At 47.8% G+C, this 121,096-nt stretch overlaps 5 protein-coding genes across 10 annotated transcripts; 3 read left to right on the forward strand and 2 right to left on the reverse strand.

The window, feature by feature from the left end:
- The first annotated feature begins 5,265 nt into the window (after positions 1–5,265).
- On the forward strand, positions 5,266–8,477 carry LOC104371109 (galactosylgalactosylxylosylprotein 3-beta-glucuronosyltransferase 1). Its single transcript, XM_009987896.2, has 4 exons — positions 5,266–5,377; positions 5,750–6,288; positions 7,595–7,891; positions 8,391–8,477. Exons 1-4 carry the CDS (start codon positions 5,266–5,268, stop codon positions 8,475–8,477), a joined length of 1,035 nt encoding a protein of 344 aa, XP_009986198.1.
- An 11,593-nt stretch (positions 8,478–20,070) lies between these two features.
- LOC104372287 (beta-1,4-galactosyltransferase 3) lies at positions 20,071–36,499 on the forward strand. Of its 3 annotated transcripts, XM_086616174.1 has the most exons (8): positions 20,071–20,378; positions 22,453–22,455; positions 27,580–27,621; positions 29,758–30,056; positions 30,939–31,129; positions 31,691–31,813; positions 34,887–34,991; positions 35,970–36,499. In XM_086616174.1, exons 1-8 carry the CDS (start codon positions 20,141–20,143, stop codon positions 36,109–36,111), a joined length of 1,143 nt encoding a protein of 380 aa, XP_086472300.1. In that variant the 5' UTR covers positions 20,071–20,140; the 3' UTR covers positions 36,112–36,499. The 3 variants fall into 3 exon arrangements, with proteins under 3 accessions (XP_086472300.1, XP_086472414.1, XP_009976280.2); XM_086616288.1 differs by lacking the exons at positions 22,453–22,455; positions 27,580–27,621 and having other exon boundaries at positions 29,821–30,056; positions 35,952–36,499; XM_009977978.2 differs by lacking the exons at positions 22,453–22,455; positions 27,580–27,621 and having other exon boundaries at positions 29,821–30,056.
- Positions 36,500–37,533: 1,034 nt separating this feature from the next.
- On the reverse strand, positions 37,534–73,221 carry B4GALT4 (beta-1,4-galactosyltransferase 4). 4 transcript variants are annotated; one of them, XM_086616873.1, is made up of 7 exons: positions 73,172–73,221; positions 54,193–54,667; positions 52,396–52,628; positions 48,316–48,503; positions 42,591–42,713; positions 38,752–38,856; positions 37,534–38,318 (listed from the first exon to the last, which is right to left on the reverse strand). In XM_086616873.1, exons 2-7 carry the CDS (start codon positions 54,455–54,457, stop codon positions 38,177–38,179), a joined length of 1,056 nt encoding a protein of 351 aa, XP_086472999.1. In that variant the 5' UTR covers positions 54,458–54,667; positions 73,172–73,221; the 3' UTR covers positions 37,534–38,176. The 4 variants fall into 4 exon arrangements, with proteins under 4 accessions (XP_086472999.1, XP_086473013.1, XP_086472994.1 ...); XM_086616887.1 differs by lacking the exon at positions 73,172–73,221 and adding an exon at positions 72,893–72,933; XM_086616868.1 differs by lacking the exon at positions 73,172–73,221 and adding an exon at positions 72,582–72,792.
- A 7,630-nt stretch (positions 73,222–80,851) lies between these two features.
- On the forward strand, positions 80,852–100,577 carry TMEM39A (transmembrane protein 39A). Its single transcript, XM_086616894.1, has 9 exons — positions 80,852–80,885; positions 92,283–92,476; positions 93,907–94,129; positions 95,546–95,629; positions 97,077–97,219; positions 97,669–98,017; positions 98,835–99,022; positions 99,519–99,639; positions 100,270–100,577. Exons 2-9 carry the CDS (start codon positions 92,364–92,366, stop codon positions 100,501–100,503), a joined length of 1,455 nt encoding a protein of 484 aa, XP_086473020.1. The 5' UTR covers positions 80,852–80,885; positions 92,283–92,363; the 3' UTR covers positions 100,504–100,577.
- Positions 100,578–103,175: 2,598 nt separating this feature from the next.
- On the reverse strand, positions 103,176–120,574 carry LOC147529347 (uncharacterized). Its single transcript, XM_086616405.1, is given in 21 exon segments — positions 103,176–103,397; positions 103,962–104,049; positions 104,227–104,311; positions 104,943–105,018; positions 105,331–105,393; positions 105,610–105,758; positions 107,084–107,120; positions 107,869–107,892; positions 107,894–107,958; positions 108,051–108,128; positions 108,258–108,320; positions 109,877–109,960; positions 110,232–110,317; positions 110,962–111,122; positions 111,835–111,927; positions 112,361–112,481; positions 115,226–115,288; positions 117,069–117,209; positions 118,487–118,524; positions 120,265–120,321; positions 120,416–120,574. Coding segments are annotated over 21 exon segments (1,842 nt in total). The 3' UTR covers positions 103,176–103,286.
- Positions 120,575–121,096: the final 522 nt, after the last annotated feature.

The following is a 121,096-nucleotide window of genomic DNA, read 5'->3' on the forward strand; positions in this document are numbered from 1 at the left end:
GGATCGGCCGGTTGCCCTGAGCCAGAGGCTGCAGAATCATCTTGCCCACAGGGCAGACTTTTCGAAAGGTGTGATTTTTGAGCTGAATCAGGCGAGCGGAGGGCAGAAATGAAACCTCAGAGCAGAACTACCAAAGCCTGTGTGATCCGACCCGTTTCAGAGCTGTCAAAGAGGACATAAATTGAACAGCTTTTCAACAGGGCTGTAGGAAAATCTCAGGCACCTGAACTCACACGTCAACCTCACAAACCCCAGTCAGCTGGGCTTCTCCCCAGCTCTCACCTGTCTCCACCATTCACCCACACATGTCCTTTCAGCCTACCCCCCAATTCAGGAAGAAAGTCACATACATGACTTCTTAAAGTTGTATCTGATCTGTGGGGCTGCCTGGGTTGTTCTCCAGCCTGGGAATCCTTATCCCTTTCCCAACATCTGAGCTGCCCTGCGTGTGGCAAATTGTACCCTGTGTTGGGAATTAGTCAACTGCAGATGAAGGGATCGGTCACACGTGATGCTCTGAGCCTCAGCCAGATCTCGCTTCTCTTCAGCATCAGTCTGGGGCATCCAAGCTGGGGCTGGGCTCTTCCCGCCGTGTCCTTCTCTCATTCTCTTCTCCCAAATCCATTCAGATTAACGCCCCTGCATCAGCACATGAGCTTAAACAGAGGCTGGATGACGTTGTGTCCTGGGAATTGAGACATCTGACAAAGCAGCGCGGAGCGAGAGTAGTACAAGAAACATTTTGTCCCCATCATACCCAGCTTTGTGCTCTGTGTGTGTTTGTTTATTTTTTAATGGAGAACAGAAGATTGATGGATGAAATTACGAAGAGGGATGTGTAATTGGAAAACAGCTGAAGAAGGCCATAGGCAGCATATTGAAGGCATCCATCGAACATCCAGCTAACGTTGTTAAGGGTGTGTAACGCAAACAAGAGCTGCAGGAGACACGGGGTGGGGGGGAAAGGAAGAGAAGGGGGAATAGGCAGGACAGGGGAAATAGCAAGGGAGGAGAAGAGCCAGCAAGAGAGTGCAATCCATAATATTTGTATTGCAATCGCATCCAAAGGCTCCCGTCGGGATCAGCGCGGGACTGTACAAGCACATTAGGAGACGGTCCCTGCCCTCTACAGCTTAAACCCAGGAATTACGGGATGATCGCTGGAGCTGGGTTTGGATGATCACAAAATTCTCTTCTGATCTTGCATCTCATTGAATAGAATCTACTCTGGCTGAGTTTAAAGGCAGAAGGAAGGTAGCTGGTTGCACCAAGAATACACACAGTACTGCCTGCCAGCCAGGCATGCAATTAATCTGAGCCACTTAGGAGACTTTGCTTTTAATTATAAAAAGTAGGTAAAAATCTGTGCAGTAAACCTCCGTAAGCCCCACTGGGGCCATCAGCAGGCTACCCAGAGGCTTTGGCGTGTGACTGGGTTTTGATGCTGTGTTTTTCAGGAGGATGGGCTGATGCTTTAATGGACCACTTTGCGGGAAATATTCCAGGCGGGGTTGACGTTAAGGAAATGCAGAGGGCTTTGTGTGGGGAAAGAGAGAAGAGGAAGGCTGAAATTCTTAGTAGGCTGGGGGATTCCTCTAGTCCTGGCAACAGGGAAGAAGAGAGGCTCCTAAAGACTGAGAAAAGGCAGGTGAAAGATGTAAAGGAACAGAGAAGAGCAGAAGCATGATGGATGCAGGGGGTGGCAGGGGGAGAGGAGGTAAGGTTTTAAAGAGAAAGTAAAGCACTCCAAGACAGATTTTCCGAAAATGGCGTTGAAGCCAGACTCCTCTGTGAGGGTGACAAGTGACCTGGTGCTTTATGCGGGGTTTAACTTCTTCAGCATCGCATGCTGTGGAAAAGCAATAGAGAGAAGGCGGGCGTAGAAATAAATGAGCAAGGAGCACCAGGGGAGCTGCACACACAGACAGCATCTCCGCTTGCTTGCAGCGTCCGGGAAGCGTGAACGGGGCTGGCTGGGAGGAAGAGGAGGAGGAGAAAGGACTAGAAAGGGAATTTGCTAAAGCTCTTCTAACTGATCCGCTCTCCTCTGTGCTCTCTTGGTAACACAGCTGCCACCACCACCACCTCCTCCTCACTTTCCTCCAGAAGCGACCTGAGTTTGCAGCAGTGGCGGGCCCACTGCCTAGAAACTGTTCCTGTGTAATTAAGGGCTTTTATTAAAGGGAAACACCACTGGCTGCCTGACTCTAGTGCAGGGATATTTGTAATTCCAAGCATCTCAGGGGCAGCAAGGAGCTTCAATGACCCTGAGCCAGGGCCCGGGTGGACTTAGGTGTTTGCAGCTGTTATGAGGCCATGCAGAGCCCTCCTTGGATTTCTTTGGTGGCTTCATCTGTTCTCATGGCCCTGAGTGATGGGAAGCTTTGCTCTGTGCTGCTACTCTGAGAAGAGAAAGGATTTCCTGGAGGGAAAGCAGCCCTTGCTGTGGGCAACACCATCCTGCCCTGTGTCCAGCCTAGATCCACAGCTTACCAAACACCTACACCTTCGGCACTAAAGCTTGGAGAGACCCTGGCACTAAAGCTTGGAGAGACCTTGGAGAGACCATCAGAAAGCAACGATTTGCAAGGCAAATCGCAAGGCTCCTGCCAGCATCACCAAAACACTCCTGGGTGCCCCTGGCCACCCAGGTTCCTTGGCCCACTTCTTGGTCCCTAGCTCGAAAGGAGAGGAATGGCCATCATGGTGTCCCCTGAGTGAGGCGGTAAGAAGCACTAGAGATTATTACCATGAATGGTTGGTTTGGGGATCAGCAGAGAGAGGTTCCCTAGAGGGATTGGTCCAGCATGGTACTGTTGGTGTCTAACAGGGAATGAGCTCATGTTGCAGCAATCTCCTTAATAGGGCTTACGAGGATCTGCTTGCCTGCCAGAAGACTTGCTGAGACATGCTAGTCCTCTGTCAGATTTGGCTGAAGTGGGTTTGATAGTTATTGGCGGCAGGGCACTGATGAGCCCTGCGATGGCATAATCCTTGTTTTGTCAGGAGACCAAGGTGAAATGTCAGGGAAAAAACTTAAAGACAGGTTCCAAGAAGGTCCCAGAGGATGAATTTAGAACAGCATCACCTGATACTTTCCAGAAGAACCATGTGGTTGCTGTCACTGCAAAGCTGAGCCCTTTCGAACCAGTTGTCGTGTTTCCTCTTGCACGATTCTCTAAGGCTGAAGCAGGGTCATCCTTCTTCCCCTTTGGACAGATGAGGAGCTGCTGGGCCCAGATCCTGGGAAATGAGTTTCCTTTGCACTCAATGTGCCTACATCCCTTTGAGGACCTTGGTTTTAGATGACCGGCCTTCGGGACACCTAGGAAATCCCTGGCAGAGCAGGAATTTAAAGCCAACCAATTCGAACCTGCTCTCCGTCCTTTGTATTAGTGTAATGCCTTCACCCTCTTCCCTCGAACTGCCTTCAGCCTAGGAGAGCAAGAGGGCCCAGTGGGGCTGTGCCACTCTGCAGCTCCGGTTCCTGGGGTATGTGACTGTAGTTTCCCTACTACAGAAATGTCTCCGCAGGAGGCTCATGAAAGTTTTGTGCTCTCCTTAGCCTCCTAGTGAGCATCCCCGTGGTGGCGAGGAAGTCCACCTGGAGAAGTATTTGGCATCAGAAAGGTTATCCCAGAGGAAACAGATTACAGATGTTACCAGGAGGGAGAAAGGAATAAAATCCTATCAAACGTCAGATGACCTGCTTAGAGCAACAGCAGAAAGTCCTCAGATGGTAACAAGTCACCTTGCTCTGTACTCGTCAGTGTTTCTGTGGGATGCTGTTGTGCAGCAGCAGAAGTGGATCCCCCTTTCTGGAGCACTGCTTTTGTTGCTGGTGTGTCATAACAGTATCAGGAGATGTCGTACCCAGAGAGAGACCAAAGCAGAAGCTAGAAGTTGGAGGAAAATGTTTCTGACCGTGTGCCAGAGCCATACAGAAGGCAGCATGTGCACTAGGCAAGGCCATTTGGTGTTGAACTTCCAGGAGTCATCTCTGGAATCTCATGCTTATACGACTTGCTGCACACGGGCTGTTAAGGGTCTTTCAAACAGGTGAGCCAGGAATGGGACTTCATCACACCGTGACTGTAGACAGGGCTGAGTTACGTCCCTGAACAAGTGGTCTGCAAGAGACGTCCAGGTACTTCAGTCTGTGTTTTCCAAACTGATCATTGACGTTGGATACTTTGTTGAAGGCATGGCTACCTTGAGAAGCCAAGGATCTGGTTTCCAGACAGGCTGCTCATTAATCATATTAACGAGTGGGAGCTGGAGGTGCTCAACAATTGTGAGAAATGAAGTACAGGACCAGTGTAGCTTGGACCATCTGTGACTAAGCCACCCTCTGTTGTTGATTATTCCTGATACTTTTTGTCCTTTATTTCTCTTTATTGCCTTTTAGTTCTGCTCAACTTACAGAAGGAGTTTTGAAACCAAATGTTGCAATTCCTCAGATCTCATGGTCATGTACATTACAGAAATGCTAAGAAAGAAACTAAAGTATTCAGAAGTCTGTGATTTAAACTAAATGCTGCAGTGGCCAAACACTGCAAGCTGGAAGCAGAAAGGGATGTGGAATAATTAAACTTTCAGCAGGTATCACTGCTGAAAGTCACTGGAATGACTGAGGCAGGGATTTCGTGGAAAACTTAGTATGAGATAGCATGTGTCACTGATGGCCTCAATGCATCTGCATAAGGAGGATGAATTAGAACCGGAGGAGTGAAAGAGACGCTGGCGATCTTGAGGATCCCTGACATTTTCTGTTTTGTCCACTGGCATATGCAGGAACACAAATCTTGCACACATTTTTTTAAAAATCGGACAAAAGAAGCAAATTAAGTGTTCGCTACAAGCTCAGGAATGAATACCAGTCCCGGAGAAGGGACAAGAGACCTCTGTGGCTTCAGAATCAACAATGTGAACAATTCTGAGTCAAGGACAGTGGGTTCATCATGGGGCAGCAGGAGGTTCTTTATAGCAACATAAATAGGTAAAAGCTTCTATTCAATAGCACAGGAACTGGCCAGGGCAGCTGGTTAATGGTTCAGGCCTGCGACATTGATGGGGTTCCTTGTAAACTTAGACTAACGCGTTGCTGGATCAGGGCCCAGTGTTTATCATGCCAAACTCGGTCTATTAGTTTGGCCTCTAGACTTACTGTCCTAGTGTTTGTGGTGACTGATATTTCGGAGGCTTTACTCTTTTCTCTGCTCTGGAAGGTAGAGAGATGCCTGGGCATTGGAAGCTCTCTGCAGCATGCTGAGGAGACGTAACCTTCTTACCACGCTCCTGATCGCCTTGCCATGGGCTCTTCTCCTAACCTTGTGGCACCAGTACCCAACCACCCGCTACCTCAGCCTGCTGAGAAGTAAGTGCAAGAGTTCTGCTGTCAGTGTGCTGGTGGTTGCGATGATTGCTGGTGTGAACCCAAAGTAGGAGATGCTCTCTTATGGGATGGGTTAACCAAAGACAAACTTGCCTGAAGGCCCCCTCTGGGTTTGCCTACAGCAAGCACACAAACCATTCTTAAAAGCGTGTTAAAACATGCACCCATGCTGGCTTTGGGGAGAGGATGCTGATGTGCTGAGCACTGAGTCCAGACAGATGTGTCCCTCTCCTCCTGGAGATGAGGCAGTCAGGCAGTGATTAGCTCTCTAACATCTTTCCTCTTCCTCTTCTTCTTCCTCTTCTTCTTCCTCTTCTTCTTCTTCTTCTTCTTCCTTCCATCCTTTTTTCCCAGAAGAGACAGATGAGAACGTGACCTCTAAAGCTCTCCTCAATGGTACATCTGCACTGAGAGAAGAAGGCCTCCCATCATGTATTCGGCAGCAGCAAAGCATAGGGGCAACACCTAAAGTCATCCAGAATTATGTGTACTCCAGGCCTCCTCCATGGTCAGACACCCTGCCGACCATCTTCGTTATCACTCCTACCTACACGCGGCCAGTGCAAAAAGCTGAGCTGACCCGTCTGGCCAACACCTTCCTACACGTACAGAACCTGCACTGGGTGGTGGTGGAGGACTCACCCCGGAGGACCAACCTGGTATCCAACCTGCTGGAGAAGGCAGGGCTCAACTTCACCCACCTCAACGTGGAGACACCCAAGAGCCTGAAGCTGGGGCTGTCCTGGATCCCATCCCACACGCCACGGGGGACGCTGCAGAGGAACCTGGGGCTGCACTGGTTGAGGGACAGCTTCAGCAACATCCCGCCACCAGAAGGGGTAGTGTATTTTGCCGATGATGATAACACCTACAGCCTGGAGCTCTTTGAAGAGGTAAGAGCTGTCAAATTATGTGGGACAGAAAAGCAGGATACAACTGCAAAGCCTCGTAAGGCCAGGTGTACTTGCAAAGACCTCTAAGATAGGGCTACCGTGTGGACTTTCAGCATCAACTGGGAGACAAGAGCCCTCCTCTCCCACCCCGTGGGAGCTGTGTCTAGGGCAGATGGAAACCTATAGCTATGCAATAGGTTTCCATGCTCTAAAGGGTTGAAAGAGAAAAGAGCACATCTGCCACGGTGTAGGCTGCGGATGTGAGTAGCCACTCACACAACATTGCACCAGCTAGAGCCCCTTCTGCCAGGGACCAGAGGAGACGTACTCAAGAATCTATACCTCTCCTCAGGGACAGCTGACCTGATTTAAGTAAGCGCCGAAGACAAACTTCTGGCAAAGCACAGATCTGCGCTGTTGTAGGAGTGTGATGGGTAGGGGATGTTAGAAAAATCGACTTTCCTAATCCACCTTTTCTCCTTGGCTGCCCTTCTGTACTCTGAGTTCCAGCCACCACAACAGGGCTGTGCCCCTGGGATCACAGGAGCTTGCCCAGACTTCTGCTGGAAGCCTGGCTTTTGTGCGATGCCAAGTGTATTGCAAACTTGCAAAAATGATTATTCAGTATAAACTCCCCTGTCACTAATTTAAGCCAAACTGTACTACGCCACTTGAAATACAGAGTTACGCATCAGAACACATTTCCAGTTTTCAGAGTTTTTTTGGTCTCCGTTGAGCTCATCCTTTCTTATTTCTTTCCAGGTCCTTTCTGACAATTTCAGTAAAACCCCACGTTTTTAAGCAGTAGCCATGAATGGAAGAACAAGGAGGGGGTGGAATTTGCAGTAAATGAAGACAAAGATGCATCAGTCAGGGAGGGAGATTACAGGCATGGGGGTGAAGTTGGAGCGAGCGAAGTTGATAATACAGAGCTGGAGGCCTGGTAGAGGTTGCATTTGACATTTACAAAAATGATAAAACTTTACAAAAAATTGGTAAAGGTTCAGATGAGATCAGAAAATGAAAGGTTTTCCTTCTTCCAAGGGGCTGGGCACAGAAGAGCAGTGAGTTTGGTGTTCAGAGAACGTGCTAGGAGAGCCTCGTGGCTTTGCAAGCTGTAGCTCTCCAAGCAGTAGCAGAGGTGAACAAGGACTTGTGCTGCCTAGAGCTATGTGATGGTGTGGGACATCAAGGGGGAAGGAGGGCAGGTGCCAGTGAAAGCAGAGGATGGTTTCCCACCACTAACGGGGTGGGACAAGCGTTGCGGGGTTGAGTTCTCACAGCACCGTTTCTTTCTGGCACACAGATGCGCTACACGAGGAGGGTGTCGGTCTGGCCAGTGGCTTTCGTTGGGGGGCTGCGATACGAATCCCCAAAAGTGAGCCCAGCAGGGAAGGTGGTGGGCTGGAAAACCGTCTTTGACCCTAACCGGCCCTTTGCTATTGACATGGCTGGATTTGCTATCAGCATCAAGCTGATCTTGGAGAAGCCTCAGGCCAGTTTCAAGCTGGAGGGAGTTAAAGGAGGCTACCAGGAAACCAGTCTGCTGAAGGATCTAGTGACTATGGATGGTCTGGAGCCCAAAGCAGCCAACTGCACCAAGGTGAGCAGGACAAGAGACCTTGAAAATACGTTCTCCTCACTGGCTCCTGGCTGCTTTTGCAGCCTCCTGCCATGCTCCTCCACCTTCGTGTGTGCCTGCCCTGTGCTGGCGCACGTCAGCGCCAAACGGTGCAGGGACAGACAGGCAGAGCCTGCCAAATTTTTCACAGATGAGAAGCTCAGAGAGCGCTGAGGAACAGCCAGTGCTGTGCTCTCTGTGTTAATAAAGAGCCTCAGCCATACCATTCGTGCCCAGATTGCTTCTCCAAAATCCAGGAGGACTGGCAGAGGGTTGAGTCTGGGGTTTTGGTCCAGAATGATCCCCCTCTCCTTGCCACTGTTACATGTGCCTGTGAAGTCTCTCCCAGGTTCAACTCCTTTGAATCACAGCTTCAAACAGCTGCGAGCCTCGGGTTGCTCAGGATCCCACCCGATGGATGCGCTGCTCTCGGCGTTTCCATGGCATCCAGAGCCCCTGAACTCTCTTTGATTCCTTCTAGGTGTTGGTCTGGCACACAAGAACTGAGAGACCCACTCTGGTTAACGAAGGCAAGCGTGGATTTACAGACCCCAGAGTAGAGGTGTAAGCAGAGAGCCAGCTCCAGGCCGTGAGTACCCTTGTCTTTACTGGTCTTGGCAAGGCAAACAATCTGTACCTGTTTCCCTATTTATGCTATTATTTCCTCAAAGACTGAATATATGATTGTCCCAGTAACTCCCTTACCATGCCACCCTTTGCATGAAGTAGATCCTCATCTTTACCCACCTACGGTCTGTTTCATACTCCTTCAAGCCCCCTTGCAGTCCACGTGGAAGCTTTGCAAAGAGAGAAAAGTGGCAGAAGAATCCCGTGGTTTCACTGAGTAATAATGACAAGCCAAATTCCTTGCTCCTGTTCTCTTGCCAGCTCCAAACTCTCTTCAATGTAGGACTTGTCCTATGGTGTATGTAAGGAGATCACACTCCTGCAGACAAGCTTTTCCCACTTCTGCAGTGCTCCAAGCATCCACCTTCAGCTTTTATCCTGCATGAACAACTGCGGTGTGGGTGTGCACGCAGCAGGGAAAGGCTGACGGGACACTTAGACAACCTCAAAACAGGAACCAACAAAGAGCAACCTACACAGACTCTCACAGAGTTTGAGGGGCTCCGTACCAACATTACCGGAGCTAGGAATACATCTGCTGCTGAGGAGAGATGGTGAAGGCACTAGGAGTGCCTTTGTGGTCCACAGAGCCAGGTTCAGCAGCAGGAGCAGGGATTATGGCAACCACCACAGGTGAGGGCAGGAACCTATCAGAGATCAGTGATATGTTCGTAGAAGCAGAGATTGATGAAGAACAGGCTTCAGAGGAGCTATGACCTTCTCTGCCACTGCCATGCCCTCTGATCCCAATGTCTGCCCTTGGCAGATTCCTAACCCAAAAGTCCCAAAAGAGTAAAGGTATCCAATTTGGGAGTACCCAGCACTTTCAGGAATGACTCATATCGGTGGCAAGATACAGGGTCCTGAATGATTTACTCCTACTTTGGAAGATATTCCAGGGATGCTTTGAGTTCTGGCCCCAACATAATCTCAGCTCAGCTCCACCAGTGGAAATAAAACTGACAGCTTTCATACAGGCAGCCATGAGTATTTCAGCTCCTGCACTGATCTGCTGTGTGCAGCATTTCCACATCACCTCATCATCTCTGAGTGACAGCTGTACAAAGTGCATAGCAATCCCACCGCCTGCACGCTCAGCAGCAGATGGGAGGGACAGGAGCCCATTGCCTAAACGCGGACCCCTGGTGCCACCACGGGGACCTGGGGTAGCCTGCCCGGCCCTCTGTTAGGCCACAAACTCTGTACCGCATCTGCCAGCTTTCATTAATATCTCAGCTATCCTAGCGATCCGTAAACGATGCTAGACACCCACGCTCAGGCAGCAGCCCCTCTTTTAACCTGTGCTTCTGTGGAAGCCACTAGCAGTAACGAGCTCGTTTTCCATACCCACCCACGCTGGGTCTGCAGTTGGCCAAAGCTACATTTGTGCAAACTCAGCTCATAAGGTCTCAGAATCCAGTTAACTGGTCTGGAGGTACCACTCACTTCGTAAAGGATGAGCAGGGTTATGGAAACTCAGACCTGCCTTGCCTACTTGTCAGAGGAGGGGTTGACTGCTCCACTACAGATGCAGAGTGTGGATGTGACGTTTCCATAAATGTGCCATTTATGTATCAGCTCCTTTGTCCTCATGCTCTCTCCTCGGCCAAACATTCAGCCATCCTCCATGAGAAATGCAACACACACGCTACGGATTCTCATGGGAATGACTCCCTGTAAGTCTTTTGTTGTGGGAAATGGAAGCGACCGGTCTGAGAGACCAAGACACTGCCACCCATTCACCAGCAGGACTTGCACCCTTATCCAGAGCCATCGTCTCAGGGGGCTTTTAAGTCAGTCTTGGCTGGGCCAGTTCTGTAGATTTTGAAGGAACTTTCCCACTTGCATTAGCAGAGAATTTGACCACAATCCCTTCAGCACCAACATCTGCCATGTGGGGCAGCTTCTCTGACCTGCCAAGTGGGCAGGTGGCATCCACTCCAGGAGACATCTGCAAGGTAAATTGCTTGACTGCTCAGTCAAGCAAAACCATTAGATTCCCTTCCTTAAAGTTTTAAATTCAGATCTCTCCTGATAGCTTGGGTGTTTAGGAGGTCATAGAATCAGGGAATGATTTGGGTTGGAAGGGACCTTTAAAGATCATCTAGTCCAACCCCCCTGCCATGGGCAAGGACACCTTCCACGAAACCAGGTTGCTCAAAGCCTCATCCAAACCGACCTTGAACACTTCCAAGGATGGAAGGTCCTTACTAGCAAGGCTGCTGAACTTCAGAATCTTGACAGACATGATCTAGATAAGTCAGCGTTGAGAAAAAAAAAAAAGATTTAAAATTGCTCCCCTGGGAATGTTCTGTTCTTAGACACAATGGGGAGAATATTTCTGGCTTTCTCTCCTGGCAATTAGTCCTTGTTGAGGATCAGATCGAGCCAGTGAAGTCCCAGACCTCCCAGAGGCCTCTTTCCCCTCTAACGCCTGCAGACGTGAGCCTGGCAGACATCGCTTGGTGTGGGATTTGGTGCTCTGTTCACCTCTATTTGGACCATTGCGTGGCTGCTCTGCACGTGTGTAAAGGGACCTGCTGATCATGTGAACCGTGAAGATCAGACTTCAATGGGTGCTGCATAAATAGCAGTTATTTTGCCCCAGCTGGAGTCCACTCTCTTCCTTTCCTTCATTCCCACCACCCTTAGCTGGGTCCAGCTGAACCACAGCAGCAGTTTTTGTGAGTCTGGGGGAGAAAGCCCTGCATGCCCGATCACAGCAGATCTGCAAAAGGGGAGCAATAAGACACCTCAGGGTTTTGCTTTTCACAAGAGACAACAAAAAGAAAAAGAAGAGTTCAACATTTTTAAAAAAGGAGAGTGTTTTTCTTTTCTGCCCTAGAAATTCTGCTTTTTTAGCTGCCCTGAGAACCATTAGGGAGGATCTGAGATGTGCTGGGATTGAGGATCAGGATGAGATCCTCAGCTCTTTCCCCAGCGTCTTTGTGCAAAGTGGAGGAGCAGGAGGGACAAAAAGGGGATGGATCTCTGAGCCTGTCTTCAGCTGGACAAAGGCTTTCTCTGTGGAGATGTTGTGGAAAACGGCCATAAGTCTGATCTCTGAGAAACACTGGATGAGGCTTTGGGCAACCTGGTGTAGTGGAGGGTTTCCCTGCCCATGGCAGGGGAGTTGGAACTAGATGATCTTTGAGGTCCCTTCCAACTCTAACCATTCTATGATTCTATGATGACATGCAGATTAGGAAAGGGAACGTGGAGGATGGAGGAAATCCTTGGGACTGTCTGTGTTGCAACACGGGCCACAGAGCAACCAAAAGCTATCACAGCTGACTGTATTGAAAGCCCCTTGAGACACAGGCTTTGGCTTCTGAGAGCAGGAGACAGAAATTAATTTAGCTTCATATTTTTCTTTGCTAAAGCCTTGAGAATTATCATTCGAGAAGGTGATATATAAAAACTCCCTATTCTTATTGCTAACATCTATTTACAGGCATCTGAGAGAGAAGAGTTTGCTTAGGTCAGCACAGGACACCGGCTGCCTTGTGGTATTTCAAAACAGGGCAAGAAGTTCACCTGCAGTTCAGAGCTTCCAGACAGACCGAACAGTGATCCTCAGATCTCATCTCCTTGCTCTTTCTTTAAAAAAAATATCAGAGGGGTTAAAATAATGATTTTATGGGGAGAAAAAAAAAATCCTTGGAAAACTTTTTCTAATTTATAAATAAAATGTCCCAGCTCGGACTCTGTAGTGCGGGTGGAACAAGCAGCGCTTCAGCCATATCCCCAGCCTGAAGCTGTGCCCAGTGTGGTCGAGGAACCTGGTTGCTGTTGCCCGACTTGTGTCTACCTGAGCCAGGGAACAACCCTGTTGGAAACGCATCTCCTGCCTTGTTGTACTGGATGTGGCATCGACGCCTCTATCTCCCCCTTACCTCATCTTGTGTTTGTTTTGACAGAGGCAGCGTGGCCGTGATCGTTCCCGAAATTTGTCAGCAAGCACAGCAGCTGGGCACGCTGCCTGTCCTACCTGGCCCTCTGCTCTGCCGCTGAAGGCTGATAAACACCCCCAAACGTCACGACGCCGATCAGCTCCCACTGCCCGAAAGGTGGTGACAGGCAGGGACAGAGCTGATGCGGTGCCCTGCGATCCTACTTCACCTCTGACTGCGTGCCCTGGCTCCCGCTGCCCACCCGGCAGAGGAGTGCTTCCCTCTGGTTTTAACCATTAAAATTTATTAGATGCCATCTTCATTCTCTGCTGTGCCAGCGTAGAGTCTGAAATCCAGGATGGACCTCTGAAGGTCTCTCCTGGCGTATCGTAAAGCCTGAGCTTCAGCACAGCTTGCAGCACCTCCAGGACAGGAGTTGTGGCAAAAGAACAAACGTGGACCTGTTGGCCTGAGGCTGGTGTGCTCTCAAAACAGCTTTACAACAAAGCCAGCCTGAGAGAGGCTCTGCCTCTGAAGGATGCTCTCAGATACCTACACGGATCAGCCTTCAGCGTTGGAGAGGGAGCTGTGCTGAAGCATCTCATCTGGGAGTTCAGAAGGGATCTGGTGCCTACAACCCAGCTGAGAACTTGAACTGCCCTCACCTAAGGTTGTTTTGGAAAATGCTGGCCCAGATCTCCAGGCTTAGAGCCCTCTGGATGAAGTTCCTCTCCTGCTCAGGGATACCTGGCAGGTACTGCACCTCAAAGGCCATGCCTTCATGTCTTGCTGCAGAGACCAGAAAGCAGGGGCAAAGATATGTGGACTTGAAATTGTTGTTCCTATCCTGGAACCCTGCTGCAGCACCATCAGGCGCTTCAGTAGCCTCAAATCATGTATACGGACTTGCTTCCTAAATTTCCAGAGAGGAAGACACCTCTCTGAGGTGGAGGTGGGTGAGAAGTGCTCTGAGAAGAGGAACCCTCAGCCTGCACTCATCTCCTGTGAGAACATTGAGGAACGTGGAGAGACATCATCAGGAAACGTATCTTCAGCACATAGATGACAACTGAAATAGCAAAAGTGACAAAGTTTTCCAGTTGGACTTCGAAAGGCATGTGTGATGCTGTGAAAAGAGAGGAGACAGTGTCATGCAGAAGGGTTTCCCTTCCCCTCAATAAAACAGGAAGACAGCCAGGTGGAAGGCAGCCCACAAAGGAGGAGGTGGCAAATGAGGACCGAAGGAAGGATGCACTGGATTAAAAGCACAAGTGTTGGTACCATGTGTGCGCGTGGGGAGTGATGTCGCTGTGACTTTTCCAGGAAGATTCCTTGAATGACCCAGAAACCCCTCTGAGCACGTCTTGAAAACCGTCTTCGCTCAGGCCATGAGAAACAAGGCTTGAGGCATCCAAAACACATCAAGGATTTCACAGCTGGGGGAAAGTTTGAGCAATCGAATCACCCCCCGCCCAAGAAATTGTGGGCTGGCAGGAGACTTATTTATTTGTCGATTTATTTATACTAGAATTCTTCTCTGCCTATTCCGTGTTTAGTTTTGGTTTTTAGCTTAGAGCACCTGACACGTTCATGAAGAAAGACTGTTTCCCCCCTCGCCCTGGACTCTTGCAGAAGAACAGCAGGGCTTGGCGTTCACCGATGAATGTCATCTGTTCTGCGCTCCCCGGGGTTTCTTTACAATGGTGTCTTCAACTGGCAAAATAATCAGAAACACAGCAAGGAGGGGAGTGCAGCGGAGGGAATTACAGTTCCTTTATGCAAGAGACGTGGGTGGCACTAAGTTTCTGGCTCCCAAGCAACCGTAGTGAGGTAAAAACATGTGCAAACGAGTGCCTCGCTCAGCAGATAGTCCCCGTGGGATGTCGGGAAGCTTCCGTGAAGAGGGCTCCTCAAGGAGTATCTGAGAGAGGGAGTTGGCCCATGTTCCCTCGCATGGGGAAAGAGCAGCTGTGCGTCCTGTGATGGGAGGGGAGCTAAAGTACAGGAGGAGGCGAAGGGGGTGAGATGCCTCCTATCAGAAAGGAGAGGCAGGAGAAAGAAAAAATAGGCAGCAACTAGAGAAATGGAGACTGCATTTAGGGAAGCTTAGGCCAGGGTTTTTCTAGATGAACACATCCAGTACTACAGGGCCACCCTGCCAGCCATCTCAGCATGAAGAAATACTGAACGGGCCATGAAAATAGTGTCTTCTCCAGGTCCTAGAAAGGTCTTTACAGAGCAAGGGTCTGGCTTACTGGCACTGGATAGCATGAAGGAAGCCCAGTGTCCACAAAACACTTTTCGTTCTCCGTTTGTCAGAGCTTTGTGTCCCGTCCTCTGCAGGAGGTAATGCGCTAGGCGGGTGGGCTCAATGCTTCCACCCAGCATTAAACCAAGATTAAGTCCTCTTCTTTGTGGTTTTGATGAATGAGCAAGAGCGAGGGAATAAAGAAGTTGATTTCTGATCCTCCATTTTCCCCTCTGAGATGGGCAGGGTTTCTGCCCGTATGAACAGAAGGGGATATGGTGATTAATTCCCTTGCCTTTAATCTCCCGCAGGTCCTACATAGGGTCTTGGCACTGCCAGTGGGTGTTTGTAACAAGGATCTATTCCCATTGTGAAGGACACCCCCACACACGTGTTTTTAGAGAGTTGTTCTCTCTGCATCCCTGTAAGAAAGCTAAATTATTATTCCTGTTTTTCCCCACTGGGGACCTGGATTCCAGTGATATGCGTTACACCGCCAGTTCGGTGCCGGTCAGAGCCTGCTCTCACAACCAGCCCTACTGCACCATCTCCACTCTCGCCCCAGCCTGGCCCTGATGGAAGAGCGTTTCTGTGAATCAAGAAATTCTGTCAGTCACTAAATTGTGCAGGACCAAGACCTTGTGTGGTCAGCGTGGATGTACACTGCCGATATTCCGGGCTAGCAGACATTTGGAGCTTTTCTCTGTGAAGCAGCCTCAGGACAGCAAAGACCGCTGCTGGCCAAGGTGTGTCAGCTAAGGGTAGGTGAGTAACAGCCACCACAAGTTAAGACAGCTGGGTGAGCCCAGGAGTGGAGCAGTGGTCAGAGTTACAGGCTTCAGGGAACGGGAATGCAGGGAGGGAAGCTACAGATCAAGCCTGAAGTGTTTAAAGAAGGAGAAAGCGTCCCAGCGCCGGGTTTTTACTAGCATATTAGTATCTGACATTCATGTTCTCTGAGATTCATCCACTTCACCAACCAATGAATATTACTAACGTTTCCTGTTGCAGAAAATACTATGGACAAAGGAAAGAGAATGTCAAGAAAGTACTTTTTAATGGTTATTTATTTATATTGAATGGTACTAGAGCGTTATTAAATATTATGTGAATAGTACGATATTGCACCGTTGTCTTTTCTTGCAGTCTAGGTGCTTACTTCTTTTCCAGGAAAACACAGCGGACTCTGTAATGGAGAATGTATCAGTTTTCGTTGTTCTCATTTCAAGGGTACTCCCTTTAGTCTTCATCTGATCCAAATGCTACAAGAGAAATTCAAGCAAAAACATTTCTGGTCCCTGAGATTGGTGCCTGCATTATGGAGAAGAAGGAAAGAGACAGAAGGAAACAGGAGAGTCATAGTCCCATGGCATCTCTAGCAACAAGCTTGTCACTTGGGGGACATGAGGACCGCCCTGTAAAGGTGCTGACCACCACTCTGAAGTGGGTGGTGGTCAAAACATAGGGCAGGCAGTCAGTTCTCCATCACAAGGGAGAGGGGAAAGGTGCCACGAGCTGTCTGAGCATGATGGCAAGCTGCATCACACCGTCATGGCTAAACAAGGCTGCTGCTGGCAGTAGGCAGGCTGCCTGGTTTCTGTGGAGGTCTCCTGGGTGACGTTACAAGGTCTGTTCTGCAGGGTGCATGGTATTCACTCCAGCTCTGTTGGGCCAGCTGGTTTCTGCACATTGTTCTCCCCTCTGGGAAGAGCCAGGACAAGCTCTGCTGGCAGCAGTATGGTAAGACATAAGGGATCTCCTGCAGGAATGTGGGTACGTGTCACATCTCAGGTCCCAGCAAAAATTGATCCAAGGTCATACATCCTTTTTGCTTGTCTGCTCTGTGAAAAGTCTTTCCCAAGTGGTTCTGGACACCAGGAAACCTCTGAAGAGATGTTTTTCAAGTTCCTTCCTCCTGGAGGAGGATCAGTTGCTTAGGACAACATGTGATGAGAAGCAGACAAGGGCAGTAGCTTGTGACCCTCTGCAATACAACCCACTGCATCTTCTGGGCAAGGGGGAGAGACCCAGGAGCAGCACCAACAGAGTAAGGAAACGCAGGCTGAGGCATTACAAGGTCTGTCCTTCCTAACCAACTGCACGCTGTTTCAGCACCTGCTTCTGCAAGTCCCTGTAAGCTACAACCCACTGGGAAAAACGTATGGAGTCTCACTGGGGCACTAGAGGTCAGTGCAATGGGGTCAGGTAGGGAAACAACTCTGGTCTCTTGGTTCTTCCTTCTCTCTCCAGAGCAGAGAATGGATGGGGCTATTAGACAGGAGCCCTCTGTTGGCAAATCCACAAGCCTGGGAGCAGCTGGTAGCCCCAGGTCCTGTCTCTAATCTTCTCAATGATTTACTCTGTCATTTGGCCAAGGTATGTCACATCAGCTATATGTAACATCGGGGTTTTTTAACGACAAGGGACTCACCTCCCAGAAACATGGAAGCACTTCTAAGACTCTTTTGAGGAAGCATTGCTAAAAATTTAGCATACTAGAGTACAAGCCAAATCCATCCCTGTGTAATAAAAAAAAAAAAAAAAAAATCGAATTCACAAAGGTGTTGCTTAAAGTTCAACGTGAAGTTTACAAGCCGAGATCCTACGAAAGGCTGAGAAAGAACTGCCGTGGCCAAAGATATGTAAAACATCCACCCCACTAGAAAACAGTCACCCTCAAAAAAGAGGGACAGCTCTGCTTGGCTGTGATGGCTGAAAGCCTCTACGATGCCTGTACAAGGATTAACGCTGCCTTCCTCTTCCCTTGACAGAAGCCCCGGGGGTCGGGAGGGCAATGGATAAAGCACATTGACCTTGAGCACCTTGCTTGGCATCACTGTGTTACACCAGCACGTTGTTCCTTCCCTCCTTGGGCCCTGCATTTTCAAGGCCAAGCTTCCCAGCCACTCTGCTGCATTTTCAACAGGGATCTGGTGCAGGCCCCAGGAGACAAAGCAGGGAGAAGGGGAAAGAGAAAGAGCAAGCAAGAATGAATCTTATTAAATGGAGCGAAGCACTTCTCTCAGTCTCTCATCACGTTCGGGGCTGACTGGAGGTGAAATTACACTTGGAGGAGGGGAAGCCCCCTCCCCTGGGACAATCCAGAGGCTCTTGCACAAACTTAATTTCAAGCTCTGTTGAAGATGGTGTTTGTCTATTTTTTTTTTTTGTATGCATTCAATTTAATTTCTCAGGCAGCCATCTGAAAATGAGAAAGGCAGACTTTTGACTGTGAAGACAGCCTGGTGCCTGCTTCTTACAGATCCAGTCTCACATTGTTTTCCTCCATCACTGCCCTCAATAAATCTGTGCTCAGGAGTTGCTAAAATGCCTCCCGCCTCCCTTCCACGCTTTGGTGCGGGCAGTTGAATTATTTTTTTTTTGCATTTAAGCAATCCTATTCATTTTTAATTCAAAACACGCCCCAGTTTTCGCAGCTCTGTTTAAAACAGGAGCACTGTGACCTTGAAACGGCTCAGACCTGCTGGGACCATGAAGTTCCGACCTGTACTCTGCTCTCCAGTCCATACTTGCTTGCTCTGCTGTGAGAAAAAGGCTCGTGGCAGTTTCCGATCCACCCGTTTCGGTGATGATGGCTGAGAGGGAAGGAGAGGAACTGCATTTGGTTTTGGAAGGCTCCTGAGGGAGACGTTCCTGAAGATTCAGCTCTCCTAGCCCGCACAGAAACACGTGCTGTCAGGCTCCTCTGCAGACGGTTGATCTGGCTAGTTGCGTGTTAGTTTTCCAGTCTTGAGAGCATATATATACACAGGTGAAAATACAGCTTAGGGTAGGATGTTGCCTTTCCAGCTGACCTGGAACAGACACAAGATGACGATTTTTACAGCTCTCCGACTGCCAGGAAGTTAGCAGAGCTGCCAGCACAGGACATTTCCATCAGGTCCGGCTTCTCCCTGCCTCCGAGACTGATGGAGGCAGACAGGCCTTGCCCAAATGGTTCCTACATTGTGATGTCCTACCGTGACCCAAGGGAAGATCGCAAGCAAAGCGTAAAGCATAAAGCAGCACCAGGCTCTAAAACAATTGCTGTCTGCAACCCCAGGTCATACCACGAAAATCTTGGTTCCTCTGTTTGTTTCATGGTTGATGCAGAGATTAATTCTTTCCTGCCCATGGCATTGTACTCGCTGGAGCCTTCAGCAGAACAGAGAGCGTTGCTTTGTGTTATGGAGGGTGGGTTTGCCATGGTCATGGAGGGAATGGCACAGGAAGAGCGCAGAGACTCACAGCAGCGTGCAAAGAAAGCAATCTTTGCAGCAGCAGCATTAGGTGGGTTTCCATAAAGTAAGGCTTTGCCCAGGCAAAAGAAAAGTTTTTTTTTTTTTTATTTTAAAAGCAATTAATTTAAAATTAAATGTGAAACGACAACGATTTACATCCAAGCCTTAAGCAACCCACTTAAATTGAATAATGAGTTGTTCTGTGCAGCAGAATGACTTGAGGTGCATTTTCGTATGGATGAGTCCCCTACGTCTTAGTCCAGCGAGGCATTAAGAATCCATTACGAGAGCAGCACAGCACGACCTCGTCAGCCCCATCTCATCACGAAATCAGCCTCGGCTGGGTGTGAAAGCCAAAACATTGACGGGCACCGAGGCCATGACAGAAGGCCCCTCGCTGCGCAGTCCCTTCAGGCGCAGGTAGAGTATTCACGTCATGGCCTCTCTCGCCGCTCAGCTCAACGAGCGATGCACAGTCGAGGCTGCGGCTGTGGGCAGAAAGAGGAGAGCCCAGCAGCCGTCCCTGTCCCTCTCCCCTCCGTTCCCCGGCGGCCCTCCCGGCTGCGGGCGGGGGGACTACATCTCCCAGCATGCCGTGCGGCGGGAAGGGCCAGCCGGGCTGGGCCCCGCGCCGCGTGGCATGCTGGGAGCTGTAGTCTCGCCGGGAGGCGGGCTGGGGCGTGGCGGCGGCGTGACGGCTGGGCGGGAACGGGAGCGCTCTCCGCCCTCCTCACCCCGGGCCGGGGCGGAGCGGAGCGGAGCCGGGGGAGGCCGGGCTGCCCGTAGCCTTGGCGGAGGAGGGACGGGGGTTACAGGCGAGCCTGCTCCGCCTCCCGCCCCGAGCCGCCCGGGCGCGCTTCCCGCCGTTGCCTTCGCTTCAGGCAGGCGTAAGGGTGTGGGAGGGCGGCTGCCGCGCCTGTGCCGCTGCCTGCTGGGCTCGGGCGCCGCCGCCCCCGCGGCTGTTCTGCTCTGGGTGGCCCTGAACAGCCTTTTCTCTCCTTCGGTCCGGCTTGTGGCGGGAAGGGGTGGTTTGCCTCAGGGCGTCCTGACGAAGCCGTCCGAGAAGAGCAGGCTGCCGCCTCAGAGAGTTTGAAGAGGAGGAGGAGGAGGAAGAGGAGGCGGTCCTTCGTGCAGAGCGATGTAGCCCTGAAGGTAGAGCGGCGGCTCGTGGAAGGCGGTTAAACTCCTCACCGGTCCGATTCCAGACCATGGGCTAAAAACTATGTCCCTCTCCCGTGTGGAAAATCCGTGTTTTCTGCTGTTTCTGTTTGTCTTCCAAGCGATATTTATCCTGATACTCTACCGAGGTGGGCCTTCAAATGTGTTTCGTGGGATTTTAGACTCTCATCAGCTTCTGGATTACTCAAGAACTCACGATGTGTATACAAACCTCAGCTTGTTTACCCGAGCTCCTAACGAAGAAGCTATGCGGTACTGCTCAGTCCAGTCACCGATATTTGGTAGGTAGAAACCAGTAGTGTTTGAAATAGCTGCTTTGGTGCGTGATAAACTGAACGCTTTGTATATGTACGTTGTATATTTTCCAAACTTTTCCACTTTAAAAGCGGTATACCAGTGTAATGCTTACACTGACAAAATTTTCGTGTGTTAATTAACTCGTTTTTATTGGTTATACGAGGAAGAGTATTTTACTGATCTAAAAACTTCCAATGTTAAGGATTTGGCGATTGTAGAACAGGAGTGAAAACAGTGCATGGTGTTAATACCAAGTAAGTAACACTTTTTTTTTTTCTTGGTGGTCCTGTATAAAATGTCCCAATGCTTGTAATTTGGTAACTGCATAGTTTTCACCTGTGACTTACTGTAGCTCCTAGATTCTCTGTCTCAGCCTTATATCAAGCCTGTAGTTCAATATTAATTGATTAAGTTGGCTTTAAATGTTTGGGTGTTGGGTTTTTTTTGTATGAGAATGCAGCTTGACAGCTTGCTTTTCATGGTGGTCTTTTTGGCCTATGATTGTTATGTGTCCTTTAGACTTTATAACTTTAAAAATCTGGTCACAGGTTAATTTGTACTTACACTAGAAACAAATTAGAGCTGATCCTAGAGGCAGCATTAATCCAGCTAGTGCACTAGTAAATAGAAACTTGGAGTAAATACAAAATCAAACCTATAAACCAAGTTTGTTGGTAGCAAAGTAGTGCAACTCTCCAGTAATGGTGAATCTGTTCCCCTCAGCCAAGAAGGGATAAAGTTCTGTAAGCATGCACTTACAGCTGGTTTGGGGATGCCTGCTTCTTAGAGCACTGTGTAGTAAGTTAGTTACCCTCATCTGTTTTTTCCGTACTACAAGGGTTTCTGCATCTCTAAATCTTGCATGTAACTAGTCTTGGAGCACTGCTTAGTAGCTGCCCTGCTGTTCTAGGAAAGCTGATCACCGCATGTGGAGCACGCTACGAGTGAATCACGGACCTTGGTTCTCAGGTTGAAGTGTTGGGGAAAGCCAGTGTTGTGGCTACTCTTGTGTCAAGTTGCTTACTGAGGTTAGAGAGCTCTGCTGGGATGCTTTGGATGAGCCTTGTTCTTTTGATACGTTTTCTTCCTTCCTCTGTTCTTAAATACACAGAATCATGTATTTACATAGAAATACATAGAAAATGTATGAAATACATAGAATCATAGAATGGTTTGGGTTGGAAGGGACCTCAAAGATCATCCAGTTCCAACCCCTCTGCCGTGGGCAGGGACACTACACCAGGTTGCCCAAAGCCTCATCCAACCTGGCCTTGAACACTTCCAGGGATGGGGCAGCCACAACTCCTCTGGGCAACCTGTTCCACTGCCTCACCACCCTCAGAGTGAAAAATTTCTTATATCGAATCGAAATCTGCCCTCTTTCAGTTTAAAGCCATTGCCCCTTGTCCTGTCACTACACGCCCTTGTAAAAAGTCCCTCTCCAGCTTTCCTGTAGGCCCCCTTTAAGTACTGGAAGGCTGCAATAAGATCATCCCAGAGCCTTCTCTTCTCCAGGCTGAACAGCCCCAACTCTCTCAGCCTGTCTCCATAGCAGAGGTGCTCCATGCAGCATGTATAATGAAATTGTATGATAACTTTTGAGTGTATGCTTCAGCATTTCCCATGGAAACAGCTCTACTAAATAATCCTGAAATACTAATAGCACAGACCATTTTGCACAGGTGCTGGTTGTAACGGTCTTGGTGCAGTCTCAGTTCACCACTGTTCTTTCGGGAAGATACAATTCTGTGTTTCTGACTTGATTGTTTTATTTGAAAAAGCACAGCAGAAACATGCCTGCACTCTGCTTGTCTCCACTACTGGTAAGGATGCACTGCCCTGAAGAGAGTCAAAAAAGCTTTGGTCTCAAAAGAAGAAAACCAAACCAAACTAGGTGCAATTCTGCGCGGCTTGCCTGCAAACCATCAGATAAGCAAGAGCAGTGGCGTGCATGGAGGAGGCAGACATAGAGTAAAATTACAGTAATCAATGCTCATGGAGCTAGCTGTGAAATCTTTTTAAGACCTCTGCCCACCCTTGAACGTGCTGAGAACAGAGGGAGTTGGCCTGCACGTGGTACTTGAGAGCTAAAATGAAAACAGAATGTTAGTTATAGATGGAAACAAACAGTAAAGTTGACTGGGAGGAAAAAAAAAAAGAGGCAAAGTAATTGAGGAAGTTTTGCTGCAAAAAAATTAGAGTTGAGTGTACGTAGCATTGTTACTATGAAACACAAACTGTTTGGAGCATTGATACAGGTTCAGCTTAAGCAAAAGAAATCTTTTTTCTTGGAAGCGTTGTATCAGAGAGAATGATGCCTTTTAATATTCATTTCATAAACTCCAGGAAGTGAGATTTCAAATCAGCTCTTGAGAGCTCTCCAGTTCAGAGCTGGTAATAAGTGACTGTGTCCACTCCAAAGTGTGTTAAAGTGACTGGAAGAGTGCCGAATGGCTTAAAGAGTTTCTGCATCAGGGCTTTTATGAAGCTCAGCGCTTTTTCCACTTATGTATAAAGTAGATAATTTTCATAACTGTTGGAATGTAAAATCAGCTTGCAGATCAGCTCTCTTTTTCCTGCCTCCTGACTCTACAGCATCTTGGTTCTTCCAGGGCTGTGGAGTAAGAATTAAAAGTATAATTACTAACCATCTCTGCTCTGGAGGAACTAGGCTCTTGGTGACTCATGTTACTGTTTTAACACTTAGTGGTGTTCATTGAACTGTTAGTGACCCACAACTTGAAAAGAATTATACTAGATATTCAGTGTCTTTGTTAATATTGTGAATAAATTACTCAAGTTCCCTTAGAGGTTAAACTTTCTACACAAAGAACCAGGTGCCTGTTTCCTCCTCCTTCCTTTTTGGAAAAAGCAAAGCATTTATATGCTACACTTGTGCTCATTCAGGCTTAACGAAGTAGCATTTATATTCAAAATCTGACTTTTATCTCATTGCAGGCAAGATGTGGTGTTAGTTTCAGTTCATCTTTTCATCTTACCAGGAAGAAGCTTGATGCTAGAGGACTCAGGTTTTTGATTTTTTTTTTTTTTTTTTTTAAAGGGATACCTTACTTCATGTATGGTATGTGCTGAACGAGTTGGTTTAGCTCTTTTGGACTCTAATAATTGAAAGTGCTGTCTGTAACTCTGCTGTTTTAAATATGCTCATGCTATGGAATAATTTTTTTCCAAGCCCTTCTGATAGTAATTACTCCCTTTTGCTCCCATCTGTCATAACCTTTTCATGAGTGTGACCATCTGTTGTGGTAGTGAGAAGCTCCTGCTGCATTTCCTAATGGATACTCTCCTGCTGGAGTTTCTTCTCTTCGATTGAAAGAGAAGTAAAACGGTGGTAATGCTGAGATTTATTTCAGCTGCAGTTGAGACAGCCTTGTGTTCTGCCATTAGAAACTGGTGCTTAGATTAAGGCTGTTGGTCTGCTTTTTTTTTTTTTCCCGCAAAGACTGGTAGAATTATGCAAATATTCCTCTATTAATGTAGTGTGTGGCGCTGCGCTTTCTCATCCATGCTTCTGTTCCTGTTTGCTTAGCTTGTGTCAGTTCTGCTGACTCTGGTTGAGCTCAGCAATCATAGGTGGTAGGGCGAAACGTGTAGCAAGGAGTTTAGAAGTCGTGTGGCTTCTTTCTTAAGGTGAGATAAATCTGGTCAAAATCCATAGATGCGCTTGATAGTCAGATGTGCTGTTGTGCTGGTTTTGGCTGGGATAGAGTTAATTTTCTCTACAGGAGCTGGTATGGGGCTATGGTTTGGATTTGTGCTGAAAGCAGTGTTGATAACACAGGGATGTTTTTGTTGCTGCTGAGCAGCACTCACAGAGTCAAGGCCTTTGCTGCTTCTCACCCCACCCCAGCAGCGAGCAGGCTGGGGGGGCACAAGAAGTTGGGAGGGGACACAGCTGGGACAGCTGACCATAGGGATATTCCACACCATATGATGTCATGCTCAGCATAGAAAGCTGGGGGAAGAAGAAGGAAGGGGAGGACACTTGGAGTGATGGCGTTTGTCTTCCCATGTCACCGTTCTGCGTGATGGAGCCCTGCTCTCCTGGAGATGGCTGAGTACCTGCCTCCCCATGGGAAGCTGTGAATGAATTCCTGGTTTTGCTTTACTTATTTATCTGTTTTTATCTTAACCCACGAGTTTTCTTGCTTTTACCCTTCTGATTCTCTGCCCCGTCCCACTGGAGGGGAGTGGGCAAGCGGATGTGTGGGGTTTGGTTGTCAGTTGGGGTTAAGCCACAGCAGTTGCCTAGAAAGTAAAGCAAGCAGGGAGTGTGCTGCCACTGGCACCCGCTAACGATACAGACAGGGAATTGGGAGTGTTAACTCTGCATGCTAAAGTTTCTTATTAATTAAACACTCTGTGTGATGATACAGACATGGAAAGAGCTTAGGAGTCAGGCTATGGAGAAATTACTTGGATGCTTCAGGGTGTTGATTTTGCACCTTGTCTGAATTGGGATCCTGTACTTTCTAGCATGTCCTTTCCTGAAGTTGCACTTTAGCAGTTTTATTTTTCCCTGTTTGGTCCAGCTCTGTTCACAGCTGGGATTTAAACGGATTACAGTGCATTAGCCTTTTGTTAGTTGAATGGGAAGGAGACCTGAAAGCCGGAATTTAGCTTGGAGCCAAGGAGTGTAGGGCAGCCAGAGGTTTTGGGGATATATATATCACAGACTTTTAACTTTTTTTCCGTGTTTCCTTGGCATGTACTATACAGAGTTTCTGAGCTGAGTTGTTTGAGGTATGGAGCCAGGCAGCTCAGGAGAACAGGACATCTTGAAAAACCTGAAAAATGCAGATATTACCCTCATGAATCATATGCTTGAGTATGGAAGGAGACAACAGGAGTGAAACTATTGCACATGATCTTACTCATATCCTTATGTCCAAATTTAGATTTGATTTTTTAGAATTTAAGGATTATCGCTATGGAATCTCACTCTTCAACACAAAAAGCCCCTGTTGTGTTATAGGAAACAAAACCCTGCCTTTGTGGGAGAACAAAAGGGATTTATTCCCTTTCATATATTTTCCTTGGAACAATGATCTGTAGTTGAAATCCAGTCTGAATATAACATTTCTTTAGCAAGCTCCAGTTGTCATTGAATCAGAGGTAAATGGTGCTTTAGTTAGAAGATCTGATAATCAGGGAGTTCATAAATCTAAAAAGCAACATAAATTACAGGTTAACAAAAAAACGTTGGACTGACATGTGGTGGTCTTAAAGGCAGAAGAGGAAACTCTGTGTAGAAGTAGGTAATAACATCATAAAATCTGAACAGAAAATGTGACCTAGACTCCTGGGCCCACAGCATGATTCTCTGAGGAACTGCTCTTCTGTTTCAGGTACAAAGGTATGGCAATGCACTCTGGTTTCCTGCTGAGAGTAACGCAGACAAAATCACGTTCCCCCTGTGTTTTACATACTGAAGTGTGTTTTACAGGACTGAAGTGTGATGCTTAAAGAGTCAGCTGTTGCACAATCTTGCTGACAAGCAAAACTCAGTTTTTCCTTTTAAAAATAAACAAAACCAGACCAACCAACCAAAATAAACCATGAAGTGGGATTCATAGTGGCCAGCAGGTCGAGGGAGGTGATTCTGCCCCTCTGCTGTGCTCTCCTGAGACCCCACCTGGAATACTGTGTTCAGCTCTGGAGTCCCCAGCACAAGAAGGACATGGAACTGCTGGAGCGGGTCCAGAGGAGGCCATGAAGATGATCCGAGGGCTGGAGCACCTCTGCTATGGAGACAGGCTGAGAGAGTTGGGGCTGTTCAGCCTGGAGAAGAGAAGGCTCTGGGATGATCTTATTGCAGCCTTCCAGTACTTAAAGGGGGCCTACAGGAAAGCTGGAGAGGGACTTTTTACAAGGGCGTGTGGTGACAGGACAAGGGGTAATGGCTTTAAACTGAAAGAGGGGAGATTTAGATTAGATATAAGGAAGAAATTCTTCCCTCTGAGGGTGGTGAGGCACTGGAACAGGTTGCCCAGAGAAGCTGTGGCTGCCCCATCCCTGGAAGTGTTCAAGGCCAGGTTGGATGAGGCTTTGAGCAACCTGGTGTAGTGGAGGGTGTCCCTGCCCATGGCAGGGGGGTTGGAACTGGATGATCTTTGAGGTCCCTTCCAACCCAAACCATTCCATGATTCTATGGTTCTATAGCGGCTAGACCTTTTTGATGGTGTGAGGAGTGGGATCAGTGGCTGTTCAGACCGACCTTCAGGAGGTGCCATTATGTGTGTTCCTTGAGGAGGAAAAGGAGACATGGAGTATAGGTTTGCTCATCAGAAATGTGAGGTAAACCAACTTCCATGTACTTCCAAAATGTTTCCCAGTGCTGAATGGACAGCTTGAATCTTGTGCAAAATTTAGTCCTTAGGCCTGGTTAGTGCTCAAAAAACCCCCCACCGAAAAGCCAGTGGAGGAATGTCGCTTCCTTCTGTGTCAGTTAAACGGGATGTGGGTGAACGCAGGCTCCATTTTTTTTTTGTTAGACTCTGCTGTGGTTCAGCCCAGCCAGCAGCTGAGCTGCCACAAGGTCGCTCACTCCCTCCTCTCCCTCAGTGAGGTGGAGAGGAGAAAAAGGTAACGAAAGGGCTGAGGGTGGAGATGAGAACAGGGGAGGGATCACCCTCCAACCATGGTCCCAGGAAAAACAGACTCAGTCTGGGGACAAATCCATTTAATTCATTAACGGCTCATTTGGAGAGGATAACAAGAAACAAAGCCAGATCTCAAAACCACCTTCCCCCCACCCCTCCCTTCTTCCCGGCTCTGCCTCCTCCCCCAGTGGCACAGGGGGACGGGGAATGGGGCGGGGGTTGCAGGTCAGTTCATCACATTCTGTTTCTGCTGTTCCTTGCTTAAAGGAGGAGGAGGACTCCTGACACACTTTTCCTCTGCTCCAGTGGATCTCCTTCTCACAGGACAGTCCACACACTTCTCCAACCTGAGTCCTTCCTGCAGGATGCAATCCTGACCCATCAGATTGCTCTGGCACAAGCTTCTTCCCGACAAAGTCACGGATTCTTAGGGAGCTGCCACCTGCTCTGGCATGGGGTTCTCCATGGGCTTCAGATGCCTCTCTGCCTCATTGTCAGCCTCCAGCAGCTCCCGGAGACCATTCCCTACGACTTCCATCAGGTGCAGGCATCTCTGCTCCAGCGTGGGGTTCTCCAAGAGCTGTGGCTGGATCTCTGCTCCACAGTTAATCTCCATGGGCAGCAGGAGGGCCGCCTGCCATCACACCACCGGTTGTAGGGGAATCTCAGCTCTGGCACACCTCCTTCCATTCCATCTTCACTGTCCTTGGTGTCTGCTTGGCTGTTCCTCTCAGATCTCAGTGCTCTTGATGAACCTCAGCAGTCCCGGCAAGATGAACTCCTCCCAGTGGGTGCCCCAGCAGCAGGATGCTTTAGAGCTCTCCAAGGCATGCTGGCTGCAGCCATCTCCAGTTGGGTAGTGGCAGCCCAGTGTGGGCAGCTGCCCGCCTCCTCTCTCTCTTCAGCATGGGTCCAGCCTTGGTTCGGGCTCCTTTTTCCCCACCTTAAATAGGGCATTCACAGATGTGCTGATGGCTCAGCCCTGGCCTGAGGGGATGGGGAGGGTCTCACCTGGCCAGAGGCCGGTCCAACCGATTTTGGAACTGGGAAAGCTTTTCACAGCTACTTACAGGGGCCATTTCTGCAGCCCTTCCCGTGCTGCCAAACCCTATCACCTAAAGCCAGCACATTGAGCTTTCCACAGATGTTTCCAGGGGCCGTTTCCGCAGCCCCTCCCATAAACCCAGCACAGAATCGTAGCAGAGATGTGGATGTAGGATGGGCTGGAAGAAGTATCTTCTGGACTCAGCTGCTTAAATATTTAATTTGACTTAAGACACACACACCTTTCTCTGCTCAAATGGAAGCTACTAAAGACTAGGCTGAAATATTTGCTCTTTCTCTCTCAGGCTTCATTATCAGAAGTTTTTTGAGAGAATTATTTATTTCATGGTTTACGAGGGAGTTTGACTTAAAAGATACTGAAAACTTGCTTCAAGACAGCCATAGCATTAACTGTGAGCTCGGAAGGAAAACTTATTTATAGTTGTTTAAAAAAAAAAAAAAGAAAAGCAAAACAAAACCCAACAACTTGCCTCACAGGCTTCTCATGCAAAAAAAATATTTTGTCTTTGGGTAGCATGGCCTGCAGAGTTGTCAGTCCTACTTAAAGCTGCCGTTGGAAATTGTCAGCTTTTAATTGCGACTGAGGGAAAGGTTTCTTCCTAGTGAAGTAACAGATGTTAATCTTGTTCTGCGTTTGTGCCTTATTTCCCTAAAAGTTGATAGTGGTTGGAAACCACTAAGACACACTGATTCATGTATAAATATAACTCTTCTGCTAGTTCTGAAACCTTTCTCACTGCCTAGGAGGACAGGCGTTTAAATAATTGTGGAATTTGTTAGTTCCTATTGTTGCAATACGACACCTGTGTTAAAACGGCGATTGACACTTTTTATTGATTCTTTCTTGTGACTTGTCAAGCTTTTTCCACCTGAAAAACAGAAGAATTCAGATTAAAATGCAGACTTATTTCCTTATACAGTATACTTAATGGTTTTTACCTGATGTGTTTTGCATTTCAAATCGAGGTGCTGAGTAGAGAAAATATCACACGTAGTTACACCTGTTCCTGAAAATATGTAACATCTCTCTCCTTCTCAGTTCTGTCATCTGCTTCTCCCAAAATTCTCAAGTACTGCCTGTTTGTCACTGCGTGTGTAATTAAATAATACAGCAAATACAGCCCTTGTGATTATAACATCAAATTGAAGCGGAACCTTTTCTTTTTAACAATAAAGGTAATGATTCCTAAAGCGTTGGTATTCATCCAGGCTTTAAGCTATTTCTTCCCCAACCTGCTGAATATCCTTTTGGACATCTTTGTCCTTGAATCTCCTCTGAAAGAGGCTTAGAGACTTTTTCCACATGGGTAGCAAAAGCAGTGATGTCTTTTTATCTTGATTTATTTTCAGTGCTATTCTTACAGTAAATACATTTATTGAAGGATCACATCTGCAGCACAGGACTGAAGGTTTGCTTATGTAGTAGGGAGCCAGTACCAGGAAAAAGCAAGCTGTGCAGGAGCCTGGTGAGGCTTGTTGGCTGTGCCAGGACTTGGGATGCCTCTCTGGCAGGTAGCCCGCCAGCCTGGTGCTGAGCCCAACACCCCTGGGTGTGGAGCCCTGCAGAGGTGACCAGCAGGCAGCAGTGGAATTTGTCACGTGGGCACATCTGGATGGTGGCATTAACTGCTCTGTACTAGGACTGGGCTGGTGCCTTAAGTAGTAGCTAAGATAGGCTTGAACGAAGGTCGAGAAACATCACTGATGTTATTTTTTCCTTTTCTGTCTGTCCTTACAGTTGGTCCATTAACCATCACCTTCAGGACACTCCCTAGTGAAAGAATGATCATCAAAAAAAATCCTTTTGTTCAGCCTGGTGGCCGCTACAGGCCACCTCACTGCTTGGCCCGCTACAAGTCAGCCATCCTTGTGGCCTACAGGAACCAGGAGAAGTACCTTCGCCATCTGCTCTACTATCTTCACCCTTTCTTGCAGCGCCAGCAGCTCAGTTACAGCATCTACTTGATTCAGCAGGTAAATCTAAATCTCACGTGCCTGGTGGTGTAGCTGAGCTGCCCAGCTAAGAGTTACGTTCTGAACAAGAAATGTGAGTCTTCTAACATGGAAGTATCTTTTTATGTATGGATTTAGAGCAGGGCAGTTACATGCTGTCCCATCTCCGTGGCTGCTAATGATTGAAATGTCATACCACTTGTCAAGATCATCATTCTGCTGTTGATTTGTTCTGCTTTTTTTTTTTTCTTCTGGAGGGGTAAAGTTGTCATTAAGTGGTAGCTCGTATTTTCAGCTGTTCAGGAGTGGAATGTGGTTTGGCTGCAGCTTGTCAGTGTGGCTGCTGAGCAAAAGTGGTGAGATTAAATGCTGAAGTGAGGTTAGATGGTTTTAGTCCGTATCAAAGAAAAAGATCTGGTCCTATTGTGGGCCAGCCTATGCAAGTCAAACAGCCGTTTTTAACTGGCCTGGACGGGTATTGTAAAAGATCAGTGGTGAGAGAGCAAGTTTTGGATTCGTTAATTAAAATTGGTAGCTGAATGAAAAAACCAAAGCTTTTTTGTTTGTGACTAAGATCTATTTTCTCATTTACAAGTTTTAATAAGCAGTAGTCAGGGGAGAGGCATTGATGTGCAGATGTATACCTGAGGACTGACTTACTGGTCTCTTGGAAATCAGCCTCCTTTGGGTGCCCATGGGATGCAGCTCCTGACACAGCAACGACACTTGCTCAGAATGTTGTGAAGAGGGTGGGTAAAATTTTCATAGTCTGGGGCAGGAAATCTGCTGCCAGTGTTGATTCATTCCAGCGTTGTTCCACCAAATAAGGCTTTTTGACTAACAGAAACTTTGAGTTAGCTTGTTCTGTCATTTTGGTGAAGAAGTGCAGGTTTTCTTTTCCAGGTGGGGAATGGTACATTTAACCGGGCCAAACTGCTGAACGTCGGGGTCCGGGAAGCCCTGAAGGATGAAGACTGGGACTGCCTTCTCCTGCACGATGTGGATCTGGTACCTGAGAATGATTATAATCTCTATGTTTGTGACGAATACTATCCCAAACATATGGCTAGTGCCATGGAGAAGTTTCAGTACACGTAAGTGCCTCCACTTGCTTTGGATGTCTATATCCCAGTTGGGTCACTTTCTGCACAGACAGTGTGAATGAGGACAGTGGAAGACACAACCTTGAAGAGGTTTTTTGTTGGTTTTGCACTAGTGACTTCCCCAGAAAATGACATTCTTGGCCTAAGCATGGAATCTTGAACAGTTCCTTGCCTGCAGCTTCCTGTTCCACTGTTAGCTCAGCTTGGTGGCAAATGACCAGCAGATTTGTTTGCCTTCCCGAACAGAAGTACAGGGTGGGAATTATTGGATTACATGGAAGATGTGTGACAGGATGCAGGTGTTTTGAACTAACCCAAGATGAGAATTTCAAAACCAGCTTTGCTTTGCTGTGCTGGGTGGGGGGGAACGATGAGGGGCACATCACACGAGAGAAATCACACTGGTGTTGTTCTTTTGGGTTTTGGCACTGTCACGACTGGCTGTGAGGTGTGTGATTAACATGTGTGTGACTTGGATCGTGTTGTCAGTTTGTGGAGGGCTGGTATGAGCTTTCAATATTCATGATTTTTTTTTTTCCCTTTCTCTTTTAGTCTGCCATATAAGTCCTTTTTTGGGGGTGTATCTGCTCTGACTCCAGAACATTACATGAAGATGAATGGGTTTCCAAACACGTACTGGGGCAGTGGTGGTGAAAACGACGACATTGCTGCAAGGTACTAACGTGCAGGACAGACTTACAATAGAAGGGAGCCAGCTAGTGAAACGTGTAGCAGTACCCTAAAACGGGAGCTAGGATGTTGTTCCTTCACCTGCTTGTGGCATTGTTGTAATCCAAAATGGCACTGGGAATGGTTAATGGCAGAAGGTGCTCAGAATCTGTGAATCCAACTATTGTGTCCTGGGAGGACAAAGCTTTCCTCAGGCTCTGGAGGTGGAATGTTACTTCACATCCTTGTGCCTTCAGTTATTCTGGAGCATGCCCAAGGGGTTCTAACCACCAGTAGTTGACAAGTGACTTCACTGACATTAACAGGCCCAAGGGAAGGAAGGAATCTGCAAGCTTGACAAATAAGAAAACCAAGAAGGTACTTATTAATTCTCAGACAGCTGGGAATTTAAGTTGTGATGGGTATCTAGGTTGCTCCAAGTATTATCTAATCACCAGTACTTGGAATTCAGGAAAGAATTCTAACTTCTGTCTTCAGTGCTGGGTGATGGAGAAGCCTGGGTGCTACTGTGAGTCAGTGACAGCAAGATGTGATGTTTTTTTTCTTGTCCTTCAGTTGCCATGACAGCAGCATGCTATAGAAAGGAATACAATGAGTCTAGTTCCAGGTACTCTGCCTGATGTGAATTCTTGAAGTACAAAATCGTGGCTGTAGCTGCTTTATTCAGCTTTCTAGTTGCACTGTTGCACCTTCATCATCTTGCACCGAGGCAAGCTCTTGGGGAGTTTGTAAAACTAAACTGAAAAATAAAAGCCTTGCATGTTTTTTGGTCTTGCACAGTGTGACAAGTTACACAGTTTCAGTGGAATGTTCTGTTTGGGGACTGTAGGAGTTTTTACAAAAGCAGTGTTCTTCTGGGAACTGCAAGTCAGATTTTCTAACAGAATTCCTCCCTTTCTTTTCAGAGAAAGCTAACTAAAAGGGTGTGTGATTGTTTAGAGATTCAGCATTTACTAAAGGAATGCAATACCAGGAAAATAGATCTTGAAATCAAACACTACAATGCCGGGTCTGTTCTGCTGTTCCTGGTACAGCTGAAGCACCTGATGTGGTTTTCTGTACCAGTGGCAGAGAGTCATGCCAGTTATTCACAGGAGTGCACTTCCTTATGGAAACCTCTTAAGGCGAGGAAGTTATGTAGATCCCAAAATAGCCCTTTCGTGAAAGGAAGTAAATCCTGTGTTTTTTCTCTGAAAACTTACACCAATGATTAGCAGGTTCTGGCCCCTGGGTACGTGGAGGTGATGGAATATATATTCATATACTGAAGTCTCAACCTGCAGAAGTTAGGAAGGAGCTGGCTGTTTTTGAACGGCCAGCTTGATGCACTAACTGGGATTCAGATTTTAGGAGGTGCACAAGCACTTCTAATTAATTTTGTTACTACATGGTATTTGAAATTGGGCCTTGAAATGTCAAAAAAAACCCTCCTGTGTAAAGATTTTTTTTTTTTTTCCTGGGATACTGCTTATTACAGCAGAGTTAGTGTTTTCTTCTAACAAAGGGTAGGTGCTGGTGTTTGCTAGGACTAATACTGGAGAGTGCTGCAGTCTGCCAACAAGAAGTAGCAGCCAGCGTTTTTTTTTTCACTAACTGGAACCACTTCGGTGTTAACATTATCAACTCTGTGAAAGTCTGTTGGGTTCTTCTTTACAGTAAATGAACGTATCAACCGTTTCCTGTTATGATTTTAGTTCTGTTTTGCCATGCAAAAAAACTAACAGCAAAGCTAGTTTATGGCTCTTAGTTTTTCTTGTCTTTTTGATTGGATGTGCAATAAGCTGATGTTCAGAAAACTAGAAACCTCGTCTAAAACTCAATCTGAAATAATCATGGAATGGTTTGGGTTGGAAGGGACCTCAAAGATCATCCAGTTCCAACCCCCCTCCCATGGGCAGGGACACCCTCCATTACACCAGGTTGCTCAAAGCCTCATCCAGCCTGGCCTTGAACACTTCCAGGGATGGGGCAGCCACAACTCCTCTGGGCAACCTGTTCCAGTGCCTCACCACCCTCAGAGTGAAAAATTTCTTCCTTATATCCAATCTAAATCTCCCCTCCTTCAGTTTAAAGCCATTGCCCCTTGTCCTATCACTACATGCCCTTGGAAAAAGTCCCTCTCCAGCTGTCAACAAAGTGGTATCATTAGATGGCTCTGGCCTAACAGATGCCTTCAGTTTTGCAGCCTCTCTCAGCTTTAACATTCCTGTTTCAGTGCAGCTTGACGCTGCACCGGACCACAATGGAAGGCAATCAAATGTTGCCAACATGCCAGTTGGATAACCCCAGCTGAGCAAACATTCCTTCTTGTATTCCTGGGCATTTTCTCTGCCTAAGAGCTGCCCTGTGATAGCGGAGGTTTGCTCGCCCTGTTACATGTGCTTTTTATTGGTAACCTAACATGGATGCCATCAGCAATAGGTTAGTTCAAAGTCACCCAAAATGCTGCTTTTAGCAGCTCTGGTCTGGAATTCTGAGCCTTTGGTTCAGATTTTTCCTTACCTAACTGGCCTGCAGCTGAGCAGCTCGCGTTTGTTTGTCTGCCTGCATTTAACACTGATCTTTTATGAATATTAATAAAATAATCAGGCCATCTGAGTGAATGGCACTTCTCAAAGAGCAGGGAGAGGCTTAACCTGGATCTGAAACTCAGCACTGGTTTCCTTTCAGAAACTGCAAGCTTGGGGGTTTTTGGGTGGTGTGGGTTTTTTTTAAAAAGCTCAGGTGATGGACCACTAGGCAGTAAATGCTCTGGTCTTACAAAGAAGTGAAAATAATGCTCAGTTGTCAGACTCATGGAAAATGCTCTTGAATGCTTTGTAGGCAGTTGTTTGTTCCCTGCTTGCTCTAATCCTCTTCGTACTCTGCCTCAGCACACCACAGCTGGGAGCTTTCCAGCCCAAGCCTGGTTGGAACCTGCTAGAGAAGAGAACGTGGCACTGTGGTGTTAAACTCACTCCCTTCAGCTTCTGCTTTGATTGCATAAACACTGGAAATCATCTGTGACTTTGACCTTCCCTATAACTAAGCCTAAGCAAACATTTTGTTTGTTTTAAAGGATTCAGTTAGCAGGAATGAAAATAGTCCGGACATCACCGCACCTTGGTCGCTACAAAGTCATGGACTACGCTGAAGAGACAGAGACACAAGAGCCTTGGAGAAGGTAACTGCTGGGGTTGGGGCAGTTAGGAGGCCAGTCTGCCTTGTGGCAGGTTGACTGGTACCATCATCATCTTCAGACCTGGCAGAAGGTGCACCTAATGCCACTACTTGTTTTTCTGCATTAATGTGGCTATTTAAAGAAGGCTTCCACTCAGTTTCAAGTGAATCATTCTGTTCCTGTCTTCGCACTTGAAGGGTTTCTCCTTGTTTCCTGCTGGTAAGGACACATGCTAGCTAGGAAGCTAACACATATCAGACTTAAGCATGAAATTATTCCAGGAATAAGACTTCAAAAAATAAAATACTGCCTCTCTTGTAAATAGGGAGAGTTCAGTCAGAAGAGGTACTTTGTTACAGGTTCCTTGTACAAAAAACTTACTCTTCAATCTGTGTGGATTTACAATGTGCCTTAAAATAGTGGAAAGTGATATTCTCATTTGAAGACATGAGGAAGGTGCTATGAGAGACCTTAGCAGAGACTCAGTTTTATATAAAGAGCTGGAGGAGGGTGGTGGGTCAGGTATGGTGAAGGCTCCTCCTACCAAGAGTGCAGACTTCCTTCTCTCATCTCAACACTCAGGTTTCTGTAACAATCCTGTCTTAAAACCCACCCCCAGTAGCCTCGGTACACCATTGCTGCAAGCCTCTGTTGCGCTCCCAGGGCTCTCTAAGCTTCTGCCAGTTTCTTGGATTTTTTTTTGTAGACACTAGTTACCACCTCACTGGTCTCCCTGTCTGATTAGGTTCCAGTCCAGACTGTCCTCCTTTACTCAATGTTAACTTACTCCAATCTGTTTAGTCTTATAAAATGCCTCTCTCTAGTCTGTATTGTGTGAGAAGAACTTTCTTGGGGCTTTTCTGCTAGCAGATCTCATCTACTAAGCCCTTGCCCCATCTGGAAGACTGTTTCTTCTGCAGCTTCAGCTGCAAAGATCACCTTTGTTCTTCTGTCTAACTGCAGCTTTTCTTCCTTCTTCAGGCCTCCTTCCCACCACAACACCAGAAAAACATGGAAAGATGATGGAATGAATTCATTAGAATTCAAGCTCCTTTCCAGGACGAAGCATCCTCTTTATACCAACATCACTGTGGACATTGGATATGTTCCCCCATTTTCTTAAGAGAAGGAAAACAAAAGTGGATTTGGGGCACATGGGCATTCAGCATCCACCTCCTGTTGTGGTGCGGAGTTACACCACCTGGAGACTAATCCTTTTGTCTTTCAAACATTTTGCTTTTCTTCTGACTGTTTAAGAGCTGGAAGAAGAGGCTTCAGGAATAGGGTAAGATAGCTAATCAACAGGCACTGGCTTACAGTGGAACTTCCCTGCTGTGCCAGACCCACCTCCCAGCCCTCAGGGATAGAGCTCTCCTTGACAGTAAGCGGACCTGAGGGCTCTGGAGCCTTTGTTCCATAGCTGGATAGCTCTGTCCTGCTTAGTGTCCAGCAGGATACAATCCATTCTGTCAGCTGGACCTCTGAAACGCTGTATTTGGAGAAAGTGTTGAAGCCAGTTACAGTTCTGTAAATATCTTTTGTGAATTTGAGTAAAATAAATTGAGTTATGTGTTTGGGTTAAGACTTTCTAGAATATTTAATAAGAGTGTAATAAAGCAGAAAGTTGCCCTGAAACTGGACAAAACCAGAGTTTAAGTCCTTGTCTTTTTCTGGCCTGCTCCATCAGCGTTTACATGTTTTAGCTGTGGCTGTAATTCAGGCTGAATGGGACCTGAGGCTGGCACTGAGTCTAACCCCCTGCTCAGAGCAGGGAAATCCATCCCACATTGCAGCTGTTGCTCAGACATTCATTGTCTTGCAAGGCTGATCTGTCTTCAACATATTTGAGAAACAAGCTACTGGAGGAAAAACTAAGTCAAACATGTCAACAGTGGAGCTGTGACCGCGGCAGGGCTGCATTTGTGCTTGCCTGACCGTGAGACTGACCCAGGCTGCCCAAGACTTTGCCCTTTCTGTGATTTTTTTCTCTCTATAAAGTCAGTCAGCAGCACTGTCTACCAGCTCCAACTACTCTGCAAGCACAACACAGGGTCTTTTTGCTTGTTACCTGTAGGTACTAAAATTCCCTGGTCACTGAAAAGTTGCATCTATCCCACAATTCCAACTCAGTTAAAGCTTCAGCCTACTCTCCAGCAGAGAATCATTCTTCAATATGACAGCAAGCAGAAGTTGCTTTTTGTCATGTAATTCTTTGTGTCCTAAAAAAAAGCTCTACCTGTAAGGGGTGCGTGTCCAACAGGCAGGTGTGAGGACAGCCAGGCACAAGGCAGTGAGCAAAGTGCTCTAATCAAGATTTTAGCAGAATTCCTGAGCACAGTGGAACAGTTACCCACAGGCTTCACCAGTCTTCTAAACAAGACTCAAATAATAATGGCCTGGGGGTGTTCACCAAGATGCACTCTAACAGCATGGCCTGAAGTGTTAAAAAAAACATGGCCAGAAATTTCACTCCATCTTAGACAGCTGGCCACTGCATTTCTTTCCAGATCTCTCCAGGGTAACACACAGCCTGCTGCAGAACAGAGACCTTCGTTCTGCCTCAGGACGCTCCAGCAGTCCCACAGCAGGGTGAGCGGAACTCATGAAGGACACGAGAAGCCTTTTGAATTCAACAGAGTGGATTTATTGAGAGATTTTAACATCTCCTCACCCATCACCATTATAGCCCTTCCCTCACACATAAGCAGTTTTTCCTCTGGATGGAAAAATAAAAAGCTTTTCTCAGCAAGTTTGAGGCTGGTGAAGAATCCTTGTGCTTTTGATGAGAAAAGCCTGGCCTGTTCTTTTGAAGTCACAGCAGTGTGGCAGTGCTAAGGCAGCTTTCCCTACAACAAATAAGTAGTTCAGGAACAGTTGCAAGAACAAGTTGGGTTTTTTTCAGGAGACTGTTCAGGTCCTTCCACTGGACCAGCCCAAACAAGGACACTTTTGCAAATGTCTCAGCAGAAAGTGCATAGAAGAATACGAGGACCTCCCCCTTGGGTCAGCCCATTGCTCCAGACCTCACCAAAGGAAGTGCTCAACCAATCAATTGGATACTGTGAAGAAAAGCTTCCTTCTCTGCTACCGAAGTACTCTTTCAAACAGAGTGCCAGGAGTCATCTGCTGTAACAGCAACCACAAACACCGTCTGTTGCCATTTCCTGCAACCTGCGTGGTGCCCCTCTTTACGAGATCTTGGGCTGCATGCTGAAATCCACCGTGATGTTGACATACAAAGGGTTATGTTCCACTGAGAGCAGTTTATACGAACACGAGTTCAGCCCATCTGTTCTCCATGTTGTAGATACCTGACGTAGAAGCTTCATCCTGAGGACAAAGAGGAGAAAGTTTTCATTGACACACACAGGAGGGGAGTTTGGAGCTCCTCCCCACTATGAGTAAACTTGGAGGGAGAGCTACAGCCGTTGTGTATCTACTGGGAACAAAGTCGTGTTTTTCCTGTTCTTGGCATAGACAAATCAGATGTGAAGAGTCCTTTGGTTTAATCTCCGAAATCATGCTCCAACCATATCCATGTTAACTATAACTTTGGAAGTTTCTAAGGAATGCTATCTGGTCAGATCTCATGTACAGACCAACAGCTGCCAGCTGAGAACAGTGGTGTCACGGGAGTGTCCCCCGGAGCTTCTGGGTACCACCAACTGCCTCTCTGGTCTAGAGCAAAGAACTTGTCCCCCAGGTGCCCGGCTCCTAGCCACGTACCAAGACAATGCAAGGTGGAACACCGTTCTTGACTCACCTCTCTCCGTTCTCCTCATTACCATGGTCTCGTTTATGGAAGATCATTGTGTACCTGGCTACATCAGCAGATGGCCTCACCACTCTCATCTTCTGCATCTCAACCCTGGATGAAGCAAGAATACTGTGAGCAAGACGTCACCTATAAACAAGCTCTTAAGAAAGAAAACATTTGGAGACGTCATCTCTGGTAGGTGCCACAGGAGGAAGCAGAGAGAACTGCAGGAAACTCATCGGCATCTCTTCCACAACCCATTTTGCCAAAAAAATGAGACTCAAGAGTTGCATTTTTGGATAGAGGTCCAGTAGGGTGACAGATACCCCTTTCTTTTGAGCAGAAGCAGGTAGTTCCTAGAGTAGAGATCACGTAGAACTTTAGGCACCCATTATACAGCAGAGTCATTTAAATCAGTACTGTCTGGTCTAGTTTGTGCTGCCCTGGAGAAGTCTGTGGCAAGGTCCCACACATTTCGCAACAAGTTCATCTCAACTTCTGCAAGAAAGCTCCTATACTTGATGGTTCTCCACTTAAAAAAAAATAAAAAATCTTGATTTCCTTTTTAATAGTGAGCAGTTAGCTGCAAAATTTTTATTTTGTGGACATGAAGAAAAGTTTCTGAGAACAGCCAGACACACTAAGCCCCACGCATGGATTTGTGTGTCTGACATCAGGGCTTGGTAGGAGCTTTTGGCCTTAAGCACATCTGTGGAACACAACAATTTCGCTCTGTCAGCAGAAAGGGTTAACTTCATGACAATGGAATTAAGGGATAGCCTGGACTTTGCTAGTCACATCAGCAGCCAGAAAGGCAACAGGAAACACAAAATTGAAGAAACTGAGCCCCTACAGCTTTCCAGTGACTGTCTGTAGCAGAAAGTTACCAAAGAAGTGATCTGAGCAATCTCTGTGATGCACACCTTGGCAAGGGGCCCAAGAGAGACCAGTCACCTACAGCAGGACCTACAGCAGGACCTACAGCAGGACCTACAGCAGGACCTACAGCAGGACCTACAGCACTCAGGCACCAAGTTCTTGAAGATACTGAAGGGGACGCTGCCATCTGCTGTCCCTACAGAGGAAGGCTGCAAGGATCTCCAGACAACCACCCACCCAACAGCAACCCTCCCATGACCTACCTGCTGCAAACTCAGTAGCCAGCCCAGTCCAAGAGCGACCCAGGAGGAAAGGCCTGAGCCAGGTCCAGTTGCAGCGCGTGCTCTGGGTCATGCCGTTTAATTTCCACACCAAGACCACCACGGCTGCAAAGTTACGAGGTGCCACGCACAGACAAGCATCACTTTTGATTCCAACCGGTGGCAAATGTGGTGGAGACCCTCAGTAAATCCTGCTGATCTGCCACACAGCCGGTTCTCTGCTGCCCACAGGAACAACTGAAAGAACACCACCACCATCTTTGTTTGCTCCTTCACTGGGACACTTCTCAGGGAGCTGGGGAACAAGATGGTACCAAGCCACCGCCTACCACTATAAAAGCCAGCTCCTAAGAGGTCACAGAGAAGAAGTTGGTGTGTCTAGCTAGGGGCTGAGAGAGGAAAAACCAAAAAACCAAACAGTTGTGATTAGGAGGGGACAGAAGTCCAGGTCACCAGTAGACCTTTTCGATTTCTTGGGATAGAGCTGACTGATCTGCTGAACTGCCACAGAGTAAAACTGCCATTTGGAAGTTCCTAACTTTAACATGCTTGATTGCACCGGTGTAATTCCTTAAAAACACCAGGGGTAGGAATTTTATGTTGTCCCAGATGTTTGTTTGCAATTTTAAGCAGTTGAGAAGAATGAGCGAGTGCAGCCCAGGTACAAACTGACAGCCTCTGCCAGCAGAGCTCATGGGGTTAAGGGTTTTTTTGTTGTTTTGGGTTTTTTTCCCCCACCTTTCTTCATGTGATGATTTGATGTGGGGGAGGGGGTTCTGGTGGCAGGAGAGGGGATTTGCTCCCTGTGCCACCAGATTGAGTCCCATCCCCCTCGGGGTTGAGCCAATCAGTGCCTCTGCAAATTGCCCTATTTAAGTTGGGACAAAGGAACAGGAAAAGGTGCTTTGCCCAGGAGGGAGGAGAGGGGAGGGGGGCGCTGCCCCTGCTCCCCAGTGCCTGGCTGGGGGCTGCCCGTGCCAGGCCGGCACCACCTGCAGAGGATGGCAGTGGCAGAGCCACTTGGGGAACTTGGGGAGTGCCCCGCTCCCGGGGTGCCCACCAGGCCGAGTTCACCCAGAGATGACTGAGATCTGAGAGAAACGGCCACACAGACACCGGGTCAGTGAAGATGGAACGGGATAAGGTGCTGGAGCTGAGTTTCCCCTGCAGCCGGTGGCGAGACGGCAGGCGGCCCCCTGCAGCCAGGGCAGACTTGGCGGAGCAGAGACCCACTCGCGGCCCGTGGAGAAGCCCACGTCGGGGAAGAGATGCCTGAGCCTGAGAGAGGTCATGGAGCAGGGGATGCACGATGAGTAACTGTTAATAATGGGCATGGGATGCACAACGAGGTCGTGAGGCATCTGGAGTCCGTGGGACGACCCACACCGAAGCGAGTGGCCACAACTCCCTAAGAATCTGAGACTGTGGTAAAGCCCGCACTGGAGCAATCCGATGGGGAAGGATTGCTTCCTGCGGGCAGGACTCATGCTGGAGAAGTTTGTGGATTTTCCTCGTGAGTAGGGGATCCAGTGGAGCAGGGGAAAAGGGTGTAAGGACGACTCCTCCCTTAAGAAAGGAGTGGCAGTAACAACATGGATGAACTGACCCGCACTCCCCCATTCCCTGTCCCCCTGCACTGCTGGGGGGAGGTAGAGCCAGGAAGAAAAGGAAAGGGGGGTGGGGAGGTGTTGTTTTTAAGATCTGGCCTTGTTTTCTCTTTATCCTCTCAAGTAACCGGTTTTGTTTCCCTTTGTCCTTTTTAAGCAACTGTTAATAAATTGTTTTGTTTTGAGAAAATTGAGTCTGTTTTGCCCAGGACCATGGTTGGTGGGTGCTCCCTCTGTTCTTGTCTCGACCCTCAGTCCTTTTATTATGTATTTCTCCTCCATTTCACTGGAGAAGGAGAGCGAGCGGTCGCGTGGAGTTTAGGTGTCGTATCAGCCTAAACCCATGACACTTCAGTAACAGCCATACAGGATTACAAGTTTCCTCCTAGGCAAAGGGCAGAAGATCAACATAAAAGTTTTGTTGACTTCTTTGTCCCATTCAGTCTCTCCAACTAACACGTTTCTCCAACAGGCACATCTGCAAAACTCGTTTTAACAAGAGCAAAGGGCATACACGTGTACGTGCAGTCTTTGTAAAATCCGAGTTATTCACTTCTTAACTAACATCAGCACCACCCACGTGCTAACGAAGCCCTGCTTGGAGTAAACCATGGTAGTCAACAAATGCAGAACACCCAGTCCTACCAAACCACTCCTATGTTCTTGCCGAGTATGGGAACTCAATACATTTGTGTCTCTGGCAAATCACACTCCAGACTTCCATCTTACTATTTTGGTTGTCACCAATTTCCAAGCGAGAACGCAAACACTGTGTAGCTGAGATAAAACCAAACCAACCAAAAAAAAAAAATCCCAACCCAAAACTCAAAATCCCCACAACAAACCCCACACCCAACCAACCATGCTGTTGAGACGAAGCCCAGGTTTCCCGCATGCCTAACCTCTTCAGAGAGGGAACTGTTCACAGAATCCCCACTGCAATACTGTTTGGAATTCGCGGCTCCGGTGGTGTTCCACCTTCGGAGGCTAGGTGTGAAGTGACACCCATTTTTTGTTTTTAAATCAATGCCTCCCCCTCTCACACTCATTTCCCTCTGGCCTTTTATTTATTTATTACCTGATTCGAAGGTCGTCATCTTCTCCACCCCAACCCCAGTAGTTGTTAGAGAATCCATTCACCTTGGAAAACTGATCTCTTGTTAGAGCCGTTACACCTCCGAAGTACCCCTGGTACCGTAACCTAGAAGGACACAAAAAGAGGGAATGAAGAATTAAAGGTCAAGTTTTCCCAGCAATGAAAACATCACCCTGAAACTCTGGATCTAGACCTGTCTTCCAGAGTTCAGGGTGCACGAATCCATGAGGTAGATCTTGTTCTCCTCTTTTCACAAAAAGACAGTGATTTGCTTTAGGCCAGAACTCTCCACCGAGAGAACACAGCTGCCTCCAAGAGTTTCTCTCTTTACACCGCTCCCCTTGCCAGCCGAAAAGACACTTCTCCTCAGTGTCTCTGATGAGTGGGAAAGGCACAAAGCTACGTGCTAATACAGCAGAAGCTTTGCAATAATGACAGCAAGTCATCAGCTATCTTCGATCTGAAAAACTTGGAATGAAATTGGATCCCACCAAGGGGACTGGTGCTGTGGGATACTGCAGGACCAGTTCCAAGGTGAGGTACAGTGCACGTTACTCAGTAACTGAATGTAATGGAGCTCAGCTCTGAAGGAAGTTAATTTCTCCTGGAAACTGCATCTCCTTTAAAAAGGTATTTCCATACCCCGCTTATTTATCTTCTTACACCGGTTTGCCAACTGCTTTTTTTGAGACCCTCCTCCTCCTTGGCCCTTAAGGTAAAGCACTACAACGCATTGTTGTAATACAATATGACGTAGGATACAACGTGTCCTGGGCTGCATCCAAGGAAGTGTGGGCAGCAGGTCGAGGGAGGTGATTCTGCCCCTCTGCTCTGCTCTCGTGAGACCCCACCTGGAATACTGTGTTCAGCTCTGGAGTCCCCAGCACAAGAAGGACACGGAGCTGTTGGAGCAGGTCCAGAGGAGGGCCACGAAGATGATCCAAGGGCTGGAGCACCTCTGCTGAGAGACTTGGGGCTGTTCAGCCTGGAAAAGAGAAGGCTCCGGGGTGATCTTATTGCAGCCTTCCAGTACCTAAAGGGGGCCTACAGGAAAGTTGGAGAGGGACTTTTTACAAGGGTGTGTAGTGACAGGACAAGGGGCAATGGCTTTAAACTGAAAGAGGGGAGATTTAGACTGGATATAAGGAAGAAATTTTTCCCTCTGAGGGTGGTGAGGCACTGGAACAGGTTGCCCAGAGAAGTTGTGGCTGCCCCATCCCTGGAAGTGTTCAAGGCCAGGCTGGATGAGGCTTTGGGCAACCTGGTGTAGTGGAGGGTGTCCTTGCCCATGGCATGGGGGTTGGAACGGGATGATCTTTGAGGTCCCTTCCAACCCAAACCATTCCATGATTCTATGATTGCTGCTACATCGCTGCTGCAGCTTCAGAGGGGATGTGCACGAGGCTGCAGATGGCATCCTGATTTCTGTATGTATGTGAAGTTGGAAGGGGTCCCTGGAGATCAGCTAGTCCAACCTCTCTGCTCAGAGCAGGGTCTGCTAGGGCAAGTTGTTGAGCACCCTTTCCATTCAGGTTCTGAGCATCTCCAAGGATGGAGACTCCACAACCTTTCTGGACAGCCTCTTCCAGTATTCGATCACCCTCACAGTAAAAAAGCTTTTTCTGACATTTAAACAAATTTGATGTACTTCAGTTTGTGCATCTTGCCTTTCACTGAGAAGGGTCTGGCTCCACCTTCTTTACTCCCTCCCATCAGGTACGTGTACACCTTGACAGATCCCCTCTGCCTTCTCTGCTCCGGGCTGAACTGGGACTCCAGTCCCAGCACTTTCAGCCTCTCTTGACATGTCAGATGCTGCAATCCCTTCCTCGCCTTCATGGCTCTTTGGATTCACTACAGTATGTCCGTGGTTTTATTGTGCTAGGGAACCCAGAACTGGACACAGACTCCAGGTATAATCCCAACCACCTCCCTCAGCCTGCTGACAACACCCCTCCTCCTGCAGGCCAAGGTGCTACTGGCCTTTGTCACGAGGGCACGTTGCTGGCCCAGGCCCTCTTCTGTAAAGCTGCTTTCCAGACAGTTGGCCTCCAGCACCTCATGACGCATGGATTTGCTCCTCTCCAGCTGCAGGACTTCATTTCCCTTTGTTGAACTTCTTCAGATGCCTGTTGGCCACATTCTCCAGCCCAACAAAGTCCCTGGTACGTCAACCACCCCTCCAAGATTTCTATTTCTGAAAACATGCAGAGGGTGCAGTCTGCCCTGTTGTCCAGGTTACTAAGGAACATACTAACCAGTACCAGCCCAGTGACTGGCCTCCAGCCAGACTTTGCGCAAACGATCAGAACCCTTTGAGCCCAGCAGTTCTGCCAGTTTGTCCATCTCACCGTCCACTTACTAGTTCGTACTTCATCACTCTGTCAATGAGGATGTTACAGGAGACAGTGCTGAAAGTCTTCTTAAGTCAAGGTAAAGATTACCCACTAACTCCTCCCTTGCCCACCAAGCTAGTGAAATCAGAGGAGACTATCAGATTGGTCAAGCATGACGTGCTAACAGATTTGCTTCCTCACCTTCCCAGGGATTAAAAGGTGAGGTTGACCAGCCTGTAGCTCCTCAAATCCTCCTTCTTGCCTGTCCTGAAGGCAGAAGTGACATTTGTTTTCTTCCAGTCCTCAGGAAGCTCCCCCAGTCATCTCAACCTTTCAAAGATAACAGAATGGCCTCAACAATGACAGCAACCAGTTCCCTTAGTACTCATGGATACATCCCATCAGGTCACATGGTTTTATGCTCTATGCCCAGTTTGAGTATTCCTTAACTTGATCCTCCTCCACCAAGGGTAGGTCTTTGTATGTCCAGTCTTTTCCACTGGTATCAGAAGCCTGGGAATCCTGAAGGCAAATCTTGCCAGTAAGGATCAAGGCAGAGAAGGCCTTTTTCTTGTCTTTTGTTACCAGGTCCCTTGCCACACAGCAGGTACACATTTTCCCTACTCTTCCCAGCAGCTGATGTACCTGTAGAAGCCCTTCGCGTTGCCCTTCATGATGCTTGTGAGATTCAACTCCAGAAGGGCTTTGGTTTTCCTAACCCCAGCCCCGCATGCTTAGACAGCATCTTGTGGGTCCTCACAAGTCACCTGACTCTGCTTCTACCTTTCATGCTTCCTCTTTCTGTTCTGGGTTTATCTAAAGAGCTCCTTGTTCCGTCCACCTTTGCTTGGCTTCCTCCACATATGAACGGACCATTCTTAAGCATAGAGGAGGCAACTCCTCTTCCCTCCAGGCTCATCTTCCAAGCAGATCCTTGAACAGGAAGTCCAGGGTTGTTATCCTGCTATTCGCCTCGTGCCCTCCTCGTTTCTGAACATCACATCCCTGACCAGCTCTTCATTTGTAGTATAAAGCTCAGTAGAAGACCTCCCTTCATCAGCTCTGATCACCTGCGTCAGGAAATTACCATCAGTTCATTTCAGAAATCTCCTGGATTACTCGCTCCCTGTTGTGTCGCCCTTCCAGCAGATATCAGGGTGATTAAAGTCTTCCATGAAGACTGAGGCCTGTATACAGGAGGCTTCTTCCAGCTGTCTGAAAAAAATCTCCAACTGCCATTTGCTGGGACTGTGACATACTTCCCAAAGAGATGCTACCTATGCAAATGTACACAAAAGGATTGTTCAAGGCAGATGCAGTCACTCCTGGGCTCTACCTGCATTTTTCTCTCCCTCTGGAATTTCTACTCTTCCACTTTATCTCCTCTCCCAGAGGTGACCAACCACAAGGCAGCAGAAGCCCTATCAAGTTTGAATTATGCATCACAACTTTGAGACTTCTGCTGTAGAGAAACGCAGTGACTGGGTGAAACGGACAGCAAGGAGGTCCCCTAAAAAGCAGCAGCAGGGAAGAGCCCTCCCCAGCCATGCTTGCAGGTGGCACTGCCAGTCACCAACAGTCCCACATCCCCCTGTTCCAGCGGCCTGGGGGGATGCCAGCAAAGTTCTTCCTACTCTTTTCTTCTGAGTTCGAATATATAAATCTTTTCCTAAAGAATCTAACCCCAAGTTGCAGTTTATATAACTAAACGCAGGGTACTTGCTCTCCAGAGGTGCAGAGCTGCTAAGATTAGCACAGAGGATATCCCCCTGGAAGAAAAACAAAACAAAAAAATCCACACAAAACAAGAAACCCACAAAAAACCCACATTCCCGACAGGATATTTTGTGTTAATGCAGACCATGTAAGGCTTCAGTTTTCTCCATCCCATCTGAGCAACGTGTCTCCATATGTTCACCTCAGCCTAAGCAAAACACTAAGGTCACCCAACTGGGATTTTAACCTGTGGTCTCAGCTCAGTTTAGGTTTCGTTCTTGAGCTCAGGATCTGAACTCCTTCAGATGTACCCAGGAATTAATTCCCTTGGAAGTAGAGCATTATTATACCCGCTTCACAGGTGTGCAAACAGAGGCTTGTTTCATTTCATTTCTTGTTTCACAGAAATGAGAGTATGACTCCACCAGTATGCCAGTGACTACTGGTACAGAGTTTTCACAACAAAAACGTTTTGTCAGTGCAAGACTCTTTGAAGCCAAAGCTTAAAGCTAACCCATAACTAACAGCTCCTTTCCACAAACAGGAGAAACCTGAAGAAATTAATAGTGAGACGACCCCCTAGTAAAAAAAGTCAAAAAAAAGTCCACCTGCCTGCTTAGCTGACCAAACTCCTGCAGTAACTAAGGCCCAGGAGATGGAGTAAAGCACCTCATGCTTTGTGCCATGGTGTCAGCCTGGATTCTACATGCCTGTTGATTAACCAAAGCCATGTTTCTGCTGCTTTGGTGCACGACCATCCTGCAGCCCTCAGCATTCTTCTCTGCAAAGCACAGTGCTCCAAAAACTTGTCATGAGCTCAGTTCATTTGTACCTGTTCCTATTTCCACTGAATAACTGGAAAGTGACTATTATCCTGTGCAAGAATTTGCACATCCCATTTTTCTCATGTATTTAACAAAGGAAACCCAGAAGCGAAGCAGAGCTTTACTTCAAAGTGCTCTGAGATGAACTTCTGAAAAGCCTACTTCTAATTAATATTTAGAGTGACATGACACAAGAAATGACTCGTGAAAGAAATACATTGAATGAAACCGTTCTAGTCGTTAAAACTCACCAAGCACAGGAGCCTTTTTTCTCTGAGGTGGACTGAACCTGACTTTAAATTTTCACATTAAATTATTTCTATCACACTGTCACTTAGGGGACCTGCTTTAAAATCTGAACGATCCTGTGTCAGACGCTGTACAGCCAAATAATTAAAGAAGGACAATCCTACACCGTGGTGAATTCTCACACTTGAGCTCTCGATATCAGAGGTTACCTCTCCAAAAGCAAAAGCTAAGTGGTGAGTTTTACCAGCATAATAGCAAGATTGCTGTCAAATCACAGGACCAGGAGACTGCAAACGTATTGCCAGCTTTCACAGAAGGTCTTCCCCCTCAAAACTCCCTTTACCTCACCTCAGAAACCAGAATGATGACAGTGATCATTCGAACAGGTGACCATGGAGCTGGCTTCCAAGGTGTCTGTACAGTTATCTTGGGTCAGAAAGCACTCCTGACAGGAGGAACATTACCACCAGAAATCAGGTGTCAGAAAAGGTAGATACAACACACAGCTCCATCAGAAGTAGGACGTTATCAGTAACCTGGCATTTCCCAGTTGGTATTCTTTCCATATGCCCAATTTCCTACCTGTATCCAGTATTGTTCCTGCCAACCACAAGGTGCTTTGGTTGTCTGTCACACATGTAAATGTTAAAGTCGTTTTCTGGCACCAGATCCACATCATGGAAAATGAAACAGTCCCAGGTCGCTTCCTTTAGGGCCTCGAGGTATCCTACATTCAGCAGTTTAGCTCGATTAAACTTGGTGCTGCCAGCCTGCGGAAGAGAACGGAAAAAGCCTCTGAAGAAGGTGTCAGAACTGCTCGCAGGCGTTCGTTCTAATCGTGTTGTTGGCAGACACATTCGCGCGTCACAGCCTTTCCTGCGGTAAGGACACAAAGAGCTACCCCATAATATTAGACACAGCATCGGAGTGGCCAACGGTGCAAAGTGTTTCTTCAGTATTTGCTTGTCATAAGCGAGCACAGCCAGGGTGAGAAGAGCCCAGGGTTATCTGGGCATCAGACGTACACATGCTGCAGGATGCAATTTCACCACTATGGCTGCCCCTGTCCTGGAGCTCCCAGCAGGCTACATCACAAAAGAGACCAGTGAACAGTTTAGAAACTAGCAAACCGTACAACCCCGTCAGTAAGGCTTATGGAATATGTTTTTTTTAAAAAAAAACAACAACAGCAAAAACTGTCAGTAAAGCTTATGGAAGGTGTTGTGTTTTTTTAAAATAAAACAACAAAAAATAAGGCTTATGGAAGGTGTGTTTCTTAAAAAAAAACACACAACAAAAAACATCAGTAAGGCTTGTGGAAGGTGTTTTTTAAAAAAAAACAAATACAACAACCAACCAAACCACAACACCAAAACACCAGTCCCGCACTGACTGGTCCGTAGATGTCAGAGCACCTGCCACAGATGCTGGACCGCTCAGTTTAGAGCACAGCAATGCTCAAATCACTTCACTGTATTTCCTTGGATCACACAGCAGGTGGCAGAGTGGGAGACAGAAAGCAGGTTTCTCCATTTTTAACTCCTATCCAGAACCGAATTATGATGCTGCACACACGCTCTCCGTAGCGTAGAGCTTCACTTGACTTTTATAGTCTTTGTTGTTTGCTTTTGCTACAAGTTAGTGCATCTTTGCTTTTCAAAAATATAATTTTTTATCTCTGAGGTACACACAGAGACACCTGGCAGTTTTGTAAGCTTACCATAGAATCATAGAATGGTTTGGGTTGGAAGGGACCTCAAAGATCATCTCGTTCCAACCCCTCTGCCATGGGCAGGGACACCCTCCGCTACACCAGGTTGCTCAAAGCCTCATCCAGCCTGGCCTTGAACACTTCCAGGGATGGAGCATCTACAGCTTCTCTGGGCAACCTGTTCCAGTGCCTCACCACCCTCAGAGTGAAAAATTTCTTCCTTATATCCAATCTAAATCTCCCCTCTTTCAGTTTAAAGACATTACCCCTTGTCCTATCACTACATGCCCTTGTCCAAAGTCCCTCTCCAGCTTTCCTGTAGGCCCCCTTTAAGTACTGGAAGGCTGCAATAAGATCACCCTGGAGCCTTCTCTTCTCCAGGCTGAACAGCCCCAAGTCTCTCAGCCTGTCTCCATAGCAGAGGTGCTCCAGCCCTTGGATCATCTTCACGGCCTCCTCTGGACCCGCTCCAGCAGCTCCATGTCCTTCTTGTGTTGGGGACTCCAGAGCTGAATGCAGTATTCCATGTCCCTGTTCACCCTGGAACAACAGTGTGCTTATCCTGCTATTTATTTTTTACTGGGCTGTAGACACATGCCAGCCTGCAGAAGGCTTTCTGCTCCTGAGGACAAGGTGGTGAGCTCCTTCAAGTTCCCACCTGGGAGTCAGAGGGCCAAGCCCTGTGCTCCCAGAAACAGGACAGTCATTTTCCAGAGCAAGGAATCTGATGTACTCGAAAGAATTAAAAAAAAAAAAAAGAAATTTTCAAGAGAAAGAGGTCATTTGCTAGAAGGTGCCTGGACTGAGAGAGGCTTTTTAATCATTCGAAAAAACTGACGCTTTGCTCTGAAGCAGCAGTCTGTTGAAACAGCAACAGCCATCTGCTCCCGCACAACGAACATTTATGGGATTTATGGCCCCATACCTGCAGTTAGGGAAATGCAGCCCGGTGCCTGCTCTGAGAAATTAAGAGAGGGATAAATAATTGTTTCCATTCTCTGTCAGGGAAGAAATTTTCCAAGAAAATTTCAGACACAATTCACTCAGAACTCTACGGTGACGAAAGTTTGAGTGTTTGATTTGGATTTTAGGGTTAGTGGGTTTGTTTTCTGAGTTTGGGGTTTTTTTTGTATGTTTTTGGGGTTTTTTTTGTTTTTTTTTTTTTTTAAGTGTTTTGTATATGAAAACGTCTCTCAGATAATCTCCTTTTTTATCGAGGAGAGAATTGTCCCCTCTGTTTCTATGGAAGAACAACACTGACCACAAGACAATCTTACATTGGGAAAGAAATTACTCACCCTTTAGGGATTACAAACTCACTTTTTTTTCCAGCACTGCACTCATGTATGCAGACATTTGTGCAGAGAAACGTGATTTTCAAGATGTTACAAGCAGCCCATGAAGAAGGGAGCTGGAGTATGCCCTTCAACGGCTCACACAAAACTTCAAAAGGCCTGTTTCTTAATCTTCCTCCAAAGTAGACTCTGTGCATTTTAACAGTGGAATTCCAGTTTTAACTATTTCTTTCCTCAAAAGATACTTAAAACAACTAATGACATCACAAATGGAAAGTGAAAATGGATTTGCCATAAAAGAATTTTGTTAGACCCTCTTTCCAGCCCTTGGGTATACCTATCTACACGGAAAGGCTAAGCAAAAGCTTCCAATCCTCCAAGTAAAAACTCTGATGGAACGAGTCCAGACTTGACATCACTTCTCCCATCAGACAGAAACTTCCATAATTCTGTATTGCTTTTTGCTAACAGGACAACAGCTGCTCTCCACCTCACGTATTTCAACACGTGAAGAACATATGCCCGTTCTCCCAGTGATTTATTGCCAACTACTACTTGCTAGCTGGAGCGAGCCGTTAGATGCACCATTACAGCACATACCAATGCAGAAAACAGCCTCGGTTTTTCCACTCTGCAGGCTACACAATGACTCCAAACAATGGAAAAAACAGTCTATTCCAACTGGAAGTATACAGCCTGCCATGACTTTTGTTGCTGTTCTGCTGTGCCATTGAGCAGAAGCTTAAGCTTTCACCTAGAATGCACGGCCTCACAGTGGCTTATTGACTTTAGCCTCTTTAAACAGAAACTATATTAATTTATCACCTTTTTCTCCTGCTGTCTGAAAAATCTATTTAGAGTCAAAGCGGAACATGAAGTAAGCGATAGTAAAAGAAAGCAAACACACCAAAAGATCAATAAAAAGACAATATCTTACAAAAGAGAAATCTATACTTTTTTAGCTCATGTGACCAGAACATAAGCACCTTAGATGAAAGACAAAGTGGCACAAGAGTCTCTGCTCAAATTTTAGCTGCTGACTCAGCAGAGCTAGAAAGAAGGCAAATAAATTCATAAATTTTTCAGGAATCAAATGCTCTGCCATGACTACTTCTTCCCACAGCCTTTGCTGGGCAGGTAAAGCACCTACAAGAAGTAGCTGGTGTGTTTAGTTTTAGACTGCAGAAGTGAGTTCAGCCACACGATACACACAGTTTACTCAGCATGATGGCCAGCGAGATGGAAGAGAAAAGCTAGATACAAACTGAGGCCTTCAATCCTAACAACTCCGAATTTGAACACAGAAAACACGTCAGCCGAGTTACGTATGTGTAAACTCCAAGAGAGTTACGTTGGTAACACAGAAGATGCTGATGTTGAACAGCAACTCAGAAGTAGTAAGTAGCTTAAACTGGTGTCTATTTCTCCGTCAAAGACACTACTTGTTCATACTTCCCAGCTTTGCCAACAGTAGCTGAGATCCTGTACTGCCACCAGCAATGGCTGCACGCCCCGTGGCATCCCTCAACGAGCTGAAGGAGCTGTGTGAAGCAGGCTTGGAGGACTGAGGTTGGACAGCAGAGGCAGCAACATGCCTCGGACCGCAAAGCGCTGGCACTATTCCCACCCAAACACGTCTCCGCACAGTTGCCTCACCTGGTGAATAACGTAGATGCCATAGTCCAGCTGCTGCCTCTGTAGGAAGGGGTGGAGGTGTTCCAGGAGGTACAGCAGATGCTTCTCTCGGTTGCGGTGTGGGATGAGGATGGCCACGTGCTGCAATGCTGAGCACTCCGCAGGGTGATACCGGCCCTTGACTACCTGAGGGTTCTCCTTTTGCACTTCTTCTAGCGTGAGAGATGCTTTGAAGGTGAGTTTGCTGGCACCTCCTGTAGGAGAAGCACAAGAAGCTTTCCCGAGCTGTTTCTGGTTGTGGCTAGTGCAGTCACCTCATGAGGTGCTCTGTAACCAGCATAAGAAACCCAGGTGCAAGCCCCAGTTGGTTTCCCCACCTTTCCAAGAGAAAAGAAGTCCAAGAGAAAAGTGGTGCTACAGGGACACTATAGAGGCAGTGGAAGGAGAGGGCATTGAGCATGTAGTTGCTTAAACTAATTATAGAGTAATGATGATTAAAAAAAATTTTAAAAGAAAAATCGAGAGACCTTCCACCCTACTACAGAAGGATTGGTCAGAAACAGCTGCCAGCACAAAGCAGAGGAGAGAGAAGTGGAAAGAGACGTAGGACTGTGGCTGTGAGAAGTCATCTCTACTTAAAGCATGAACAAAAGGATCAAAGGCTGAAGGCTACAAATTTGTAAGATAAAATGCTCCAAGGCTCTCTGCAGCCAAATGAAGTTTCCACCACTTCTCTTGCACTGAGCTATCGTTCCAGTCCCTCCCAACTCAGCAAACCCATGAAGGAAGAACGATGGCTGCAGCCACAGTGTGTTTACTTAAGCAAATATGTGCTGGGGGCAGGGGTGGGGGTGTGCCTAGACAGCAGCTTTTTGGACTATGTCAGGGAGGAGGGAAGAATCCAGCTTCCAAAACAAATCCCTGATCAGGTTCACAAAAAGGAAGAGGAAGGCAACAATGACATGGTACTGCAAAGCAGACGCCTGGTGCTCCTAGCAATACCAAGACAAAAAAAAGTAGACTAAAAAATGGCCAAGCCAAGAGAAGAGTCGCCTATTTGAACCTTCACCACAAGTAGTGCTAAGCTCAACACAGCTGTGAAGTCCTTCAACTGTCAACACAGAGACAAAAGTACATCTAAGAACAAAAAGGCAAAAAATTTGAGGGAAGGTAAAAAGACTTGTGGTTGAGATAAAGACGGTTTAATCAAAAAGCAAAAGCTGCACGCACGAGCAAGGCAAAAAGAGACATTCATTCCTCACTTCCCATCAGCAGGCAGATGTCCAGCCACGTCCTGGGAAGCAGGACTTCAGCACGTATAGCGGTTATTGGGAAGACAAACGCCATAACTATGAACACCCCTCTCTTCCTCCTTTCCCTGAGCTTTTATTGCTGACCATGATAAATGGCATGGTAATAAGGTACGGAATATCCCCTTGGACAATTGGGGTCAGCTGTCCCAGCTGTGTCTGCTCCCAGCCTCTTGCCCACCCCCAGCCTAGCAGGTTTTGGGGGGCCAGGGAAGAGACAGCCAAAGCTTCACCAGCATGCAAACACTGTTCAGCAGCGCACTACCAAAGCTGGTTTAGCCACAAGTGCAAAGCACAGCACCACACGGGCTGCTATCCCCACCAGATCCAGCACAGCTACTGTGCCAGGAGCTGCTTCCTCACCCAGGAGTGCTTACTGCAACTGGCTGTGTTGTGTTTTTTCCGCAAGAAAAGTGCCTAACTGTAAAACAGCTAGGGAGAAGACCAAGTCAGCAGTATCAAAGCAGATGCAACTTGTCAGAAAGGAGAGGAAAGCACCATTACTTACGCAGGTATGGAGACAGAGCTGGGCAGGGACCCTGAAATGACTTCACTGTGGGAACTTTCACAATTGACTCCGTCTTCTCTTCCTTTTGTCTGTCCTCCAGGCTAGCTACCTTTCTGAAATCCTCCATGTTCTTAGCTTTAGAAATTTCCTGTCTGGAGTCCACAAAGTAACTGAAGGTGGCCCATAGCACCATCAAACACAAGGTGACAAGCACCAACACTTTGAACTTGGAGAAGAGGTGAAAGCCATACAAGCTCAAGGCCATAGCTCTCTGACACACAAACTGCTTCCTCTGCTCTGACGCTGAGGCAGGCCACTGTGCACTCGGTGGGGATGAAACCAGAAGTCCTGAGAAGAACGTCACAGTAAGGAAGGAAAGCTGGAGGTAGGGAGGGCTGCCACTCTTCCTGTGGTTTCACAATTCATGGAGTCACGGTGCTGTTTGCTCTTCGAATGTCACAAAATATGACTTAACCTGGACACACACACACAAAAAAAAGAGAGTTAGTTTCTACCACCCTCCACTGCTGTACTGTCACAGACTTCATGAAAAAGAGCTTATGACTAAACAAGAAAGAAGCAGTAAGTATGAACTACTGGTCAGAAACTAAGTCACTGAACTTTGGTCCTAGCTCAGCCACAAACCAGCTCATGATTTTAGGCAAATCACTTTCCTGCTTTGTTTACCACTCCCAGTCTTTTTTTAAATCTTCTCCTCCCCAGAAAGTACAACCACTACCCCGCGTTATGTCTGTGTACAGTGCCTGGCAGTGCACAGGCTTTACTACTCCTACCCCTACCGAAATTAACAACAGCTGCAAGGCAAGGGATTCTGCTGCCTATGAGTAAAGTTGGCTCCCTTCACCAAAATGAAAACCACATGAATCTCTGCAGAATTAAACTATTTTCTTCTGAAAGAGTAGTACTGATGCCACGTTGCTCTGCACAGTGTGAACCCCACAATACTTGACTGGCATCAAAAATTAGTCCTCCGTATCTGCTGCCTTCCAGTACCACCTTGTGGGTCTTTGCCCAGCACTCCCCTCTCACATGCTGCTGCAGGAGGCAAATTTTCCTGCTTTTCAAGGGAAAAGTTCAGTTTTTCAGTGTTAGGTCTGTGAGGATCCAATCCTTTGTTCTGTTTCCTGCCTTCTTTTGAGAGCTCCATTTTCGTCCAGCCTTTCACTGCCATCATACTATAAAGTTATCATGCTAATACTTTTGGCTGTTATTATCTCATAGCAGAGAAAGAATGAAATTTTAATAAAATAGAGCTTTGATATGGAAAACGCACAAGGAAATTACCACCTGTGAGAAGGACAAGGTCTGAGGCTAAGCGAAGCAAAGGGAGTGATTAAAGACAACGCACACGAAACAGGCTGGATCAAAGAGAAGAAACACAGAAACATGGCAGGTTATTTTATACCAGCTTTCAAAATATACACGAGACCCTGGAGAGACATCACAGGCAGAAGGAATACAGCAACTCCACACACCCACTAGTTTAGCCCAGGTGTCTTCTCGAAGTTTGCTGATTCACAGGGAGGTACGTGGGAGCCAGAGCCACGACTGACAAGATGAGCTACTCAATGCACTGCCCAAGGTTCTCGGGGTTTGCTGGGAATGACCAGCTGCTGTCCCTCCTGGCAGGCACTGCACAGAGCGGTGAGCCACATGCACCCCACCGTGCTGCTCCAAGGAAGGGACAGAAGAGTTTTCACTGACCTTACCACTAACAGTGAAGGAACTCCTCATTCACATGAACCAGAAACACAGAAGAGAGGAGAAAAAAAACAAAAAGGCAAGGTACACCAGAGAAGAGGACATTATTTACAAGGAAAGGGGGGAGAAAAAGTAAAGAAACAGAAAAAAGAGAGAGGAGAAGGAGAGGTTCTCAAGGGGAAGAAAAAAAAGGAGGTAAAAAAGAAAAAAAAAGAGCCATGCAGCCGTATCCACAAAAACAACCAGTTTTTTGGGAGGTTTTGCTGGTTTTTTTTTCCCCCCATCTGGTCTTCAAGAACACAAGGACAGAATCACTGAAACAAGAAGGGAAGCCCGAGTTCCTCTTAGTTCTCGTCTCCTTGTCTCCTGACCCTTGAGACTCCATTTTCCAATGAATTCTTTCTGTTCTTAAGTAAATTCCACTGAAGACCACCTGGGAATCTGCCTTACTGCTTTAAAAGACACAGAAAAAGTGTTCTCATTTACACCCTTTCTCCTGATTTTCCACAGGGGAAATCATCAGAATAGCCTGTAAGGTATTGACAGCATGGGTCTCTACTACTCTCCAAAGGAAACCTGAGAATGAACAGAACTAGTTTTCCTTCTGCTGATATCCATTAGCTCTATTGTCAGAACAGGAAAGAAAACACCAGCTGCAGAGCAACACCTAACATCCACCTGACCTACAGAATAAGGATGTCTATGAGGTTCAGAACAGCTATACACATTTTAGGAAAAGCAAAACCAAAACAAAAAATCAAGAGGATCAGCTACATGCTGATAGCACACTACTTTCTCCCGTCAGCTTGCAATAAACAACTGGAAAGCAACTTGGAGGGGCAGCCAGTAACACATTTCACAGATAAATAAGCCCAACTACCTGTTTCTGAAGGCAATTAATTCCATAATGCTACGAGTAGTAAAACAGTATCCAACTTCTGTGCTATCCAACAGAAGAAATACAGACTTCAGACCCAAATACAAACAAATCTCCGACTTCAGTTATAAAAATCTTCTTCATGCTGCCTTAGCATGCCTCCTTGGTGTATTCCCTTACACACCGTGGTAAAAACCATTCCTCCCTCACTTCTCCCTCCTATATAGCCAACATTGGCAACAGAAGAGTGAACTAGAAACTTTTTTCTCCTTCTGCATCATCAGAGCTGTTCGATGAGTTCTTACTACATAATCACCTGGCAGAGGTCTCACATACTCCTAGAAGAGCACTAAAAAACACACATACAAAACCAGTAACGTCTCAGAACCACCACGCACGCCTCAGAGGAAGCTCACCTCAAGTATGTTGGGGCATCCTTTCTGACAATCTGCTCCAGACGCCAGATGATGTTAACCCAGAGCAATGTGCATATGAGTCTGTCTGCATGATCTCACCTGGCAGCCTGATTCTCCTTCTGGTTCCTGTCACACAACTTTTGTTACTTACAGCACAGGGTATGAAACACACTGACTGAGTGCTGAAGAGGGAACCACTATCACTGTGAAACCAATTCTCATGTCTGTGATCTTTCTGCAGCACTCAGCAACTTTATCCTGAGTATTACAAACAAATCTGGACTGGAATGCAAGCAGAAGGACAGATTATCAGGGATTAATAGTCATATAGATATCCCAAAGCCTGGAGATCAACGCAAGAACAGCAAGTCCCCCTTATTCCACTCCCCCCATCCACCCACCCAAAAGGGCCACTTTAAATACACAAACCTTCTTTTGACCTGGTAAACGTCCTACTGGTTGTTCTGGGTTTTGTGAACAACTGTCCCAACACAGCCTTGGTGGTATTCAGAACAGAATTCATTAATCCAGAAATGAGAAAGATGGCAGTGGTGGAGGGGGATTCTCCAGCTCTCTTAAATGGGAAGTCTGGCAGATCTGTGCTACAAAAACTTCACCACTTTTTTAAAAGCGTGATGGTCCTGCACATTTTAAAACCAGAGGTTGAAACGGACCCCTCACTGCACTGTTTTCCACACTAAAACCAATGACAATCAATCATTGTGTCTAGGGTCCTGCTTGACCACCATCTCCATAAGCCCCAAATACTACTTTGTTTTAATAATCTGGGGTTTTTTTAAGTACTCTTGCATTTGCTGTCAGTACATGAGAGTAATCACTGGTTTATAGTTAAGAAAAACTAATCAGACTTTGAATTGGGTTCAAGCAGAAGATGGATTAAACCCAGTTAAAAATCTCCCTGTGTTTCTGAAGTCTCAATTTAATTGGTCTCCACAACAGGTGTGGAGAAAAGCCCCCTAACTAAACAGGAAATTAAATTGGAAAACTACATCAATGGAAGGGAAGACAAAAACACTGAGATTTTCAAAGAACATATTTTGTTTCAGCATTGAATTTTACTTCTAACATTTTGCTGAGTCTTGCTGGCAGACATGCCATAACAATATAAATTAAATTAATACTAAACGGTGCTCTAAGACGTGACAGCACAGATACCACATTGATAGACTCTGAGCCAAACAGTTCCAGTTTTTAGCTGGACTAACGAGCAGTGAACGGGATAGCGGTTGGTTCTGACCATCGCCAGCTGAACCACCAGTGTGTGCCTTTCCACCCAGCGCTGCTCCCAGTTAGCTGCCATTAGCTGTCATTCCAGGGAAAGACTTGTGCAGGACAGAAGTGATTCTGAACCGCAGCTTTGTCCGAATTTCAGCGCGGCCACTTCGGACCGCGACTCACAACTGCAGCAACTGAGGAAATAATGGTCCAAAATGCTTTATCCTCTTACCCCACCGTGAACCATCACCGAAACACCAGGGGTTCAAACAAATGAGAAATGAGAAAGTGTCCACCACCCCCCGCCAGCTCACGCTGTGATAGCTGCATACAGGAAATCAGTGATAAGCTATAGGAACGACCAGAGAACAGTAAACACTGGGGACACCATGGGTAATATTAGCCTGTAATTATTAAATCAAAGACCTTCCAATTTGCTCATCTAAATTCTACTTGCAAGTCTCTAGAGAATAATCTAAACTGCTGCCTTTTGTAAGCTCCGTGCAGCGTTCGGCAGGTGAAGCGCTGCCCCTGAGGTGGGTGATCTCTCTCCACTAAACCAAGGGTATCCCTGCACAATGCCTGTGCATGAGGAGAGAATTCCCCTCTCCATCACCCAACCCAAACGTGTTCTACGTTTACTTGGGCTGAAAAGGACACCCTAAAGTTAAGTTACCGAACTTAACTTGCAGGGAATGACTACCAACAGGTGTTTGCTAAAAATCAATTTATTAAATTCGTAGCCTCCTCCCACTTTATCAGAAGTGGACTGCCTTCTTAAAAAAAACAGTCACTTACCTCTGGTGTACAGACTAGTGCAGATGGGCTGTCCTCCCAAGGAATTCTCCCCCCTCAAATAAAATTAAAAAAATAAAATGAATTATCCACGGAAAAAGATAATGAAACAGCAGGAAGCAACTGACAGTCAGAAGAACAAGCTTCCGAAATACTTTTTTTTTTCATAAAAAAATATCAGGAAGAGCACACACATGTAAGATTGCTAAGGTACAAGGATGTTAAATTCTAAACAAACTCTGAACTCACTCCCTCAACCTTATTTCTACCTTCCTCCCTTCATATTCAGTTAGGTGAAATCTCACACGTACCAGTTCCCTTTGTCAGCTTTGCGGGATTCCTTTAAAGCAGATGCTACTAAAAGTTCCCAGGACTTGCCTCTGACAGTACTCCGACCGCGCTCCTGTCAGTGGGAATGACTTCACACAACTGAAACTACATCTTCACCACGTTCTATGGCAGCAACGGGATGTTGCTCTTGCTCAAAATACTTGTGAGCACTTTGACAGAGCAGCAAAAACGCGCACGCGTGATCACAACAATGAGTCAACTCAGCACGACACACACAGAAGGGTGTAATTAGGGTTTTGTAAACTTGCAGCTTGGTAATGTGATGTTTTCTACAGAGAATATAGTGTGTTTCAAAACGTGGAGAGCACAGAGGTATGTGGGGTATTTTAAATGGAGAAACATACACGGATCAGCTTATCCATCAATTTACCTGACGTTAGTACTTCACAGGTTAAAAGGTAGAAGGTTCCCCCCCCTCCCCGGAGACACAAGAACAGCGTGTGCACGGAAAGGCACGTCTGATTCTACTCTCAAACGATAAAGAACTGTATCCTTCTGAATGAAGGCGACTGAGAAACAGGGAATAGCTGGCACTTTTATGAGTCCCACCAAAGAGGGGGACCTCATGAACTTAAGAGGACAATAACTGGAAATAAAAGGAGAAGCAAGAGGTTAAGCCTTAATAAAAACTTGCTTGTCAGATAAATGAAGACTTGCTCATTGCCCCTCTGGAGGATGTTGCTTTACAGTTCCACACTAAGGCCTCTTCATTTGTTGCCCAGAGAAGCTGTGGATGCTCACTTAAATTCTCAGTGAAGCATAACCAAATCTAGTTTAGAAAGTTAAAGCCAACTACAAGGGCATAGCATTTTAGGCCACAAGGTTAAAAACACCACAGTACCCATTTCAAAAACACATTAAAAAAATTAAACAGAAAAAACAGTTATCCAACTATGACAACATCCACAGTTCCAAAATCAATGAGAAAGGAGAAAGGTCTCCATCTACATGTAGACATATCCAGACAGATACTACAAACACACTTCTAAATATATCCACCATCATATCGAGGCACACAGATACCGCATGACCGGCGTTCCCCAACATCATATCCGTACAGATAACTGCCCCTGTGCTCTGCAGCTTGTCTGCCAGCTCACGTTCTGTAGCCTGCTACGTTTTTTGAAACACACCCCAAACCCTACTTGGTTGCTCCAAGGTCCCTAGCACTGTTCAGAACAGTTCAGGCTACCTGTAGGAATCAGCCAGAAATGCAGAGCGGTATGATTCACTCCACAAACAAGAGTGTTCAGTTCTGATGCTTGAGCCTGTTGGAATGAACACCAAGTCCTAACTCGCTCTCCATCCAGCCCAAAATAGTAAGCAAGGTTCCAGCACAGATACGTGCAAGCTGGTTCCCCGTGCAAGGGCTGCAGGGCCAATCCACCCCGAAGCAGGGGGCATTCACGTGGCAGCCCAATTCAAGCCACCAGCACTACCAAGCTCAGAGACACCCAGAAATTCGAGACTAAAGGCCATTCTTTTTCACCTAGGCAAAATGCCTAGGTAGACAAAAACAGTACCAGCAGAAAGATGGATTACTGGTGGCCCTGATCTAGATAGTAGTGAAGGAAAGTAATCTTACAAACAAAATTTGTATGTACTTTAGGTTGATAAAAACTTGTTATTTTCCAAACACTTTTTTTTTCCCCTGCTACATTTTTAGATAAAATTTCTCAGCATGGTAACGATGATAAAGCCTAGAATCACATGACTGCTTATAAAAAAAGTTACATTCAACAGAATAATTAATCAGTGAGAACACACTTTCTGCCTGTATTTTACTTTCCATGTGTTTGTATTTAAAATAATTCATCCTGTATGGAATATCTGCAGAACACCTCCAGAGAGATACTTTCATTTGATGCATGGAAAATTAATTCTTCATTTACACAAATTATCCTTCTGACTCTACCTGTTTCACATTGCACAGTAAGGACAGGTTTCCTGTCCTACAGGATTTTCCAGAAGCCCCTAAAACCCCCTTGAGCTCACACACAAATTCACAGACAGCAGAACACGTTCAGCAGCAAAAAGGATTCACTTCAATCTAACTTTAAAAATCCTCATAAGTTCAAGCAGGAAATGAATCACAGAATCATGGAATGGTTTGGGTTGGAAGGGACCTCAAAGATCATCTAGTTCCAACTCCCCTGCCATGGGCAGGGACACCCTCCACTACACCAGGTTGCTCAAAGCCTCATCCAACCTGGCCTTGAACACTTCCAGGGATGGGGCATCTACAACTTCTCTGGGCAACCTGTTCCAGTGCCTCACCACCCTCTGAGTGAAAAATTTCTTCCTTAGATCTAATCTAAATCTCCCCTCTTTCAGTTTAAAGCCATTGTCCCTTGTCCTATCGCTACATGCCCTTGTAAAAAGCCCCTCTCCAGCTTTCCTGTAGGCCCCTTTTAAGTACTGGAAAGCTGCAATAAGATCACCCCGGAGGCCTCTCTTCTCCAGGCTGAACAGCCCCAACTCTCTCAGCCTGTCTTCATAGCAGAGGTGCTCCAGCCCTCGGATCATCTTCGTGGCCTCCTCTGGACTCGCTCCAGCAGCTCCATGTTATTCTTGTGTTGGGGGCTCCAGAGCTGAACACAGTATTCCAGGTGGGGTCTCACGAGAGCAGAGCAGAGGGGCAGAATGACCTCCCTCAACTTGCTGGCCACACTGCTTTGGATGCAGCCCAGGACACATGGATAAATGAAGCATGAGAGAGCTCCCTGGAACGGCATTTATCAGCTTTGTACTACCCAGACTGTTCTGACTCAGTATTTTACCCAGGCCAAAGTCAGAAGCGGCAACAGGTTAGCTCTGGAACCGGCATGAAGCAGTACAGCAATCTTCTCCAGTAAACCCTCCAGAAACAATTAAATGCGTCATAACCTACAAGGCAGAAAGATCATTGTACAGCAGCAGCTTTTGTATGCAAGACAGTTCAGGTTCTCAGGTTTTACTAGAGTCTAAACTGCGCCTTTCACAGGCATTTCCTCCTTTTCAGTGGATTAGTTTTTTAGTAGGGCATTAAGCTAACAGTTCTTAACATCTCTTTTATACAACACTTTTGTAATCCTATTACCTTTTCCTATTAGAAAAACACCAACTGTGCTGAGAAATGGTGAAGTCATAAGCTACTCAAAAAACCAACCAATGAACATAAGAAATCCAATCCTTAAACACTCTTCCCACTTCTCAGGATTTCAAGCCAAATGAAGCGAACGCATTAAACCACTCTGCTGCTGCCACATCCCTCCTTCCTCTCGGGCAGTCACTCCAAGAAGTACGGAGAGCGCTAGCAAGCAGCAGACGCTTTTCATCCAGGAAACTCCACACCATAAAGAGACCTCTGTTACCTCTCACATGCTGCAGGGAAGAGTTAGCTCAAAACTCACAGGATGACAGAAAAAGAAATTAAAAAAAAAAAACAAACCAACAGAGCCAATGCATCCTGCTTTTCCCCCAGCCCCGAGAGGTTCCCTAGTGCTGTCCTCAGCTCGTGTCCCAGCCTGGGACAGCAGGCAGCCTCTCTCCTGTCCTCCCAGCACGGCAGAACCAGCACGGAGGCATGTAGGCATATCAAAGCACTGTGCCAGAAGCAATACTGCGTACAAGTCGTGACGAGAACAAACCATCCAACTCGAAACAAAGGCTGAAGCCTTTGCTCCTAAAAGCAAACTATAATTCCTACTGAAGCCTCGCTGGTATCTGTTCCGTTTGAAGATTTTTAACATTAGAGATGCCATTCTTCTTACACAGACAGATCAAGCTGCCCACCCTCTTGTCCATACCTGTGGAGAAGTCCAGGTGCTCCCACTGCACTCCTCTCCGTTATCACCCGGAAATACCTGCTGATCACAGTGTCACCATGGACACAAAGAAGTGTGTACTTCACGCCAGGGAGGTTCACCCAGCCCAGCTTACTGACCATTCTTTTCACAAAAGGTAATTTCTTACTACAACATTGTCCCTCACCGGTGCTTCTTCCACCACTTTGCCCCACAGCACTCCTCTAGTAACCTCACAGCATCAGCAGCATGGAAACACCAGAGGTGCCTCTGCCATCCTGCCCAGGCAGGGCTCTCCCAGGCTACCGGAGCAGCAGCACCGCAATATCGGCCGTGCTGGTTGAGCTCCAGTCCAGCACACAGCTGCCAGGAAGAGTTTTATTGCCAACCTGCCTAAGCCTCCTCCCTAGCTGCTACATAGTAAGCTGACAAACACACTTCCTGCAGTAAAGTTGCTCCTACCTTAGAGGAATTTATGAGCACACCTATGTCAGGTAAGAGGAGGGATTTTCTCACGCTTCCAGTCAACATACAATGACAAAACATACAGAATCATAGAATCATCTGGTTGGAAGAGACCCTCAAGATCATCGAGTCCAACCATTCACCCTGCACTGTCAGGGTCACTAAACCATGTTCCTCAACACCAAATCCACATGGTTTTTAAACACCTCCAGGGATGGGGACTCCACCACCTCCCTGGGCAGCCTGTTCCAATACTTCACAACCCTCTCTGTAAAGAAATTTTTCCTGATATCTAACCTAAATTTCCCCTGGCGTAACTTGAGGCCATTCCCTCTCGTCCTGTCATTCATATCGTGGGAGAAGAGACCAACCCCCATCTCCCTACAACTTCCTTTCGGGTAATTGTAGAGAGCGACAAGGTCTCCCCTGAGCCTCCTCTTCTCCATACTGAACACTCCCAGCTCCCTCAGCCACTCCTCATAGGACAAGTTCTCCAAACCCTTCACTAGTTTTGTTGCTCTTAACATAGAAATACAGAAAGGATGAGACCTGAGTACCCACAGGATGCGCGGCTCAGATGGACCGTATTAGGAGTGGGGAGAGAAAGGAGAGGTACAGCCCCACGCCAAGCGTTACTCTCCCGTAACTCAAACCTCTTAGAACTCTTTGGGCAACACCTACATTCCGAGCAGGCAGATATTTCAGAACTTCCGCAGTAAGCCTCCTCTACACCACAAAGCTCTTACTTCTTCTCAGGACCACACAAGGGTTTTGGGGAAAAACTTCCTTGTTTCGGATACTTAGTGGTGCAGAAAAAAAAACCTTCAAGACTACTGTATGTTTCAACTGGTCAGTCACTGGTTAGACCAGCCTGGATCTTGACTGTCACCGTCTCACCTTCCTCTCCACTCCAGTCCTCAAACTGTACTTTATCTGCACCGGCATCAGCTCTCACGCGAACATGGGGTTAGCCAGATCCGGAGGCAACTGGTATTTCTAGTAATCTTCCGTGATCCTCCAGGTCTGCCTGTCTGACCTGGTACAACTACCAGCACAAAACCAGTAGCTCCACTTTCAGTTGAATAGGGACGCTTATTTTAGGATGATGATAATATACGTTTCCAGGCAATAACTAGTAATATTCTACAAACTGCCTCAAACCAAACAATTTTAAAGAGGAAACGTACAAGTCAAAAAGAAACAGACCGAAATGCATTTGTGAGGCCTGATTAGAATAACAGCCACTGCAAGCTAAAACATTCCAGCTGCGTGGAGAATACAGACAGACCTCCTGGCACCATGCTCTTTTCCTGCTATTTTTTACTTGATAACTCAATGTAAAAGAACAAAAGTATTGGCAGCTCTAACTCCCTGAATTACAAACTAAAAAAGATAAAGAATACAAAACACACCAGGAAATAACCTAGATGTTTCGCTTACATAACTTCTTGTCTCCGTGGGCATCATGGAAGGAGGATTGCAACAGATGTAGACGAGGAAAGGCTTGGCAGGCAAATACAGTAAATCCATTTCATACAAAAGGAACGTCATAGCACTGAAAGAGGACTCTCCATACATCTTTAACGGTGACGTGCACGACCCAGAAGAAAATAGGAGCGTCTCAGTACCTCACCTATCTCTAACAAGGACACCATTGTTCTTCCACCCAACGTTACCCCAAACAAGGAGCGCTGTTCCTGTGTTCCGGCCTGCTTTGGTTTGTGATCAAAGAGCTGAACAATTTGCTCCACATGAAATGCACTGGACAAAAGAAGCAGTCCCCGAGTGCCAATGTGCGTGAAGTCCATTGTCCTCTGAACGTGTGTCACTGATTTTTCTTGCTGCCAGACACCCACCTTCTCAATTTCCCCCTCCCCAATAAGACAGAACGAAGATAATAAGATGAAAAAGCTCATGGGTCAAGATGAAGCCAGGGAGATCACTCATGAATTACCATCACAGGCAAGACAGACTTGACTTGGAGAAAATTAATTTACTGCCAATTAAAAATAGAGTAGGATGGTAAGAGACAAAACCTACACCACTCCCTTCTTCCCAGGCTCAACTCCACTCCTTCAGGGTGGGTACCTGCTCCACACCAGAAGCGCCTCCTCCTTCTCTGACCTTGGTGTTCACAGAACTATTTCTCACTTTTTTTTTTTTGTTTTCCCCTCTCCCCTCCACCCCCCATCCCCCCAATCCTCTCACAGCTGCTGTGCAGGATTTTGCCCTTTCCTGAAGACACTTTCCCCGAAGCACCACCAGCATAGCGAGTGGGTTCAGCCATGGCCAGCAGTGGGTCCATCCTGGGGCGGACTAGAACTGTGTTCAGCACAGGTGCAGCCCCCAGCCTCTTCTCATAGTGGCCACTCCTGCACCACCACCCCTGCCTGCCAGCACCTTGCCACCTACACCTGATACAGCATTTCATTAGCTGCAGTGAAATACTGACTTGAAAGTAGTTTAAAAGACCCAGTGCATTGCTTGAGATGTATGGCTTCTTAACGACTACTCACACCCACCTACTCAGAATGTGGGTCATTGTAGATGCCCCATCCCTGGAAGTGTTCGAGGCCAGGTTGGATGAGGCTTTGGGCAACCTGGTGTAGTGGAGTGTCCCTGCCCATGGCAGCGGGGTTGGAACTAGATGATCTTCAAGGTCCCTTCCAACCCAAACCATTCTGTGATTCTATGATTTTCTGACTACTGGCACACCCAGGTGAGAGTCCTTTCCACCCTGTACCTCCAGCCACAGCACACACCTGTGAGCTATACCTTTGAGACTCATTGTCTTCTGCTGGTGTCCAGAACAGCAACAACACACTTCTGCTGCCCTCAGATTAACCAACTGAAACTTTCTGACCATTCATCTCAACAGTCATTGCTACATGGCATAACTATTCTGCCACAGCTATGCAAATCTATCTTCAGGTAGACAAACTTGAGGCAACAATTTCAACAACGCAGAAGAAATTTCAGTTGATGTTTTCACTTAATATGTGGCCCTAGAGGAATCTTGGCTTTAGCACTTCAGCGTTGCAGTGCATTTTTATCTCAAATATTAGATAACGAACACACAGTTACTTTTAACACTTCCAGATCATTTGGTGAGCAAGCAGCAGACATTTTTATATAGTCACATTTCACTTGTAAAACAGAGGCCCAACTGTTGGCAAATATTCAGAGCCTGAAACATCAGCTTAAGATTTCTGAGACTATTAAAGGCAAAGCTTGTGCTTTCTGTACGAAGCAAGCACAGAGCCTTTGCTGCAAACGACCCAACATCATTACCGAGCACAGGCCAACTGAGCAGGTGCTACTCCAATGCTCCAGTACAGTTTTCACTTCCCTAGGACGTAAGGAACTCGGATTTCACGCTGGGAAACGCAATCTAACATCTCCAGGCCACAGAACACACTTATGAATGGCTTCTCTTGTTACACAACCACAGCTGAGCCACTGACCTCACTGTAAAAGACACAGCACTGTCAGATGGAGCGCCGTCAGAGCAATGGAGCGAGGCACACAGCAAACAGTACTGGCACACCCCGTAACTACCTCACTTCTGACCGTCGTGGTTTAGCCCCAGGCGGCAACTAAGCTCCACAAAGTCACTCTCGCTCTCTCACTCCTCCCTCTCCAGTGGAACAGAGAGGAGAAAAGGTAACAAAAGGCTTGAGAGTCCAGGTAAGAACATGGAGGGACCACCCATCAACCATGGTCCCCAGGCAAAACAGACTCAGCCTGAGGACAAGTCAATTAAATTTGTTATCAATTACTTCAGAGATGATAATGAGAAACCAAGCCAGATCTTAAAATCACCTTCCCCCCACCCCTCCCTTTTTCCCAGCTCTACCTCCTCCCCCAGCAGCACAGGGGGATGGGGAATGGGGGTTATGGCTCAGTTTGTCACACACTGTTTCCGCTGCTCCTTCCTCCTCAGGGGAAGGACTCCTCATACTCTCCCCCTGCTCCAACATGGGGTCCCTTCCCACAGGAGAGAGTTCTCCATGAATTTCTCCAAAGTGAGTCCTTCCTGCAGGATGTAACCTTGCTTGCTTCAGCACAGGCTTTTCCCACAGAGTCACAGCTTCTTAGGGTGCAGCCATCCCCGCTCCAGTGTGGGGTCCCTTCCCAGACTACAGATGCATCTATGCTCCACCATTCATCTCCAGCAGCGTGGGGTCCGTTCCCAGAGCAGACAGTTCTCTATGAACTCCTTCAGGTGCAGTCACCCACCTCGGCATGGGGTCCTCCATGGATCACTGGTCCACTGTTTCTCTCATGGCATGCTGGAGGGCTGCCTGCTGTCTCACCATGGGCTGCAGGGGAATCCCAGCTCCAGCACACCTCCTCCCATCCTTCTTCACTGACCTTGGTGTCTGCAGAGCTATTTCTCTCACATCCTGTTCCTCTCTCCACTGCAGCTGCGCTGAGTCTGATGATCCACAGCAGTCCCAGCAAGACAAACTCCATGCAGTGAGTCCCCTGGGAGCAGGGCTCTCTGGAGCGCTCCAAGCCATGCCACCGCATCCATCACCAGTCAAGTGGCAGCAGCCCAGTGCAGGCAGCCACCTGCCTCCACCTCTCCTCCCTCTCTCTCTCTCTCTCTCCACTGCAGGTCCCCCATGGTGCAGGTTTCTTGTCCCTTCTTAAATATGTTTATTCACAGAGGCGCTGACTGGCTTGGCCCTGGCCGGAGGTGGGTCTGACTTAAAGCTGATACAGCTTCTAGCAGCTCCTTACAGGGGTTATCCCTGTAGCCCCTCTCCTGCTACCAAAACCCCACCACGTAAACCCAACACGCTTACAACAGAAACATCTTTTAAATTATGCTGTACTTTTTAAAAAAACTCCTTCTCTCCAATGTCAGTGGAATATCCTGAAAAAGCACATGGTAAAACAGATTTCTGTCAACACAGGAATCTCATGTATAATGGAAAGCTAAGGTCATGGTTCAGCTCAACAATATCCCATCCTTTTCTGGCAGCTGCTGCTGTCTTGCTGGAGTGGCATCAGTCAGTATGGATGGCAGATGTCAGAGGCCTTGCCACTTCCCAAAAGCACCCAAATAAAACCTAACAAAAAAGCAACACCAAAACCTCAACACATTTCTGGCCAAATTCCTCACTCACTTCTCTCCTGAACAAAAAATAACATCTGAGAAAAACATCATACTAAGACAGCGCACGTTCTTATTTCAGTTTTAAGTACTTCACAACACATTTTTTTAACCAAAGTGTCAACCACAGATCGCTAAAGCAATACAGGACAAAAGTCAAGGTAAGAAAGGTAAGCAGCATAGACCTGTGGTTACTTAACACATTTATAGTTTTCAGTTTACAAGTATCTACGAACAAAACTGTAAAAAAATGAAAACTAGTTAAGTTGTACATGTATTATGAATGCATAACTAAGAACAGAATCCCATTATTTGTTTCTTATGGAGGTACTTTAGCACGAGAACTGCACCAAAAGACATTCTAAATTAAGCTTCCTTAGTCATGAACAGATTTTACTTTTTTTCCCCCTTTAAATTATTTTTGCAGTCTTATCTCAGTAAGGATTACAAATTGTCAGCGCCTACTGCAAAGACAGCTATCAAGAAACTGTGTAGACAGTATGATTTTGTTAAGCTATTAAACATACAGGACTTTCTCCATGCTAGAACACAATTTAGATCTACGTAGATTTTTCAACTGATTTTCAGATGGATTTTTATGCAGGAAAAGAGTTTCAAACATGCAATTTAAGAGCTCTAACTCACATCCTTTGGAAGCGTGACGGCCTAGAACAGCGTTTGACAGAATTCAAAACTGTTCCAACAATTCTACTTCAACCTAGCAACAAGCAACTTTAATCAAACGCTTGGGGAAGTTAATTCTAAAAACGTACACCTCAACAATCAGGATACTACTACGTCTTTTGGACAAGCAGCCCAGTAAAATTTCAGGCCATGGGAGATAGTGGATCACTCTTCCTCCCACCCAGGTACTAATCTCTTTTCCCCATCCCATCAGATCTTGCTGGGGAGTCTGGAGAACTAAAGGTGAGCTGCGATGTGGACTCCTCCTCTCCTGTCCCTCAAGGTTAAAGAGCTCCTGTCCCTCTACAACCTTCCTGCTCTTCGCCAAGCAGCAGCTGGGCTCTTCCTCTTTCCAGGAACAGGAGAGGAGATCGAGGGGGATGATACTTAACTCAGAAGTGGAGTAGGGGAAAGAGGCTCCTTTCCAACCCTTCGCTTCCCATTTCTGTGCAGGTATTACCTCTCCCCATCTCACTAATGAATCAAACTAGCTGAAAGAGTTCAAAAGTCAACCACAGGACTGAAGACAAGGGGTAATGGTTTTAAAATAGAGGGAGGTAGATTCAGGTTGGATATTAGGAAAAAATTTTTTACCATGAGAGTTGTAGAACACTGGAACAGGTTGCCCAGAGGGGTGGTGGATGCTCCATCCCTGGAGACGTTCAAGGCCCGGTTGGATGAGGCCCTGAGCAACCTGATCTAGTTGGAGATATCCCTGTTCCTTGCAGGGGGGTTGGACTAGATGACCTTTGAAGGTCCCTTCCAGCCCTAACCATTCTATGATTCTATGACAAAGGATTAGTGCTGCAGATGCCTCAGCAACATCAGATCCTAAAAATTTGCTATTATTTATAATTGTGTACATTTAGCATCACCCTGATATCAGTTTAAAAGGATTGTCCAAATTATAATGCATAACTTTATCCCACAACTCATTGCCTGACAAATAAATATTGCCTAGTTGTTGCTCTCAGTAGTAGCACTGCATACATGCCAAAAAATTACTTAAGGACACCAAGATGACACAATCATAGTTGTAAGGTATTGCCAAAGCACTTCCAATAGAAAAAAACTCATAACACAACACAGAGGCACAATACTCAGAAAAAAACCTAAATGTGTTGAAAACTATAAAAAAAAAAGCAATGAAAGCTCTCTCCCATTGTTTTACAAAAATGTCAAGATCTCATTTATACACAGCATCAAAAAAACAGCCTCTGAAGCAAAAAACCAGCTAGCCCACTTGCCCACCTGATAGGTGACTTCTGGACTACATATTTGCCCAAATGAGCAGGTTTTTAACTGAACCTTTGCCTCAAAGCAGGCAGTCATTCGACCAGGCTTCAGAATCTCCAGGCACACCACCTTCAAAACAGCAAACTCCACGTTCCCCAAACTCACTCATGCAACTTAGATACAGGATCATGCAATAAAAAAAAAAACAGAAATCAAGCACCCCCTCGACTTCTATTTTTTCCTATGTATTACTTAAGAGAGAACACAGCAACTCAAACCAGAGAGGAAAAGCAAAATGCAAGCCTTCCAAAGTTGAAGTAACAAATTTCTTACTTCTAAGTGAAAAGTATTTGTGAAAATGAAACACAGCTGTTACAAAAATTACAAGAAAATTCCTACATAAATCAAACCCAAGATCGATCATACTTACAGTGTTTATCAAGAAAACTCATTTACAGTATCTTCACAGAGTTAAAAAAAGGTTCATGGAACGTTATTTAAGTTGAACAGTGACAGAGAATAATACAAAAATCCCAAAGCCATGCTTTTCAGTATTCTGAATTTCATCAGAGTATTTGTAATTAACAACAGAAGACTTACAGAATCGCCACTGAGTTGCAGAGAAAAATAATCTTCAGAGAAAGATTTCACTACCAACCTCACTAGCAAAAAGTGTAAATATTTTAAGGCAATGAGCGGATCCTGCAGTTTATTTCTTTGGGTTTTTTTAACTTTTTACACTTTTATCTCCTTTTCTCTAATCCTCTTTGTTGAAAACTGATCTCTTCTAAACTGACTCAGCTGTCCCTTGGGAACCTCTTTGCTGTTAAGTGAAAGGGTGGAAAGAATGTTAAACCCACAAGAGATCTTCATTGTTAACTCTTTGAGAAAAGCAGGTATTAGTAAGAAATTGAATATTTGTATTCCCCTTTTCTACTATTACTACCATCGTGCTGTGAAGATCTTAAGCCTACAAGGTTTCTAATCATATCAGAGCTATACTTCAAAGGAATTTGTATTATGACTCAGAAACCAAACCTTCTCAAATACTCTCCCTAGTAGAATCGTAGAGTGGTTTGGGTTGGAAGGGACCTCAAAGATCATCCAGTTCCAACCCCCCTGCCATGGGCAGGGACACCCTCCACTACACCAGGTTGCCCAAAGCCTCATCCAACCTGGCCTGGAACACTTCCAGGGATGGGGCATCCACAGCTTCTCTGGGCAACCCGTTCCAGTGCCTCGCCACGCTCTGAGTGAAGAATTTTTTCTTTATATCCAATCAAAATCTCCCCTCTTTCAGTTTCAAGCCCCACTTCTGCCTCCCCTCAAGACCCGCAAACACATCTCCATTGTCACCTGGAGCACCTTCATCAAACGAGGGCTCCTGCGAACCCACCCACGCCTCCTCTCACACCCTCACACTGCCCTGGCTCCTCCAAAACAACACCTGGAGCATCGAGTGAAGACATTTCCGTCTCACCAGTGAGAAAACCTCACCGAACAGCACCACTCACCTCGTGCTCCAGTTCCCCCATGTGCGAAACGCAGGAAACACCCAGTAACGAATTCACCACGAAACCCTTCAAAAGCTTTAGTTAAAACGAAAACACCCGCGCCCCACATCCGCCCGCCGGACTTACAGCCTCCGAGGCCGACACAGCTCACTGCTCCCACCCGATACGCAGTTTTCGGGCGCATACCTCTTCCCAGTTACACCAGTAACACTGCGCTGCAGGGAAATGATGGATACAGCCGAGACCAAGTTTCCTCCACTACCAGACGCTGGAAGCACGAGGCGCGATTAAATAAACCCTCTCCGCTCATTTCGTCACGGATTTAAAGCCGAAACACCGTCCGGAAACGAGTGACGCCCCTCCATAATTTAACCCCTTCCCGACACGCCGCTCCCTCCGCCGGCCGGGGCCAGGCCAGGCCCGCCCTCCCGGCCGGCAGCTCCCCGCCGCGCCTCCCGCCCCCCCCCCTTTTTTTTTTAACCGGAATTCCGACTTACGGGGGCCGCCCGCCTCTCCCACTCCCGGACTCCCCGATCCCGATGCCTTTACCGCGCGCGCGCGCCCCCTCCCCTCCCAGCCCGGCGCCGCGTGCCGGGGGCGGGGCGCACGCGCCCAACGGCTCTGCGGGCTGTTGATGGCGGGGGGCGAGGGGGGGGGCGGAATGGAGGTGAGATGGACGGGGCGGCACGGGCGTGGGGGCGGTGGGCCCTTCCTTCCTTCCTTCCTTCCTGAACGGAACGGAACGGGGAAGGAGGTGACGCGCCGCCGCCGCTTACCGGCCGCGCTCCGCCTCGCCGACCCCCGCTCCCCGCCACCCCGCCGACCATAGAGTGCGGGGACAGAGCGGCCGCCTCTTCTCCCGCCACAGAGACACCCCCCCCCCCCCCCCCCCCGCCGCAGGAGGGATAGAGCGGCCCCGCGGTGGCGGTCGCGGGCCGCCGGCGCGGCCGGGAGCAGCGGGCCGCGCGGGCCTTATCTGGTTGTTTGCGTTGGGATCGCAGAGCAAACGCGGGAATCGCGGCTTTATCAGCGCAGGTCAGGCGGTGCCGCGGCTCGGCGCGCCCGCGGTGTGCGGGGCTGGGCGCGGGAGCTCCGCCGGGCTCGCCGTGTGCGGGGGTGCGGGGCCAGAGGAGGCCACGGAGATGCTCCGAGGGCTGGAGCACCTCTGCTGTGGAGACAGGCTGGGAGAGTTGGGGCTGTTCAGCCTGGAGAAGAGAGGGCTCCGGGGTCATCTTATTGCAGCCTTCCAGTACCTAAAGGGGGCCTACAGGAAAGCTGGAGAGGGACTTTTTACAGGGGCGTGTAGTGATAAGACAAGGGGTAATGGATTTAAACTGAGAGAGGGGAGATTTAGATTAGATATAAGGAAGGAATTTTTCACTCTGAGGGTGGTGAGGCACTGGCACAGGTTGCCCAGAGAAGTTGTGGCTGCCCCATCCCTGGAAGTGTTCAGGGCCAGGTTGGATGAGGCTTTGAGCAACCTGGTGTAGCGGAGGATGTCCCTGCCCATGGCAGGGGGGTTGGAACTGGATGATCTTTGAGGTCCCTTCCAACTCAAACCATTCCATGATTCCATGCAGAAGCGCCAGGGCTTTTTGAAGGTGCGGGGGAGCTCTGAAGGCCTTGGGCATCACAGCATTTGCGTGGCTGGTCCTTGTCAAGAGTTCCGAGTTTCACTTCCTGTTGAAATGTATCATGTTTAGCACCTGTTTACAGCAAAACTAGATGGGGCTTGGCAGGAGTTCTTAGAATCTCAGAAATCGGAACTTCAGATGCCTGCTTTCCAAACCTAATTGCTCAGGAAAAAGAAGGACCTTCCTCTTCCTCAAGATTAAGTCGAATCACAAAAGGGCTTTTCGTGTCAAACCCTAACAGAGTGCAAAGAAAACCCCGTCGAGTGTGCATGCCCACATTCAGGTGGCTGAAAGCATTTATTTGTTATGGATAAGTTTTCTTAGTATTCAAAAAAAGCCTCAAAATCAAAGGTATTTTTGCCTGCCGTACAAACAGATCGTTGTATGGATTAACTGAAATTCTTATTGCTGTAATGTAACATTTGTTGTTTCCCCATGCAAAGCTTTCCAGCCTAACTGCCCCTACCCCCAAAAAAGTAGCAATTATTTTTAATTATTTGGTCAAAATATCAGTGCCATTTCACTGACACTGGCAAGAAAAGCAAGAGGAGCTCAGCTGCCCTGCTGAGCCCGCCTGGCTCTAGGGTAAGCCTGTGTACGTGCCCTGGAGGAGCTAGAATTCTCTACCCTGACCTCATGAAGTTGCTCCCAAGAGGAATCTGCTGCCAAGCACTAAAAAAGCCCTTCAGGAAAAAAGGCAGCATTCAACATCCTTGGTGGTGAGAAATTACTTCTTTTAAAAAAAACAGCAGAAAACTTCTGTTTAAAAGTGTGAGAAATTCAATGAAGCAAAATGTTGCAAATGTTTTTGCAAGAAAAAAATAACCCCCACTGAAACTGTCAGAAGTTAGGTCTGAGGGAGAGCGAAGAATAGTCTTAAATTCCTTCTGTTTGTAAATAATGAAAGATGCTGATAATCCGAAACTAAAAGGTGTATGAGTAGTTGTCCAGTAGAAACTGTGAGAGCGATCTAGTGGTATCGGTCACACCTATTGATAGTTTCAGTCAAGTTTTATAATGTGTCACTCTCAAATCCAGGTGTTCCTTGCTGATTGCCATCAACTCTGTCAAAGCGGTGTCAGTCTCAAAGGTCATAGAATCCCAGAATCCCAGAATGGTTTGTGTTGGAAGGGACCTCAAAGACCATCCAGTTCCAACCCCTCTGCCATGGGCAGGGACACCCTCCACTACACCAGGTTGCTCAAAGTCTCATCCAACCTGGCCTTGAACGCTTCCAGGGATGGGGCAGCCGCAGCTTCTCTGGGCAACCTGTTCCAGTGCCTCACCACCCTCAGAGTGAAAAATTTCTTCCTTATATCCAATCTAAATCTCCCCTCTTTCAGTTTAAAGCCATTGCCCCTTGTCTTATCACTACACGCCCCTGTAAAAAGTCCCTCTCCAGCTTCCCTGTAGGTCCCCTTTAGGTACTGGAAAGCTGCAATAAGATCACCCCGGAGCAAAGACAGCAAGTTTTTGTTAGTGCTGTGAGGATCTTGCTGAGAGAGTGTCAGAGGTCATTAGCCATCGTTTGACCCCGCACGGATGTGTTGGCATTCCCTGGCTTATCAGCCCACACGCTTCCGGCAGATTTAATCAGCCGTAAGTCCCAAGGCACAGAGCAAATCCTGTTCCCACTTATCCTACAGGCCAGCAAAGACTGGTGAGTGAACGGTGAGACTGGAAACTGTGACGGTGGCGGCCTCACAGGGTAGGAAAGGGGAGAGAAGAGGCTGCCAAAGGTGCATGTGAAGATGCTGGAAGTGAACTGGTACATGCAGAGGATTTGAAGGTGTTGTGTGGACGTGGAGATGCCAGGGATGCCGTGTCACAGGGGTATCAGGAATGTGCGGGAAACTTGGGCTGCTGCAGTGAAATCGTCGTGGGGGCTGTTCCTCTGCACTAAATGTTACGCTCGTTCTAAAAAATAAAATCCTGTCGTGGATCTCGTGGGACCAGAGTCTGTATTGAGAAGGGTGCTGAGTCTGGGTCCTCCTTCAGTGATCTAGCTTTGATCTTTCATTAAGCAAAATCTCACATTTTCCCCTACCTCAAAAATTCAGATCGTCCTCGGTGAGATCTGTAGCTGTTGATTTTAATCTCACTTGTAGGGAATGACAAGAACTGAACTTAAGCTGCCCAGAGTATCAGCCGTGCACCACCGGGCCCCACGCCACACGCAAATGTAGCACAAGCTGTTTTTTTCCCCAAATGTCCCAGTGACTCAAGGTTTTCAAAGTGTAAAATGGTGTTTTTGAGATCTTTGAAAAAGACCAGAGATTGTTAGTTGAGGAAGTAATGCCATCCGGTAAATAATTATCATAGAATGATTATTTCAGTAAATTATTTCAGCAAATTATTTCAGCAAATATTATTTCAGAATTATTTCAGTAAATAATTATCTGCAAACTTAGTAGTAAGTGTTTCAGTGGAACGTTATGTGTTAAATTCAGAGTTCTGTGCTGCTGTTTTTACTGTGCCTTCTTCAGCTGCACCCTGTTTTAAACGTCGGAGCCCAGTCCTTGTGCACACTAAATAAACGTTCAGCAGCACGAAACAATTTCCATGGAAATTAATTTCCTGGTGATGATGACTTCCTGTCACAGTTGTACAAGTCAGCAAAGCTGAGCTCACTTTAATGTGCGCCAGGTACCGGTACCGGTGTGGTGCCAGTAGCAAGGAGTTTGGAGTGGCCTTCAAAAGTCACCCTAGCAACTGGTGGAGGTTCAAGCAGTTGCTTCACGCTGAACTTCACTGTGAGTGATACCCAACCTCGTCAGGATACGTATGTACGGGATGGAAATGGTGTCTTTGCTTTGTCGAGGTAAGGCTTTGACTCTCTGAGTCCAACAGCAGCTGTATCCCGGCGTAAATTTACAGGACTCTTCAGGGTCACACCCATTTATGTCCCACAGACTGTGGAGCGTAAATGGAGTAAAAGGACAGAGGGGATGGTTGATGAAATGAAAAAGGAAGGAGTTAAATCAGTAAGACTGGAAAGGGATTTGAAACAGGAGGTGGAGTAACAACGAAAAGGGGGTTGGGTCCTCTAAGGGACAGCGGAAAACGGACACGAAGCATGGCAGAAGCGAGAAGAAGATTTGGTCTGAGTGTTTTAACAAAGTCTCTGGAGCAGTTACACATTTAATCGGAGAGGAAGGGGCTGTTTCCACATGGGCCGCTGTACTTTCCGGGGTTTCTCGCTGTTTCATATGATGAAGTCCCATGCAAGGATCTGTCAAAACACTAGGGGATTTCACAAAACGTGGCAAGGATGGTCTCATCTTCCACATTCTGCCTGAGCTGCTCCTCGTTCCTCAGTACTCGTTTCCTTAGCTCACTCTGGATTGCAGTTTCCTTGCAAACATGAGGAGCGCAAGGACCCAAACGTTCACACGTCTTTCTGATGACTTCCATGATAAAAACACAACACGCCGTGCATTGGCCACAAGGCCAAGTGCAAGGTCCTGCACGTGGGTCGGGGCAATCCCAAGCACAAGTACAGGCTGGGCGGAGAATGGATTGAGAGCAGCCCTGCGGAAAAGGACTAGGGAGTGCTGGTGGATGAGAAGCTCAACATGAGCCGGCAATGTGCGCTGGCAGCCCAGAAAGCCAACCGTGTCCTGGGCTGCATCCAAAGCAGCGTGGGCAGCAGGTCGAGGGAGGGGATTCTGCCCCTCTGCTCTGCTCTCATGAGACCCCACCTGGAATACTGCGTTCAGCTCTGGAGTCCTCAACACAAGAAGGACATGGAGCTGCTGGAGTGGGTCCAGGGGAGGTCACGAAGATGATCCAAGGGCTGGAGCACCTCTGCTATGGAGACAGGCTGAGAGACTTGGGGCTGTTCAGCCTGGAGAAGAGAAGGCTCCAGGGTGATCTTATTGCAGCTTTCCAGTACTTAAAGGGGGCCTACAGGAAAGCTGGACTTTTTACAGGGGTGTGTAATGACAGGACAAGGGGCAATGGCTTTAATTTGCTTTGGGCAACCTGGTGTAGTGGAGGGTGTCCCTGTCCATGGCAGGGGGGTTGGAACAAGATGATCTTTGGAGTCCCTTCCAACCCAAATCATTCTGTGATTCTATGATTCTATATAAACGGAAGGTATTTCTGAAATAGCGTTATCAAGGATAGATGGGAATAAATCGTCACTCTGCAATTCTACTATTTCCATGTGGGAATGAGAAAGGAAAAGACAAGGCACCCAAGTCTCCATACGATTTCGTTGAATTCTGTCTGCAGGACCATTAATGAGTAGAGTGCTAGGGAGAAGGGTGTGTAAACCTTAAAATACCCGGTCAGAGTTGTTATCAGGTCATTAGCCTAACTTTTACAAATAACAGAGTCACTTCTTTGAGTGAAAATGCATAGCAGCTGCAAGATTCTTCTGCATGAATCCACGCTTAAACTGATGTTCAGATTTGCAACTGAGAAGGATTTTCACCCCTGTCACATTATCCCCCAGACCTCTTATCTCCTACCTTCCTGTGCTCTGCTCCACCAGCTAAGATCTCCTGGGCATATTTTACACAAAGAGTAGCTTTCTCTTGGAGCAGGGGCCTCAGGCCTTAGAGACACCTGAACTGAAGTTAAGAATCATTTATTTCTTGAAAGATTCCATGTTTGTTTGTTTGTTTTCCAGCTGATCTGGAGCAGTAGAACGCTTTGGCAGATCTCCTGGAAGAAGGCGTGTATTACCAAGGTGCAGACACAGGGACCATGGTGACAGTCTGCTGGCACAGCTGGGATGTCACTCGTTTTTGTGGCAGGATGAGCAAAGCTGAGGTGCGAGGGCAGCGGGGCAGGCACATGCGGTCTGTTCAGAGTACGGCACCTGTGGGCCTGTTTGAAGACAGGAAAATTATCTGCAGATGCTGCTGCAGCTGAAGGAAGGAAAGTGAATGTGTGAGGGACAGACCCTGATCTGCTGGCGGGGAACGTGGAGGGAGAATTCTACATCAGAAAGAAGCCCAACCACCGTGATAAGCCAGTGAGACTTTATTGGGACCCCTTCCAGACCATCACTTTAAAAGTAAAGCAGAACAGAGAGAGGGTTGATCAGGCCAGCTCTATGCCATTTATCGTAGGCTTGCCTGGCACGAGTTACCCCGTTTTCGGGGCAAAACTTTTTAAGCAGTGCATCCCCATGCAGAATTGCCTATCGCTCACACGCAAGATTCTTTCTTTCCTCTAGTATCTCCTCCTACTCCCTGGGAGAGTTTTCTTGTTGTGGTTGTGAAAGCTAATCATTCAAAGAGCTACCTTGTCGCCAGTACAGCCCCCCAGCGTTGGGCTGGCACCCGCAAGCTGACCCAGAAGTCACTTGCTGGAGGCGGCTCAAGAAAGTTTTGGGTTGCTTTTGTGTCAACCATCCAACCTTTGATTGTCTGCTGCCGCTTGGTGGCTGTTGCAGACACTACCCGGTGTCCCTTCCCCGCCGCTCGCTCTCCACCGGGTCTTGCAGTGCCTCTACCGGTGTGTCCCTTCTCACACCTTCAGGTGGCCCAGGGCTTCTCCACTGATGGCATCTGCGTCGCACCTCAGCCGAGGGCAGCAGGACTTTCCAGCTGTTGGTACTCAGTCATGGGATAAATAGATTTGCTGGCTGTAATGAAGCAGTTAATTACAATTATAATAATTACTATATTACTAATTAGTATTATAATTACTATATTACAATTTTTTCTGGCATCTCATGATGCAAAACGTGGAGCTTTCTGGAGTTGCTACTTGTGATTCTAGAGCGACAAAAGCGTTCTTGGCACAGCAGAGAGCACAGAATCATGGAATGGTTTGGGTTGGAAGGGACCTCAAAGATAATCCAGTTCCAACCCCCCTGCCATGGGCAGGGACACCCTCCACTACACCAGGTTGCCCAAAGCCTCATCCAACCTGGCCTTGAACACTTCCAGGGATGGGGCAGCCACAACTTCTCTGGGCAACCTGTTCCAGTGCCTCACCACCCTCAGAGTGAAAAATTCCTTCCTTATATCCAATCTAAATCTGCCCTCTTTCAGTTTAAAGCCATTGCCCCTTGTACTATCACTACACGCCCCTGTAAAAAGCCCCTCTCCAGCTTTCCTGTAGGCCCCCTTTAGGTACTGGAAGGCTGCAATAAGATCACCCCGGAGCCTTCTCCAGGCCGAACAGCCCCAACTCTCTCAGCCTGTCTTCATAGCAGAGGTGCTCCAGCCCTCGGATCATCTTCGTGGCCTCCTGTGGACCCGCTCCAGCAGCTCCATGTCTCCCCTGGAGACTCCTGCCGGGGCCCCGCCAACGTGCCGGCGCCGTGCGGCTCTGTTAGACCGGCAAAACGCCGAACCGGCGGCAGCGCCGAGCCGAAGGCGGCCGCTGACACAGCCCGGGCGGCCCCTGCTGCCGCCACCAAGATGGCGGCGCGGCGCGGCCGCCCCGCCCCCGCGGCGCCCTTCCCTCCCTGGGCCGGCCGGGCCGCCGCGGGGGCCGCCTGCTGCCGCCGCCGCCTGTCGCCCTGTGATGAGAGCATCAGCCCTCACTGCCACGTCTGCCGGGCGGCTGCGGCGGCGGCGCGGGCAGCCGGCGGTGCGCAGGGCCGCGCCGGGGGGCTGAAGCCGGGCGCGCCCGCCTCCTCTTTTCCCTTCTTTTCCCTTCCCCGCGGCGCGGTCGCGCCTGCCCGCCCCCGGCTCCTGTCCCGCCGCGGGGCAGCGGCGAGGTGGGTCTGCTCGGCGGGAGGAGAGGCGCTCCGTGGGGCTCCTGCCGCTGCCGCAGCCTCGTCTCCCGCCGGCGGTCCGGGGAGGGGGCTGCGGGGGTCGGGGCTCGCCGCCGGAGGGGCACCCCGCTGCCGGCTGATGTCCGAGCCGCGCCGCCGCCCGCGCTTGGATGTGTGAGTACCGGCCCCGCCGCTCTCGCGGGGCAGCTCCGCTCCGGGACAGACCGAAGCGGGCGGCGGGACATCACCCCGGCGGTGCGGGGCCGCCTCCCTGAAACTCGGGGCGGGTGTGTGTGTGTGTGTGTGTGTGTGTGTGTGCGGCGGGGAGGCTTCTGCCGGCTTCGTGCCGTTCTGCCGGTGAGTTAACGGCGCTTCGTCCCGGGCTGCTCCGTTCTGCCGTTTCCTGGTGTGTTTGGGCGAAAACGAGCGGCCGCGGAGAGGCGGGTGCTCCGCGGTGGGAGGGTTGAGGGTTAAACGCGAGGAAGTTGGTGTGGGGTCACGGGTGGGTTGGCTTTGGGCTTTAAAAACGCTGGTCCCTACGTAATCGGTGCTGCGGAGGAGGCAGAGGAGGGTACTGTCCCGTGGGAGGTGGAGGACTGGGGCGATCCTCTGGAAGTCTGGGAAAATCCAACCTCCCGTAAGGTACCGTTTCCAGAAGGGATGTGGGTGCACATATCTGTGGCTGCTCTTTTTGGTACCGCTAAAAAAACAGTGTGTCAGTCGTCTTCCCTTACGTAGGATAGCAGTTAGGCCGATGATTTTCCGTATTCCGTGGGGTAGCTCCTTCCCTACTCCGGCATCGTTTTAATTTGTGAACGTGTAGCCGAAACAGAGGCAGCTTTGTTTGCGATGTACAGTCGCTCTCGTGCACGCTTTTTCCTTGTGGATAACAGGCCCCTCGGACCACTGGCATCTGTTGCAACTGCAAGTAAAGGAATGAGATGTCTGTATTCCACAGTGGTGAGTTGTAAAGTTTTTGGAGACGAGGCATCTCTCCTGTAACCGACTCAGGTCTCTTAACTCCCTGTGATCAGAAGAGATTTTTATGGGAGAGAGATGTGGTAATATAGGGATGGGGATGGGACTGGAATGGCTCTGCTCCAGGCTGTCAAGAGCAGAGCAGGACCTCAGCCCTTTAACCCGCAGTCTGCTCCTTTGCTCACCTCCTGGCATTCCCGTTGGCATGGCTTTGGTTTTGATACTCGTTTCTCCTTCCAGCTGCTCCTCTGGAGCACCAGCTGCAGCTCTGCTGGTAAAACCTGGGCCTGCTGGAGCCAAAGTGTTAGCGAGACGATGTTGACCTCTTTGGGACTTGTGCTGAAACTTCTCCTGCTCCTTGTTGTCCCTTCTTGGACTGGAAGTTCTTCGGGCGTAGATGCAGCTTCTCCTTGTTTCTGTTCTTGAGTGTCTTTGACTGGGGTTTTGCCACATAAACCAGCACGTAGGGTGGTAATGGTATCCGGGTCTGATCTTTTTGGAAGGATGGTGGAGCTCGGGTAGTACCACTTACCCAGGTTAACTGTGTCCAGTGTCATGTGTCCTCCTAATCTCAAGACCTCAGAGGTCTGCAGGCCTCCTGTGGGGCTCGTTCCTGACTGTCTCTTTGCAGACAGCGTGTTTTGCAGGCATTTGAGACCCGATTTTCAGAAGGTCTGGGTATCCACACTCCTACTGATAGAGGTGTCTATATTGCCTCAACCTGAGCATTCAAAATCATTGATGGTTTAGAAAAGGTAGGCCTTTTATTTTTATGTTTTACTTTTATTTTTGACAGTCTTCCTGACTGTAAAATGGGGATAAAACATTTCGCTTCCTACTTTTGCAAAGTATGTTTCTATTCTGCTAGTAAGAAGAGGAATTCTTTTAAAAACTTCCTGCAACATACAGGTTAGCACCTTGCTGAATTATTCTTTTTACAGAGACACTGATGGCATCCTCTGGTACCTAAGGAAATAAAGCTGTTCTCCTCTTAGTGGCTTGCCTGTATTAGCAATATTTGCGCAGACATCGCCAATATAATTATACTGTTAGGTATTATTCAAAAGCAAACAGGCCTAATCACTTTTTTTTTGTCTATGCTTCCTTCAGACACTGCTTTTTGGTCTGAAATTTTAGAGAGAAAATTGAATTATGTGTGTAGTATTTGAGGGGGGAAAAAACCTCACGCCTTTTCTGCAGTTTTTGAAATTGAGCAGCTCTGAACACAAATCTTTCTCTGAAAGTGTCTGTATTGCAAATTGACTTGGGCAGCTCAAGTCTGGATATCCTAAAACTAACGTTTTTTTTCTGCTGCAGGCGTCAAATCTCGATGTTTCAGAATACAGCAAGAGCATATATGCTAGAAATGTTTGTTAAGGTGGCTTCCAAGTTTCCTAAGTGTTCAGTTCAGAAGCCAGTTGGGCCGCTCAGTACAGTTCTGTAGAGTTACAGCTCCTAAAGACGGATGTGGTGCAAAGCAACAAGATAGTACTGATTCTGAGACTGTCCTGCTCCTCAATCTCAAGTGCTTTTCCTGTGCCTCAGTATCATGAAATCCTGGAAAAAAAACTTTCTTCAGGCAGTTACAAGCATGTGGTTCAGTTTTAGCTTATGGACGTGAAACTTTTGAGTTGGAGGGGGTTGGATTCATACTCTGGATTTAAAGAGGAGATATTTTGTCAGTACGAAGGCCTATGTGCTTTTTAGCAGTGGTGAAAATCAGTTGGAGATTCGGCTGAATTTGTTTACTATTAGAACATTTGATCTTAAAAGTATTACCGATCTCCAACCGTTCCTTTGTTTGTCCATTGTGAAATTTTATGTTGTGGCATGTTTATGGAGTGAGGAACAGAGAGGAGGGTTGAATTTGGCTTGCAGAATCTAGTTTAAACGCTTGGGGTCTTTAGGCTTTAGTCTTACTCGATCTGTCGTACTTAATTCTGTTATAATAACAACTAATATTCTGTTATACATCTTTTCCTTCTCGAGGCTCGATTTTTGTTCTCCCTTGCATGACCATTCGGTTGGAGAACTGGTACAATGTGACAGTCTGAAGTGCTTATGCACCAGAAACCGTAAGGAAGAGATGAAGTCACGACCTTCCTCTTCGTCCGGCGATCCCTTCCCTCTGCCACCTCCCTAATCTGCTCTGTGGCTGCAGAGTTTCGCCTGCCACGGTGGCGGATGGTGCCACGGAGTTAGTTCTCCCCTCTTCTTTTTTCCCTGAACTGCAGCAGGTCTCTGGTGCTGATGGAAACTTTAGTCTGTTTGTTTCCAGCCGTGCCACCATTACGTAAGCAGTACAGCTTTTAGCAGGTGGATTTTTAAAACCAGAGGTAAGTCTCTAGTAGCCATGTGGTTTGGGAGAATCGCTCACGAGCGATCACGAGCTCGCCCAAAAAGGTTTCCTGCCATTCTTCACGGGGTGTAGTCATTGGAGAGTCATTTCCAACCTTTTTTCTTTTTTTTTTTTTTTTGACTTTTTGGGCTGAACGTGTTGCGAGCGGAAAACGAGACTTCTGGTGGGAAGTGAGTATTATGCAAGCCTGTCAGAAAAGCTGTGCAGGCTGATGTGGTGCAGCGGCGTCCACGTACACCGGAGGGTTTGGAACGGTCGGTTTAAAGCAGAATTGAGGCCCAAAATACTTATAAGGAAGCGTGTGTGCAGATTGAGACAGCTAAATTAGTCTTGGTATAATTAGTTATAGCAGGGATTAACATATCCTGTTGCATTTTCCCGATCCGTGAGATTAGTTGCTCTGTAAACGGTTGTATGAAGTTCCGAGTTTTGCCTACCAGAGTCATGGAAGTTGGATTGGAGACCCTTAAGCGTTTTGCAGGGAACTCGTATACTACCTGTACCTGTTATTTAAGAGGCAAGTAGAGGGGAGTTGATGTATTCTCATATGTGTTTTATATTTTAATGCAAATTTATGATTTATGCAAATTACAATTTTTTTTTTTAGAATTCCCTGCAATAATTTTGCTTTTACACGGTGTCAGGGATATGGAGATCGTTGTTGCACTGATGCTTTCTGATACGATTCCCAGTGCAATAACTTGGGATAATGCTCAAGGAAGCGCTTCTTCCTTGTGTTCTACTTCATGCCTTCAAACTCATGGCTACAGATGGCAGATGCCTGCCTTATTTTTAGCAACGTGAGGACAAAATAGAAGACTCCTAGTGACTCCCCATGATTTGTCATCATGGCTGATCTCCATTAAATTAAACATAGGGATTGGCAGAGGAGCAAAACCAGCAGGAAGGCTGCTTCTATTTGTTTTTAAAAAAAGCTTGTCTGAAGCACTAAAATAATAACCGTAAAAAATATTCACTACTACATGCAGAGACCCCTGGGAGGAGAAATACTTGCCGAACAGTTATCCTGCTTGGGATAAGGAAATTGAGGTCTAAATTGCTGAAACGACTTCCCTGGAAGTCAGTCGAAGAGGAGAGATTAAAAACCAAAAGATTTCTTGGCTTACAGTCCTGTACTCAGGCCATTAGACCGTGTGTGTGTGTGTGTTCAGAGTTGGAAGGAGAACACATATTTTGGTGGCTGAAAATTCTACGGGTCTCTTAAGGCAAAAGCATCTTTTCTTTTTTTTTTTTTTCTTTTTTTTCCCCCCTCTCTCAGTAGCGATCTGTTTTCCTGCATGTTTGCCCTGCTAAGTTGGAAAAGCAAAATCTCAGTGGCCATAGCCAAAATTCCCCTCCTTTCCCAGTCGCTGCGTGTCGCACGGTGTAGCGGAGGGCGATGGGTGGCTGTGTTTTAGCAGTGCCGTGCCTGTGCACGGTGTTTACTGAAGGGCTTTGGTGCAGGATGTCCTTCAGAGCGCGTGTTGGTGAATTGCAGCTTTGGTAGCTTTGCCCGTGTTGTGTCTGCTAACGCGGCATCCTTGTGATTTAGCGTTGCTTCCCAACCTGCGTCCCTTTCTAAAGTGAACTTCTGTTTCTGTCGGTAGTAGGCACGTGGAATTGGAGCTTTAAACATTTGTGCTGTTGGATACTCAAGTCCTGGTTTGGACCTGAAGCTGGAACTCTGCCGAGCTTTCAGAAGACGGCGCAGGTTGCCTTTGAGAACCATCCGTCTAGCTCAAGGGTTCCCACCAGCTCTTTAGTTTGAGCCTCTTGCTGTGGATGAGGCTGGGCTTGCTGTTTCCCCGCATGATTTAAAAGCGTGGGAACTGTAGGACCAAAATAGACCATGACCCAACCAGTCAGGCCCGCGTTTCCTTCTGCTGCTGGAAAAGCTCAACTTTGCAATTCTGTCTTGCTCTCGCACAAGAACAAGCTAATGCTTTCTTCATTCCCACATCCAGTATTTGGCTGCGAGTGTTTCTGTGCACATCAGAAGAAGCCAAAGAAAATGTTAATGTTTTGCCAACTGTGCAAATGTTGTCTTGCTGAGAGGTGCGTTATCAGCCGCTTGTAGCTGCTGAGCCCCGAGGATCTTGTGTTGTGGGTTTGTTGTGTTTCGTTTTTGTTTTTTTTTCCACTTTTTTGGAACATAATTTCACTTGTCTTCATTCATAAAATTATTATAGTCATTCATTAAAGTCTTACTAATCTGTTTGCTTTGACCTTCTGCAGCGGTTAGTTGCACAAGGTAATTATATGGTTATGAGGTATTATTTTATTACTCCAGGAACCGTGGCTTTGTTCTTGCACTTGCCAGAGGTTCATTACGAGCGCTTAGTGTGAGTATCTTCTTTCCTCCGATTCACAAAGACTTGAACTCATCTATATTCTGAAGAGGACCATATCTCCAGCATACCTCTGGAAACCTCTTCTTCCTCCTGGCCTCTGAAGTAAGGTCTTTGAGGGGATTTTTAAGGAGTGTGTAGGATTTGGGTTGGAGATCATTCTCCATTTAAAAAAAATAATTACTTTCTCATTCTCTTGGATAATTTTCTTGGTCTAGAGCATTAAGAACTCAAATCTATGTCACATCCTAAAAGAGCACATCTGCAAAATGAGCTGAACTGAGCTTACTGCACTTTAACCTGGAGAGACTGGAAAACCTGAGAAACTTTTCTTTCCTGCTCCCTTTTTTTGGGGTGGGTATTTGAAGTACTGTGGCAGCTACAAACGGCAAGTGCTGCCTTCGCCTTGTCTGTAGCTAGAACTGTTATTTTCCCTGCTTACCTGTCTCCTTAGCTCTAGCCTGCCCTGCTGAAGATGCCTGAAACGAGTCATATAGGAAATTTTGCCTTTTTTCTTGCTGCTTTCACTCTTTGATTTTGGCACGTGTCTAGAGGACCGATAGATTGAGCCTCTTGGGCTTGTGCTGTATCAGAAGAGCCTATGCTGACGTGGTCTTGCGGAGTTGGTTCTGTTATTACAGAGGAGGCTTCTTGGTTCTTAGTCACTGAGCAAAAATCAGTCTTGCTGGTGCATCAGCTGACGGCGGTGATTCACCGCACGAGCCCGGGCTGCACGTCATGGCGGGTTTCTGTCTCCCTCCACGCCGAATCTCCTCCTTCATCCGTCGCTCCGTACGGCGTGAGGACGTGGAAGACGCTCTGACTTGGGAGACGTCTCTCCTATCCAGTTCTACCTCCCAAGGCCGGGGCCGGGTGTGTGCCGTTGGAGCCAGCCTGGGTTGAAAGGTTGTGTTGACTTAGCGCTGGCAGAGCTCTGCCAAATATTTAGCTTTCCATCTGATAACCTGTCGGTTGTTTCCTCCCTCAACGACAATCGAATGCTTTTTCATTCCTGAACCAACTTAGGGCTTCCACAGGATTTTTGCAGCTTCTCAGCTTTCGGCGTGGCAGATCCGACAGCACCGACAAGGCACCCCCATGACTGAGGCGTAGGTGCAGCCGTTGCTGTCCCTAGGCTCCTTTCTTGATTTTTTTTTTTTTAATTTATAATTTTTTTTTTTTGACACTGTGTTGGGCGAATCGGTTACCAGCTTTGTGTCTCAGTTTTTCCATCTGTCAAAATGTTTTTTTGTTTAAAGAAATAAATGAAAAGCTTTCAGTAAAGGAAGTAAAACCAAGCCATAGTAGCCAGGACGCACAGCAGTTCAAAAGAAAACTTGACTATAAGGTGAATTCGCCGATAATTGGCAAAGGCATTAAGATGGCTGGACAAATGGAAGTTTGGGATTAGGCTGACCAGCTACAGCGACTTGAAGTGAGGACGTTGGTAACTGAAAGACTTTTTTACATGGCTTGTTTCAGCTTCAGGGGCTGGTGGGGTGGGAAGGAGGAAGAGGAGAAAGAGCTGTTTGTCTGCCTGCTGAAAGTCATGACTCTTACGGTCATATATGTAATCCCAAAAGTTAGAGAATCCTACCCTACTTTGCTCCTCCCATCCTTCCAGAAATGGTTTCACCAAGGGCTGGTAACTGTCTCTTGCAGTTTTGCAAGCAAGGTTTTATAAATAAGGCGCTGTCTGGGACGCAGTGAGTTGTCCTCACCTTGCCGATGGGCATTGGCCATTGGCACCCTCCAAAGGTGTACAGGTGCTGGCCGTGCTGTTCGGTGGCAGCCCTGGGGACAGGACCTTTCACTCCGGCCATGGTGAACCAGCAAGGTCTTACTTAAACGGTCCCTTGCCTTCGTGGTCTGGGAGCTTGCGCGTTGACGCTATCCAAACAGTCCAGTTCCATGATGTACGTTTCTTTTTGAAGGAAAATGACCTAGAAGCCAGTGCTCCTGACAGCAGGGGACAGGCGGCCGCTGCAGCGAGGGGAGGAATTGCTGGATACCCGGATGTGGGAGTGCTCTGGGGATGGATGCTGCTGCTTGCCGTGACACTGACCAGCCGCTCCTGGCACTGCTGCTTCCACGCTCCTTGGCTTGTACTTTCCCTGTTCCAGTTCTGTGGTTCAGGGCATTAGGACTATCAGCAGAGCTCCCTCGCCAACGGCCGCGGAGGTGACACGTGGCTTCGCCCCGAGACGTCGTGTGCCCACTCAGCAGGAAGGCAGCTGCTTTGATCAAGATGGAGAGTTGCAACGAGAGTCCTGTGGTCTCCTCAAGCCAGGGTGCTGCAAGCAAGCGTGGCTGCGTTTTCCCTTTCTGCTCTTGAGAGCATCTGGTTGTTGGACTTGTGGAGCCAAGGAGAGCCTCCGGAATATTTACTGAGCTCTGAAAGTTCTCACGCCTCGGTGCAGCAAGCTTCCTGAGAGGATTGGAGGCTTGGCGTTTTCCCCAATTAAAAAAAATTTTAACTCCATCAAAATAACTGGCTGAGCATTGTAGCGTTTCCAGCAAAGAGATGGAGAACTGTGCAGACTTTTCGTTCTGATGAGTCACTGACTCTCTCCTGATTTGCCTCTTGTAAGAGCTGTTTGGGCAGCTGCTGATGCAGGAACGTGATTCTGAGTGATGGTCCCTGGGGGGCAGGACGGGTCTGCACGCTGCTTCACCTCTGAACTGGTGGATAGTTTGTCTGCCCAGCTCTTCGTCAGCAAAGCCTTGCTCACAGCTGTGATTCTTGCCTGCCTTGATCCTGCTTCATCGGGATAGCTGGGGAACTGATGGGGAAGAGGGATGTTGGTGCAGAGAAACAAAATGCCCGAGTGCTTTCTGTAGTCCTAAAAGCATGGACTGGAAACCAGAGGGTCTGATGCCTTATGTTCCTGGATCTTCTCAGAACCGTGTCACAGCTGAAGGTTTTGTCTCTGTCCCTCTCTGGGACCCAAGAGCTGTCTGTACCCGTATCTGTTCCCTGTGCGTGGACAGGACCACTTGTCCACTGTTCTGTAGCTGGTCCCCAGATCCTTCATGTGTGTTTTTACGATGCCCACATCTACCTGAGAGAGGAGATCTTGGAAGCTAGGCAGTTTCTGTTCTAGGGATGAAGGGACTACAAGTACGTGACATGTTTTTGAGGGTAGTTGTAGGTGAACTGGGAAGAACAATGTGGAACCACGTTAATGGACTGAAGAGTCTTGTCAGGAAAAGCTTTTATCTTCTATTATTCACGTTTTGTGCCTGTGACTCTATAAAATAAGATCACTGATGTGTAACTACATGTGGTGGGGACTCTGCAAACAGAGAAGGGAGCCTGGTAGTCTCCCAGCTTGCTCTGCGGGCTCTTTTTTAATACTTAATGTGACTTGGATGCACACAGGAATCTTATCTGTTGGAGAAAAGGGTCATGGACACTTTTTTTTTTTCTCGTTAGCGTGTTTTTCACAGTAGAATCATAGAATCCTAGAGTGGTTTGGGTTGGAAGGGACCTCAAAGATCATCTAGTTCCAACCCCCCTGCCTTGCCTTTGTTTATTAATTGAAAACCATAAAAAGGCTTTTTGCCATGATTCTCTCCTCAAAAAGGAGGGCTGTTGATTGGTTCAAGGCCAAAAAAAGCAGACTTCGAGTCAAACTGATGTGTAATCTTACTGCTGTGTTTAACTTCATCTGAGGAGCTTCAGTTTTGCGTGGCTAGTTTTACAAAACAAAAGCAAACACACACAAAAAAATGGTTATTGGGCAGATTTTCCTCTAACAGACACCCACCTAATTTGATCAGGCTCCAGTGAGGTAAAGTTATTTAAAACTTGGCGTGAGGAACTGCCCAGTCCATATGTTCATGGATCTCTGTGAAAGGGCTATTCAAGTGCATTTAAAATATGGTGCACTGACGTTAAGTGCAGTGTCCAAGCGCCTATACTGGCGAGCGTGTGAATCATACTAATGAGATAACGCTAACGAGAGCTGTTCAGTTATTTACATCAATTATTGATGTGGCATACAATACCTTCCACTGTTAATATGAGTAATTAGGCCACCAATGTATTGCATCCCTTATCATAAATAACCTGTAGGTTGAATGAGGCCAATTGTTTTAGCTTTCACAGTCCCTGTAATAGTTTGATTTGGCTTAAAATGGCTTTCAAAGTTGCTCCTTTTAGAGGTTTTTCTTATTTTTTCTTCACCTTAGCTGCTTATGTCAAGCGTCCAGATGCCCTAAGTGAACGCAGCATTGTCTGCTGCTGTCCCTGCTCATCTTGTGCATGCAGTGGAATTTTCTCCTGTTTATATTTAGTTCCTGAAATACAAATATTCCCAAATAAAACTCTAGAACGTCCTAGAGAAGGTTCTCTGAAAGCTTTGGAGCCTTGACTAGGAAGGTAAGGAAGGCTTCAGTTCTCTGTTGTGTTGTCATGGGTTATAATGAGAGTTTTGAAGTCTGCCAAAACACATTATTTCCCTCCAAACCCAAATTGTCCAATATTTACTCTCCTTTCATGCAATTTCACAACTTCTCCCCGCCCGCCCCCTGCCCTCCAGGATATTTGGTTTACTTTTTTTTTTTTTTTTCCTCAGATGACCTTCATGTAGGTATGTCTTTTGAAATGTTTTATTTGATTTTTGTTGAAATTTTGGGAATTGGTTTCTGCAGTAGAGGCGAAGGATGGGAAATTTTAATACAAAAGGGGATTCTTTGTGAGTGTTTTTTCAGAATCGTTCTCCTGCGCACGGTGTTCATGGTGACAGTGGTGTGACTCACTGAGCAAACTTCCTGGCGTTTCTGCCAGCTGTGATTTCTCAGGATTTTAAAGGAGGCGATAACTGAATTATAAATTGTCATCTAGATAGGTTCCATCCGTAAATTTCGAAGCCAGATCCAGAGTTTCCCAGAAGGTAGGAGTGCTTTTTTTGGACCCTGGCTTGTTTCTGTGTTTTGCCAAAAGGGCAGATGAGTCTCCAGACACAGAGACACACCAGAGTCCTTGGAGCGAGGTGCTCGCTCAGTGTCTGGATTCTGCACAGCCTGTGTGCGTGTGCTTGGAATGACTTCCAGAACAAAGGAATGTTGGAAACGTTGGAATGTCCCAGGAACGACTTGAAACTTCCAGATTCGCTCTCCAGTTCAGCCCCTCACTCTTTGATGTCTGTTAGCCGTTGGAAACTTACCTGACTTCCGAAATTCGTGAAATGATGGGTGGGAGACCAGCAAAATTCAAACAAATAAATATTTACAGGCTTATGTTTTAATATATATTTTTTTTTGAAGAGGATCTGTGATTTCCTAGCCATGTATTTGAAGGACGTGCACACACGGGTGTTTTGCTGCGCTTCTCTGCTAGGTGGAACCACTCTTGAGCAGATGTCCTGCCATCCCATCAGTCGGGCTTCCTTGGCACAGCAGGGAGCTGAACCATGCAATTAACTTCACGGAGACCAATTAAGGCTCTGCCTGTCCTGAGCTCTGGCAGAGGGGGTCCAGCATCACATCCTGTCAAGTGATGTCTTGGGTGGTTGAAAAGACCTGCAAAGCTCTAGTAGCTCCTTGTGCCAGAAGAAGGAGAGGGCTCTTCCCAGGTTTGATTTCGAAGGAGACACGTAGCTGCGCCGTCTCCAGTGCCAGAGATGCTCAGTGGTGCTTTCCAGCCAGCAGGAAGCACTGGCAGTGGCCGGTGGCTAATTTAAGCAGTCGGTTATAGTCGTTCTGCGGACGCAGCCGGACGCTGATCCGGTGCTGTTGAAATGGCACGGCGTTTCAGGGTGGTGATGGGTGTCTGAACGTCTGAGAGTGGCTTCCTTTTGCATGAATCGCTCAGCTGGGGTGTGAACATGAACGAGGTGACCAGCAGTTTGCAGCTTCAGTGATGTTCTGCCTCCTTTGCAGACCTGGGAAGGCTTCGGGATCGTTGTCTGGATCTCAGGGCACAGCCTGCCGGAGGCACTGGAAGTGGATTGGTTCCTGGTCATGCCCGGTGGAAGGAGGGGACCCAGCCGGCAGCAGCTAAGCCGTTCAGCTTTGCCTTCTCTCCAGACGCTGGTTGGCGGGAGCTGCGGAAACGGTACTGGTTTGAGAAACAGGTGAGGACAAAGGTAGGGATGCTGAGACACCTGGGGCTACGATGGAAAAGCTAGGAGCCTTGGTCCGCTCCGAATGGGAGTGCAGCTTCGAGGTTAAAGTGAGAAACTGGGAGATGGAACCCTCGAGACCTCTGCTGTGGTGTTAGGAGATGGCCCATTCAAGAGGGAACGTGACCTGCGTGACAAACCTCTTCCTGCTTCTCTTCCCAGCTCTGCTGTGGCACGTGCTTCCCTCTGCGGCCCCTTTCTTGACTTCATGCATTAAAATCAGCCCTGTGGGGAGGATTGTGGAAGTGGTCTCAGCCACCTTTCACTGCTCACTGTGGTCACAACGGCCACGGGTGGAAACCCCTTGGTGTGCAGTTCGTCTTTTCCTGCAGCACATCCCAAGGCAGCGAGTCCTACCAGGTTACGAGTCCTTGTCTCTCTTGCTCGCTTGCCTGCAATACCAGAGGGAGTTACTGTGACATGTCAGGAGCTCACCACGAGTCCCCTTCCTACGGGACAGAAAGGCAGAGCAGGAGGATGCCTATATTCTATTTCGGCCCTTCTGGCTGCAGATGAAACTGATTCTCACAGTTGGTAAAGCTGCTCTCCACTTTCTGGGGAAGTTGGGGGCCGAAAAAGGAACACACGGTGACGTTTAGATCTCCACATTCAGCATAAAGACTAAAAGGGACAAAGACTTAAAGACTTCTCTGGCTGGGACAGATGGGTGGATGGCACAGTCTTAGGTTCTTGAGGAACAAGTGACTCTTGAGACCATGGAGTAAGTGGCCCAGGGTTCTGGAGGAGTGTCGCTTACCCTGGTTTCAGTCAGACACAGCATAGTTTATGTCTGAACTTCCTCCATCAGTTCAGTCTGCTGGAGCTTTGAGTTGTCCTATCCTCCTCGAAGGCTAGGAGAGAAGGAAGTGTGAGAACACTGGAGAGGTCAGCCTCTAGGAAGTGGCCGAACTCCTCAGTTCCATTTTTAGTTACCTCTCTTTTCAAGAGAGGAACTGTGAGCAGAAGGATAATGGGCACTTTGCCCTGGAGAAGGAGGCTAGGTGCTACTGTAATGTCCTAGTGATGGGTGGAAGTGCTCAGTCTGGCACAGTCCTCAATTATTTTTGCTTGGTGTTGCTTCCTCACTCCGTACCTCTGTTCCTCCATCTCCGAGTTTACTGAAATACTGCTGGGCATGTCACAGCACCTCTGGCAGATGGATCTGTTGTCTAGCGAAAGCGCTGGATAAAGGTTTCTTCTGAGCTGAGATGATGATGAAGCTCACCACCGGCCTTGCGCCAGAAGTGTGAATGCAAGACTGCTGCCATCTCTCCTCTAGCAATGCCCAGTCCCAAATTCACAACCCCAAGCACTCCCTGTCCTGGAAAATTGTAGAGATGATGTAGAATGTTTACCAAGTGAGTGATGTCTGTCTGCTTCAGGAATGGTAGTGCCATCAGCCTCTCTGCGCCTCCGATCACAGCGCTGATTACTCCAGAGCCTGTACGTCACTGCCGGATCCCTGAACTGCCGTTGGATGGGAGCCTTCTCTTTGAGTTCCTGTTCTTCATCTACCTGCTGGTAGCCCTCTTCATTCAGTACATCAACATCTACAAGACTGTCTGGTGGTACCCATACAATCACCCTGCTTCTTGCACCTCACTGGTGAGTTCCCCAGCAAATGCCATCGCTTGTGCTTTTTCATTACCCAGCTTCTTTTCATGCTTCTTCAGTCCAGAAGTCACCAAGCATTTGACATTAAGGGAGCGAAGGGGAGTTCACGTGCACCCCCATCAGCCAGGGCCATGTCATCCCCCCATTTTACAGGGGAGAAAATACATGGAAGGTGAGAGAGAGGTGTCAGCAGGACTCCTTCAGTGGAAATTTCCTGCAGATGTTTGCATGGCCTAGCTGGCCATGGTTTGACATGGGGTTGAGGCTGCAGGAGCTTGCGCCCTCCTGCTGTGGGTGCCCCTTCCCAGTGGAAACAACAGAGCCTGAGAGAAGGGTGATGATGCGAGTTTACATTAGGATCTCACAGCAGGTCAGCAACAGAGGAGTTGGGGAGGGGGTCAGATCCTCAGCGTATGTAAACCTCCCAGTCTCCTCGGTTTCAGTCGTCCTCCTGGCCCAATAAGCTGCACAACCTGACAGTGACCTGTACCTGAGTCAGAAAACCTCATCTGAGCGAAGCTAGCCTCTGAAGTGGTCCTTCAGTTTGTATTGTGTCCTTGCTCCTGGGAAGCATGAGGTGGTTCCTTCGTTAACCATAACAACAGGTGGTGCTGGTGTTCCAGTTACCAGTTTCAAGTTCAGCTATACGATGCTGGACACAGCTTTCTTTGAAGAAAAAGCATTCTGGTTCAGGCTCCCTACCGGAAAGGATTTCATGGTCAGTTGTTTGTTCCCATCAGAAGTCAAGCATTCTTTTTTACCCAAAATGTCCTTGAAGTCCCAAACAGCAGTATTCAGAGTCTGCTAACTGTTCTAGCCAGAACATGTTTGATGGCTTCACTGAAAAGTCATAAAGGGTCCAAGAGCTGGATCTAACTTGATGCAGCCAGAGCCAACGTTAAACTTCTAATACAGATCAGTGGCCCCTGAAGATGACATTTCTCAGATCAACTCGATTATCAGGGAGCACCAGTCACTACAGACCATTTCTGAGACCAAGAGCTGAAGTGAGCTGGTGTGCTCGCTCTGGACTCTGCTTCAGCTGCCCTTGCTCTGGTTGCTTAGAGGCTTTTCGCAGGAGAACTTGCAAGCTGTTCTCCATAGTAGGATCCTGGTCCTAGATGTCCCTTTGACCCCCAAAATACCTGCCTGAAGGGTGGGTTTGTGTTGTTTTCAGTGGCAATCTCTCAGTGGAAAGGAATCTCTATGTGGGGAAGATCTTCCTTCTGGAGACATTTCCATGTTACTGATGTTTATCCCTTCTCCCTCATCCCTAATAGAGAGATTTGGGGAATGCTTACACGAGGTCCTAATGCGTTCTCAGCAGCCAGCTTTCTGGTCCCACCCCAGCTGGGTGGTTTCAGAGTCCCTTCCCCAGGTGAAGACCTTTTTTCTTTCCTCCTTCAGAATTTTCACCTTATTGACTACCACCTGGCGGCGTTCATCACAGTGATGCTGGCGCGGAGGCTGGTGTGGGCCCTTATCTCTGAGGTAACATTCCCACTGTTCCCTCCCCTGCCTGTAGTACTCACTGCAGAGCACGACCATCCATGGCTTACGAAAGTTCTTCAAGTTGGATAGCTGGAGGGTTTCTTCTCCCAGAACAAGACTGGGTATGAAGGACTAAGATTTTTGGGGAGTTCTGCCTTGGAGTTTTCTCCTCGAGCCCATTCACGTCCTGCAGTATTGGGTAGCTCTGTTGTCCCTGCAGCTAGAAGGAGACAAAGTGGTCCCGCTTGCTTCTTTATCCCTGCAGGTGTAATACTGTACCTCACTATTTGTGCCAGAGAAGTGGCCAAGAGAATTGCAAGACAGGTAGCAGAAAGGCAAACAGGGAGGTCAACCAAGACTGGCAGAACAAACAGGAGATTAGAGGGGAAAGGCCAAGAGGAGGATGTCTCAGTACACCAAAGTGAAATAGGAATAGTTGGTAGAACTGCTTTTCCGGTCCTGGTTACTCAGTAACTCTGAGGCTTTGGTCGTGTCACCTCAGATTTTGAGACCCTCTCCATGTTTCGAGAGCAGAACCAGGCCAAATAGATGTTTGAGAAAGGTAATTTTGAGGAAAACGGACGTTCTGTCCACTGAAACGGTTGGTACAACTCCAGGCTGAGCAACTAAGCAATAAGTTTAAAAATATAAAATAAAGGAATGGTTGTGTCCTATTGAGTAGGTGAATGGAGAGGACGAGATCTCTGAAGTTCTCTCTTCATCTCTGATTCCTGCCATTTTCATTTATGTTCACATCCTCTGTAAAACTTCTCATGGACTGAAATTTCTGCATTGAAACCTTCCATGCAAGTTCTTGCGCATCCCATCTATTTGCTCTAACTCCTAATAATCTTCTCGTAGTTCAGGTGCCTTCTCCCCTCTGGAGATTGGAACAAGCTTTCTTGCTGTCCTTTTGAAGGTGGTTCCTCCTCGCTAGACTACAGCCTGTACACCCAGTAGAGATGAGTGGTGGAAACCTAGTTTTGGGATTGCCAAGGTGCACCATTGTCTCTTCCCTCAGCTGAGAACTGTGACCTTCCAGTTCTTTAGGAGAGTGACAGCTGGGACCTGATCCTTCTAAAGGAAAGCGCAAGAGGAAACGTGTTTCAGGCTATCCTGGACTATCATCAGAGCAAAAAGGGACTTGAGAAAAAATATTTTCCATTTTGCAGCTCTCTGTTTTTTTTTTTTTAAAGGCCCTATTTTAGAAATGCCCTGCAACTCGTGCTTATTTGAATCTTTTGGATTCTCCCAATGGTGAATAAAATCAAAGGTGTTCACCTGTCTAAGAGAGTCAGTCTCCTACTTCTGGGAGGAAGAGGGCAGCCATCCCTCTTACCGTGCCTCCTGGCACCTCTGTCCCTGCTCCTCCTCCACAGGCACCCCCTGTGCTCATGTTCTAGCACGAGTTTTACAGGGATGCTGAACGTTTCTTCTCCATTTGCAGGCCTCTCAGGTGGGCGCAACGTCAGTGATTCACTACGTGGTGCGCCTGGTGCTGCTCACCCTCTGTGGATGGGTGCTCTGCTGGACTTTGGTCAACCTCTTCCGCAGCCATTCTGTTCTCAACCTGCTCTTCCTGGGCTACCCGTGAGTGACACCACCTTGTACCTTCAGGGTGGGGGACCATAACTGCTTGGGGGTGGCATAATCCATCATGGGAAGTAGAGCTGTTGGCTGTAATCCGTCTCCTCATTTTATGATTAAAGGGGAAGTAGGAGTGGCTGGGGGATGATGCGAGGAGGTGGCGCTGAGCTGATGAAGCAGATTGCCTCAGAATGTCGTTTGTGTGAGGGGCCTTTACTGTGACTCAACCCTGAGCCTTTGGGATCGTGGGTTCCACAAACGGGATGTAAAGAAGCTTCTCTGCGCAGTTGTTGAAGCTGCAACCTTTGGCTTTTTATGGAGGAGAAGAGTTGGCCACTAGCTTCTGGAGTGAGGGTTCCAGATGTGCCAACATCTGTTGAGAAGGTGCCTCGTGCTTCGTGTTGGGATGACTGTCATTTCAGCCCTTTTTTTCCTTCTTTCTTTCCCTGTAGGTTTGGTGTCTATGTTCCTCTGTGCTGCTTCCACCAGGACAGCAGAGCACAGCCCCTACCTGCAGACTGTGGTTATTTGGTACAGGACCAGATGGTGGATGATGGGGCTTCAGCTGTCAGCAGCCTGGTCAAACCCAAAGATTTCCTCTCGCTTCTGTGGGAATCCCTGAGGGAACAGTTCAATAATCCTACGTCTATCCCCACCCACAGCTGCCCCCTTTCCCCAGATCTCATCCGCAATGAGGTGGAGTGCCTAAAAGCAGACTTCAACCGCAGGATCAAGGAAGTTCTCTTCAACTCTCTCTTCAGTGCCTACTACGTGGCGTTCCTGCCACTGTGTTTTGTGAAGGTAGCTCTTGTCTGGCTCTCTCTGTGCCCCTGCCCGCCGTCTCCTTCTGAACGTTGCGTGAATTGCTGCCAGGCCCGATTCCTGGTTAATTCCCCTTTTCTCTGTCTCCCCTTCGGCAGCCTGGATAGCGGAGCATGGCTGCATCCGGAGTGCACTAGTACTGCTCCTGGTTGGCGGATAGGTATTGCCATAAATGTGATGCACCTCTAGTCCCATCGCCCCACTTACTAACTCCCCTTCTCCCACCCCATGTCCTAGGCAGATGGATAGCTTGTGTTCTTCCTAGAAAAGGGAACCTGTTGTCACCTGTCTCAGATCCAACGTCCTGGCTTTCGAGTGCTTGGATCAGAGGCTTTGGTGGTCAGCCTCGTAGAAGACAGAGCCAACTAGGATGCTTGGCAAGCTAAATCCAAGAACCTCTTGTCAATGTGGGGGTTGTGTTTTTTAATCTGTTATTTCTCCAACTTGAACGAGCTCCAGTTGGTGTAGCAAAACTGGCAGGGCTCCACAATCCGTGTAGCAGCCTTGGTGCAATTGGTGCTCCTGGAGCAGTTCTGTTGCAAGCAAACCCCGTTATCTGCTGCTGGAGGAGGAGATGCACCAGCTGCAGCATCATCCCTTGCCCTTTCTCCTGCAGGTCAAGGAGAAGGGAGTCTTGAGTGTTTCCTAAGCTGTAACCCTCTGAGATCACCGGTCCAAAAGCGCATGCCTGTAGTGTGTGGTGTGGGTCTGCTGGATGCACATGCAGTACGTCCCTTGTCGTTCCTTCCTCCGTTTTATGGCAGTGGTGCTAAGTTCTTGTCTGGTCTCTTTGCAGAGCACCCAGTACTACGACATGCGCTGGTCCTGTGAGCACCTCATCATGGTGTGGATCAATGCCTTTGTCATGCTCACCACTCAGCTGCTGCCTCCCAAGTACTGTGACCTGCTCCACAGATCAGCTGCCCACCTTGGCAAGTGGCAGAAGCTAGAACATGGTTCCTACAGCAATGCTCCACAACATATGTGAGTGCGGGCATGGGGAGGGGTTGGCATGCCCAGCAAGGGGCCAGGAAGACATTCTAACAGATAAGCAAATAAAAGCAGGGCTTGTCTACTGAGGACACTCCTGCTTTCCCTGTGCAACTCTGCTGGTCTTTCTGTTCCCTAGAAACAGGAGCTCGAGAGAGCTGTCCGTGCTCCTCTGGTCACTGCTGGTTTCTTCCCAGAAACAAGTGCTGAGATTCTTCTTGGCTGCTGGAGAAGCAGATTGTGCAGGGGCGGAGGGTGGTCCCCTCCAATGCAGGGGGCCAGGTTCTTGCACTAAGCGCTGTTTGTCCACATTACTTGGAGTCCATCTGGTGGGCTTGCAATGCCCTCTCTGCGCTTTTCCAGTGGGAGCTAGGACACGTCCGTGCGGCAGAGGCTTCCGTATTTCTCCAGACGCAGTCCGTTGCCACGAACCCACGTTCGGGGAGTTGGGAGCACGGATGCTAACGCTCTGGCATTCTTTCCCCCACAGCTGGTCAGAAAACACAATATGGCCACAAGGAGTTCTGGTGCGACGGAGCCGGTGCCTCTACAAAGCAGTTGGGCCTTACAACGTAGCAGTGCCTTCAGACGTGTCCCACGCCCGCTTTTACGCAAGTACCTCTTCTCTCGCTTGGCGCGTTACCATTGTGGGAGGGAGGAGAGGCTCGAATGGGGAAGCACTGGAACAGGTTTCCCAGAGAAGTTGCAGATGCCCCATCCCTGGAACTGTTCAAGGCCAGGTTGGATGAGGCTTTGAGCAACCTGGTATAGTGGAGGGTGTCCCTGCCCATGGCAGGGGTGTTGGAACTGGATGATCTTTGAGGTCCCTTCCAACCCAAACCATTCCATGATTCTATGATTCCATAAATCCAGCTGCAGCAGAGCAGATCGCATGGAACAGGGTTCCAGCTGCCTTGTTGGTGCTTTCTCATCACGGTGATGCAGCTCTCCCATCAGGCATGTTCTTAATAGGGTTCTAGACAATGTCTTGCAGGGAAACAGGAAAGCATGTCAGTGGCCAACAGGTCGTTTCACCCGCTCCCCCCTTCCCGAGCGAAACGACACTTCTTCATGTCGTGTTTCTTGTGCCGCTTTCCCTAAGCAGCAGCTAACGGTGCCTGGAGTACCAATGTTCCTTCTGCCCAGCGTGGTGGTGCCCGACAGCTTTGTGTACGTTCCCCTCCCCGGTTCAACACCGCAAGGTGTCACAGCAGTCTGTCCTTTTCACTCTTTCCCTGCAGTTCCTTTTTCACCGTCCGTTACGGCTGCTCAACCTGCTGATTCTCATCGAAGGCAGTGTGGTCTGCTACCAGCTCTACTCACTGCTGCGCTCAGAGAAGTGGAACCATACCCTCTCCATGGCCCTCATCCTTTTCTGCAATTATTACGTCTTATTTAAGCTCCTCCGGGACCGGATAGTATTAGGCAGGGCATACTCCTACCCGCTTAACAACTATGGACTGAAGGCACACTAGGCTGGCCAAATGTGTATCCTTTCTCTTTCCCTTCCCTTTTCCTGAGGGAGGGAACCTCAGAAAAAAAAAAAATATTTTCGTACAGTTCTATTTTTTTCTTGCGGCGTTTATAAATATTTAAAATATTTTATATTTTGTATACTATTGTTTTTGTGGGGTGGGAGGGAACCAGTGGCAATTAAATGTCGCTTTATAAACAAGGTCTTATTTTATATATATATAAAAAAAATCAATGTGTATATACCGTATATCTATACCCATACATATATCTATGTGAAGCAACAGGATTGTGTGTGTGGTCACTGCGTCCGCTTCGCTCACACAACTGCTTTGCCGTTGCATACTGTGGGGGCAGAAGTGCTGTCAATCAGGAACTGGTCTGCTGAAGAACTGGGATCTGCTCACAGCCAGGGGAAGAAAGGAAACACAGGGGCCTTTCATCAGGATGAGTAAAGTTTATCTTAGTAACCTCGATACCAGGGAAGTCTTGCACTGGAATCGTGCACTGATGCGATACCAGTTTAGGGACAGGGAGGAAACTGTGTGCAGTAAGACAGACTAAGTTACTATCAGTGAGTAAAAGCTCTCAGTCCTTTCTTCTTGCCACTGTTAGCAGGATGCAAGTGTTATTTTTTTAAAAAAAAACCCAACTCTTTATTTTAGCCCCTATTTCTTCTCCTAGCAAGTTGAGCTCCCTCTTCTGCCCAGAGAACAAACTAAAGATTGGAATTATAATTCTAGGGTAGTGTATCATTTAGGACGGGATTTGAAATTCATAGCTTCATCTAGCAGGATGGTAATTTAATATTTTAAACATCCATTTCTAATCCCTAGAGTAGTAGCTTTAAGTAGTAGTAGAGTAGTAGCATATTCAGTCATTTCCTTCAAGCAGTAATGTTCCTGGCAGAAATTTATTCTTGTCAAACCCTTAACTCCTTTATTGCTCTGCAAAGCATTTCAGCAGTGTTTCACTCTAAGGTATGTTGGTAGATGATCTTTGAGGTCCCTTCCAACCCTAACCATTCTATGATTGTATGATTAATAATAGAGGAAATACTTTGCTTTTAAACCGTTCTTCATAAAGCTGAATCACAGTAGAATCGAGTGAAAGAAGAGTTGTAGCAGTGTCACATAGAGGAATTGAAGATAAAAGTCAGTATTAACCATGTAATTAATTTCAGCATGGATGCTGGCCTCAGCTGATGGTAGGAGTTGATGCTTTAACTCAGGTAATTAAGGAGGAGACAGCAATGCAATGTTCTTCCATTCAGATGCCATCTGACTCTACTTTAGCCATTAGTAAAGTGCTAGCTCTGTTCAAAGAGTGGGTATGTATGGGGGAAAAGAAACCCAAACTGTGCTGAGTTTGGGAGAAACTGCAACTACTTTCTGTTCCTTCTTTCCTTCCAAGCTAAGTAAGAATACAGTGATCTTCTCTGCTCCTGCCTGTGGGACAGCTTCTCCAGCAGCCTGGATACCTGATGATGAAGGCAACAGGAGATGCCTCTGAGCATTTGGCTACTCCAAAATGAACACAAATGCTTTGCTCTGGTTGCTCCTAGGCCTTTTCTTATCTTCCACGTGGCCCTAGTGCTACTGGCAGGACACAGGTACTTGGGAGTTTACAGTCTGGGGCCTTTCAGTACTGTGGCTTGAAGCCATCTCATGCCTTATGTAGTACAGCCTCATCTTTAATCCATGTCTTAACTCTACCTTGATTACTTCAGGAAGTACATTTGGGATAAGAGGGGGTTGGCTTTTTATCTTGAGCAGGCTCTTTGCTGCATGTGGCTTGGTGCAACACCTTTCTTGCACCCAGCTTCAATGCTGACAGTAGCTCAGTAGTGTTTCCTACAAGTTTCACCTGTTTGTAACAGCTGGCTCAGCACTCCTTAAGCAGTACTGCACACCATTACCAAGTAGTTTTCTTCCATTTGGACAGCTACATGATAGTAGGCTTATACTTAAGCAACCAGTGGGAGAAAAGAGGCTCTCCAGGGCTTAGCTTGGGAAAGAGAGATGTGCAACAGAAAGCCAGAACCCTGAACCAGGGCTCTGGGGCACAGAGCTGATGAGGGTTCATGCTCTGCTGCTTCCTCCCCCTGCATGTAAGGCTGCAGGTAGTTAGGACTGCTCATTCAGTCAGCACACCCATACTTGGTGCAAAAGTGTGACCAACCCTACACTGTTGCAGCACTAAGGAACAGAAGCATGGCCATGCCTCCATAGCTACAGGCTGTTTTCCTCTGAGGGACTAAGGAGCCAAAACACACACTACTTAATTGCAGGTGTGCTAAGATCCTACTCACTCCAAGGGAGCTAGGCATTGTTTGCTGCCTCTGCCCTCCCAAACATACCTTTGTTCCATCCTGGAGCAGGAGGAGTTCTGTGAGAGGGTTTAAGGGCTGGAGATTGTACCTTTCCGTGCACACAAGTATGTGTGCCTGCACACAGTCCTCTAGATGCATTTGTCTTCCATCTTTACACAGGACCCCTACATGGAAAGAAGTTACAGAAGATAGTTGCAGCTTCCTCTGTTGGCAAAAACACTGTGAGGAACTTGCCAGAACAGCTGGTCTCCCAGTATAAACTGGACGATCCAATAACAACAGAAATGATGTCTGCTCAGCATCAGTGCCTGCTCAGATCAGTGTTCCTCCTGGTTCCTCAAATGGGCCTGCTGCTAAAGCATTATTCAGGTGAACACTGAAAACAAGTCCACTCTAATACTTGGTCAGGTCAGACTAGGAAAAAAAAGACTTATTCTGATCTCAGTCACTCTGTTATGCAAGGATGTCGTAATAAATGGATGGCTTTTTGGTCTGGTAACGGAACTGCTCTAGCTTCAGGCCAATCCTCAGAAGAACAGCTTCATCCCACCATTTGGCCATGACCTGGGAGAAGATGAGAGGCAGAAAGAGAAAGGTAAGAGGAAAACCAACCAAACAAAAAAGTAGCATCATTACATACAGCTGCTATTGAAAGCTCTGGAAAACATAATTTTTTTTCCCCCAACAGCACCTAAAGGACACAGGCTTCTCCCTTTTCCCCCGTCAGTATGGCATCACTGCATTTGAGATAAAGGCAGCTGTGTGACTTCTAGTTACAAGACAAGGACTTTTCATTTGCATGAGACCCATTTCAAGAGGGAAGGACTTAAGGAAATTACAGAAATGAGAAATAAGAGAGGAAAGAGTAGTGACAAATATTGAGTACTGATGCAAGTCGACAGGGAGACGGAGAAATCTATCGCCCAGATACCTGAAGAGTCCCTCTGCCATTCCGGAGTGAGTTACTCTGAGGCAAGTCTCTTCACCCACAAGTTTAAAGCTTTTATTACCAGTACCTGCCAGCTCCTCCAGTGTTCTGTGTGAACAGCAGGAGCCTGGTTATAGTGGTTCAGGACAAAGCCACCTGGGGGTTTTGTGACCCAGCATTCACAAAGAGCCAGTACTCACCTGGAAGCTGATGGGGAGCCCAGCAGTAGAATATCCAATGGGGACCACAAGGCCTGGAATCCCAGTGAAGTTAGCAAGCTGCATGAACCTGGGGGAAAAGCTGTTGTCAGCATTTCTGCCTTGGGACAGCAGGAAAATCATCCTTTTTTGGGAGAGACAGGATTGATTTCTCCTGCTCTACAGCCTGAGCTCCTTCAGTTAGTGCAGCTAGTCTCCAGCTGCTCCCAAATTTTTGCTTCCGTAGTACAAGCAGCACTCTTCTTACCTCATGGACTGGACTATGAAGGACAAATTGCTGCTCCCAGTCACAAGGTCAGACTCATAGATTCTTGGGGCAGTGGAAGGAACAGCTGTGAAGGAATCACAAAATGATTGAGATTGAAAAGGACCTCAGGAGTCACCTTGTCTCACCATCTGTCTCAAGGACAGTCAGCTAAAGCAGGTTGCCCAGGACCACGTCTGAAGGGCTTTTGAATATCCCCAGGGATGGAGATTCCACAGCCTCTCTGAGCAACCTGATCCAGTGTTTAAAGACCCAAGGAAGAGTCAGGCAATGGGCAATCTTCAAAGGAACAGTTCAGTTCATTAAAGCCACATGTCTGATACACATTGGTGATGCAAACACACCCCTAGAACACAAGTCACTGGGATTTATGAATTAAGCAGTTAGCTTCTATTTAGAGCAAGAACATTTGCATATCTAAGTAGATGTCCAGTACCTCCTGTGTAAACGTGCTGACTCTGCCTGTTTCAAGTACCAAGAAAGAGATTCTCACTGCCATGCCTATAGGCAGTAAGTCCAGAAATAGACAGCAGTCTTTCTAACCAGGCTGCATTATCTTCTAAAGGCTTGAGGCACAGCAAAGTATTTGCACAAAAGTCATGCTCTGAAAATTGGGGAGGGAAAGTTAATAGAGTGACTGTTAAAAAAACCACCACACAGCTGTTGGGGACCAGCTCTTTGGCCAAGACTGCCAATACCTGGTGTAAGGATACAGTTCACAGTGGTGAAGATCTCTCGCAAAAATCCCATGGTCCGAGTTCTCTGTCGATTTGCCTGCAAGCAGAGAGACTACAGTCTGACCCGTCCCTCTTGGTTCGTGAGGCTCACGTGTGATGTTGGCAGGCTCTTCCCATCAGAGCCTGTGCCTTTGTAAAAGACGACACCATTCCTGCAGTTTGGAATCAAGAGGCAGCCCACCAGTGCAGGTGGCACGTCCTCTGTGGCACCCCGCCGTTCAGTGTGCTTTCACAGCAGAGGGCAACACAGCTGGACAATAACTTTGGGGAAGTTAAGAGAGTCCTCTACCACACCTTTACAGTCTCCCTCGGTGCCTCCCTTTAGTCTTCACCACAGTATGTTCCGTACCGTAATATAATCCAGAGCTGTGAACTGGGAAGCCAAGGCCAGGTTAGTCCGAGTTTCCAAATTCTGGAAGAGAAAACATCGGTCATGGCTCTGCTTGCCAGAAACTGAATGTGACAGCCCAGGAATTCTCTTCCAGTTCTGCTCTCCTCTATCCGTAGTCATCCAACAGGTGGTTTGTCATAGAAAAAGTGGGAGAGCCTCAGGTTTCTCACTGACATGACACTTGCTCTCTATTAGCTGGGACAACTACTGCCTCTGAACCAAGCTGCTGCTGCTTACCATTTCCTGGAAATGTTTATTGAAGTCAGGATGCAGGAAGTCCCTCATCTCACTGAGAATGCAGATGATGTGTGCTACTCGCACTTCCTCCATCTCTGGAAGAGACACTTCAACCACGCTGGCTCCCAAACTCTGCAAATGCTCCACAGCTGCGTACGGAACAGGTAAAGCACAGACAGCATCCCTGAGTTCATGAAACTTCATAGAGGGGCTGTGAATCCCCACCCCCTTGAGCAGTTAGAGACCCCACAGGCCATGACAAGGCAAGTATCTTCAGTGCTGCAGCTGCTTCTCGTAGGTAGAAGCCTTCAGCCTAACTAGATCTCAGTATTCCAACAGGGCAGGGGTAGGGGCTTGCAGACAGGTTCCTAAGTCACCCGCTATGTTTCAGGCAAGTTCATCTCCTCACTCAACCTCCCCAGTTAACTCAAAGAGTAAAGGTGAACGGACAATGGTTCCCATAGCATTTGACATGACCAGTATTCCATCAGCATTATTATTTAGCATCATGTGAGTCCTGTTGAAAGCCTCTTCTGAACCATAATGCTAGAGGAACCCAGAGGATAGTCAAGAGAGCAGGTCAACAGCACAGATTTGCTAAATCCTGGTGCGCTTCAGCAAGGCTGAACACCAAGACTTTGGGAAAACTGAATCTTGCAGTCTAAAAAGAATCCTCTTCTTTCTTTGACCCCAACTTCTAGTTGGAGATATCCCTGTTCCTTGCAGGGGGGGTTGGACTAGATGACCTTTGAAGGTCCCTTCCAGCCCTAACCATTCTATGATTCTATGAATACCCAAGCTTGCCTATTTCGCTGGCTTATGGTACATCTCTCCTAAGAAAACTACATACGTAGAAGCGTGTCTATGGAAATATGGAAGCTGAAGAAAATCCAGGCAAATTAGCCTGAATACTGTGAACTATCTCAGCTCCAATGCACAGGACAGCAGCTACTATAACAGGGATTGTAGAGTTTTTCTCACCCACCCCAACTACTCACCAGGGTCAATTTTGCTTAGTCTAAATTCTGACAAAGCCACCCTAAAGACATCACTTGGCTGATTTCAAGGAAATACCAGAGGACTGGATACATCACAAAGACCTAGCCCTGTCTTTCCTACTGAACATTATGTTGTGAAACAAGTCCCTCCCTTCAAAGTCTTTTACCCTTACAGCTTGCAGAGTAAGTATTACTGAGCACAGACCTGCCTTTATACAGAGGGAGGCTTAGCACACTGGACTGCATTCTTCCATTGTAACCTGACAAGCCTACAACTGCTGAGCTTTTTAACCCTCAGCAGTCAGGAGGGCTTCCCTAATACAAAGCTACTGCTGTTTGTCCAGCCAGACCTCTTTAAGGATCTGCCTTTAAGGACTTCAGTCGAGATCTTTTTAATGCATACATAAGAGGAGCACCAAGTGATAGATACCATGACATCAGGCAGAATAAGAGACTTAAAGACTTCTCCTCTTTACCTTTCTCACAGACGGACAGGACTTCCGCATCACATGCCTAGAGAATAAGAGGAAAGAACTAAGTAGACTTTAGTAACTTCCCTCTTCTCCTTGGTGAGCACACTCACTAGGACTTGGGTCCTCATGGAGATTTCCTTGTTCCTGTCCCTAATGGTAGTGAAACACAGCCCTCCAGGATTGCCTTAGGCCACCTGCTCCAAGAGAACAGCTTGCAGGTCATACCCCTAAGGAAAAGGAAAGGTCATCTTTTCCAGAGGGGAGGATATTCCTCCTTGGCACTGAGGCAGAGCCAGAAAGAGTCCTTGTTTTCCTCCAGGGAAGAAATCATGGACACGTTTGTGGGGTTGCATTACAATTGCCACGTGGTACTAGCTTGCAAGCCCAGTTTCTACATTGGAATGATGAAATACCTCTCAGCAGCTACAGCACTGTCACCAAATGGATACACTAATTTTCCCCATTTCGATTTTAAAATAACTGCCTTTTGTAATCAGTTCAGAAGCATTGCTTCCAATAGAAACAGCAGTATGAGGAAGCATACTGCCATCAACTGTACAGTCGTTACCTTTCCTCATGCCTCCAACAGACTTTTACTCAAAAGGCTGCCTTAGGAAAAAAAATCTATCCCTGTCGATGTTTCCACCCAGGCTATATTGTCTTCCAATTATAGGACTAAATATGAGAAGCTCTAATGAGGACAGGCTAGAGAACAGTGAACACACAGAATCCCTTTAAAATCTCATTTTGCAAGGCAGCAGAAAGAGAGAGAGAGAGAGAACAGGCACCTTGAAAAATGACCAGTCCACTCCCGAGTTTCAAGCCTTTCAGGTCAGGAGCACACATATCAGATAGGGTCGCTTTGGGCTGTTTCAGTCCTGCAGGGAACAAACAAGAGTTCCTCCTGTTATCTAGCATGCTTCTAGGAAGGCACAGCACCTGTGCTCAGGGAGGGAGAGGGCTCACCTACCATATGGATAGAGCGGATCTGGCTCAGCAAGGATACTATAAACAATGGCTGTGTCTGCCACTGAGGTACAGATCGGGCCTGTAAAAGAGAGATCAGTTATAAAAATATGACAGTGGGTCTTCCCAAGGTCTTTTGTAGGCATAGGTTGCCTCCATTGTGAGAACACTACACAGCAAGGTCCCTGAAGTGGAGAACATGTCCTCTTACCTACGCTGACTGTGGAGAAGGAGAGAGGCAAGCTGCCGTGAGAACTGATGCGCCCAAACGTACCTAAAGGAAAAGAATTGAGCAGTTATCTAGATACCAGCAGTTGCTGGTTAAGATCTGACCTAGATGGCTCTGGTGCACCCAGTCAGTGAGCAACACACCCCCACCAGTCACTTTTATGTCTGCTGTTTCAGAGCCCAGTTGCTCATCTGTCAGTACCCCGTTCTGCTGACCGTGATCTGTCTCATCAGTGAAACTGTTCTCCTCCGTAAGAAATGATTTAGCTTGGGGGGAATATGTGCAGGGACATTTTGAAATACATGCATTTCGATACACAGAAGGAACATCTGTGGTATGGAGGTTGGAGAGGCAGGAGCAGGATTATCAACAGCAGGAGATACCACCCCCTGGGAGATCTCACTCACTTCACCAGTGAGACTTGATGCCTCACACCAGTTGTCTTCTGCGAGTATTTGTATCACCTTTCTGACCATTTACATTTTTGTCATCGTCATCATTGTCTTCCTCAGATTAATCAAAATTAATCAAGTCGATCACATGTGAAGGATGGAAAAACGGAGTAAAAAAAAAAAAAAAACAAACCACTACACCCAGCAAAGAAGGAAGACTGAACAGGGATGAGTAGGTAGAAAGAAAAGCAGCACGCGTGGTTTGTTTAGCATTTAACTCATGTAAATTAGGTTTTTTGGAACATCCATTCAATAGCCAGTACAGAGAATCCTTCCAATCTGCCAGTCCAACCCACGTAATTCTCAGGGTGTTACACTCCAGTCTGTCTGGTCGGATTTTGCTTGACAGGAGTTTATGGACTGTGCCTGACTTGTTTGTGGCGCTCTATGAGATTGTCCTGGTTTTAGCTGGGACAGAGTTAGCTCTTCTTTTTAGCAGCTAGGAGAGCTCTGTGTTTTGGTTTTACTCAGAGGCTCGCTCTGAGAAGAATGTTGATAGCACGCTGATGTTTGGAGTTGGCACTGAGGTCTCAAGGACTTTTCAGCTTGCCATGTTCTTGCCAGTGTGCAGGAGCACAACAGGATAAGGGGGGACCAGAGCCGGGACAAGGGGGCCTCAATTCCCCTTGTGATTTGTGGTGGACCTTAAGATTGAGGGCCAAACTGGCCAATTAGTATTCCGTATCATGCAGCGTCGTGCCCAGTATAAAAGCGAGGGGCAGCCGGACAGAAGGGCTTTTGCGTTTTGGCTCTTTCACCGCTTCTGCTCTTTTGCGCTTGCTGTGCTTTCACCCTATTGCCTTTTTTTCCTCTCCCAGTACTCCCACTCTCGGAGTTCTCTCTCTCTCTCTCTCTCTGCCCCTCTCTATTTCGGGGCCTCGCGTTGGTCCTGGGTTGCAGCTTCGGGACAAGACGGGCTTCGCATACGAGGGGGTGGTGAGCAGCTACACTGTGTATTAAATCATCTGTATTAAATTGTTCTTATCTCAACCCACGGGTTTCCCACTTATCCTTTAATTCTCTCCCTCATCCCTGGGGCTGGAGGAGGGTGAGTGAGTGACTGTGTAGGGTTCAGTTGCCAGAGCGGCCTAACCCACGACAGAGATACAGCAAACGAGACTCACCACCTCCATGATTAAAGGACTCTACCTTTCAGCCCCACCACGCCACAGAAAGAAGCAGGAATCCTCACAGAGCCGCCTCCATCTGTGCCAATAGCCACTGGGCAGAGACCTAAAAAAACCCCACACATTGGCCTATGATCAGACAGACATCGTTGTTGCCCAGACCTAAAAAACCCCCACACATTGGCCTGTGATCAGACAGACATCGTGTTGCCCTGTCCATTCTACCAGCAGCTGTAGCGAAGACAGCACACGGAGCTCTCTGTTCAGCAAGGGGTTCACTCCAGCTTCTAAACCCCCTCATAAAAACTAAATGCCTGAGGTACTTTGTCTCAGGACCTTCCTCCCACCACCCCTGAACTCCATTTAGGACCACCTACCTGCTGCTACAGCTGCTGCTGACCCACTGGAGCTCCCACCTGTGAAGTGGTTAGGCTTGTAGGGATTCCTAGGGATCTTGTGGCACCTGAAGCAGACAAACAGTGTTGAATCTTTTCCTAGGAAGGACTGAGTGCACTACAGGGCAGGAAAAGATCCAGAAACACAGCTCAGGGATTCTCATCTCTTAGTAAAGACATACCATAATCCCAGATACTGCTATGTCCCTAGAAAATAAGAGGCAAAAAAGACTTCTGCCTCAGAGTCCAATCTTTTGTCACCATAAGTAGCCTATCCAAAAGAGACAGACCCAAAGCAAGAGAAAGGATGCTGGTCCAGCTCGTCTGTCTGCGACAGCACTGAGCCACTACTGCATGCCACAGTGCCTTATGCAGTTCCAAAAGGTGGCACGGCTGGTGGCCGGCACTTCTTACAGACAAGCAAGTCAGCATCCCCAGTCTGCCCTTTATCCTGGAGCAGCAGCTCCTGAAGTCTCCAGTCTGACCACAGTCCCCAGACACCAAAGAGACCCACCAGGGTATCCAGCCGACCTCACACAGTGAGGAAATGCCCTGGCACGTTGTTGCAGCTGAGGGGTAGCTCCAGCTCCATCCAGCTGCACGTGCAGGAAGCGTGGCCCTGCACATGGCTCATGAAGGCTGTGAGGACCACTGCTCCGGAACAGCAGCTCTCAGCTTGGCTATAGCTGGAGACAGACGAAGGGATTTTTACCTATTAGGGTTGCATCCAGTTGTTCCAGTCCCTAGTTCATGCATGTTTGAGACCCCAATAATGATAGCCCCAGCCTCTCGCAGCTTCTTGGCCACGGTAGCATCTTCTGTTTCAGGCTCTGTCCCAAGATACACTGTTCCCACTCGGTGATGGTAAGGTACCTTAGCAAGAAGACACCTTATTATTCATCCTAAAACCCTGGCAAGGTAGACAGGCACACGTGCATGCTTCACGTGCACGCTTCAACTCAACAGCTCCCAGACATTATGACCCACAGAGGTAAGTAAGGGCTAGGAAGCTTCACTCTTCAACTTGTCCTCTGTTGGTTTCTGTTAGGAGGGACACTTAACCCTTCAATATTTGGTCCCTCTCCAATGCAGAGGAGTCCTTTTAACACCATGATACAGAAGGAGAAACATGCAGATGGTGAAAAAGTCTGCCTCCCTGCAGGAAGGAATGCAACTGCTATGCCCAGGGGCAACAGAACAGTCGCCTTGGCCCCACAGCACACAGGAGCTTTATTTTCCATTTCTCTACGGACAGAGCTGCAGCGTTTCAGACCTGCAGTGCTTTGAAGCAAGGCACCAAGTTTAGGCGAATGCCAAAATACCAGATGGACTCACTTTTAGGGTATGCTAAGTACTCTTCACTTCGGCAGCGATGGAAGAATCTGTACATAAACAGGCTCCCAGCCTATAGGGAGCTCTCTGCAGAGCCTACGACAGCTCGATGGCACTGCCAGGAGTATTTAATGGTCACTGTTGTTAGGCCACAGGCAAAACTCCTTGTAAGTGGGGATTCTCACATTCCCGCGGTCAGTTGTCCAGGTTGACCACCTGCAGCACAAACTGACAGCTAGACACAGAAACTCACCACTTTGAACTCTTCTTTCAGACACACTGGGATGCCATCCAGATAAGACAGGGTACATTTATTCCTGTAACGAGCAGTGGAGGCCTCAGCCATCTGCACAGAGGGAAAAAATAAAGTGTATGCTATATTATATATATTTAGTTGAGCTGAAGGTCATTACCAGTATCAGAACAGATACCAAAAATGGCTTTCTCATGCTGTTACTAAGCCAAACTATAAAAGTTTCTTTCTTCTTCCACCATATGCTGATGGGAAACCTGCTACTTGGAAGCATCTATGCTAACAGATGCCACACAAGCACAGAAGTCCTGTTTTAAACTGTAGCTGTCCAGCAGGATACAGATTGCTTTAACTCCACCTCTCTTTGCAGGTAGGAAAGCAAACTTGTTTGTAGTCCTCTACACAAGGAGGCAGGAAAAACGTACATATTTTTCCGTGCAATGTATTAGCAGAAGAGCCTCTTCTGGATGGATGCTACTGCTCTTGGGGTGGCAGAGGCCCTATTCCTACCAGAGGTAGACATTACCAGCATTATTTGCTTCGGGTCCCACTGCACTATCGCTCTGAGTGGTGGCGTGGATTTGTCACAGTCTTCCAGCGTGGCAATGATGTTCTTTGCTACCTGAGATGGCGTCAACTTCCCACTCCTGCAGGACAAGAGAAGTTGGGACCTTGTTACAAGACAACCACGCACACTCATAGGGTTTGTCTTTCATGGAGCAAGACGGCAACTGTCACAGCAGTAAGCAAGAACTCACTAAGAATCTCTGTGGGTCATGATTTCAACACAGTTGACATCATCAAGACAGGAGACTCCCTTCCTTAAGGGGAGAATCTGCCTACACAATACGCCCCCAACCCTTAGAGAAGGGGCAGGAGCTAGGAGGGTTGCCCAGATATTCCTGAATAACAGGAAAAGACAGCTGGCAGCTTTACAGACAGTCCTCGAGCTCCTGAAAGTCTGAGGCTATGAAACTCCCGTTATCACGAGCTAAGACCAAGAGGCCAGCCCCCTTTATACAGGTTACAGAGAAGGGGCTCCCAGCAGTACTGTCAGAACCCACCCTTAGCAAACAGGCCTTTCCTCTCTCCTGGCAAAAGGCGATGGTACACCACAAACACATCTACCTCTGGGTGACACGAGAGCCTCACAGTCAGGATTTACCTGTAACACCAGACTGCAGTGTCAGCCTTTTGTTCCAAGGCCTGTTTGCAGAGGTGCCCCTTGAGGAACAGGTGCCGGGAGCACAAGAGGATTTATCAGAGCGTTCCACGCCTGGCACATGTCTCAGAGGGAACCAGGAGTTACCGAGCAGCCAACAGCTCGCAGAACCTTAGAGTCAGGGACATGCTTCCAGCTGTTTCCGAGCTGGACATGTTTACTGGGTGAAAGCAGGCAAACTGCTCACAGGAGCACAAGCAGCTGGGGAACCAAGGGATTCTTCAGACACCCTCAGTACGTGCAACTCACATCATCCAAATGAACCTTTCTCTCCTTCTCACTCACGCGTTTGAGCAACCAACGTATGTAGAAATCTCTCGCAGAGAAGACTGACAATAAGCCAAGGAAAACAGCATTTAAATATCCTTGTAAGGCTTGTAAAAGTTGGCTCTCAGTTGGCTTTCCTTCTTTACTCTGTTAGAGGAAAAGGACTGCTGAGGGTGATGCCAAACACTAGCACCTCAAGTACAATCCTAACAAAGAGATGCATAGATGAACAAGGAGTTCCTGGACAAACTCAAGCTCAAGAAGGAAGCCTACAAGGGGTGGCAGCAAGGACAGGTAGCCTGGGAGGAATACAGAGAAATTGTCCGAGCAACCAGGGATCAGGTTAGGAAAGCTAAAGCCCTGATAAGAGTTAAATCTGGCCAGGGACATGAAGGGCAACAAGAAAAACTTCTATAGGTACATCAGTGATAAAAGGAGGTCTAGGGAAAACGTGAGCCCTCTCTGGAAGGAAACGGGGCCTGGATACCTGGGATATGGAAAAGGCTGAGGTACTCAAACTTCTTTGCCTCAGTCTTCACTAGCAGATGCACCACCCATGTTGCAAAAGGCAAAGGCAGGGACTGGGAGAATGAAGAACCATCCTCCAGATGCTCCTGGAAACTATGCTAAGGCACATGGAAAAAAAAAGGAGGTGATTAGTGACAGCCAGCATGGCTTCACTAAGGGCAAATCGTGCCTGACAAATTTGGTGGCCTTCTACAACATTTGACACTGTCCCGCATGACATCCTTATCTCTAAGTCAGAGAGAGATGGATTTGACAGACGGACGACTCGATGGATAAGGAATTGGCTGGATGGTCGCACTCAAAGAGTTGCAGTCAACAGCTCGATGTGCAAGTGGAGACCAGTGATGAGTGGTGTTCCTCAGGGGATGGTATTGGGACCAGCGCTGTTTAACATCTTTGTTGGCAACGTGGACAGTGGGATCGAGTGCACCCTCAGCAAGTTTGCTGACAACACCAAGCTGCGTGGTGTGATGGACACGCCGGAGGGAAGGGATGCCATCCAGAGGGACCTTGACAGGCTGGAGAGGTGGGCCTGTCACCCACCTCCTGTCACCTGGAGAACCTCAAGAAGTTCAACAAGGCCAAGTGCAAGGTCCTGCACGTGGGTCGGGGCAATCCCAAGCACAGATACATGTTGTTGGTTGAGGAGAAGCTCAACATGAGCCGGCAATGTGCGCTGGCAGCCAGAAAGCCAACCATATCCTGGGCTGCATCCAAAGCAGCGTGGGCAGCAGGTCGAGAGAGGGAATTCTGCCCCTCTGCTCTGCTTTCATGGGACCCCACCTGCAGTGCTGTGTTCAGGTCACACAAAAAAAAAAAGGAGAACATGGAGCTATTGGAGCGGGTCCAGAGGAAGGCCATGAAGATGATCCGAGTGCTGGAGCACCTCTGTTATGAAGACAGGCTGAGAGAGCTGGGGCTGTTCAGCCGGGAGAAGAGAAGGCTCCGGGGTGATCTTATTGCAGCCTTCCGGTACCTATAAGGGGCCTACAAGAAAGCTGGAGAGGGGACTTTTTACAAGGGTGTGTAGTGATAGGACAAGGGGAAATGGCTTTAACCTGAAAGAGGGGAGATTTAGATTAGATACAAGGAAGAAATTTTTCACTCTGAGGGTGGTGAGGCACTGGAACAGGTTGCCCAGGGAAGCTGTTGATGCCCCATCCCTGGAAGTGTTCAAGGCCAGGTTGGATGAGGCTTTGAGTGTAGTGGAAGGTGTCCCTGCCCATGGCAGGGGGGTTGGAACTAGATGATCTTTCAGGTCCCTTCCAACCCTAACCACTCTATGATTCTATGCCTGAGAGCTTGTGGAACGGTAGCAGCCCACAGCAGGCGAACATGCGAGACAGGCTGTTTCCAGACCATAATTTCACCTACCGGTAACAGTCCAGGTAGTCTTTGATCCCTTTGAAGCTAAACCCATTGCTCGCAGAATCAGACCTGCAAAGAAAGGATTAAGGAGGCAACTGTGAACCATCAACAGCACCTCTCTTTAGACCTGTAGACTTCAGCACCACAGTTCAACGCAGGTTTGGGCATCACTCACAGTGAACCTGCTGGTCACCGGTCACACTGCTAGCCTACACATTTCAGCTTAGGCTCTCAGACACCTTGTACACATGCCAGGCACCAGGTACACTAAGGGTGCCACAGAAATACGGGGTCAGTCTCGCTGGCATGTTCTAGTTGCTTTCTATTTCTCCTGCAATACGACAGTCTAAACTGTGCAAAATTTATTCCAGGTTTACCTTTCCTACTCATCACTGAAACATTACAGAAGAGTTAGAATATACTGGAAAACCTTTTCCCAGGATCTCTGTCACAAGTCTGATGCAGAGATAGCCAGCAGCAGATTCCGTGTGTGGTGTGGGAGGGGAGAAAGGCACGATGCAGCACACACAAGGATACAGACCATCAGCAAACTGCTTAAAACCTAAGTTGATGGCTACAGCACTTAAGAAATAGACCATTTCTCACCACAACAGGGTGAATCTAAGACCATCAGAAGAGCTAGCTACAATTATTACTCTCATGATGCCTTCATACCATCACCCAAACCAGAAGCCATATCCTGGAATCAGACAGTGTAGGGCACCATAATGTCCTATGCAGGAAAGAGGTTTGGCTCCAGTAACCTGCCCTGTAATACTCAATATATCACTAAGAACCAAAACCAGTTGGTTGATGGCTACAGCACTTAAGAAATAGACCATTTCTCATCACAACAGGATGAATTAAATTTTTTACATTGAGGGTGGTGAGGCAGTGGAACAGGTTGCCCAGAGAAGTTGTGGAGGCCCCATCCCTGGAAGTGTTCAAGGCCAGGTCAGATGAGGCTTTGGGCAACCTGGTGTAGTGGAGGATTTCTCTGCCCATGGCAGGGGGGTTGGAACGAGATGATCTTTGAGGTCCCTTCCAACCCTAACCATTCTATGATTCTATGAATCTAAGGTCATCAGAAGAGCTAGCTACAATTATTACTCTCGTGATGTCTTCATACCATCACCCAAACCAGAAGCCAAATCCTGGAATCGGACAATGTAGGGCACCATAATGTCCTATGCAGGAAAGAGGTTTGGCTCCAGTAACCTGCCCTGTAACACTCAATATATCACTAAGAACCAAAACCAGAGGGGGAGAGCATGCACAGCAGCCCAGCTGCTCCCACCTCAGTGAGACATGTGAGCCCGAGTACCATTTCGCTTGGAATCCAGTGGGATTTAATCAAGTACGGGCTGCAATCAAGAAGCTGAACAGGCTTTCATCCAACCACCTAACTAACCAAGCCTGATTTCTTGTGGATTTTCTTTGTAACCCACGTTCCTTCTCTCCCTCAAGCAACACCCCTGTCCTCTTTCAGAATCCTTGTAGGCAAGAAACAGCACACCTGCCAACTCACTTAAGGCGATGTCCGTGCTCACTAGCCAACCACTAAGTGTACCTGCTGTAACAGCGCAACCAGAGATAGGTGGCAAGGGCAGAATTTGGTTACTCCCAAATAAACACACTCCCTGAGGCTTGCAGAAACTTCATATTGCTTGTAACTACCAGCGGTCTGTAAGTTACAAAAGGAAAGATGACTGACAGCACTATTTGTTTTGTAAAGCAGCTGGGCATGGAAAAAGATTTTAATCCACATTACTGACAACGACAGGTTCCCACTAACATAACAGTGCCAACATGCGTGTTCTGCCACTCCACTCAAACATCACACACTGACCTTGCATCTACCAGCTGCTCGATAATATCCAAAGTGCTTTGAGCCTCAGACTTGTTTTCTGTAACCTCCGCAGCAACCTCCGGAATAAACGTGGGATCTTCCTGAATGTCAAGTGAACGCATGAGCGAGAGGTTGTACAGCCTGAAAGAGAGAGACACACTGCTAGAGCTTGCAAGCTCTACCATGACTAATTTTTCACATTGTCAGAGGGAACCTTACCTAAGAACATTTTGTCTTAGCAGTCTGCTCTCCCAGCAGGGAGTTGCAACAGTTACAAGATAATCTCTCACACCTTTCCTAAAGGCAGCATCAAATCCATCCTGCTTGCTTAACAAAGCCTCCCACCTCTTGAAGTAAGACCAGCCAGTCTCCCTAAACCCAAGCTGGGAAAGAAATGGTGAAAGTTTTCAACCCACTTTATATTAGATATATCGCTCGCAGAACAACAAACACAGGAATTGAGAGGAAAAGAAAAGGAGAAAGTAGTGTAAGCCATACATTCAAGCATTAATCCTGTTAAAACAAGCACCTCTTCAGGCTTTTCCATGACTTGCTTCAACACAGCTCATTTGCAACCAAATACAACAGGGATTGCAGCATAAGCCCATAGCTTGGAACACAATGAAAATCAAGATCATTGATTTCATTGTAAAGCAATGAAATCAAGATCCTGTCATAGATATCAAAGAATGAAAGCAGTGAACTTTTCTGGGTTTGATTCACTCAAAAAGCTCATGCCCCAAGTTAAAATTCAGGGGTACCAACTGTGTGTAACACATTTCTCAGCGTCCTGGGATATGCACAGGTGGCCCATCAAAAGATGGGCAAACTACGTGAGCCAAGGGCGAGCCCGAGGTTCCTGCCACCTCGTACCCGAGTGGCATTTCGTCCAACATACACCTGAAAGCACAGGTTCTAAACAAAAACATAAGTGAGAGAGGAGAAAACGCTGACCTAAACCAGTGAGTATCTTTAAAAAGAACACACTAAAACCTCTGAACTTCATGCCAGGCCTCTACTACTGTTCTTTTACCACTACTGGTGATAAGCACAGCAGGTTTGCGCATCCAGAAGCTTTGAATAAAGACTGCTCTTTAGCAAAAGAACACAAAGGCAAAGAGGCAAGCTGGCGAATTTGGTTTCCATGCACCTGCCTGAGGGTGAAAACAGGTTAAGTTTTTCCAACAGAGACCCATTCAAAACAGAGTAGCTAAAAAAAGCAAACAAGTAAGCAACACGTATCAAATAATCTTGCTCACTCTCCGATCAAGTTATGCAGGGTCATTAGGAAAGGGTCTTAGAAAAGGTCATTTCAAATAACCTGTAAGTGGCGGGCAACGCAAGCACCTTCAAAAAAGAAAAAAAAAACAAACCAACAAACCCAAAACTTGAAGGGGGAGAAAACTCCCCACTCTTACCTTATTAAGAGCGGCAGTAAGCAGATCTGTCCGAAAGCCTAGACGAAAGTAAACAGAAACACTGGTTTCCAGTAACTTTGACCTGAACACTCTCCTCACTAGACAAGGAATGCTGAATGTGCTCACAATCGCTGCAGTCTCAGAGCACCCTGGAGAGCACGCAAGGCTATGTAGTAATAAAATAGCACAAATACTTGTATTTCAGGCCACAAAATCAACCTGAAATGCCTTCCCCCCCCTCATATTTATATAATTATAAAAAGTATATTCTTCTGGCTCTCTTGCCTTTGTCCTTCCCTGACTTGGCCCAGAAAGTCTGCAGCTGCAGGCCGCACCACTGTCAAGCAGAGGCATCCATATAGCTCCTATCCATTACCTTCTTCATGTTCTGCAGATTATGCAGACATTGGATAATGCAGGAGCTTAATATTATTTTGTTCATCCCACTGTTAGGATCTCTCCCGTTGCTCGAGCAGCTCCTGCAGTAAACCGAGTGAACTTGGAAACACATGAGAAATTTGAAGACTCCATGGTAGAAGGCAGCTGAAAATAATCTTTTAATACTTTGGTTCCCAGTGTAGCAACACCAGCGGTCCCCAAAGAGACCAGCCTTGTTCTAGCCTGTCTTAATGGCTCAACAATGGACTTCAAAAACCTGTTATGGGATGTACAAATACAGTACGAGTCTGAAGCAAGGCTCACGCTCCCACATCTGTGAAGCGATACATTGCCTCCCACATTACATAAGAGTTACAGTCTCTTTTGGAAAATGCATTGCTCCTAATCTGCATCCAATCTAAACCAGCACAATCCTGAGGGAGAGGGAGATCTCCTGTCCCTTCTCCAAGGGGGATGTCAGGAAAGGATACAAGCCCATGGCCACGCACCAGAAGCAGCCACAAAGTGAAGGATAAAAAGATATTCTCGTTATTATATCCTGGAAAAAAGGATTATTTATTTATTTTTTACAAGGGCATCTAGTGATAGAACAAGGGGCAATGGACTTAAACTGAAAGAGGGCAGATTTAGATTAGACCTAAGGAAGAAATTCCTCACTCTTAGGGTGGTGAGGCACTGGAACAGGTTGCCCAGAGAAGTTATGGATGCCCCATCCCTGGAAGTGTCCAAGGCCAGGTTGGATGAGGCTTTGGGCAACCTGCTGTAGTGGAGGGTGTTCCTGCCCATGGCAGGGGGGTTGGAACTGGATGATCTTTTGAGGTCCCTTCCAACCCAAACCTTTCTATGATTATATAAAGCCACTTGCAAGGTATTCCCAGGAATAAAGGCACAGCCCATCACCATCCTTCACTCCAAGCCCAACGAGCCACCAAGCTCTGTAACAGGTCACGCACTGCCGAAATGACACTTTCGTGCCTAACCTTGACATCGGCTCAAAAGGAAAAGCCCAGCAGCAACAAAGCCCACCCCAGGAAGAGCTCGAGGGGACAACTGCCTTCAGCGCCGTCCCAAAACCGTCATTCGCGGGGCCGAAGGACCCGAATCCCGTCACGCCTGAGGAAAGCTGGCGGTGGCTGTATTCCGGGTTCCATGTCAGCTTCGGGCTCTCGGCACCCAACACACGGGTGACACCCAGCCGCCAGCCCTCCGCGCCCACAGCATCCCACCCGGGGCACGGGGTGAACCCAAACCCACGCAGCCAGCAGCAACCCCCCTACGATTTCCCAGCAAACGCGGGCTCTACCTTCCCATCGAGACCCTCTCCCTCCAACCCCCCCGGCATTCCTGACCGCCTTCCCTCCGCAACGCCGGGGACTCACCGTGTTGGCCACATGGCCGAAGAGGCGCAGCCTGGAGCCGCACAGCCGCGGGGCCCACTGCCGAGAGAGGAGGCGAGAGGTGAGCGCCCGGCCCCGCCGCCCTTCCCTCCCGGCCCCCGCTCCGCCCGCCCGCTGCCTCCCCGGCGCTCACCGGGTCCCGCGGCGGGCTGCGACCCCGCGCCTCGGCCCGGCCCGGCTCCCGGCGGCGCAGCGCCGCCTCCGCGCTGCCCGTGTGCCGCCGCACGCAGCACAGGTAGGCGGCGGCGGCCGGCAGCAGCGAGAGGAGCAACAGCGTCAGCACCGGCGCCATGACTCGCTTCGCACCGATCCCGGCAGCGACAGCCGCAGGGACAGCGCAGCCCTCCCCTCCCCCTGCCGGGGCGGTGCTCGGGCCCCGGCCCCGAGCGCGCCTGCGCCGCGCCGGGGGCTGAGGGAGGAGCGGCGGGAGGGAGCGGCGGTGCCGGGCCAAGCGCGGCGCTGCCGCCGCCCGCCATGTCCCGCTTCCTTCAGGCGCTTCGCCGCGCCGCCGGCGCCCGGGCGGGCGGTCTGGGCGCGGAGGAGGGGGACGTTTACCGGTGGGGTCTGACAGGTCAGCGGGCACCGGGCGGTGCGGGGGGAGGGATGAGGGAGCGGGAACGCGCTGGGGGCGGCGGTGTCTGCGGGCGGATGGCGGGAGGCGGCGGGGGGGCGCGGTGCTGCTCCGCGATTATCGTCGGGGCTCTGCGCTGACACCGCCGGGCCGACATAAATAAAGGTGTCGGTGAAGGTGGCTCCCGGGCCTGCGGCAGCCGGCTGCGGCGGAGAGCCGCGTTGCAGCCGTGCTCGCCGCTCC

The sequence above is a fragment of the Tauraco erythrolophus genome, chromosome 1, assembly GCF_009769465.1.
Source record: "Tauraco erythrolophus isolate bTauEry1 chromosome 1, bTauEry1.pri, whole genome shotgun sequence".
Taxonomy (NCBI): Eukaryota; Metazoa; Chordata; class Aves; order Musophagiformes; family Musophagidae; genus Tauraco; species Tauraco erythrolophus.

What these genes read in the sequence shown, in the direction of transcription:
- LOC104371109 (XM_009987896.2), top strand. Translation starts at nt 5,266, where the DNA reads ATGCTGAGGAGACGTAACCTTCTTACCACGCTCCTGATCGCCTTGCCA. An exon ending in GCCTGGAGCTCTTTGAAGAG is followed by an intron (nt 6,289 to 7,594) that starts GTAAGAGCTGTC and finishes TCTGGCACACAG; the next exon opens with ATGCGCTACACGAGGAGGGT. An exon ending in AAGCAGCCAACTGCACCAAG is followed by an intron (nt 7,892 to 8,390) that starts GTGAGCAGGACA and finishes GATTCCTTCTAG; the next exon opens with GTGTTGGTCTGGCACACAAG.
- LOC104372287 (XM_086616174.1), top strand. Translation starts at nt 20,141, where the DNA reads ATGTCCCTCTCCCGTGTGGAAAATCCGTGTTTTCTGCTGTTTCTGTTT. An exon ending in ATGGAGAAGTTTCAGTACAC is followed by an intron (nt 31,130 to 31,690) that starts GTAAGTGCCTCC and finishes TTTCTCTTTTAG; the next exon opens with TCTGCCATATAAGTCCTTTT. An exon ending in ACACAAGAGCCTTGGAGAAG is followed by an intron (nt 34,992 to 35,969) that starts GTAACTGCTGGG and finishes TTCCTTCTTCAG; the next exon opens with GCCTCCTTCCCACCACAACA.
- B4GALT4 (XM_086616873.1), bottom strand. Translation starts at nt 54,457, where the DNA reads ATGGCCTTGAGCTTGTATGGCTTTCACCTCTTCTCCAAGTTCAAAGTG. An exon ending in AGCTCTGTCTCCATACCTGC is followed by an intron (nt 52,629 to 54,192) that starts GTAAGTAATGGT and finishes CTTCTCCTACAG; the next exon opens with GAGGTGCCAGCAAACTCACC. An exon ending in GCATCTACGTTATTCACCAG is followed by an intron (nt 48,504 to 52,395) that starts GTGAGGCAACTG and finishes TCTCTTCCGCAG; the next exon opens with GCTGGCAGCACCAAGTTTAA.
- TMEM39A (XM_086616894.1), top strand. Translation starts at nt 92,364, where the DNA reads ATGCCCGGTGGAAGGAGGGGACCCAGCCGGCAGCAGCTAAGCCGTTCA. An exon ending in TGTGGGCCCTTATCTCTGAG is followed by an intron (nt 95,630 to 97,076) that starts GTAACATTCCCA and finishes CTCCATTTGCAG; the next exon opens with GCCTCTCAGGTGGGCGCAAC. An exon ending in TGCCACTGTGTTTTGTGAAG is followed by an intron (nt 98,018 to 98,834) that starts GTAGCTCTTGTC and finishes GTCTCTTTGCAG; the next exon opens with AGCACCCAGTACTACGACAT.